Here is a 125,325-nt window from a genome sequence, read left to right as displayed (position 1 = left end):
GGCCATCAGAAGAGCTAAAACAAGATTTTAGTTCGGTCTTGCTCAGACTAATTGATGTGATTTCTTGCGAAACTTAACCGAGCTGTTCTGTACCTAGTCAGAGGTTGTCTTGGGCCTTCGGGGCTGAGCTGCCTCTACACCGATGCTGCAGCAGTAACACCATTCTATCGTATGTGGAGGTGCGTCAGCTCTCATCTTGAGAATCAAAACGTCCGATAAGGCCGAATAAGCTAGGTGCGGACGTTAAAGATCCTCATTGCCCTTTTAAGAACGACCGAGTATACGGGAAAGCATGTACCTAGTCAGAAGTTATTCACCAGTAATCGCACGTAATCCATTTCTGAAAGTCTTCGCCTTACAGTGCGAAAACTGGCAGTAACTCTTTTAAATTGTTAAAATATTGGGAATAAATTCGAAACATCACATCGTCTCTGTGAGATGTGACACAATAGCGACCTAATCCATGCCTTCTCCAGTACCATGGTGGAGGACCCTTCGGACGGTTTTTCTGGGAATGTTAAGCACCTTGGAACATACGCTTGACCTCTATCTTCTAACAATGCTATGATTCTAGCCGAATCTAGTAAACTGGTATCAGCGTAGAACGACGATTACGAGTCCATTCGAAACAATACAAAACGATCATCTAGCCTATAAATCTCTCTGGCTTCGTTCTGTTCAGTAGCTACTATTTCCACCTGAAATACCTGGTCCATTTTCAAGGATTTTATGAAGTTTTCTTTCTTCTTGATTTCTTTCCGTTCATACCAGCTCCTGGCTTATACTCCCTCTTTGATGTAACGATGTACCATACCATGTACCAGCATTTAGTGGGATCCCTTCACTCAGTCTGGTCTATCGGGTATCTTGATTTAATTTTTTTCCCTTGGTTCATGATATTTATATACTACAAATAAATGATTTCAAAACATATATTTAAAGATTTATTTTCCTTACGCGTTTAACGTTCCTCCTATGGATATGTCTTCGAGGTTTGAAATTTTGGTAATAAAGCAATATTACCGGGCAAAAAAATTTACAGCATTCGATACCACGAGTTTGGCTCGGAATATTAAGAGAACTATGTATAGCTATAATTTTAAATTTATAAATATTTTAAATATGGCTGGTCCGCCGGTATACTTTAAGGTACGGCGGGAAAAATGGATGGCAAAAAAAGAATTAAAAACTAACAACATGGAAACTAGCTTTCATTAGAGTAGAAGGTGCAGGGGGGACCATCTACAACCGCAGTTCCCAACATGGCTCGATGATCCGCTACTGAAGCCGTCCTTCAAAATGCCCACGTCAACTGTCGAAAGTGTCTGTTCACAGTCGAGTGTGATTCGCCACCAAAACAAGTTAGGTAAATTTCAAAAGCGGGATAGAGATGTTTAACGTGAGCTCATTCTAAGCGCAAATCGATAGCCAACTAGAAATATGCAATTGTTCGCAGTTTAAAACCGGAAAATGCACACAGTTTTTTTTTTAAACTCTGATTCAGACGAGTATTCTATGCAAAGGAAGAATGCACGTATTTCATTTTAAGAAGGTGATATATAATAGAAAGAAAAATTGTTTCCACTCTAGCCAGCAAATATCCCGACATATAAAGCTACTGTACTTATCGAATGCAATCGATATTCTACTGCACCCACCTGTTCTGACCTAGCTTCTTCAGACTACATTAAACAAACACTACAGGTTTTATAAGTAATAAAAATAGTTTGGCCGTTTCTGATCTTGTCTATATATCTTCGCGTAAATATGCCAAAGACTACCTCCTTGATGAAATGGTCGAAGGTTCGAAAACTAAGTCCGGTCGGCAGGAAGGACAAGACTTACATCTAATCTTGGACTACCAACAACTGAGCAGCTGTTCATCAAAACTTGCCAGAAGAAGTCAGCTAGATCCTATCCCATCCCAGACCTTCCATTGATGAATACCGTGTCAACTTTCATTGCGGATTATGTATCAGAAAGAAAATCCAGAGGCGACGGTGGAATTCGAACCCACTACTGCGGGATCAACTAGCCGAAAGTCTGACGCCTTAATCACCCGGCTACCACGGTCCCCGAAATGATCCCTCAGCATCTAAGATTAAAGATGAAAAAATTGACATTTGTGGTTTTCAATTACGGGTTGTGTTCAGACCGATGAATTATCTATTTAAATAATTAAAAAAATGCGTTGCATGACAATTAAAAGCATTGTTTGGAATTACGAAAGAGCTTGTTTAGGTTTGCGGGGTGATGAACCTGTCGTTTAGTTTATACAAGGACAACTGAAGGAAATGTTATTTGTACGATCTATTTTTTGACAGATTTTATCTATGTAATTTTCCTATTCTCGTTCAAAAATTTTTTCTTGAAAAAAGATGTCTATGACAAAATTGCTAAGAAAAATCTAACCAAAACTTGCTTTACTTAATGATTTTTGTTTTTCGATCCCAATGATATTTTTTCTTTTGTTTTGAGTCATTCTCAGATTATCAAAATGCACAAAAACCTACATAATATTCATTGAAAAAAATATGCAATCTATGAATTTTAATTTTCCATTTAAACGATATGATTTTAGAAAACCGTTCAAAGATTTAGGGTAAAAAAAATTGATTATTGAGTTTTTCGAGTTGCGTAAAGAACTGTTATTCATTTTTGTTGTTATATATAAGAAAATTCCAGAATAGTTCTGCTAGTCTAGTAACCAAAAATAGACCAACCCCACGTACACGTTACGCAAGAACATCAGCTTTAATTTAACAATTAATAAAAACCAATAGTTTATACATGAAAAAAATCGAAATTTTATGCGTGTTTTTGCTAGATTTTTTTGAGAAAATGTACAATCAATTTTTGAGCCTAGTAACAAATCATTTATTTATTTACAACTGTGCAAGACACAAAAATGTTGAAACAATGATTATATTGTCCAAACGTGCACACAAGGTACGTACACATGGATATAAAAAGGACATGTAAGACCATATGCATGTATTATGTATGTNGTGTGTGTGTGTGTGTGTGTGTGTGTGTGTGTGTGTGTGTGTGTGTGTGTGTGTGTGTGTGTGGGATAGAATTATTAATTACTTTGTTTTTAAATACAGGGATACGCCAAAGGGTAGCTGTTTGTTGTTGCTTTGTTACCATTCGAGCCTTCAAAAATCAATCAGTTGAATTTTTGTTTTCTATGTGTATGTATTATGTTTTGACAAATGTTGATAGGGAGAAAACGCGGTACATTATTGTTATATTTTTGGTAAATTTAGTTAAACGATTAAACGATTGTTATTATTAATATTGCAAAAATTTCATCCAGTGCAGGTCACAATTTTCAGCATTCGGTTCGCATTCCCAAGCCTTAAAGTAGGTTTAATAAAACGAAAATCGCATCCGGCCCGAACGCACCGTACTGTCTAAAATTTGAATTTTTAAAATTTCGAAACTACCCGGTGATGTGGCAAATAATAATAAATAAAAGGGCCGGCCCTTTTAGAGATTTTTGTGTGTAAAGCGAAAGAGGAGGAAGCCCCGGAGGGAAGGGCTGCCAACCCAAGAGGGGCGGCGGTGCCCAATCAATACGGCCTCCTTCCACCGCCCTTCCGTTGGCACCACTGGAAATACATTATGTAATTCGCACTGGCAACGTGCGGTCCCAACGGCCAATTTTGCAAAATTTTCTCCCACCCGAAGAAATTTTTTTTGACCACCCAAAATCGATTTGGAACTGTCTAAAGACGAGTTTTCACAAACAGACGAGCAAAGCCGACGGTAAACAAGTTTTCGATTGCGCAATATTTTCCCGTACAAAAATTACAACTCTATAAGAAAAAAAAAGTCACCATCATGTCTAAATTTTTCATTAACATTTTTTTAAATATAATTATAATTTCCAAACACCTCCAGTTTAAACATATGTTATTTTACACCCCTTTTAAGTTTTATTGAACATAATATCTATACATACTCTTTATATACAGGAGATCCGAAGTCGTCGAATGTAATGTGCAATATATTTTAAGTGCCTTTAATCAATTTTGTAGGTATAAAAATAACGATAGTTCGTGTAAATCATGTTTTCTTTTAGAAATTGTTAATTTATCTATAGGTTTTTAAAGTCATAAAAATTAATCAAACATAAAATTCTATTTACTTTTATAAAACAGTTAACTTACATGTAGCATGATTTTTAAAAATAAATGATATTTAATAGGAATACTACTATAATTTTTTATTATACGTATAAATAACGTAATAAATATTTTAAGCGAGTCTAATACAAAAAATTATCATTTTAAGAACAATATTCACAAAGGACTCTACGAATTAAAAAAAAAAAAAAGATTTACGAAAAATAGAATAAACTAAGTCCTAAGGCGTATAAAAACCTCAAATTGATAATAAAATAAAGCCTTTTTTTTAAATTATTGCACTAATTAAAAAAATCAATAACAAATGGAAATGAGCAAAAGTCCCATATCTGCCACTACTGAATTTTTGACATTTGCAAATTTCAACTGTTATCTATTTCTTTCGTTATAAACTGTTTAATTATTTAAAACGTTAAAATAAGACCTTCTTATAGGATAATAGTGAAAATGTTAGAAACAACGTTAAATCCAAGGAAGTAAAAGTAAGCTTTTGAGTCTAACTGTAAAAAATTATACAGTTCAAAAATAGTCCGTTTTGGGTCAATGCTGTAAATAAATTTCTTCTCTGCAGTACAAATATATAAATGTTTTTTGTTTGTTTTGTTTTTGTTTAAATGAGTTTGCCAGTGTGTTACGGTTTAAGCTTCCAAGGGGTTACGCAGCCTCTGTGTCTCTGTTATGCGGGGGGTGGGGAACTAATTGCCTCCTCCTTCAGTGACCCGGCGCCTGGAGGGTAAAAATGTGCGGTAGCGAACCTGGCTAAAATGCATACCACGGCAAGGGAATGAAACAGAATAATTTCACCTTGTAAAGTTCTATTTCAACGAAAATTAACAATTCGTAAAAGTTTTGCTATTCGGATGTATAGAAGAGGAAAATGATAATCATCTGAGATTTTAACGGATAAGAAGACTTTGGCTCAGAAATAGGGAAAACTGATCAAATTAGTTTTGAAAAAATAAAACGCAAGCTGTTATCACAGGCCATCAATAAAAACATGACTCCATGTTTACACTAAGTGTAATAAAAGGCCAATGATCAAGAATCTAAGCACAAAATATGCTAGAACCATTCTATTCTATCAAATCTCATTCAATTCGTACTCAACAGATTTTTTTAAATCTGACATACCTGTTATTTTACATAACGTAATGTCAAAATCAAAATTTGATTATACCTAAATAAAATAACGCATGTTTTAGGACCCACAAATTGTTCAAGTCGATAGAGCCATGTAGTATTTTTGAAGTTATAACATAAACAAAATATTATAAATAACGATTCTTCTTACATCTCTTTCTTCATACATACGTTGTTTTATTTTTGTCTAACGACGTATAAGTCAAAATGGTAATTATTATACTACAGCGATGGTCTGCTTTTAGGCAACTTCCTCTTCTAAAAAAATTAAGTAATGCTCATTGTTCCTGTTATAAAAATAACCGATATTTTCTTTTAAGTTGTATAAAGTAAAGGTTATATAGGTAAAGCCACAGGCTACGAGTGAGAAGAGACAGATAGACGAAACTCTAACACTACAATTTCGTAGAAACATTACAGCGTGAATAATGGGGAAAAAATATTCCAAATTGAGAAAGAACAGTTTCAAGATGTTTCGAAGGGAAAACCGCAGATTCGGTTGCTCCACTTATTATACAAGCAGAGGCAATGTGTGGATAAGACAGAGAAAGTGAATGAGCGAGAAAAAGGAAAACGAATAGGTAGATAGGTATAGCAGAAAAATATATACGCTTAGGAAAGAGAGATAGAGAGAGACGTAGAGAGAAAACTAAGAGATAGATATGAAAATGAGCGCGATAGATACATAGACAGAGAGAGACGTACAGAAAATAAATGGGGTGATAAATGTATAGATAGGTAGATGGATGGAGAAAGGGAGGGAGAGGGAGAGAGAGAGAGAGAGAGAGGGAGACGTAGAGAGAATATAAAGCAAAAATGAAGAGATAGAGAGCTATAAAAATCAGCACGGTAGATACATAGGTAGATAGATAGATACATAGATAGGTAGATAGATAGATACATAATATACCTATAGATAGATAGAGATAGGGAGAGAGAGGCGTACAGAGATGTGGAGAGAAAAAAAAGGTAGAGAGAGAGAAAAAGAAAGAGAGTAAGAGAGAAAGAGAGAGAGATAGTGAGAGAGAGAGAGAGAAAGAGAGAGAGAGACGTATAGAGATGTGGATAGAAAAAAAAGATAGAGAGAGAGAGAAAGAGAGAAAGAGAGAGAGAGATAGAGAGAGAGAGAGAGAGAGAGAGAGACGTACAGAGATGTATAGAAAAAAGAACGAAAGATAGATAGATAGATAGATAGATAGAGAGAGGGAGAGGGAGAGGGAGAGGGAGAGAGAGAGAGAGAGAGACGTACTGAGATGTAGAAAGAAAAGAAAGAGAGAAAGAGAGAGAGAGACAGGGTTTGAGAAAAATTATAGCCCTCTTCACCATTGCCCTCTTAACTATCACCTTAAGAAGATGGGCTGAGATGGAAAGATGCCGGCTCCGGCAGAGGAATCAGAGACATTGGCACATATCGTTTAGCCCATTTACGGAGCAGCCACTTTGGCAGCACATTCCTCTTACCCAAGGAGAACCACAAGAGGCATCAAGGAAAGAGCTGTTTTATAAGAAACACTTTCCAAGGTATGTCTATAACCTATAGGGGTTCGACAGTAGACATGGTTAGGTCGCAGTGGAGGAAAGAATTGTATTCTGCATCAACCCCCAATAAACCCTACAAAAAAGAAGAGAGAGAGAGAGAGAGAGAGAGAGAGAGAGAGAGAGAGAGTTTCAAGGCTCTTTTATTGCTTTTGGTTTATTATTAAGCCCTTAGAAAAGAGAGCGCATAGGAAGAAGATAATTGTAAGTATATTTATTTCTCTTGGGCTTTTGTTTTAATCGATTTAGAGGCCCGGATCGGGCAGAGATTGCCTAACCCTCCGGTGAGTAATTTTTTCTCCATGGCCAAGAGCTTCCTCGTGTCGGTCGATAAGGATAGCTTCAAGTCTTAAGCCCCCTCGGGTGACAATTAGTGATTTTCTCCAGGACTTTCCTCCGTGGTGGTGCGTCGGTGTTTGTGAGCGTGAGTAAATGCTATATATATGTGTGTGTGTGTATGTGTGTGTGTGGAGGAAGGGCGCACTACATCTCAGCCGGGTCGATATCCAACACTTGACAAGCATTGATCCCAGCCAGCCACCAGTTGATAACACGGCCCCCGCCCCCACGGCTAACATCTTAACTGCTTCATTATCCAGGCGGCCGGCTCCTTGCACGACAGCCGGCCACATCGGCCACTCTCTCCGTCCGGCAGCGTCAGAACACAATGAAAGTATTCCGAAATCCTTTCCGGTCAATTTTGCCGGTTCCGTCGTTTTCAAACATCGGCCAGACGGTTCAAATTCAAATTCTGTCTGACTGACATGTGTGGAAGCGTGATAAAACAAAAATGAATTTCAAAAAGGTTGCCGCGAGGGCTCTGCCTCCAGATCATTGACGATATGCACGCGCATGCCCATTCTCCTCGGCTCGATTTTGAATTTTACCCACAAACTTTGCTAATTAATCAATAACCTATTTGTTAGATAAACACATAGAAAATTGGACAACATGTAAAATACAAATGTCAAATAACTGTCGAATGTAAATGAAACAACATTTTACACAGTACCACGAATAAAATAATTGAATAATCGATTAAAAAAACTGTTATCGCATGGTCTAGAAAGACGATATGTAATAAAATACATTAAAATATGATTAAAGAAAATAGAATACCATCCCGAGTTTGCTGTAAATCCAGTATAGCTGCTATTCGGTCAAGAATTTACGACGATACGTTAGGTTACGAATTAGGTTTAAGACTGAACTAAATTGCCCACTCTTGTAAATAAAGTTTTAACCTATCTTTGTTTTTTTGGGTCCAGAAATCACGGTTGAAGACGGGGTTGGAGAATTTTAAATTGGAGCTAACTATATAAGCAATGAAGATATTTGGACTTACAAGGCGATGCTGCAATTAAATTACAAGGAATCCTTATTTATCAGTATCAGTGCATTAGATTTCTGAATAATGTTCTTGAAATATTAATTTGACTACATTCTCGGACGAATAGGAGAAACTTTTAATTCAAGATAATCCTAAGAAAAAAAACCGCTTTCGGCGCGGATACTGTCCTGATCTACGATTACCTTGGATAATCTACTAAGACCTGGTGAAAAAAATGCACCACGACCTTGGGGTATTTAAATACATAAATGTGTTTATTTGCGGTTGGACAAAACACATGAACAATTTAAATGGAAAGCGTTAAGTGTGAAAAGGAATAAGACTATACTCACGCACGCACACTACCTCCCTCGCATTCTCATTCTCTATCTATATCTCTCGCTCTCTTTTCTCTATTTCTATATCTATTCTAACTCCCCCATTTTCATTCTCACTCCTTCTCATTCTCTTTCTGCCTCTCTCTTTTCTCTATTTCTCTAACTTCTGTCTTGCTCGTTCCCATGCTTTCTCTCTTTTCAGATTTTTTTTTTTTAATAAAACGATATTCATTCCCTTCTATCTCTCTCTATTCTCTACTTATCTTCTTCATTCTCTCTCTCCCTCTCATGTATTTAATTGCATTTACACACACTCACTCACTTCACTCTATCACATAGAAACAGGTTCACAGAAAACCTTTCCATCTTTTTAACTCCCTGCCGTTCACTCACTCACTCTCTCTCTCTCTCTCTCTCTCTCTCTATCTATCTATCTATCTATCTATCTGAGATAGAAGTGTGAAAAGATCTATCTATCTATCTATCTCTCCCCTCTATTTCTCTATTCATGTTTTATACCATATATCTTGCTAAGTCTTATTACAAATACATACACACATCATTATATCTCTTCACTTTTTGTTTCTTAACGCAAGCAACCTTTTCCATCTGTTTAACTCCCTTCCATTCTCTCTGTCTCTCTGTCTCACACACACACACTCTCTCTCTGTTTCTTTTTTTTCTATCTCTCTTTGCTCTATTTTTCTAGCTTCTATCTTGCTAATTTCTATTCATTCTCTCTCTCTCTCTCTCTCTCTCTCTCTCTTTTCAGATTTAAAAAAAAAAACGATATTCATCCATTCATTCTCTACCATTCTATCTCTCTCTTTTCTCTACCTATCTTCTATCATTCTCTCTCTTCCTCGCTCCCCTTCTCACGTATTTAACTGCACTCACTTAAATACGTGCACTCACACACTAACACACATCACTATATCTCTACTTTCTTTCTTGTTAAAGTTCACAGGTAACCTGTCGTTCTCTCTCTTTCTGTTCCTCTCTATTTGTGTATTTATATTATATCTTGCTCAGTCTTATTACAAACTGACTCACACACACACACACACACGCNCTCTCACTCTCTCTCTTTCTCTCTCTCTCTCTTTCTTTCTCTATCTATATAATTATCTCAAGTATTTTAACTTCTGTCTCTCCCCCTCTTCATTCTCTGCTTTTATATCCAGTATTTAGTTTTTTGCTTACCGGATACTTGATATGTAGTACATTTTCTTTGACGTCGAACTTTTCACTCTCTCACTTTTTTGCTTATTCTTTATCACTTTAATCTGTTTCATTTATCTACCTAATGCTTTGGCGTTCTTTTTCACTCAATCTTTCATTTTTATCTTTCGAATTATCCCTTCACTCTTTACTTTTTTAAAAAGCCAGAATGAGATGTTACAGTTATTCAAAATCGCCGGATTATGAGGCAGAACAAGTAATCTTCGAGGGTTTTAAAGGGAATTCATCGCTTTGTTTCCATTAAGGGAGACATATTAAAACAAGTCGTTTTACTTTTCCCATTCCCCCAGGCGCTGTATCAAGGATAATTGCGGTGCCTTGTAAAGTAGTTAGAAAAGTGTTGAATTTACGCGTCCGTTGAAATATTCAGGAGGTATACGTAACTGCTAACACCGGGGCAATAGCCATTTCGCCTGAAGTATTCATAGACGGTTAGCATTTCTTTAAAACATCTGATTTCCATCGGATGCTGAATCCGTGTAACGACATAATCTTATAAATTGTGTCTCAACACATTATGAACGACAATTTTTTATTACTTTATTACATAGGAAATATTGTAAAATGTTGACCTTCTCTTGTATATACTTTATAACAGTTGTTTAACTTTAAAATTATAGTCACGCTGTTTTTAAGCTTTCGTCCTCATTAGTTATACTATTTAGGATCCGTTCATGTAATATTAAAACGATAAAGCAAACTCAAATTCAATTCGTCTGTGTTCTGCTGTTTTCGGAGGTGTCAAGTCTCAATTACGAAGAGCAGTGCCTTCATGATAAATTTTACCGTTGGATAATAAAAAGGTTTCCATTAAAAAAAATTGACTCTCCAATTGTAACTATCTATCCGAAATTATTGATTTGTTGTTTCCATTAAATTCTCATTTAGCACCACCTCTTTTACTAGGCGTTAGAAGAATAGTACGAAACGTCTTACCAGAAAAGGGACTCGATCTACAAAATTTGTCTGGAGCAATTTACCCAAATATCAATTTGGACTTATCATTCATCTGGAAAGACTTAAGTGTGAACGTAATATAAAATTGAATTTGAAAAACTCACCCGGAAAACGCTTCTTGTGCTCCACCTCGATACTCGTGGACAGTTTGAAGTAAATGTTCTTCTCATCCGCGTCCAGTTCTTTCCACAGTTTTCCCAACCTGGAACGTAGACACGTGGCCATGGCGTAAGCATAAAATTAATAGATTAAAACGATTTCTCGGAGACGAGAAAAACCGAACTGCGAGCAGGTCGACACTACGATCACCGTTACCCTAGACAATGCCTTCTACACTGTCGGCATATCACTAACTCCCGTATCAGGATATCAACGTTATTATCCATTATTTACTACAAAATATACTGCAGTAATTATCCAATAGTGTATTGAAGTAATTGAAGTTTTTTAAATGTAATTACTTTTTAAATAAAATAAATTTGTTTGCTAAGCCTGTACGTTGGTTCTATACAATCAAACTCGGAAAGGATTAGCCTAACAATTCTTATCGCCGTAGAATATTATTGTCGTAATAAATAAAAAGTACCAGTATTTCTAAGTTTATTATTATTTATGTACTTAATAAGTCCATTAAGATTGTAGTCAAGTCGCAACTGTTGTTATAAAAATATATTTCGTTGGTGGCCGCCAGATATGAAAATAATCTGACGACGTCTATTTTCGCTGTTCTAGTATTAATTATATTTATTCGGTTTTTCCTCTTTTTAATGGGTGTTCCCACTGCAATAATCAAGTTAACATTTTTGTTTGGAATTTTACCCATTATTTAAAAAGTGATGAATTGTTTAAATTAACCATTGATAAACACGAATTAGCTTTTATGTAAGGATAAATTTTTTATGATTTTTCTTCTTCAAATCTGTATTTTTCTTTTAATAACTTTTACTTAGCTAGGTGTAATCTACATGTTGAATTCCTTTGAAGCCTGGCCCGAATTGTTTATTGACTAGATTTAAAATATTAACGTTTTATTTATTTATTCAATATAAATAACATAATCATGGAAAGTGAAATTAAATTGTGGGTGCACTTGATAAGTTGTTTCGCTCTTTATTTGATACATTTGGGTCAATTTGCAGCTCTTACTTTAAAACAGCTCATTTAGTGGTTACACTTGCAAAAAATTCCTTATGAGATCCGATTAGCGATAGCAAAGCAATAAACCATTAGCGTGAAAAAAATCACATCAAAATTATTTTAAAAAAATTAATTCAGTGAATGCATCAAACATCTCCAAAACCTGAGGAACACAACAACCTGATGTCATCTTAGATTCCGAATTTTGGGTAACGAAAAAGCAGACCCTTCTGGCCAGAGGAGGATCTGTAAGACCATAAGGCCCTGAATCTATTCTTGGGTTAACAAAAACAATCTTCATAACTGAATGGATTTAAAAAAGAAAAAGGAGACGTGGATAAACTTTAGACACATTAAACTTATGCTGAAACAACCCTTACCAATGACAAACCCATTGCTACAGTTAGAGAGGGTTAAACTCAGAGAAGTGGTAAGACTCTTTACCGGTCACTTTCAGAAAGCGTCTACACATATGGGCATATTCAATGATGATGCCATTTGTAGATTATACAATGAGGATGAAGAAACAGCCACCCATATCATCTTCGAATGTGAAGCAACCGCTCAATGGAAGCACAACATGGGATATAAAGAAAACCCAGGGAAAGGAATTGTAGCATCGACAAACTGAAATAATTAACTAGGAAAATACAATAATCCAGAAGGCTGCAGAGCTTGGGGAAAAATAAACCCCTACTTCCTAGTGTTTTTTCATTATCATTTATCAGTACCATCAATTATGGAATGTGGGTCTACAAAGTTCATTGAATAACAATGATGATTTTTTAGAATTTCTTTAAAGTTTGTAAAAATATTAGAAGATTTATAGAAGTTGGTGAATTGAATAAGACATGCAAGCTGGAATTCAACATTAAAAACCATGTTAGCACCTTTCAATAAAAGAGTTTCATAAAAATTTATCATTAGTGTTGAAATTATCGGGCTTTATCGATTACAGGGCAATGACAGGTCTTTTTTTTAAACAAAACTTAAAAGATTTTTAAATAATCAAAACTTGAAAATGCCACTTAGGAGAGCTAAGTTTGTTGGCCTTATTTGAAATTATATTTTTGGTTTACATTATTGCTGCTCTCCCCCTCAGCCCAGGGAGTGTGGAAGACAGGTTTCAAGTGAAGTGGTTGCCCCGTTCGGCTGAATTTACCTCGTAATCGATAGTGTTCCTCGTCGGTGTGGGGGGTACGAAATCAAATTTCATTCTCTTGAAGGGAAGTAGGAAATAAAAAAAAATAATAAAAAACCGGAAAAAAATAATTTGAAAATTTGGCCGTGGATAAAAATCCACTCTCTTCCGCGACTTTCGGCCTATTTCGCCGAAAATGGCAATTTATTTTAACAAATTTATCCTGATTAAGCCAACCCCATCTTAAGCGGTCGTAGTCATCCCCGTGGGTTCGACATCCCTAATTTCATTCACTTAATTTTATAGATGCCCCCGCTCGGCGACGGCGCACACCTCGACGCCGAGAACCACAACAATCTATAAAGCTGTACCACTCGAAAACCACTTTTTAAACTGGCAACAGTAAAAATATAACTTACAAAAATATAGTACGCCCTTCATAGTTATATGTTTTTTAATGCAATACATAAAATAAAAAGGCCCGGCATACATATTCCTTACAACGTACACTATTAAGTACGTCATCTCAAAGTGGCATGCTTATTGAATTGAACTTTATCACTTTGTGGATCGTTTAATCAAATAAGAAAGAATCTACATTATTATTACTTTATCACTTAAAATTTCCTACAACAATTTAATAAAATGAATTATCAAATTTTCCAACCCGTTCAAGAGAATCAGGAAGAGGCAAGCTGAAATCTTACAATTGGTTTTCAATTTTTTTGTATGTGAACTATATTGTTTCAAAAGCATACATTTAGTTAATAACAAGTTTATATTATGTAATAATATTTATATTAAATAATTAATTTGTTATGAGTTTGGAGAGGAGGACCCATTCTCTACCACTTTTAAGCCTTTCACTGACTGTTTAAGCAAAATGTTTCAATTGTATTTTTTATTTTTTCATATGACTTTATTGTTCTATCAGAACCTAACAAGAATAGGCGTCAATATAGACACTTTATCATTCATAACTTAAGTCTTGATATTACATGTAAATATGTATAATTATGTAACTTATAACTTTGATGAAAAATTAGTCCTAACTAGTAAGTTTAACTCAAGAGTCCTGACACCTTATTTTTAATAAGCTGTTTTGTAGACGAGGCGATTGGCTATTTAAATAATTATTGATCATCCAGGAATAAGAAATTCCCTACGACGTCTTATACCATCTGAAATTTCTTAGATGTTTGGAATGTAAGCAGTTGAAGTATACAATGTATTTTATTTTGTGGTGAAGAACCATATTGTTTTTTAGACAGCAACAGCTCCCTAGAGAAATGTACTGCAGGCGCTTACTTTTCAGTCATAGGAGGTGATACGTCCTTGACGCGGCTTTCAGGACCATTGTCGAACTTTAGATGCTTAATATTTCCATCTCAGGTTTACACGGCTGTGATTACAGATAATAAGCTGCATTTCTACCGCGGTGAAGAAAGCTGCAGGAAAGCACTTTATTACTTTTCATAGCGTAATCATCAAAACTTTGCTAGAAAACATCACACTAAGAAGAAAGTCGAAAGGTTCAATTTGGTCGCTGACATTTTAATGATGATGGAGCCTTCACTGAGACAATGGTGCTATTAAGTATACGTCGTCGGCTACCTGTACTCAGGATGCTTCCTTGTGACACTCCTGACATGCCTAAATTGTAACAGATCAAGAAGTTATTCAAGTGTTGCTTCCCAAAACTAGGTACGTCAAAGTTCATCTACAAAAATGTGACCAATGTAAAAATATGATGTTTGTTAATCGACCTGCTGATAATCTATGTGGAGTTTCAATCTTCATGGAGGTCATTAGACATGTGAAGAAAGAAGAAGACTAATTGTTGAGTTCACCAAGCTTTCACTCTTGGGAAAGTATATATATTATTTTATTTTGTTAACTGTTAATTGTTTATTATTTATTTTAATTTTTAATAAATAGGCCCTGATGATGGCACTATAAGTTGCCGAAAGCTTGGTGAACCAAATAATTAGTCTTCTTCTTTCTTTACCTGTCTAATGACCTCCATGTAGGTCCATGAATTGAAACTCCACATAAATGTAAAAATAGTTTAGTAAACCATAATAAATAAATCAATTACTGCCAACAAATTAACTACTAAGGTTGTACGATTGTACAATTTGTTGAACGGAGTGTCTTTTCTCCTTAAGGGTAATATTTATTGAATTTTTACTCTTAAATAACTAAGCATATATTGAAGAAATACGAAGAATCGATAGTAACAAACTCGATACCGTTCTTCTGAAGATGAAAACATTAAATAAGGCGCAATACATAAAGTCATGCAATAAAGTGTAGTAACGTAGCCAAACAATAAAAAACTAAACTTAAGATAATGAGTAATTATTGCTTCGTCGTTTGAAATATTTAGTATTAAACATTGTTAGCTGCGGTCAGCCGCAAAGGTCGAGTGTGTTGACGTGTGGTTGTTAGAGTTTCTGCGGTATTCCAAAGTTTATGGTCGAGATAATGGACGGATTATTTATTTAGAATATATGTGAAACGTCTGAAAGCTAAGTCGTCTCGAGCAATTAGCTGTTGTTTAGTCAAGTTCACTGGACTGACGGAATGAAAAGGATATAGTTTTAGGTGGTAGTTTTTTGGAGATATATGCCGTAGAAATGTGAAGGCGAACAAAAAATGTCTCATGACAATATAGAAATTTGGCTGAATTTGAATTTCTAGGAGGCCTGGTAGAAAATTTTAATTGGCTATCTAAATCTGAAGAATTCCGTGATGTGAGATCGATGAAAATATCCCGATACTAAATATCACGGAAAACTGCTTTTGTATGATTATTAAAAAATTAAATTATTGCGTTCCAAAATAAAAACTACATTCAGAGAGTAATGAATGGGTTTACATTGAAGGCGTTGAACCTTAAATTTTATACGGCAATGCAAGGTTCCATCGGTCAGACGAGTTTCGACATTTTACCAACCATTAAAACCGGGAAAGATAAGAAAAAGCGCACAGACAAACCAGTAGAATGAAAAAAGGCGTTATGAAATTAGCAATGATGAGTAGACCAAATTGAGAGGCGAGGAACCTGCAGTCTGATCTACCAATCTTCGGTTTGTTCTGAAGGGTACGTTTCGTTATTTTACAGCCATTAGGTGCTACAAAAGAGGTACCTGAAAGCGTCAAGACAAAACGGGGAAACGGAAAAAAAGGCTGATAAAACTAGCGAAGAAAGGCAGACCAAACTGGGAAGTGATGAATCTGCAGTTAGTTCTGCTTATCGTTTGTTCAACCTGTTAAGCTCATGTCGACATTTCACCAATCATTAGAAACTATGAAACAAAGACCTAGGTAAACCATTGAAATGCAAAGAAACTTCATGAAACAAGCACGGGCCGATCAACTGCGAGGTGATGAACCTGAAGTTTGGTCTTCCTACCGTCGGCTCGATCAGACCGACACATTTCAACATTTCACCAACCTTAGAAAAAGATACGGGAAAGCGCACAGACCAACCACTGAAATGCATAAACGCGTCATGAAACCAGTTAAGATGGGCATATCAAACTGCGAGGTGATGAACCTGTACTTTGGTTTTTTTATCCTCGGTTCGATCTGACAGACGCATTTCAACATTTAACCGTCCTTAAGATATACTAAATAGGTATCGCAAAGCGCACAGACCAACAGCGGTCATGCAAAAAACGCGTCACGAAACCTGTTAAGAAGGGCAGACCAAACTGCGAGACGATAAAACTGCAATTGGTCTATTAGTCCTTGGTTTCCGATATTTCACCAACATTAGAAACTATGAAAATGATACGGTCCATAGCACAGATCAACCATTGAAATACAATAACGACTGGTAAAAGCAGCGGGGATAGGAAGATCAAATTGATAGATGATGGACTTGTTGTTAGATCTGCTTCTTCTCGGTTCGATCTGTCAAACGCGTTTGACATGTCATTAGGCAGTACAACCTTTGAAAAAGATACGGGAAATAGCACAGACCAATCACTGAAATGACAAAATGTCTGATAAAACCAGCTATGATGGGCAGTCAACCTTCGACCCGATGAACATACAGTTCTGTCCGCCAATCCTTGGTTCGATCTGTCAGGCACGTTTCGATATTTCACCAAACATTAAAATTTGAGTAAAAGAAATAGGAAAGCGCAAAGACCAATCAATGAAATTCAAAAACCTCAAGAGCAGACTACCCTGTGTACGCATTATTTGGCCAAGGATCATCCTTCACGCCCAAAGAATAGTCACAGTAAGTATCAACATGTCATTTGCCTTTTAAATAAACAAAAAGAAAATGCTTTACAAAACAAAGCATACTTAAATGGACGGATGCCCCGGTGGACGAGTCATTAAGGCGTCCGTCTCTCTTAATTGCCATGCTTTTGATTCTAGGTTCGAATCCCTGCATAGCCTTTGAAGTTTTGTTGGAAAATAATTTGAAAAAAGTGTTGTAAAGTGGTTTAATCTTTCGTCCGTGACGCCCAGCGGGTTGTTGTACGTTAAACTTTCCTATGACTTAAATTTTGAACTGAATTGACCAATCCTGTATGACTTTTTTGGCAGAATGTTTGGAATGAAAAAATTGAAAAATGTAGTAATTGTAAAAGACATGATTATCTGTCTATAAATTAACAGATGTTGAGCATTAAATTACGTAAACCTATGAATCTCAATGGAAAATATATTTAAATGAGTAATAATTTTTTTACTATACATAGCTATAAAATTAGGTACAATAATGTTAGTAGGTTTACTACAAATAAAACCTAAAAACAAACAAAAAAATGAGTGAGAAGAGATATATCACTAGTTTCGTATGATAAAAGTTATTACAAAATTCCTAAAATTGCTTTTGAGTATCTTTATGCTAAAAAATAAGTGCTAAAGAATAAGTGATAAACATAATAAATACCATTGAGGTTTGACAAAAATAAATTAATGTTGAATCTATTTGACTTCTTTGTTATAGATTTTTTTTAAATAAAACAAATATAATTTTTTAAATATTTGTTTATGTCGTTTTTACAATGAAACATTGAAATCCTCAGAGAGCATTTAAATTTTTTTTTTATACATTCTTCCGTGATAGGAACGTGTGAACCACGAAGGTATGAAAGAACATATTGGAATGAAAGTCAGCTGCAACGCTGATCTACAAACTGACTACATTTGTCAAATTCACATGGAAACACTACAAAAAACCACACTTTTGACACGCAAATCATTTCGAAGCAAAGAAGGAACGGCCGGAGGACCAGCTATGTCCGTTTTCCACTGATCACCGTCCGTTTATAACATAAGACATGAACAATCAGTGTACCAGTTTAAACTGTCATGACGTAAGTTGTTTAATTTTAGTTGCGTTTAAATATTAACGGGCCATCCGTGTCGGATGCGTTCGATTTATGTGCCCAAACATACTGGCTTTGTACGCGGTCAATACCTTCAGTGAACCGTAAGGTTACATCAATAATGTGCGCGTTCCAAGGAAACGGTTAGCAAGATCCGTGCAGTTCATCAAAATCGAATTATAACAGCGAGAATTTGCCATTGTTCTACCAATGTATTTTAAATTTTATTTCATATTAAGAATAAGTTTTTAAAGACCGCATATAATGTAACAATTGTACAATAAATGTGTACTTTTCTGAAACTAAAACACACATTTTATATTTATTCAAATTCTCTAATAATTTTTAAATATTCTTTAAGCCTGACAATACAATTTTTGTACATTCAGGAAATATAAACACAAAAAAAAAGTTTTATGCATTAAAAAGTTATTTCTGTTTTTCCTCGTCAAGAGAGGATGATATTTTTAAGATTTCAATTCAAATATTTGGACGGAACCTGTAATTCACGTCAATATGCAGTTACCGACGGACCTATCCTTGAAAATGGGTACTTTGTGCGATCGATAGATAGTTGGCTCTGTGCACTAAACGGTTGGATGTTCTCAATCATTTGAGCAACTGAGAGCCTTTCCACGCTGAGACCATTAGGAACGATAAATACCAGATGGCTGAAAGTGCGAATGTTTTACACAAAGGTCATCGCTGAAGTGAACAACTCAAAGACGACACGTTTATTTTTTAAATAAAAACAATTTTTTTCAGAAATCAAAACCGAAAAAAATTGAAAACAAAATAATGTTGAAATGTGTGGAGGTTAGTGACCGTTAATCGATAATTGTTCAGAAATCGTGAGATGCGGTCTGGTGTGATGTAGTTTCAGAAAAACATTTTCTTTATCGTGCCAACGTTTCGATCTTTATTGAGATCATCTTCAGAGCCTAGGATCTACAAACATTGTTTACATATAACAATTACATTTTGGATGTGGAAAAGTGAATGTATACAATGCAAAATATATTTTTTATATATTCAATCAAAGTATTTCTACTCACTCAAAGTGTTTGTCTTCTGTGTAATTGTGTCATTCTTGCGTGTTGCACTCTCAACACGACACGCAAGAATGGCACAATTACACAGAAGACAAACACTTTGAGCCCTGAAGATGATCTCAATAAAGATCGAAACGTTGGCACGATAAAAAAAATGTTTTTCTGAAACCTACATCACACCAGACCGCATCTCACGATTTCTGAGAAATAATGTTGGTTGAACTAAATTTTTCTAGGTTTGAAATAAATATTTGCCTTTCACAAAAAGCAAAGTTTTTGCTGGGATGGTGTTCAAGATTATAAAAAAACAATCCTCATTACAATCTTCAATTTTATTAAGCCCGTTGTTAAGCATAAGACGAGCAAAGCGTTCTGTATTAACACTCAAGATGTCATTTCATTAGGTCTCTAACCCGGTAACTTTACGGCTTTCTAATACATGTTAAATAATTCCGCTCCTTTAGCAGCTGAGTTGTAACACAGCCCTAAACCTTCACCGTGTACATGACTTTGAGTTACAATGCAGGGTAGTTTGTTTAATAAGCTCAGCACAATCCGTCATAGAAGAACACAACCCAAAACTATACAGAACAAACCGTTAAAATATTTTTAATTGTTCCGTCACGTCAAAGGACGTGAAAAAAATAACACCCAATAAAATGACAGTTGGAATAGACCTGCGTGCAATCATCGTCAGAGCCTTCAAGTTTTATTTTGGCATAAAAAAAGTTTAGATCTGACATCCCGCATTCATTTCTTGTTCGTACATTACATACAAACGCACCACTGAAGATGGCGAGAAACCGAAACCCAACACTTTACAATCCCCACACTCTTACAAAACAAAATAGCTAGGATGAGGTCCATTACTCAGCAGATCTAAAGAAAAAACTCAATATCTAGATTAAGTCGATCAAAAGGGCCAGAAGTATAGTAGCAACATGTTAATGACCTAAAAGTCCGGAAGCATAAGACCCTAAAAGTTTAATTCTAATAACCATTGGTTTAAATTTCAATCAAATCAATTTCAAAATAATTCAGTCACTGCAGACAAAAAGCCTCCGTAAGATCACCAATTTTTACTTACAACAATACACCGACCTCCTTAAGAATGAACACACACCATCTTATCCGAGAAATATGCTCCCTATAAAATCCCGATGTTTAGTATATCATTTGTGTATTGCATATCTTGATGCAAGTACAAATTTCGCAACAAAAAATAAATAAATATATCTTATACATATTATAATGTATATAAATATATATTATATACATAAAATATACATTTTTATATATATTATTTTTTATTATATATATATTTGGTATATAACGTCGGTGTTTGAAACCTAATCTGGTAATATTTTTTCTATTTATAGTTATTATTGGGAATTGTTAAACATACACTACTTCATTTGTCAATAGTTTTTTCTTTCTTTTTCTTTTTTATATAGGCGTTCAACCACTAGGGACATGTCCGCGTTGATAAATAATATTTATGATGAAAATTAAATTCTATTAGTTAGGCTATTAACACGTAAAAATTGCAATAGTTTGTCAATGTTTTCTTTTTGATTTCATAATATTTGATTTATTGAATTTGATATATTTAAGGTTTTTTTGCTGTTGTTATAGCTATGACAGTCTATTACTAAGTGTTTTACAGTTAGGATTTCTTCAGTTTTGACACTTGGGTGATTGGTCTCGTGACATCAAATAACCATGAGTATGACGGGTATGGCCAATTCTTAGTCTTGTTAACACCGTTTCTTCAAATCTAGATTGTCTAATTGATGGTTTCCAAGGACTATCAATACTTTTTATTTCGTGTAGCTTGTTCCCCGTTACATTGTAACACATTTGTTGCCAGGATGACCAAATTTTTGTTTTAGTAACACTTACTACGTCTTCATTGGTGAACCGATGTTACTGGAAAACCACTCTCGATGGCCTCGCAGCTTGGTCTGATAGTTCATTTCCCGCTATTTGACAATGGCTAGGTATCCATGTAAAGAACACATCAATTCCTATTGAGTGTAGATGTCTTAGAGAAAAAAAGTATGTCTTGATTAATAGATTTATCAGTAAATTTATTTTTTATTAAAAAAAGTGCTGAAAGTGAATCGGTGCATATGGCTATTTTATCGTATGATGGTACTATTAAGTTTAGACATTTGCTTATGGCAATCAGCTCCGCAGTATAACTGCTACATAAATTTGAGAGTGAGAACATGTATTTCCTACTGTCACAAACTACACTGTAAGACTGGCTCCTTTTCCTGAAGGGGATTTGGACCCATCTGTACAGCAAAAAGTTGTGTGTGGTAGTTTGTTTAATTCTTGGCGTATACAGAGGGCCTTACTTTTAACATTTTTTGTGAGTGATAGGTATATTTTGGGAGTACCCAGGGTGGTATCTGATTTATGTTCAATTTCAAAATAGGGAGTAGTGTGACGCCAAGATTATGTAAACTAATAGAGGCACGGATTGCAATGTTTAATTTTATAGTTATTAATTCAATAATCAATTTAGTTCTATTCAATTTAATCAATTTATCAATTTAATTATCAATTCAATCATCAATATCAGTAGTTTACTTTTACCTTTTGGGTATTATATTTTATGGTGGTTGATTTTAGAATGTAAGACTTTTGTTCATTGTCAGACTTGCAGGTTGCAGAAAATTACAATTGTAAAATGTAAAATGTAGTCATACAATTGATATCGCGGACTATTTGTTTGATGTTATTGTGGTTGAACTTCATTTTCTTTTTTAAACATGTGTGAAAGTCTTTAAAAAAATAGTAGCTCCGAATGTTCAGTTTTTACTTAAATGTTTTGTTTTGTGACAGTCAAACTTTTAAAACGATTTGACTTAAAAATTTTAAAGGCTCAAGAGTTGTAAATTTTTGCACATGCTTATATTTATTTGTTATAGGTGGACATAAAAAGTGACTTCCTTATGGACCTGGACGGTTTTATCGTGAGGCTTATCGAAATGCGGGGAGCTCGCTGCGCTAAGAGCACTTTGACGGAAGGCGAGGTGACGATCCTCTGTCAAAGATCTAGGGAGATTTTACTCGAGCAGCCCTCGTTGTTGGAGTTGGAAGCGCCTCTCACGATTTGCGGAGACATCCACGGCCAGTTCACGGATCTGCTCCGGCTGTTCGACATCTGCGGCTATCCTCCGGAGGCCAATTACCTCTTCCTCGGCGATTACATCGACAGGGGCAAGCAGTCTTTGGAGACGATCTGTCTGCTGCTCGCCTACAAAATAAAATACCCGGAGAACTTCTTTCTCCTGAGAGGCAATCACGAATGCGCCTGCATCAACAAGGTGTACGGCTTCTTCGACGAGTGCAAGAGGAGGTTCAACGTGAAGATGTGGAAGACGTTTTCGGACGTGTTCAACTGCCTGCCGATCGCGGCCGTCGTCGACGACAGGATATTCTGCTGTCACGGAGGGCTGAGCCCGAACCTCTACAAGCTGGAGCAGATCAGGAGGATAAGAAGGCCGACGGAAGTCCCCGAGGCGGGAATTCTCTGCGATCTATTGTGGTCCGATCCTGACAGGGACGTCATCGGTTGGGGCGAAAACGAGAGAGGCGTGTCCGTCTCGTTCGGTGAAAACGTCCTCCTGGACTTCCTCCAAAAGCACGACTTGGACTTGGTCTGCAGAGCGCACCAGGTCGTCGAAGACGGCTACGAATTCTTCGGAAACAGACGGCTCGTCACGATCTTCTCAGCGCCCAACTATTGCGGCGAATTCGACAACGCTGGCGCTATGATGAAAGTCGATTCCTCTTTGATGTGCTCATTCCAAATATTAAAACCTCATATCAAATCAAAAAACGAAAAAAGCAAAATCAATCCGTTATAAAATACATCTACACTTGTGTTTTTGATGTCCGATTACGACACTAGTTTATAAAAACGAACTGTCTGTGTTTTGTACCTACCTTTTACCTGTTTTCCCGTCTTTACATTTTCACATAATATATAACCTCTAAAAAAAAATGAAAAAAAAAATGGACCCCATTTTCAACAAAACAACTGACACAATAAAATATATAGTTGATTTTTAAAAATAAACGTGTGTACCGTTGGCTACAATTTCTAAAGATACACAACAAATTACTCTCAGTGATAATATGTAACAAATTCTTACTTTGTAGTACGATATTCTTCATAAAAAAATATCTTTGTCTCTTAATATTTGGGCTGAAATGAAATTGCAGAATTGCGGTGATCTGCAACAGCGGTAAAACAAGCGAAAAGAACGTGCGAACGACATTTAGAAATGATTGAACTGGCAATGATTTATCATTCAGTTATGTAACAAGGTCATAAAAGAACAGCTCGTTCAGAGATGATCTTTGACTACGGAACTTGAAACTACGCCTTTGCCCTCATTTGGTTACAAACTGTAGTTAATGTTATCAATTTAAGCAACTTCCTACTGGTGTGTCGTCTTTAATAGCACGTTCCTAAAATTGACTTCGAATATAAAATTCTTCACAAACCTGCAAAAAAAGGATGATCACCAAACTCCAAATTCGTTAGAATTATCGGTCATTTTGTTTTATCAGTGCAAATATAGTCTTATATCATTGGCTTTATTGGATAAAAAGAAAAATCTGGCGAACCTAATTTAGATTTTTCCGGTTTTTGGTACTAACTACTTTTCTATTTTGTGTAATAAATAATTTAATAGAATTCTTTTGGTACGGAACATTTGAAAATCAAGACGTTGGAGGTCAATGAGTACTACAGCGACCGGAAACCACTCTGGCGCCTTCAATTCCTGGGTTAGGGGAAACCGTAAACACTCCACGGTGTTGACAGTTTGGCATGTCCAATTCTACAACCCGACGCGACTCAAAAACCACTTTCGTACACTGACCAAATCTTCTAAGTTAACGCCGAATTTGAAGAAATAAATACAACGTTCAATTTTTGACACGACGCTGGAGAAAATCCGTTGTTCGGTTGAAAGCGAAAGGGTTCAATTTCAAAGTGTTATATCCCTGTACAGTGACTGGTAATTTCATGAAAAGCACGTGTCCATTTTTATGCTTGCCATTGTCTTGTGATGGGTCCCAGGCTGTCACATATCCCTTGCATTCTAGCGCGGATCGGCCTTAATTGTCTGCTTTCAGGCCTTTTACGTGCCTCGTTTTGAAAGGAGACATCTGAAATGTATTTGCATACAATAGTTAAATCTGTCATTATTGTCCCGATGCGGCATGAGCATGTAAACGAAAAAACAGATACGATCCTGGGGGAAAAATTCGATAGATAACACATACAATATCAAATTTCATGTAAATAATGGTAAAATTACATTATTTTTCTTTTAGTAAAGTGCCAGTACCTTTCATTCAAAAATGTTTCATTTATCTTGAAGTGGAGCATTGATGGCCAGGTCGGAGCGCTAATAGGAGCCGAGCCGCTAGTTTTATCGATAAATTCTCGTCCTACTCGGTGGTCGACGGTGTCAAACTCGACCCTGCTCACTTTTCCACTTATTGTCTTCCTAATCGCCGTTGAAATTCGTCGGTTTCCCCCGAAAATTTACAGTTTATTCAATCAAATGCTATTATACATACTGTCATGGGAAGTCCGCCTGTTCCTATCGTTCCACCCAGTCCCATTTTCCGAATTTTCACGTTTGGGTGAAAAACAAAGAAAAAAATTGGAAAAGCTTAAAATATAAAACATGGAAATGCACTTTGATTAGTGCTTGCCAGATCTATTCTCACCATACCTTCAATTTTTGTACCCACGTCATTGGGGTAGTTCAGCAGCTCTCTATTATTCCAAATTATTCCAAAGAAAATGCCGGAAATGGTATACCATAGATTCTTGTTATCTGCAGAGGATACATACCAAGCATTACTTAATAATGGATAATAGGAAATACCTGGTATTTCAGGCTTTGAAGTGTTTTCTTCTATTATACCAAACAGGCACTTTCTGTATCACAGTGCCTACTGTCAATGCCACGTATGAACTTATGTACACATATTTCAGATTTTTTCAATAAGAAAAATAAAATGTAACATACAAAGTTTATAAACTTGAGTTCACTCAGAGCACTCTTCTCAATTCTGATCATTATGCTTAGGGTCTTCAGTAATATCGTTTTTTAAATTATCTTTGTATTGTATTTTCTTTTTTGAATAATTAAACCTAACCCCCTTTAAAATTTATTAAAATGATTGTAATTGTCATTTGAATTATTTGCCTGTAATTTGTTACTTACCAATTGACCATCTTGGACTGCCACCGCACTGGGCTGGTTCATATACATCTTGGGTCTGTTGATTCAAATTCAACTTTCACATTGGTATGACCAAAGAAATTTATTGTAATGGTCAACTGTTGTCGACACACTGAAGATGGCAAACTGCCGAAATGTGTCTGAGATACCAACCCAGTGAGAATAGACCAGCTAATAATCAATAAGGATCGCATTACAGGTCCACATCACCCCACTCATCTCACTCTCTCTCTCTCTCTCTCTCTCTCTCTCTCTCTCTCTCTCCCTCTCACGGAAATTTCTTGAGAATTATTTATGCCAACAAAATCATGACACTATTGAGGGCCTATTTTTATGATAATTTTTAGTCCAATATTTCCTTAGAAAATTTCCTGGATGTCTGTTTAGACATGACAGGGTACAGGGAGTGTATAAAATGGTAGAGAAACTGAGATTGACTAAAGGAGATTCAACAAACAAATTTGCCAAAAATATGACTACCAAAAATTGCTTTCTTTTAAAAAGTATAAGATCAGTGATTGATATTGGTGCAATTTTTTTCAAGATCCGCTTGGTATCCTAATTTATGTCAATATTGAGCAATTGCTTGGCATTTTAAGATAATACAAGTAGCAATTTCGTCCTCGTCAGGTCTGTCTCATCAGGATTAGATGAGGTATGGGGTTGGTTCCTCACCCCCAGAGATGTTGTGTAGGTAATGAAGGTTGCGATAAGCACATCGGTCAGATCTGTCCAAGAATTAGAGATACAATATTTTTGAAAAAAGCCCGTATGCACATAATATATTATTTGATGATTGGTACGATTATAGAGTGGTGATGGTACAGCATTTCCATACATTGAATGTGATAGTCTTTAAGTATCATGGTAGCTGAATGGTCAGCATGATAGATTTTCGACTCATAGATCTTGTGGTCATGGGTTCAATTCCCACCACGACCCCAGGCCCTTTTTACATGCACCCACCCACTATGTATGACAAAATAATCAGCAGAATTGTACTCTGGCTAATATGCAAACTCATAATTCCATTAAAGAAAAAATAGTCTTTAAAATATTATTAATAAAAATCTGGCAATATATTTTTTTGTAGTTTTTTCCCTTTCCCATTTATTTTATGTTTGAGGAACACAACTTACTTCACACTCTGTTAAACTTGGGTTATATATTATCAAGGATTATTATTTTTATTGCTTATCATTAATATCAGGGATGTTATTACTTTTAGAAGAGAATATTTTGTTTTATGAACTTTACTCACCAGTAAGTGTGCTCCTCACAGGTCATAACCTAAAAGTGTGGTTGTCTTTAAATAAACCATTTGTATAGAAACTTTGTCAGATGCCAGTGTTTTTGAAGTTTGTTAAACCTATGGCTTCATCACCTCCAACACAGTCTACCGATTTTAACTAGGTCATAAAATATGCCAGGATGATCAATGATGATCAAGCTACACATCTCTTTGTAGACAACCAAATATCTTAAAATCCAGCTCAAATCAGTATTCAGAGAATACATTTGATTATCAAGTTCAAGTTGTTCCTGTTTGTTCTAAGAAGCATGATGCTTGACTTTTGCTTGTCATTTTAATAACAAAGCATGATAAATTATGTTAAACTTGATGTGATAATGATCATAACTCAGCAATCCATTCATAGGGTGTGTAGCACTAGTATGTATTCTATTTGGAATTAATTGGTTTATTTTGAATAGATAATACAAAATAATGTTACTTGATGAATATGACCAATTTACTACAAATTAAGAGGATACAGAGGATACTTAAGATATTAAGAGGATGCTTTCTATTCTGTTGAAATTCAGAAGGTATATTTATTTAAAAAGGTTGAAATGTTAACTTAAACTGTAACAATTGATTATCATATGTGATTGAGGGATTGAACTAGAAATATTTACTTCCATGTGTCTAGCAAGATCTCATTTTTGGAATTAAGAAATTACTTATATTCATAGAATATGTCTAATGATGTTGAATTAATGGTATCAAAGAGGTCGATCGACTATTATGGAGTGCTAGGGCTGAATAAAAGTGCAACTCTTACAGACATCAGAAGGGAGTAAGTTCAATTTACAACAAAATTTATGTCGGAGGAAATGTAAAAACCGGACTTTACAGGTATCGACGACTGGCTTTAGAGTACAATCCAGAAAGACAGAATGACAAAAGTCTCTATTCTTTATTCGTATTAGTCGGAGAGGCTTATGAAGTATTGAGTTCTCCTTTATTGAAAGCTCTTTATGACCAATATGGAGAAGAAGGATTAAAGAAAGGCATTGTAACTCCTTATGGATGGAATCCGCCTTACGCTTACCATGGCGATCCTCTGAAGACATATAAGTAAAAAACAATTTCAGCTTTCGTACAGCCATGATAATATATTTGGGATTTCAGGGACTTTTTCGGCACAACAAGCCCATACGCAGATCTGTTGGACGCTGTTACAGATCCTCCACCACTTTTTTCCTTCGGTGATTCGAAAGGAGTGAAAAAGAAGGAGCCACCTTTTATAAAACCACTAGCTTTATCATTAGAAGAGGTGTTTGTTTCAATATATAAATTGAAGTAGGATATGAATATAAAAATATTTATATTTACATATATAGAAAATTTTAAAATAAATGTAGGTTATGTAATAAATGTCATCTTATTTTGCTACGTACAGACACTATAACTGTAACAAATATTAAAATGGAACTAAATTACATATATCAGAAATTTAAATTATAAAAGTAGTTATATTGTGTAATATCTTATTTTAAGAATAACTACATAAAAGAAGACTTTTTTTTTTTTAATTGAAAATCTTGTAAAAGCCATAATCTAGGTTTGTTTTAATTTTCCAAGACTGTTGAGTAAGTTTATTTTTTTATTCCCACATCAAAAACAGATTTTCCATGGAGGTTTGAAAATTGTAAAAATCCAAAGAAGGGCTTTTGTGACTGAAGATTGTGATGCGACAGAACTACAGGAGAAACTTTTGAACGTCAATATAACTCCAGGAATTCCAGTTGGGACACAGATTACGTTTCCAGAATGTGGAGACATGGGGCCATCTATAATTCCAGGTACTAATAAAATCTAATCAAAATGTAAATGTTTTAGTCAGAAGAATTGCTCTTGGTTGTCTCTGATCATCCTAGTTCACCTTTTCTAGTTGGTTTTTTCTATCAGAAAAAATTGCGCATTTTGCAATGTTTAGTAATTGGTCTGTGAATCATAAATATATTGCAGTAAAATTAAAAATTTCTGAAAGACAAAATTGTGAAAAAAACAGGCCTACCAGGATGATAGGAGACAATTCATAACTTTGCAGATTTCTTAGAACTTTTTATATCAAGCACAGTAACTTTTTGTTGCAGGTGACATTGTGTTTGTCATTGAAGACAAACCGCATCCTGTTTTTAGAAGGGAAGGTGTAAACATTTACATGAAAGCCAAAATAACAATTGAAGAGGCTCTAATAGGAACTACTGTTACTGTAAATACCATTGACAAAAGAACATTGAGAGTAGCAATAACGCAAGTTGTAACGTAAGAATTAATAATTGCGTTAAAAAAAGGCAGTTGAAAACCCACAATGTAATTGTTTGAACAGGCCAGATTATATTAAAATTGTGGAGGGAGAAGGCATGCCACACCCTGTGGATCGCTCACTGATGGGAGATCTTATGATTTCTTTTGATGTTGAATACCCGAGGTATTCTGAAATTGAAATTATTACATCCAAAAAATTTAATCTTTGAATCGAATTCCAGTTATATTCCGCAACCTAGCAAGAAACTTATTTCAAGAGCGTTTGCTTTATCTGCGACGAGCCAGAGACCTAAGTCGCCAGATTTAGTGAACAACATGGTGAATCCGGAAAGTTACGCGAGACCTCAGTTGCTTTAGCCTCATAAGCCATTTAATGAGATTTTGACTGATTTTGGATTAATACCGAACTCTCGGATTTGTTTTTCTATAAAAACAATTTTTCTAATTCTCATAAACCAGGCTTTTCCTCAAAAATAAACAGTTACATTTTAAGTAAAAAAAATTGTTATTGATGTCTTGTTTTGTTAAGTAAGATAAGCAGCATATTGCTGGGGACTAAATACTGGTGTGGTTGTTCATCTGCAAATTTTTTTTAAAATTTATTTTTTTACTAGGGTTCGCAACAGCAGAGGTTATATCAACCCTCAGGGTGCCGGTGGTTTTGAAAAAAAGCCCATTTGTATGTCGGGTTCAATTGTGGGGTCACTGGATTTGAACCCGGGACCTTCACCTTACAGTGATGAGTGTCGTGTCAACGCCTAAACCGTTGTGGCCACCAACGGCCCTCAACGGTGAACAAGTTGTTTGTTTGTTAATTGAAATAAGAAAATAGTTGATTTATCAACATGATGTTCACTGTTTGATTTCAGGATTTAAGTTTAATTTGATTCTCACACTCGAACTTAGGTTGAGGTATGCTGGTTTTCACCTCATCTTCAAAGATGTGTCTAGAACCTTATTAGGTGTAATTTGCACTGTGTACAGTGGAAGATGTGCACTTCATGGGCACTTGCCGTGTGTACACAACCTAATTGTATGCAATCTGGCACACACCTTGGAGTTGTTCATTCTGGATTCATTCTACTTCTTAGGCACCAACTACCTGAGTAAAAGAAAAAAAAAAAGTTGTCTGGGTAATCAAACCATTCTCTGTAGCTTACTACCTCGTTCTGACATACTGACACTAAATGTGTAAAAAGGTGTGTGTGGTAAAAATGGTAAAGAAAAGGTGACAGGACAGTAGACCAAGTTGTCCGAGAAACCCTTAAACATCAAGAGCTCGGTCAATGGTAGCCCCTAGAAAATCTAAATCACAGAGGATCATCAAAATGCAACTCATGATGGACTGTACGAAGTTGACACTTTTGGGTAAGCCTATGAAAGTGCATGCAGTCTGGTTTAATTGAGGTTTGCCATTCCTCGGCTCAATATAGAGCAAGGAGGAATGCCACCCGATATAAAAATATTGGAGTACCATGCAGCACATCTTTGGGTACTCTGTTCAGATTTTTGGAGGAAACGGATATTTTTACACAAAGAATTTCTTATTGTAATTCATGTTGTTATCATTTATTTAAAAAGTTTAATAATGTATTTTTTTAATGGCCTTATGGCATATTAGACAAGGAACTTGATATTATGTGTTTTTTATTTATTTATATTTTTTTAGTGGAAGAGTTGTGTGAAAAAAAGCACCAGGGGCAATGGTGGGAATCGAACCCACAACCACTCTCTTTTGTTTTGTTTCATGAGAATGTATTTATTAGCATGAATGTGCAGTACAAGAGCATCAATTGCTGAATAAGTTCTTATATCTATGGATGAATGGGAAATCAAACAAGGAATTGTAAAATCGCAATTTAAAAAATATATTATAATTGATTTTATTATGAAATGTAATTTAATACACAACTTAAAAATGCATTATCTTTTTTTTTAATGCTCACAAGTCATTTTTTATTATCATTTTAAAAGTTAATGTATTATTTTTCACAATTCTTTCATTGGCATCCTTTTCTTTAATGTTTCGCTAAACTCATACTTATTCAGATATCGTGAGATGTGGTCGGGTGTGATGTAGGTTTCAGAAAAACATTTTCTTTATCGTACCAACGTTTCGATCTTTTATTGAGATCATCTTCAAATAAAAGATCGAAACGTTAGCACGATAAAGAAAATGTTTTTCTGAAACCTACGTCACACCCGACCGCATCTCACGATATCTGAATAGCTATCAATTAACGGTCACTAATCTCTACACATTTTAACTCATTCTTTCAGTTTTTGCCATTTTCTTCATCAGTTTCTATTTTAGTTGTCATGATAGTTTCTTTATCATCTCTTTCAATTTTAACTGCCTCAGTTTCTTCTTTTTTCCCATCTATTTCCACTCCTTCAAACTTAATCTTCTTCTCTTCTGGTTTGTTACTTTTGAGCTCTTTTGACCATTTAGCATGAGTTGACAATGTCGTATCAAACTTCATCAATTCCCTCATAAGCATTGTAGCGTACGATGATGATTTCAAATTGAAATTTAATAAGACTGCTTTATACTGACCTTCTGTTAATAATTTTAAAAAATAATATTAAATTAATAATTGTAATTTTATGTTAAAATTGATGTTACCTTGTGAACTTTTCAAAGTAATATTTTTCATTTTGTCGAGGTCAGAAAGAATAAAATCATCATCATGGCTAGAGTACTTAACTATTTTATATGTGAGATTTTCTGGTATCTGAACAACTTTACGGTATGCGCCGTATAACGTAAACGCCCTGTAAAAAAATTAAAATAACAGAAATCATGTGATGTTTATGTTACTTAATACAAATTACTTATTGGATTTTTCAAAATGTTCTAAAGTTAGGCCGTCTTCAGCTAACACTTCTGTGTACCAATTGGCAGTTTCATTGTCAGGAAATTCAACGTCTTTTCCAGGCAAGGGATAAACAATTTCAGAGAGTTTTGTCATTTCGGCTTCTTCTGGGGACAACTTTCGCACTTCCAAACGACCTTTTTGAGCTCCTAAGAGTTTTAAATGCACAGTATTAATTTTTAACATTTCTGATGATTATTGACAAATTATTTACTTGTAGCATTTACGGTAACTTCCTGTAAATTACTGTCTATTTCATTTTCATCAACATCATCACAATCATTAAGATCAGTAGATTCAGACAAATCTTGATCAAGGGCTATTTCATCAACATCTGAAGATAATACTAGATCACCAGGGAGCACTCTGTATCCAAATTTCTTTATACGTCTAGACACAATTTTATTCCAAACAAGGCTTTGATAAGAATGCAGATAAAGAAGCATAGAATTCCTAGGTATCTAAAAACAAAAGTTATTTTAAATTTGGAATTGTGTACACTTATTCCTAGACTTACAGAAAAGAAAGCATTGAAATACTGTTCATTGCCTTGTTTGTTTAAGGCCCTCAGTATTTGAACTTCGAGTGATGATTCCTTACGAGACAAATGCTTCAATGCTGCAGCAGCATTCTGCGTCTTTGCCCAAACATCACGACATATTTTCAACTCGGGAGAACATCTTTCATTGTAACGAGGTTTTAATATTAGATTCACAGCCTGAATCAATAAAAAGTATGGTTTTTATTTACAGATTTATATCAAAATTATGTATAGTTGACCTCTTTCCAATTTGTCAAAAGCAATTGTTTGCCTATGGCAAAAGTTGGCGCTACAATAGAGCTACCAAATCTCTGCATGCCAAAGTAATTTATAAAACCAAATTCTCTCAAGTGTTCAATTCCTTTTATTAATTCACTGTCTTCCGTTTCAATATTCCTACGGTTATTTTTTGAACAAATTATTGTCATTTTTCAATCAAAATTTATAAGAAAATTTAAATATAAAACCTTATGGCTAAAGTAAATTGATTTCCAGATAAATCGCCTAGCCTCAAAGGTGCAGTTTCGTAGGAAAAATTGCCGAATGATGCTTGCCGTAGGAATTTTTTCATTCTAACCAATTCCTGCGCTTTCCTCATCTTGATACACATCCTTTGTGAAGTTTTTCCCCTTTTATCCTTGATACCAGCATAAGTTATATGATTGGGACGAAGTCTTTATAGGGGAAGGGAAATCAAATTTAAAACAAATCCATTACAAAAAATAAAATATAGAAAGAATCAGAAATGTACTTATAATTTTTACCGAAGATTTTGAGATATTGTGTTCACAACTAACGTGGTGTCCATATTCTCTTTATAAAGTGTGAAATGCAAATAACGACCTACATGTTCAGGCCAACTCGATCTGTCTATTAAAAAAAGAGAAAAGAAAAAAAAACATAAAAATAAAACTGTCAAACCATGATCTGATGGTAAATGTATACCAGGTTTTTGCGAGCACTTCTTAACCACTAAGAATGTTTTTGTAACATCGTCAGTCGTCTTTGATTTTGTATTGCTGTAAAGCTTATTGTCGAACATGTACTTTATTGTTTTGTGCATATTTTCTCTCTCTTTCTTCGTCATTCCTGTTACCTGAAATGCAAAAATTATGTGACAATTTTGTAAGATAAAAACAAGTAGGCAGAAGGTTTTTGAATCCAACGTACATCTATTTCATAAGAAATCTGTTGTTCATCATTCATTATTTTGTTCAATTCCGTCATGTCTTCTGGTTTTATAAGATCCTTATAATTTTCACATGGTATATCTGTAACTGCCATTGTAAGTTTGGTTTTTAAATTTAAATATTGTATCTGAACGATACCTTTTCCTGTATCTTCTTCAAAAGGTGGGGTGTCAAAAGATGTCAGTTGAACCACGTTGCCTTTTAGATCTATTTCATGTACTTGGAAATCTGAGAGTCTAAGAAAAAATCAAAACAACTCAATCACAACAGACATATTTATCACAGCATTTAATTGATCTCAAACAGCCTCGCTCCAAAATATTTTTCTTTTCAGTTGTATTATTAATTGGATACAGGACATCTAAGAGCAAAAACTTAATATCTACCTGTAGATGTTATGGTATTCACACCAATTTGAATAATTCCAATACAATTATAATTGACAGAATTCTTAAATCAATAGTGAAATCCATCTTTTTTCTATCTCAGATTTATTAATATTGTACACATGTTGAGCCGGTACTGAGTCTGTCTACACAAATGTATTTCAGATTTGCACAATCTTTGCGAGGGACCTGAACAGACCAACCCAGTCCGATTCAACATGTGTTTAGTGACTCGCAGACCAACAACCACCATCATATTTTATATAATTGATTGTAAAATAAGTCCATAGTGTTTACCAATAATTCAGTTTTATTCCTCTTGGGTTATAAAGCAATATTTATTTAGTTATTACTTACACACTCTGAAAAGGGAATAGTTAAGGCATTTTTATTGATCGGTTTCACATTAGATCTCATATTTTTAGGTGTTTTGCCAATAATTTAAAATGGAGGAAAAAATAGTGCATTGTCATTTAATGGTTTTTTTATTGCCACAAAGTGAAAACTGCAGCTTAAACAGCAAGAGAAATTTGTGAAGTGTATGATGATGAAAAGGATCAGATTTATATGTATTCACATTTTTTTCCTGGGCCTTGTACACCATGTATTAAATTTTTATGTTTATGTTTGTAGCTATTTAGGAGCAAATAAACTGTATTTTATTTTACATATTTGTAAATATTTGGAGGATTTTACATAGAATTACATAGCTTATCTTGATTTACATACTTTGGCTCATATTTAATAAAATAAAGAATAAAATAACTGAAAATTAAAAAAAAAAGATCAAAAAACGTAAAAATGGTTTCAGAGAACTGTAGATTTCAAAACATTAACAAAATTTTTTGAGAAAAGTGAATTTTCAGGTGTAGATTCTTTAATATCAAACATAAAAAAGTATTTCCTTAAAGATTGAGTAAAGGATAACAATCCAGATTTATCACTTCCACCACAACCTGTCATAATGAGTTGGGGGGATGGTAAAAGCTACCGTAAACTATACTGAAACTTTTTTCAAAAATTAAGGACATCATCACAAAATTAGAAGAAAACGCTATAGCCCTAGGAAAGGCAAAATAAATTATCGAGTTTCATTGCAGCCAACATTTCATTTTTGCCAAGCATAATTATGCAACTGTAAACCCAGTATGTCCCATCTAAGACAACTAATAAACGATGCCTTCCAAAAATTGTAAAATATTTGTAGGCAAGGGATAAAGCAAAACATAAACCTATGGATGCACAAAAAAATAAAAATAACTAAATAAAATGAAATAAAAAATCCTGGACTTGACAAATCAGAGAGATTGGCTCGTATTTTGATTCGGAAAATAGTAAAAAAGAAATTCCTCCTAATGTATTTGCAGGCTTCAATTACATCCAAGATTGACATACTTTTACTTTTGAAAATTTAAAAATGTAAATTTTTTCAAATGATTTTTAAGATTAGTTTTAAAACTTTATTTGATCTCTTTTTCATATTTTTCAAATACTTAATATAATTACTCTGTATAATTCCTTAATTATTAAAACGAAGCATCAATGCTTTGGTGGCCACAACGGTTTAAGCATTGACTCAGCGCTATCACTGTAAGGTAAAGGTCCCACGTTTGAATCCAGCAGCCCTGATTCAAACTCGGCATACTTACAAATGTGCTATTTTTTTTTTTTCAAAAACACCGGCACCCCAACGGTTCATATAACCTTGTAGCTGAATTATCTTTTTAAAAAAATTAATTCATTTGCTGCATATTGAATACATTATTCTGAGAGAACTAAATAATAAATATAAATAAATTAAATTAAAGAAAGATAATATAGAAAAAAAGTAAAATGAACACCCTGCTCTCAGTAAGTTTAACTTGAGCTTGAGGAGTGCAGAAAACAAATCAGTTCATCGCTGAAACACCTAATAGGAAGGATGGAATTATACAACAGGTAGTGATACAAAATGGTTCATATATTGTTGATTACATTATTTACGAGGGGCTGAAATTTTGATTGAATTTACCATCAAAAAACACTATGGACTTATTTTATAACCCAATATATAGTTGTTTTTAATAAGAAAAGTTTATTCACACAAATATTAAAGTGCTTGCAAAATAAGCATGAAGGTATGAAAGATCTCTTTACCTATGTTTAATTATCCCCTTAAATCCTTTTAAATCGCTAATAAATTCTGTCATTCCAACATCTCTCTCCATTAGACCAACATATATTCCATCGTCTTCATGCTGATGCTTTCTTTTTTTCCCTAAAATATATCAGTTAAATTTATGTTTACTGTAGGAAAGATGGTTTTACAACCTTTATTTGTATATTTTTTATTTTTTCTTGATTTGTCAGATGCATTCTGTCCGACTTCCCTTTCTTTTTGAATATCATCATTCAGCTGTTGGAATTTTTGGAGAATGGTCAATTTTATAGAGCTTTCGCCTTTTGTTTTATCAGTATCCAATTGGCTGCTTGAAGTAGTGTCTGTTTCCATTTCAAGTTTAATTAACTAAAACAAAATAAGAATATTATATTCCATTTATTTTATTAAACTTGTAAGATTTTGTAGCTGGTTATCTCTGGCTATCCTCCATCTGCTTGATGACAAGCATAGCCAGGATAGCCAAGCAATCAACTTTTTAACAAATAATAAAAACTTCACATTGCTTTACAATCATAAAATTATTAACAAAATAATTAATAAAAAGGTTTTCCATAGGAATTAAAATTAAAGTCTCATCGTCAACATTACTTTTAATGTTGACAAATCTAACAAGAAAACAAAAGTTAATTTATTGTTTTCCCCTGGCCTCATTGAAAACTATTTAAAAAAAACTGAGTCAGAAACTGCTGACTCTTCCAAGAAGAAACAGAAATAGGACAAGTCTGTGACTATGAAAGTTGCTTGGTAGTGCCACTCTGAAATGGAGATAATTTTCCAAGAAATTATCAACGTAATATTAAGGAAGGCTGAAAGACTGTGACTATCAGGCCTTCATGTCTAAATATGAAATGGTGACCAGACCAGCCAATGAAAATGACAAAAATCTTTTTAAATACACTCAGTCACAAAAAACAACACACTTATTTTAATATACCCCAAATTAATAAAAAATTAATGTTTTAATAAAAAAATATTTAATTATGATGGTATGAAAGAAAATTCACAAAAACATCAGAAAATCATTTAGTGATAGTTTAAAGTATAACTAAAATTTATCACTTGATTTTGCTTGATTATCTACTCTGGCCTCGCAGAGGGCCTTAACCCTCCTAAGCACAAGAAAATAAGTGACCAGATTTCTCTAGTGAAACAGAATCCCATTCTTCAACAAAGGCGGTTTGAAGCTGTGCAACGCTTTTTGGATGCGGACAATGTCTAACCCGTCTCTTTATCATGTCCCATAAGTTCTATAGGATTCATGTCAGGAGAACGTGCTGGCCAATTCATTGCGGTAATCCCTACCATCTTCCAAGTAATGGGTGATAACTTGTGCTACATGCGATCGAGCATTATTAAGCATTAACACAAAGTTGTCCCGAAGAAATGGAGCGAATGGAAACATATTCCAGAAGAACTCCCTCAATGTACATTACAGCAGTCAAAGATCCATTCTGTATAATAAATCAGTTCGGTATGGGCATGGATGTTGATTCCACCCCTTACCATGACTGTCTTTGAAAAGGAGTGACTCAGCATAGCACATGGAGCAATGCATTCTCCACGACTTCTCCACCCACAGTCCGGGCCATCTGATTATCACAGACCCAAACAGCACTCATCTGTGAAGAGAACTGCTCCTATTGTTCAAAGGTCCAAGCAAGATGCTGATTTGCGCATAGTCGCCTTCCTACTCAAGCTTCTCCAGTAATAGAGCACTTGATGCAAGATGTCTAGACTAGGATTATTTGAAGTTGTCTACCTATGAAGGAAGCTGCTAAATTACAGTTCCATAATGCGATAAGAACAAAAAAAGATTGTCTCTAGCCATCGTCACATTAAGGTCGACCACTACTTTCGATCATGATGTTCAGTGGCTTTAACTACGGTAAGCTGGGTACCCACTATGTTTGTGAACCAATAGCACTCCATGATCTTGTAACCACTTCAAGAGTAGACGAGTCCGTGAACATGGTTGCTTCGCAAGAGATCCACAGTGTTCACCTGAACGTAGGGTTTACATGTCATCCGAGATATTGGCTAGTGCAGAAAATATATTCATCCACTGAAGATTATAGAAGGCCCGTTATTTTTTGGCAATTTTCTATAAAAAGAGAGCTAACTATACTTCCTGTTGGACCTAAAATCGTATTTTTGGTAGAGTTCGATAAGAACTAGACATTTTTCCTCCGTCCACTCCATGCTTTTGGAGATTGCACAAAGGATGGTTTTGTAGAGTGGTACACATTATAAATGCCATTCATGAACCTACTTCGCTCTCATTTGAGTTTGCCCAAAAACCAAAAAATTGGAATGCTTTCGAATGTTCGTGAACAGAAGTGTACACACTAAAGACGAACCTAGTTCGCGAACATAGTGTAGGCTATCAAATGGCAGAGCACAGCACACCCAGGACTTGGGATATATAATGAATACTGTGTCTATAATTGGTAAAAGCATCTGCCAGGGCGTTCTAGACTTAAAACCATGCTTTTAAGAATTTTTTTAAACTCAAGTTTATGGTTTCATCAAAGAAGACAATTAAAAAAAAACACTCGACAAGTTGGCTCTGGAAAAGATGAATTTGTACTGATTTTCTTTGTTTTTAAGGAGTTAAAAAGAATTTGTAACACTATATAAAGCTAAACAAGAAGTTATTAATGTTGTGTTTACGTTTTAAGCTATTAATTTTTATACCTTGCTATTATGGAAAATAAAAAATAAATACAACTGCCCAGTTTTGTCTTTGAGTGTATAAAATCTAGTGGCAATAGATTGACAATGTTGATCAGGAATGATCATGCTACAGACTCCTCACCTTGTCACAAAAGGAAAACATACATGCTTAAGAACAAAATTTAAAAAGTTGAATCGCAGTTATTGGAATATAATCTGTAGACTTTGTCTTGAAATACATTTTCCTGAAAAATTTATTTAAACCAGATGCAATGTGTTGTAAAATTGTCTTGTTTTTATTTAATCATTAAACTTTTTTTTAAATTAGATACAAAATCTTTTTGATGTCTTTAAACTTGGGTTTTCTTTGTCTATTACACATATAGTAGTAAATTGAGTAATGTTATCACAAATACCTGATAATTTATAAACAAAAACCACTTTGTTAAAGAGAACTTAACAATAATGTCAACAATAGGCAAGGAAACAGTCGTGTAACCTTCCTGCTAAACACACGAGGGCCGCGTGGTGCGCGTACATAGGTACTTCACTACTACCAGAACAAGCCAAGACTCACAGAAACTTCAGTTTACGAATTTAGATTTTCAATTTTATTAATTAACTGAAATACGTTAAACATATAAAAAATATATAACCAGGTTTTCATTAATAAAATCAAAATGAAACTTTGAAATTTATTTTATTTATTATATCCCACACAACCTTGGAACAGTTGTCAAGGTACTAGACATTAAAGCACAGGGTAAAAAATTACAAGACCAATTATAAATTAAGTATAATAATATACGATAAAATAACGAAATACATAATTAAAAAAATTGATTATATTTTTGATATAAAAAATATATAAATAGGAAAGCAGAATAAGAAGAAAGGGTTGTCATCCATTATTGGTGCACAAAAATAAAAATTTTGACTGATGGTAGAAGTTAAAAAAAACTATTTGTATCCTTTTCATGAATTATACACGTTATAAATTGTTCTTAATGATATAAAATATTAAAAACCCTAACACTGCTAGTACTGCATCTGGAGGAAACGTATTATGAGAAGACAGCTAATGCTAGTACTCAGTTTGTGGTTAAGGGGTTGGTTAAGGGCAAGGTGGTCTCAGGGCGATGTAGAGGTTTCTTGGGATGGGAAGAGGTGGAGAAGGCTTGAGGGTTGTAAGATTGGAAAGAACGGATCAATTCTTGCCAAAGGGAATGTTAAGGACATTGTAGATAGTTGATACTAGTTATTAGATACATGATGGATCAGAGATATATGTTGAATGTTATTTATGATTATTTCTTTGCAAACTTTTCGACTCGTATTGTTAATAAAAACCAATTCTTACATTTTAACTTGTCATAAAAGTAAACATAAAATATACCAAATATCTAGTGCCAAATTCTTTGGTATAGGTTTAGATAGATGTATTAGTCGTGGTGTGTTTATGTTACAGCCCTTAAGAGCTGTTGTTTCCTTGGTATTTATTTAGACTAAACTCTCAGCAGGAGTGAGAATACCAATTACATTTGTACCAAAGTCTTAAAAGTCTGTCTTATCTTGTACAGACTAAGAGAGGTTGTAAATATTGAATTATTAGAAACGGTCTACTTTGGACTTTTTCAGGGCATTTTATGACATATGTCACTAGGGACATGGATCTCAAAGTAATTTGTTTTAGAGTTCAAAAAGAACCCCTAGAATTATTTTCAACAAAACAATGAAGGAACACTCACTATCTTTCACTTTTTGTAAATGATGTTCTACTGACATATTTGTTGTTTACAGCAATCCAGATTTGAAGCATTAACCGTTCATCATCAGATCGAAGGGGTTATAGACATATCTCTCGATATGAATTGTAAGATTATGTATCTCTTAGTAAGAGCAATGTAGCTTCATTACAATAAATATTTATTTAGTGAGGTTAGAGACATAGTAAGGAGTTTGCTGAATTCTTCTGAGGACTTTTGATAGGAATGCTTCAATTTGCTGGATATTATATGGCTTGGTGGTACCCCACAGTCCCACTCTGTTGTCCAAATAAGTTGAAGTAATGTTTTATACAGTATTAGTTTCTTCTTTACTTTCAAGTCTGATTTTGGTCCTTTAAGTCTTTGTAGTTGTCCAAATTGTCTATTTAGTTCTTGTCGCTTGAATCTTGTGTGAAGATTCCCCCATTAGTCTACTATCTAAATATAACTCTAAGTATTTTAATGTGATGTAAGTAGTTCTTCACTGTTAACGTATAAATATGGGCAGTGCTATTTGTTTAATATGAACATAACTTGAGTGCATATGTCCTCGTTCAGTTTCAATTTCCATGTTTTGACCATTCTTCAATGAGCTCAAGATGCTCCTAGATTTTAGAGGTAGCTTGGGTAGGTTTGGAATTAGGAGATAAAATTGCAATATCGTCTGCGTAGGTGGTAAGGATGTATGGGCAGTATACATGTACCCACTTACAAGGGGAGCCCAAAATGTTGTTTACAACAAATTATATTTTTAAAATTTAAATTCACACAAAAAAGTAGGTTTATTGATCAAAATTTTCAATAAACTAGAATTTGATAAATTGATTATTCAGGATTACAGGGGGTACGTAATGGTGAAAACATAATGGAGTAATTCCAAAAATAATTACTTTTTTGCAATTGTGCAGATTTTTTCCTTGAGAACATTTTGGAGCAGTGTAATGAAGCAGTTATAATTATCATCTAAAGGTTCTGATACAAGATAATTACCAAAAACAATTGGCAACCTGCAGTAATGAAAGGACATGGATGCATTACAACAGAAAGATTTGTTAATAGATTGTGGAATAAATTTAGCTGAAGGAATTGATACAGAGAAGGGATTTCCTTATAAATGAAAGAATCAAGGACTAGGATTGATATAAGCCTTGGGCAATAGTCAAGTTTTCAAGCAAAGAATGTGTTTATTAAACACTCTGCCAAGGAGATGAAAAGGTTAGGTAATGTTAACAAAAAATAGTCAACTACATGTACAGCCAGGTGGTACTAAGAGCAACTACCTCATCAGCGTCAGCAGTAATAAAGTTCAAAGCCATTTAGGATTGCATCAGAGCCCTGTCAGACATTGGGGATCAAAAGAAAATTTCCCTTGTGTGCGTACACAGGGCAGAAGGGCAATTACACAATGAAGAGGCCGAGAAATTGACCAAGAAAAGTTTGATGAGGACACCTATTTGCCCTGAATCCTTTTGCGTTGCCATAAAGTCTGTGATTATGAGATGATGTGATTTATTTATGTGATAAGCGTGACAATATGAGTGAAGTAGAAAGTGTGCAGACTGTGAAAATTACATATGTTAAAAAGAAGAGTAATAGAGAAGAGAGGATGTCAAAAAGAAGCATCTATCAGGGCAAAGTTATGAGCTCATAAGTACAGGTAATGTAATAAATGAGATTTTTTGTTGTAAAAAAAACAATTTTTTAATGGAGAATTGTACTTGATACCCCTTTGGCAAAAGATTATTCACTCATTTGACTAAACACTTATCCAAAGAAACTTCACAATTATTTCAACAACAAATTCTAGATGTATATAATTTCTGATGACTGCTACTAAAAAATCCTTAGATATAAAAATATATCCCATTCTCTCCAATGGATAGATGTACACCTTGGGCAAAATGCTTAAGGGCAAAGACCAAGACCATCCATTCTTACAAAATTGACAAACAATTACTTCTCTCTCTTTGACTAAGTATGGCACTTGGACTGTTGTGAAAACTAAAGCACATTCTACTAGCTACCTTAACCTTATCCTAAGATCCTATCTCAAAGATCTTTACTTCCAAATATCTCACAAAATTTCATTACCTCCTATGTATTATATTCTAGCAGGTGCACTATAGGGCTGCATCCTCGCTCCCTGCTTTCTCACTCTACACATCCGCCCTACCCACACAACCTAACACTATCACACCCTTTCATTTGTCGATGATACCACAATCATTTCTCATGACAAATATCGCCTTTCCGTAATCTACAAAATCACCTGCATATCCTTGAATCCTGGCTCCGACAGTGGAGAAGTAAGACCAACCAAACCAAATTCATATAAACACCAAATATTCACTCTAAACAATAACAAGTCTCGCCAGTATACTGCAACTATGTTGGAACTATCTATGATACTCAAAACTCTACCAAGACAAATGACTGATGTGGAACTTCCCGACACGATTTAAACGCACAGTCTCTAACATACGGTTTCTTATTTTAAAAATACTGCTCGACAGACTATCTAACCTTACACTGACAAACAAAAGAAGATTTTACATTGCTTACAGGCTCCTATTTGGAACTCTTCAATACTGCTAAGCATTCCCTTTAAACGAATTCAGCACTATCAATATAACATTTTCTGAACAATAGTCAACACCAACCTAACCTCTTGACTAATTTTGCTCAATCCCACCACAAAATGTTCCAAACTATCCTGTCATCCGAGTTCTTCTGTCAAAACCTGCCATCCACTAATTTACTTGATGATCCTCGAAGAGGATGCATGGATGGTCCTGCAACAACCTCACTGCTTGACATTTGTTTCCTAGGTTGGAGCCCTTCGATCCCATCATGATATACTAACAGCTCCCATCACTGGATGGCTTCTGTTTTTGTTTACATGCCATAGTTTATCATGAAGTTTCCCAACATGCAGAGTGAAGAGACTCAGGATAAATTTTTAGGCAAGTTGCCTGGAGAAACGTGAAGCATCACGAAAACGAGTTCTTATGTGTAACTTACTCTATGCCAGAGGATGTCGTTTGTGGAAAGATTATTTAAAAAGTAGAAAACATGAAACTTGTTCTTTTACCATCTACCTGTTGCAACTTTCAGTAAAGTGTACGTGTATTAAAGGCATTAGTGCATGTTTTTCTTTGAACGAAGAGGCAAACACGATAATAAAAAAGTGGAGGATGATGTGTAGAAGCTTGATTTAGACCAAATGATGCCTGTACATCATCACCCGAGCCACTTCACTTCACAAAACCGCTCTAACAGAATGTTCTTTGACAACCATAACTTGACCATCAAAGACAGTTTAAATTTTTAAAAAAATTTACTTGTAAGAACGTACTGTATGTAAAAGTAAGTTTACGAATAAAATAACTTGTTCCTATTGTACAGAGAACGCTTGAAAATAGTACACAATCTGGACTATGGTTTTGCCCAAAAGGTCCTTCTTTCATGGACTTGCATGCAACTTTGCTTGCTTATGATCTTAATTATATAACGTTGTAGGTATAAATTTAATTAAAAAAAGAAAAAAATCATTTTCATATGTTAAAAGATTACAACAATGCTACAACTCTAAACCGCGGCGATGAAATGTGATAGGGAAGGAAGCCGAGATCCGTATTTCCATGACTTGACAAACCGAAGTCTGAGTGTTCGTGGTAGCGCGGAAAATAAAAGTGGTAGCCGGACCGTGGGTCGACGACCCGACCATTCCCGTTATGAGTGTGCTAGTGGGTCACATACATATATGCCGCCTCCTCGGGGTGGGGTGTATAACTGTTATGACCCAAGTAGGGCAAGCGCCCTGAACTTGAACCCTAAGCCACTCGTCTCGCGACAATGCCCTGGACCTCTACAAGCATCATAGTCTTCATCGCCTGCATCGGGCTCGTCGCCTCAGCCAAATACGTGCCCAAGTGGAAGAAACAGGTATCGTCTATAAACCTATGCTTATTTTGAAAAAGAATCCAAACTAAAAGCCACAATAAAACTTGCATGCATTTGAATGTTCATTTTTTAAAACTTGGGTTGAAGCTAAGTTTATCGTACATTGTTAACCTTTATTGTATTCTGACCAAATCTTTTTGAACATAGGTCAGGGGATGTTTATTGATCTCGTTTTATCTATAATTTTTATAAATCTTTGAAAGGTTTGATTTATATCTTCTTTCGTTGACTTTCTTTCCCAACTGGCCGACCGTTATACAATTAAATTATATACAACCATAAAATATTTGTCCCTGGAGAATTAAACACCAAAGTTTTACTATTAATAGAACTTCAGATATTTTATTTCAAATTTAGTCAAAGTGTAATTAAATTTTGACTTTGCTTAGGGTCTAGAGTCGTTGTCTGTCAAATCTTGGATGCTTGAAATAAATAAAAATAGTTTTCTGAATTACTTGTGAAATTAAAACATTAAAACATGACATTTGTGTAAACGATGCCATATTTAAAAAAAAAATGACAAAATTTTAAAATAAGTAGTAAAGTAATTTCTGTTATATAGGAGGACTTAACGTCCAACTACCAAGTGGTTGACGCGGACGATGGTGCAAACCACATTACAATACTATTTTCATTCAAAAACCCATGAGCTATGCCAGGATTCGAACTTAGAACCGCCGACGTGGTAAATACGAGTCAGACGCGCTAACCACCCGGCCACCGTGTTCACAAGAAATTTATGTATAATTCAACTACAATTTCAACAAAACTACTTCATAAAATTACCGTACTGTTTAAAATTGGGTTATTAGACTACGACACCGCCCAGGGATAAATGGAAGTTTACAAAAAACAAAAAAGACAAAAATAATTCACGTGGTATTACCTCTCCAAAGCTGAGACTAGAAACTGAAAATATATCCTGTAAAGTGAAAAGATTAAGGAATATTTAAAATACTACATCTGGCCGAATAAATTGTTAAAAAGAACAGAAAAACAGCCTATTAGAAAATAATAAATTGATAAAATTAACACTAAACTAAAGCATTCACTATATTGTCCCATACATATTGGTCAATATGCATTGTATAGGCTAATATATATCAATGCTAAAACGAAAAATGTTACGAGTTTATAATAACAAAATAAATTCAGGAGTTTAATAATTTGCAATTAGAAAAGTTAATCACTCCATGTGTAATTGTGTTTTTATTATACTACTATATACTAACAAAATATTACAATTAAATTTGTTAAATTTATTTATCAAACACTCATGTTGGGTTGTTGCCAAGGAGTTTCAGGTCGACAAGGTATATAAAATGAAATAAAATAAAGTCTCATACAAAAATACTATAAAGTTAAAACAACTTTACCACTTAATATTATGCAAACCTATAACATAAACATAAGCAAACGAGAAAAGTTATTAACATAAATTGTTATTTAAAACAATACCGCAGCTATCAAATTGTTCCAAAAAGAAGAAATAAATGCAAATTACAGTCGACCAGGGATCCGTTCCAGATTCTCGAGTTTGTAAAGCTTTTAATAAAAGTTTATAGGGTTATGTTCTTGGGGAAGTTTTGATTAATAAAATATCCTCCAACGTAGAATTATTTGCGGAAAGATAATTACTGAGGGAAAAGGAACTTAAATATTAAGCGCAGGATGTTAAGGATCATGTATCATTCTGTTGCAACAAATCGGCGATGATTTAGATCAAACTTACATATTTTCCCCTACAAATGTAAGAAAGGTGAAGTATCCCGGATCAATTATTAAGCAATTGAGCAATGACTCCAATCCTACTGATTTGGGTAGTGAAATAAACTAATTTGGCGAAAATAATTTTGATAATCAGACTGAAATGCGTTTTTAATGTGTAGGCTTGAATAATTAAGACATTTTTTCACAAAGATCGTTGTGTTTCAAATTTACATTTGGGGGTGAACGTTTCAACAACATCAATGAAAAACCAAAAATATTGATTGTCGTAAACGAAAAATACATTAAATAAACACAATAGCTGTTGAAAAATTATGAACTCATAGGTAAAATTAAACCTTATAGGCATAAGAAATTAAAATATTCTATTAGGTCTTATATGCAATAAAAAAAACCAATAGGACAATTAAAACTAATTAATTTATAACTCTAAACCAAAAGTAGTTTCTCAGTGGACCGTATGTAGTATTATTATTTATTACTATATAAATAACATTGTTTCCGTGGTGACATTTTTTGTTGGTGACGTCTGTGCGGTACGTTTGGTTTTTGGATATCCTGGTCCGCCTATCCTCGCTGGTTTTTTTTCTATAAGACCCGTATGTCATTGCGTTTCAGTGATTGTTCCGTGACTCTTGTTTCTTAATTCTTTATGTTTAACTTGTAAGGTGAACATATTTTTATGTATGATGCACGAAAATACTACAGAAGTTTATGAAATAGTGAAATGCGTCCGACAGATAAACAACGAGGATATCCGGACAAGGATGATCGGGGACTGACCATTTTGAACTTTTATAAAATCAGTTAAAAGAAAAGAAGAAAAATAATTCAAATACTATAAAATTTAACTACTGAGTTTTGTCGTACCAATGAATTAATTAATTTATTTTGGTATTTAATCTGGCATTTGTTGGCTAATTGTTTGATCCAGAATTCAAAAAACCTGAAAAAGTGGAATAATTAATCAATTTCAAAGAAAAATAAAAACCACACTTTTTAAAGATTAAATAGCACATCATCTCTGCTTCGCTGCGTGGGTCTGTCAAAGACATTTCGCCATCTTCAGTGTGTTTCCTCGCAGACCAGGGAAGGAAATCTCACAATCTACCCACCTAAATTATGTATTTTTTTCTGACTGAGAATTTTCAAGCAATAACCGATCTATTCTCATGAAAATCTACGAGTCATCAAGCTGTGGCAATAAAAACGATATAACGAATATGGTGGTAGTGATCGAAGAATCCATGGAAAGTCACTAGAAATCAAATAAAACAATAAACTTATATAAATCAGTAATCAGTAATTTTAACGTTATCATGTCAAGGTTAGCATAATAATAATAACACAGACAAATTTATCGTGCGTGTTTGTTTACTGTTTCTAAGTCAATTCGTTGAAACATTTTATAAAATTTGGTCGATCATTTGGCATACCAATCCAACCCAGCGAGGATAGGCAGACTAAAATGATCGATTACGACCAAATTCACTTCACAGACAATAAGGAGATATAACATAACTTCGTAGTTAAAGACGGCAGACTTATTTATGCTAGTGAAAAACCTGAAAAATCAAAATTTTATTATTTAAAAAAATTTCTGATAAAGAGCCAAAATTAACTTAAGCGATGTTAACAAAAAATTCAAAATAATTTCTCTGACCTACATGATTTGAGCATTTTTCTTTGGATTATATGTTTACTACTGGATAATAAAAGCAGTTAGTTATCTAGTCGGTCTTAAAGTAGACCATGCGTTTTAATTTAAAACCATTTAAATTTAATGTTTAATGTCAAAACTTGACCAGTTCCTATAACGGTAGTCAGTTTTTCTGGGTCGATCAGAGTTCAATATTTCTAATGAATGAATTTTCCAATTGTAAATAAAAACAGATTTAAAACATAAATATATAAGTTTTAGTTAGATCGTAGGCAAATGGTGATTATAATTAAATCGCATCTATTCAATGAAATTCGTAGTAATTGGGCGATGGATTAACCGTGAGAGATTACGTGTCGCGGAAATCCCCTTGCATCCACGTCAGCAGGCTGATCCTTGGATCTCTCTAGTTAAGGAAATTTTTAAAAGCTGCACTTTTCATTATTATTAATTGGGTCCGGGTTTAGAAAGCCGGTTTCCACGAAATGAGAGAACGCTGAATAAAATCCCCGATTACAAATAGAGGTTTCCGTGTCGAACGGCTTTTCCGTCCGGTTTCTCTCGGAATTTGCCGTTCGAATGGCTTAAAGTGTGTTTGTAACTGTTTAATGTTCAGCTCATTTTGGGTTCATGCTGAACCGGCACTGGTGGCATCTTCAGTGAGGAACTTTAGGATGGAGCGTTTGAGTGGTTCAACAAACCCGCGAGTGGAGACGGACCGAATAAGTGACCCAGTGCTGGTTCATCATGAGTTCACCGACCCAGCATCAACACATTTCGGATTGTTAACAAACCGAAAGATAGATCTATGGATAAATTTAGGAAATGATGGTATATTTTTTAGTTTAATTTTATTTAAAAGAGATTTGTTCGTTTTTCTAATTTTTGATAAAATGATACCAACATTTCTGCTATTTCTATCACTAGCAATTAGATTATTCATTTATTTACAAACACACATACACACGTGACAACACAACATACATATTTATCAAAGGAAATGCTTTGAGAACATATGACAAGGGTAATTTAAAACAAAACGAATTACCGGAAAGGTAGATATTTAATTAATTTTAATAAGTTAACATGATCCAATATCTTTATAAGTTTATTTAATTGAATATAGTTAAATGTTTGAACTTTAGTAGGCTGGCTTGTCAGATCTTTGGTATATTGCCTCGTTTTGTCTCCCTGGAAATCATGGTCCGCCTGTTCTCGATTTGTTTCTTTCAGAAGACGACAGATTTTATCATATCTAGTGAACAAGTACAAAAATGTTCATTGATTAAACTTATCTTTTAAGTAAATCTTTAGCCGCATATGTAAATCGGCAGAAAAAAGCCGATGATAATTGAGAAAGCTTGACGTTTATTTTGACTGAAATTTCTTAAAAATCTGTTTCAAATCGACAACCTTTTGAATTTTTGTAGATTGGCCTGCCAGTTGTTTGACATTGTCCGGTTGTTTGTCCATGGTTTGGTTACCCTTGGACATCATGGTCCGCCAGTTCTCGTTTGGTCCTCTTTCAGAAGAGTTGCCAAGTTTGATCATATTCGTGTCATATATAAACATGCGTAAAGAATATTCACTAATTATAAAACTTTTTTAATATTTGATTTTATTATTATTTTTAAACCAGACCGCATCTCACGATCTCCGAATAATCATTGACTAACGGTCACTAAACACCACACATTATTTTTAAAGTAAATTTTTAGTTGCGTATAGTAATCCTAGTAATATAGTAAATAAATATCGTACAGAATTGAGCAAACTTTAAGTTTATTTACATACAAATCGCTTAAAAACTTTTTCAAATCGATTACTTTTTGAATTTTTGCCGCTTGCCCTGCCACTTGTTTGACATCCGTCCTCGTTTTCTAGTCCCCTGAACAACATGGTCCGCCTATTCTCGCTGTGTTTCGTTTTTAATAGAATTTCAGCTTATTCAGTAAATACTGATACAAAATTCAGCAATACATTCACTGTATAAAGTTCACTGCCTACTCCTCAGAAGGGAGGTCGCGGGGCAATTTCCTCTTGAGCCGCCGGGGGCAAAGGGATTTGTAGGGATGGGTTCTGTTGGATGGGAGAGATTATTGTGGAACTTGGTAAAATTTTGAAAAAGTATGTCTTGGATAAATGGGATTTTAAGGTCGTTGTGGAGGGTAGTATTGGAGATATAATACGGGGCTTTCATAATCGATGTGAGGACTTTAGATTGTAAGGATTGGAGATGTTGGATATTGGAAGTTTAGCGAGACCCCACAGTTCTATGTCCAAATCGGTTGTAGTAAGCGTTTTATAAATTGTAAGTTTCTTTTTCGTGGATAGCTTGGATTGCTAAGCTTGGATAAGTTTGTAGAGTAAACCGTAGCATGAGGTCATGTCTTTTAGTCGTGTATGCTGAGTCCACGTTAAGCATGAACCTAAGTGGAACCCAAGGTAGTGTTCGAAGTATTTGGGGATATGGGGATAAGAACGTTGTTGTAGTATTTACTTCGGAGTTTCAATCTGACATAGACCCTCTTCATTCACTTATCTTCATTTTCCATTGTCTACTCCAATCTGCTGTACACGTGACATATCCCATCCGGGCAGATCTTCCGAAGCAACCACAGGATCGGGGTTAGAGGATAGTACAGTTGTGTCATCGCCAAATGATGCAAGGAGGGTGGTAAGTTTAGTGGGAACGTCTACAGTATAATGGAGGATTGGTACGAGCACAGTGCCCCGCGGCCAGAGAGCAGTATTCGGAGTAATCTGATCCTTGTCGGACTCGAAAGTGCTCTGTTAGATAAGAACAGTGGATTAAGTAGAAGGAATTTGGTAGGACACGCTTTAATTCGTACAGAAGACCTTTGTACAACATGCGGACAAACAATTGTGCCACATCAAGAAAGGCTCCCATACAATATTCTTTGCATTCGAGGTCTACAGCGCGAAACACTTTCTGGACTGCGGAATGATGGGACAGAAGCCAAATCAGGAGGAGGTTGGAGTAATTTAATTTTTGTAACTTGTTTGAATGGAGGAGTGACGGGAGATGTTGAGCAAATCTATCGGCTTTTTCTTGGTCATACTTGGCGCATGATCCGTCGTCCATATTCATGAAGATTTTTGTACAATCTGATGTTAACGATCTGGTTTAAAAAATATTCATTAAAAAACATTGTCAAATATACGATTAATTTATCTTCAATAAACCAAATTTAGCAAAATTGTTCGTAAGGAAAAGTGAAAAAATTCTATCATATAAAAATTATGTCTACACACAAGAATGTTATTAATGGATTTTCGTTATATATTAAATTATAATACTTTTTATGTAAGGCTTAGCTGAGATGAAAAAGTCACGAGCGGGATTCGAACACACGTCCTTCGGCTACATAAAAAGTATAATTAAATGAAATAAATAATTTGGTCGGTTAGATGAATTAAATTATAATTAAATGATGTTTTTATCAATTCAAGATGATTCGTGTTATCTTAGGAATAATATCTTTAAAAAATTTTTATTGTAGGATATATGCAAGTGTATATTTTTGTCGTTCTGTTTATTTTTCCCATTCATTTTATATATTTACTTATTTTATTAGAGATACAGCGAATATAGAAGCAGAAATTCTGAAAATACTAGAGGATACAGTTTAAAAGTTTGATTTTTTTCAATACTTAACGTTCATGATGTTCATTAAATTAACTTTTCTTTTTAATACAGTAGGATTATCCATGACGTCCTTGACCTAAGTGGAAAAATAGGCCCACCGTCTTATTTTGGGACTTGGTTGTCTTAGTCGAAACAGGATCGTGAATCATCCTAAATGCTCCCACACGGATGACCTGAAAATATTGATACACAACACTAGCTTTCTCCAGGCTGTCGCTCCTTTCTATTATTCAAATTTTAAGTTTCTTCGAACGATTGAACCTCTCATTTAGATGTTGACTCTTAATCGGTTCATCACCTACTTATCGTATTTGGGCTGGAACATTCCCAATCACATAAAATACTGTTATAGTGTTTGTTCTGTTATATGTTTTCCAATTCCGAGCTCTCTGGCAACTTAGACACCTACTTCATTGCGGCTTGTAAATTGACCTCACTTGATGGCCATACCATGAAAAACACTCTCTTTTAGGAATTTGAGACTTCCTTAATCGAACTTCACAAAATTTTAGACTTTATTATTGCCTTTCAAAAATGGTGGTACTATGTTTTTTTTTCTTAGCAAAGCCAATATTATCTGTCTTAGCCTTCTTATTGTTTGAACAGGTGTTTCGATATATATATATTGGACAATGGTAAGGATTATGACTGTCATCGGTTACATTACCTAAATGTGAGAGATATTACTTTATTTTCTTAGAAATGTGGCTCTTTGGTTTTTTATTGTTCCATTATTTTGTTATTTTACCATTATCCAAAAATTATCGTTCTTTCATGTGCCATTCTCTGGAATGTAAAAGTCCCAGTGCTATTGTACTTTCGTTGCGGTAGTTGGTAATATGCACATTTGCCTAGTTTACTTTTGTGAATTTTTTTATTGTCTTCGGTTTTCTTATAACGAAATATCTACATCCAATAAGCAGTTTATATTCAGTCAGTCAGTCCAGCTTGTATTTTATAATGTGTTGTCCTACTTACTTACTTTCCACGAGAGGAATAAAACGTACATTCTTCCACTATGACAGAACAAGGCTAATTACTTCTGGCGGACAAAGAGCACGGGTCGTATAACCGTTGATTAAGGGCGAGTGATGTTTACTCTCTTACAAAACAATAGGCCTATGATACAAGATTGTAAACAATATTGATGAAAACTAGAAGTTGTATGGCCCCAAAGCCTATTTATACTACTTACTCTCCGCCATGCTCACGTTTGGTCCAACCCAGCATGGCCTGCTAGAGTAACAAGCTATAGTGTTCACTAGGGACCAAGGTAAGGTCCTCACCTTGCAGATTTAAAACAATATTTATCATATAATAAGGTGCTTAAGTAGATAGGTAAGGTTAGGTTTGTGTGAGAAGTCTAAAGAGCATTTTCCACTACGTCCATAAAATGTGCTCCTCCTCGTACGTATCTTGCTTTGGGCTTTTTGTTCTGAGGGCTCTTACCAAGAATGAGATTTCAACTTGGTTCATTAACCAATTGCTCCTTTTTTATGTCAGTTTGTAATTTTACATTATAGATCTGGTCCTACTGATGCTGCTGTGTCTGAATAGTATATATTTCTTGTTTCTATGATGACATGACTCACAGCTGGTGTGGGGAAAATATTGGGTTAATGATATGGTCATAAAAGAAAACTTGTTTAACATCAATAAAGAAGAATCTCAAGAGAGATCGAAACTTAAATGGAATGAGAAATAACATATACTCTTGGCTTCTATGAACGACAAGAACAAAAATTTAAATCCAATAAAAACGTCCAGAATCCTAAGCATCAAAAAGCTGTGGGAAAAGAGAGAAACTTCCTCTTGTCAAGAAAGGTAAAATCTGCTGGTCTACCAATCCAGGACACAAAAAGGTACACAGGTTTATCCCAACAAATAAATACTCAAAGGTATGTACTCAATTTAATTTGAACAAAGACAGGATATCAATTCAAATAGACAGGTAGTCGAATATCTTCAGCTAGAAAATGATGTTCACTTGCAAAACCAAATTAAACATGTTAGGTGCGCAAAACAGAAGCAAGATTTACTGGTTTCGGGGAACGGGAACGAATAGCGTCATTTGCAAGGAAAAGAGGCTGCTGCACCACTGATAGGTCCGGATTCCACTTGTGGGATAGTTGCCTGTACTATTAACTGCAAACGGGAGAAAACAATGTGAATAACTTGCTAGAACTAAACAATCCAAATCCATGCGATATTAAAAAGAAAGAAATTACAGAAAGCATCAAAGGAAGCAGAAAGAGACTCCGAATCCTAACGGGGTATCCGAATTCTTGATGGGGTACTGCGGATTGAATCGACATTAGAGCAAAATGGCATATAAATAATATGAACAGATTCAGGGCTAAGAGACAGAAGATACTCTAACCCATCTAATAACACCCTGTCGTTCCATACTTCTTACTTACTTATTATTATTTGGAGATCGTGAGGTGCGGTCTGGTGTGACGTAGGTTTTAGAAAAACATTTTCTTTACCATGCCAATCTTTATTAAGATCATCTTCAGGGCTCAAAGTGTTTGTTTTCAGTGTAGATGTGTAATTCTTGTGTGTCGTGTTGAGAGTGGCAAAACGTACATCACACCTCACGATCTCCAAATAATCATTGGCTAACGGTCACTAAAACCACTCACTTCTTACTTACGTACCAGTAACCGTAGAAAAAATACTATCATTAAAGCTGTGCCTAATAATCAAACTCCTTGATAAATGGAGATTCACCTGTTTACTATAATACTGAGCTCGGGATATAAAAGCTCAAAAAGAGTGCCCATTTCCATGATTATATATCTTAATCTTTATATACTACAGAACTGTCCTATATGTCATTGTGTTCAGACAGTAAACCAATTTTTCTCCATTCCGACTTCTCCCAGTGCAATCAAGCACTCTTCATGATTTGTCCTCAGATAAGACTCGGACTTCGAACGCAGTTTACCTATTAAAATTGATAACCTTAAATCCCAGAATTTCTATTTTCGAAGAGCTTGAGCGCAGCTTTAGCCTGAAATAGCGTGACAGTGTAGTTGAGCTCTCCGTCCCAATAGAGACAGAGATCTTTAGTCCTTTATCTCATGATGCTTTTTTTGGGTACTATAATTTGGTATTTCTTTCCGAAGTTATACCTAGGAATGTGTAATGCATCAGTATTACATCCTTCTGATATTTCTCTATTAGTTTTAATTGTATGGCCATATGGCCTGTGTCGAAGTGGCAAGGAGTTAGATCGGTAATTATCAGTTTTGCCACTTCATGTCTTCTAGCTTTAAAGAACAGCTAGCTTACTAGAGTTCATGTAAATTTTCTAGATTTGTTCTTTTGTTAAATAATTAAGAATAGTATTAATTTATGTGCTACTAGATGTATATTTAAAATATTTTTACTTTTGTGGTGTTTGTTGGCAGGCATGTGAAGTACCGACAAGCCAGAACGAGCACAGTCATTACAGGTGCGACGACAACGGGGAAGTGAAGTGTCTCAACGGCTGGACCGGTGACCTCTGCGACGTACCTATATGCCGCAAAGGCTGCGATCCCCTTCAGGGGTACTGTAAAAGGCCAGGGGAATGCAGGTGCAAACTTGGCAAGTCGAATTTGGCCTATTTGCGCTTCAAGCTTTCACTGTCCTCAACCTGAGAAGAGTTGAATAGTGCATACATTGCACAATAAATAACATTGCCATTTAAGAGTAGAGGACAAAAGATCATGTTATTTTATTTTTCAGGTTTTTATGGCGAGCATTGCAACAAGTGTATAGCCCTGCCCGGCTGCCAGCACGGTTACTGCAACAACAGCTTCGAATGCATCTGCCACGAAGGCTGGGACGGCCTATTTTGCTCTGAACGTAAGAAAAAGACGATCAATATTTAAAAAAGGTTCAAAACGTATTGAATAATTTATAAGTGCGGATAAAAAGTTTATTTCTTTACTGGTTCAATCTATGGTAAAAAATAACATTTTCAATAGAATCTTCCCTCTGCTGTAATTTTTACAACGATGATGTAAGAATTTGGAAAGATTTTTAGTTTGAAGAACTCGATAATTTCAAAACTTCTTGCCAGCTGGCTTGTAAATATTTATAGTTTTAATGTTATTTTTGTTCACATAGAATAGTTTCGGTTATTTATTTTTAGTTAGTGAACATTTTAAAATTTTTGTCATTTTGATTTTAGCCATTTGCCGATTAGACTGTCACTCGACACGAGGCTATTGCGAGTATCCAGGAGAGTGCAGGTACGTAACTTAAGAACATTTAGTTAATTTTCTGCGACCGGGTAATCACGAGGGTGTGAAAATTGCGTTGAGTCTCATGCAAGATAAAGGAAATGGAAATGTCCTTGGAAATTTTTTTCATCCGTGGTTTCAAAAGCGATATTTCCTTCCTGAGTTGAAAACTATGTGTTAATCAGAGCGTGAGCTTTCGTTACTACTCATTTATGATTTAAAACTTTTCCTTTTAGTGCTTATTTGAAAGTGATGCCGGATTGTGATAAGGCTGATAAGGCTTCTTGATAAACAATTTATGTTTGTGCGTATTGAAGAAGTTTTGAAACTTGTCCAGGTGCCGACTAGGATGGTCGGGAGAGACGTGTAAAGAGTGTCAGGTCCTGCCAGGTTGTCAACACGGTTATTGTACGAAACCCCTTGAATGCAAGTGTCAGGAGGGCTGGACTGGAATACTTTGCCAGACACGTAAGTATTCTCATCTTATTTTTCTCTTTGCCCTCCTTATAAGGTATTCCAGGGGCGATCTGTTTTCCAAAACTGAGAGCTTTAACTACAACAAACTTTGGATTGTGGTTGGAATATTGGTTCCATTGTAGCTTCTTTGTAAAAAAAAAAAAATAATAATAATCCATGTTTTAAATAATTAGAAATGCTGTCGCATATATTTTGTATGTTATCCGCTAGCCCAACTATTTTTATTTGACCAAACCTTGGAACATTTATAAAGTCGCTAGGCCCCAAAGGCTATTTTCCTAGCTAATAATTACACAACCTCTGCCTATTTGAAATTTGCCTTAATTTATTTAAACGTACCAACTATTAACAAGTATTTGTGATTTAAATTTAATGGCAAACAAACATATAATAATATATTTTTAAAAAATCTCATTCTATGTTTACAACATTAGTGTAACTATAATAACTAAACTATAATCACGAAGGAAATTTAAATATACACTACTCCACAAAAAAGTGGCGCACTTTGAAATTTCAATTCTTTTTTAAACTGACAATGTTTTGGCCATATTTTTTTCTACTTTAAAAAGAATTTAATAATTATAATTAGACGGAAAGTATTTGTTTTTGTCGCTGATTGTTAGGCAAAACCTCTTAATTCCTAATTTGATTTCAAATTTCCACAATGTAAATCATCAACAAGGCCATTCTTTAAATCTAATTTAAATCCTATAACAATGTCTTTGTTCACTATTGTGCTGCCACAAAGAAACTATTACGAAAATGAATATAACCAGTGAGCAAGGCCAAGCAGTTGCACTCGTTGAGGATGGAAGAAATCAGCGTTAGGTTGCAAGAGGTTTAGATTTGCCTAAAATGATGATTGTCGGGCATTCAGTGGTACCAGGCAATGCAAGGTGTGCTCGGAGACCAGGTTCGGGGCCCAAGAGCCAGGGTACCAGCTGATGACCGGCTAATCAGATTTCACACTCAGACCTCGCTTTTCCTCTGCATTTGAAACGTCTCAAAAACTCCGAATTGTGCGGGATATCCGTTAGCGCTGAAACGGTAAGAAGGAGACTTGCGAAAATGAGCCTACATCCAGAAGGACAGCAATGGATCCAGCGCTTACTAGATACCATCGTCGGGACCGCTTATAGTTTGCAAGGGACACCGACATGAAGAAACTTAGAAGGAATGTTTTTTCAGACAGTACCAGTTTTCTCTCCGACAAGCCACGAGGGCTGGAGTTTTCGGGATGAATTCAAAGACCGAACTGAGGGTAAGCCTAAGTAAATATGCTACAGTTTTCCAATTAGAATTCATAGCGGTTGAACACTGTGCCAGGGAAAAAAGGCTAGGAGTACATTCCCGGAAGATAGCCAACTACTCTGACAGTTAGGCAGCACTAAAGGCCCTAGCCTCATGCGAGGTAAGGTAAATAGTGCTTGGAACTGCATTGAGGCCCTGACGGAAGTCAGCCACACTAATGACCAGACCATGGCATTCGTCCCTTGGCATTCGGAACATAGAGGCAACGAAAAGGTTGACATGTTGATGAAAGAACGAGCCAACATGGACTCTCTAGGTCCTGAACCCTACTGTGGTTTAGCATCCTGTCACAAAAGAGAATACATCTTAAAATGGATCCTTAATGAGTCCAAAACCTGGTGGGACAATACCACAGGCATCAGATACGCGAAGAGATTCATGGACGTGCCATCCGCAATACATACAAAGGAATTATTGGAAGGCAACCGCTACCGAACCTGGATTCTGGTTGGACTCCCGACTGGGCACTGCCACTTAAGAAAGCACATGGACCGGATAGGAATACAGACAGAAAAAACACTGCCAGGAAGGAGAGGAGACTGCAGAACACTTTTATGTTTCTGTGAAGGTATATGGTGCAGGTTCTGACAACTAGGGCAGAAAAACCACAAGCAAGTACTACTACACTAAGGAGACGCTGGCAAGGCTGTGGAGGTTGATTAACAACTTGAAGCTGTCCAGTGAGTACAAGTAAAACCCGGGGAGTACAATAGATCTACTCAGGTCGGGTGCGGAAGGCCTTCGAGTTTATCGAGCAGCTACAACTACAGCCAATGGAACATTGCCGGAATAGGGCCGTTCGGAGGTGGTTCAGTTATGGTGTGGGTTAGAATTCCTTTTGGAGGCAAAACCGGAGTTACACATTAATAGGCCGTCGCTTAATGCAGAAATTCTTAAGGCATATGTGGTGCCATTTGCTCGTAATTGGCGTGCAATTTTTGTTTATGCAAGACCAACTTCGCCACCAGGCATGCAATACCTCCGAGATGTCAATACAGTATTTACAGTCTAAAAAGGCCAGCCCCGTATCCTTGATTTGAACCCCATTGAGTATTTTCGGGCTCTGATACTGGGTAAAAGGAAGAAATAACCCTAATACAAAGCTGAGCTGTGTTACGTTAGTTACAATTTGGAATGAAATTCCTCAACAAGTGGTTACAGGGTTAATTATGAGCATGCCGAGAAGGTTAGAGTGCTAAAGATTTTTAAGTTTGTTTTATAATATTTTGTGCTCATACACTGACACACATATCGATTTAAAAAAATTAATTATTTGTTTTTGAGAGGGATTTTTACTTTAAAAAAAAAAAAAAAAATCAAAGTGCGCTATTTTGTTGTAAAGCAGTGTATATAAAATTGCGATTATCAATGAAAAATTAATCAGGTACATCTTGTAAAATATTAATGTTTCTTAATTTTATGAAACCGTGGACCTGGGGAGTTTTTGATACCGCTTGGGGGATGATACAAAATAAATAAGATATTCGTGTTTAACGAATTTATCCTTAAACAAATTCAAAAGTTTCCGTCAAATTCTGACTGTTATTTTGTATTCCTTTCAGTACTTCCAGGTTGCAATCAGTTGATAAAACTACATTGTTGAGAAAAATTATTTACCCAGGTTAAATTTAATTTGATTTCGGAATTCGCAGGATCTCCTTGTAAACATTGTCATTGTCGAGTAAATAAATTGAATGCAGAAATTTGTTAATGAAAGTAACAACTAGAAGAACATTTTTCCGCCGTTTATTTAAAATTCCTGTAATGTTTTGTAAAATTATAACACTGACTGCTGATGGTAATTACTTTATTATTAAAACTTTATTAAAAGTTAGTGATGAATGCAACGAAGAAATCTTAAAAAAATGTGTTTTAAACATAGTTTTGATAACAAAATAATAAACGAAATAAAGAAGCTGAGAAAATTACTGTAAAATTAGTTTAGGTGGCTTTTGAATTCAGCCCTCTCACCACAACGTTAGATTACTGGGTTGGAAGATTTAGAAATAGACGGGTAGATATGTGATTTGTCTTGGCCTCAATAGCTGATATATCAATTTTTCTAAGCTCGATCAAGTCTTCACCAGCATCCTCGAAAGACATGTCAGAAGAGCTGCCTGGGGAATCCTCGAACTTGAGTTTGTTGTCCTTTCTACAAGGACCTCTTTCTGCTTCTTGCTGGTCCACCTGTTTCAGCTCCACAGCATCTGTGAATGTTTTTCCAAAGGTTATATGTGTACATGCTATGTCATCTAACATAACATCAAAATGAGCTGCTCTTTCTGTCAATTCATCGTTTCTGCGAGACTCTTTGTGCAATAAGTTCACCAGCATCAAACTGAGCCACAACATTTAAAATTTCTGTTGAAACTGAAGTTATAACTCTTTCAATATAATCATCGAGGGTCGTATAGATTTTTGGCAATTGCTATGACATTGGCCTAAACAGGATTCTAAGGGTGATGTTGACGTTCTGGAGATATTTAAAGCCTATTAGGTAAAGTTTCTTGAAATAAATTATAATGTCATTTGGAAGTTAAAACATTGGATGTTTTAAATCCTTTGAATTTTTAAATCTAAAAATAAATAAAAATGTGAATAGAATGCCGTGAGCATAATGAATGGAGCCGTGATTAACAGAGGGTATAAACGGTTTTTGAAATATTTTACTCGGTAAGTGGGCATGTGTGATAAGCGTGAAATAAAAAATTGCTCATGCTAATACAGCAACAAACAAACTACTACAATCTTTAATATTTTCATTAATAAATGGCCTAACATTCACAAATTCTAACGTTTTTCAGCTGTTTGTGCGAGCCACTGTCATAAGGAGAGAGGATACTGCAGGAAACCAGGCGAATGCAGGTGAGACAAAACTAAAAATCAAATAAACACGTCAACAGTCCGTGGAACGGTTGAATAAATAGGGCGTAATAACACTAATTTTGTTAGATGGTATATAATTTTCGCAAGGATGAAATTATAACGGCTGCCAATTCCTCTACGCTACTTTCTCCTGGAGGATGATATGGCCTAAACGGCCTCTCATTCAGAATTTAAATAGAAACATTAACAGCAATTATAATTTATAATCAATTATTTTATATAGTATCACATATCATTGTGTGCTATCAAACAAAATTTTTTCTGTATAAGTATTGTGTAGTAAAGAGAATCCATTTTAGGGTCTGAGAGCTGACACTTAAAGTTTTGAATTTTCTAAAAAATCGAAACGTTTAAGTGTAATCAAATCCATTATTTTAAATTATACTTTCCACTGATAAGTAATGCCCGGATTTCAATAATACGTCATATTTTATATCAATACCACAGTGGTATTTTATACATACCTTCCCATATTTGCCACGTTAGCAATACTGGTTATTGGACCCCAGTGTTTCTCTTAGAACATTGATTATAAGTGAACAAAAGTATTGAAATTTGTTCTGACCCTTACGAAACTATTCGGGTTTTTGGACATAAAGCAATCACGATGGGACTTTTTTGTTACAACAGTTATAGAACTCTTGATTGAATTTTATATTACAAAAGTGAATAAATATTTGTTACACACACAATTTTCACACTATTCACTTTCTACTAGGGAGAAAATCACGAGGCTGTAGCTGCAGCATCTTGGAAGATTGTCGAGAAGGATTCGGGACGAAAGCTGTTGAATAGAGGGTTGAGATGACGGTTGAGGATTTTATGGAGGCGTCTGTATCGATTCCTTAGTGTTACATTCCTCACAGGACAAATGGGATGTGAATGTTTGTGTTGGATAGGAAATAGAGCTTGGGCAATGGTTCGATTGGTTTAGGACTGCAGGGACTGAATTCTTTGGAGGGTTGGAAGCGTTTGTTTTGAAGTAAAGGTTTATCTATTGACAAGTTCAGTTCTATTCTTTTGGGTCTAGTGTGGGGGTTCTACGTAAGTTTTTAGTCGATGTAAATTAATAATCGATGACATTGGGAGAGGATCAGAGCAGTAGTAGATCTGAGGAGAGGTGATAGGTCGGAGGTTGAAGGTTATAGCCTGGAATATGTTTTTATCCTGTAATCACTCCGATCCTTTAATTTCTTAAAACATTCTTCAAAACAGAAGAGATGATCCTGGAGGTTTTTGAGCTACTGGGCTTTCAGTTGCTGAAATGATGGCGGTATCTTCTACCTACTTGAGCAGTACACAGGATTATGATAATGTAGCTTTCTCAGAGTCCACCAACTCCAAATAAACTGGAGGCGTGGGCTCAACAGAAAGCTTAGCTAAAAGGGCAAAAGCTTCATATTAACCAAGGCCAAAACCGAATGGGCAAAAAAGTTGAAAGAGGCAACAAATTTAAATAGATCTTTCCAACACTGTCTGGCACATTAAAAAACAATTTTATGTAAATCAAAATAAAAAAGGCTCACCGCTAATTAGAAATTAAACCAAAAGAAAATTTCAGAATGAGACAGGTTTGCCATTAATTGATCGAAGTTCCAAAACGCAGGTTCAAGCCTAAAGGAGAGGACCTCTGTCCGATTGTCGAGAGGGAGCCTTGACCTGATGACACCCGATAGCTACTACAAGTCACGACAAGTGCATAGTGAATAAAGAATAGGACTAAGAGTGTTGCGTTGCTAAACACCCTTTTCGACATATTGATTAGGGGTGATTGAAAGGACTTAAATTACGACCTTAAACACCGCAGACTGTGAGAAGCAGCAGTTAAAACACTTAAATAAAACCTAACAACAAAAACAAAACAATTGAAACTTTCAATAAAAATGAACATTTGGGGAATAAAAAGGCTACCAATTGTTACATAATTTAAACAAAACGCTGTGAAATGGTTAAGAACTTTAATAAGTGTTTAAATCTTATTAGAAGTAAACAATACAGTCTAAAAATAAACCGATGCTGGTAAAAAGAATTGTAGATTTGCTGAAAATTAAGGCCAAGTGATTTTTGTTTTCGTTTAGAGTGGAGGCTGAACGTGAGAAATAAAATGGTTATAATTTCATAATCGTTATTTTGCATTAATGAAGTATTATTTTAGAACAAAGCATGTTTTTTGTCTATTTTTAATCTAGGTTTGAATGGATTTTAGATGAGTCCATATCTTTCAGCATTTATCTGTTTTTAATAGATTTTTCCATGAAATGTTAGATTGTCTTGCACAATATTCGTTTAGAAAACATGTTTTTCTATTTTATACAATTATTTGATCTTAAGAAATAACCCGACCTTTCAATTAATGTAAAAGGTGGGGGACAGGGGTACCGTACCGGTCGTTCACTTCTTGAGCGCACGAATTTCACCGGTAACGCTCGTGTCAGCAAGGCCGTTCTCGATCGCTTCCGAAGAGTGGCTACTTTCGAAAACCTTGTGAATGTGACCACTTTTTTTTTCTTCTGTTGCTGCCAGATGTAAAGTCGGCTGGTGGGGCAAAGGCTGCGCCAAATGCTACCCGTACCCTGGTTGTGTTAACGGAGACTGCAAGAGACCCTGGGAGTGCAACTGTAGGCCCGGTTGGGGTGGAATGCTCTGCGATCAAGGTCAGTATCGTCTGTTTTAAAACAATTGTTTTATTTATTTCATTTATTTAGACTTTATTGACTCATTACACCATGTTCGAATATAAAAAGGCACAGTCGTCCTTCGAGGATGACCTACTTTTCAACAAAGTTATTCTTTTAATCTCGTCTTAATATGTTAGTACATTTATTAAATATCTTGTTTTGAAAATTTACACCGATTTCTTAAATACAATACGAACTTGAAGGTCAATAATCAACAGAAACGTTACTAGACAAAATAATAATAAAAAATATTTAAACCCTCACAGTCTAATATATTTTTTCTTTCACAATAAATAATCCTACCTATTATCAATAATTTAGAAAAAAATCAAAATTATAAATAAACATACTTTTAACGTTATACATGTTTATGAGGCTAATGACAAGCCATGCAATTTACTTTAATATTTCATCCGATCATTTATGACCTATCATTGAACGTGAAAATTCTCGTACAATGCATAAGAAGGTATTTTTAGTTTGAGTGGTTAAGATTGGTTTCGATCAGCAAGTGGGTCAAGCGTGCAGCTTTTAACACTTAATTTCGAAATATTTTACAGTCAAAGATTGACGGGACTTTACTTAAACCAACTTGTTAGACTGTTCTTCTCCTTTTTCCCTATCACTCTCCCTCGCTCAGTCATTCTCTCACATTCTCTTTCTCTATCACACTTTTTGTATCAAATTCAAAGCTGTATTTTGAAGGTTAGATCGCAAGACAAACCTCAAAATAATTTATTAGTTTTTCTTTTTTTACTCTGAATTGCAAGTTTTTCAATGGTGAATCTGTATTATCAGAAAATAATGTACCATAAAGCTTAGAAAACTGTTAGGCAGAGGCATAAAAAATTTAAATATATATTAACTGACGATAGTAATGTACATTTAAGGTTGTAAACAAGGAGTTACAAGGATAGAACACTTAATCAGGATAAAGTTCAACATTCGGTTGTATTTCCAAAAATTGACGAGCTATATCTGTCTCTCTGCTATTCTACTCTCTCTTACCCCACCTCTCTCTCTTCTCTCTTTCTCTCTCCCTCTCAACCTCTCTCTCTTTCTTTCTCTAACTCTCTCTCTCTCCCTCTTCCATATCTGTTTCACGCTGCCACTCTCCTTCCTCTCTTTTTCTCTCTCTCTGTCTCACTAGTCCAGGCGAGAGTAAAAATGAGAAGAAAAGTAAGGATAGGAATATCCATGGTATTTTTGTACATATAAGCTAGTTCAAGGCAAATAAACGTATTCGAGATTCAGCAATATTTTCATATCGAAAAAGCCACAGTCACCAATGTGCGACCAAGATTCGATAAAAATTCAGATGAAAAACTGATGCTACTACAGCTCTCATTTACAAGTTTAGTTCATGGCTACTAAAGTTTCGGTTACAAAATTTTAATTAAGCTTTTTTTGGTTAAGTAATATTTGTTGGTTTGTATTTCTTCTCGGCTCGTTGATTGATTGGAAACTTGAGCGTTAAGGAGGTTAAAAACAACTGATAGGATTGTCACATATTATTATTTGTTCATGAAATAGTTTTATCTTTTTTATTTTCGGGAAGCTCTGTCACCGAAATTGTTAAAAGCATCACCTGATTAAAACGAAAGAAAAAATTCACAGTCGGACATATTATTATTCATTAATTATTCTGATGTTAATCGAAAACTGATTTAACACTGTGTAAATATTTAATTGATATTGCGACAATCGATTTGCATTTGTAATTAGTTCACTTTCTCTTTATAATAGTCTTAATATTTTTTCCTTTATGCGCATGAAAACTGTTACAATGACGATTCGGCAATAGCCGATTTATATATTCTGACAACATAACGGTTATGAAATGAATATAAAAATAAGCAGGTAATTTTGCAATTCTCATTGTCACATGAGTGTATTCTTTCCTATAGAAATAATATAACAACTGGACTTTATTTGTAGGAAAATTATTACTTATATGTACATTATACAATGTTTATGTACCCAGTAATCCACATATTTTCGTAACTTTTATTGTGAATTCAATTTTCATAAACTATAATCACAACAATGAAATAATTATCTGTATAAGTATATTTAACGCTAGACATAGCACTAGGCTATTCATGAATGAGAAATTTTAAACATGATTACAAAACTCTAATGCAAAATAACAATCTAACATTTTGATTGAGAAGAAAAAAATGCAAGTATCACAAGCAGGATTTCAATACGCAATCAATCGTGACTTCTATTAATAATAATAATTGAAAAACAGATAAGCAGATATATGATGATAGAGATAGAACAGTATTTCTTTATGTTCCCTTCCATCACAGGCATCATTGAGTTTGTTAAACGCCTTAATTCTTACTCGCTGTGAAAGAGAAATGAAAATAAAAGTGGAAAGAGAAAAGAGATAAAGGCAGATAGAGAGATAGAGAAAATAAAATGAGAGATGGAGAGAGAGAGAGAAAATTGAATCGAATTGAAATAAAACGCTTTATTTATAATACTCGCAGATTTCTTTCAATTAACGAGTGAGAGGGAGGGAGATAAATAATAGAGAGAGTATGTGGGAGAGAGAAATAAAGAGCAAGGTAAATCAACCGAAAAGCAGAAAAGGGAGAGAGAGAGAGAGAGAGAGAGAGAGAGAGAGAGAGAGAGAGAGAAGAGTATGTGAGAGGGAAATAAAGAGCAAGGAAAATAAAGGGAGAGAGAAGGAGAGAGAGGAATAATAGAGAAAACAAAAAGCAAGAAAATATAGAGAAGAAGAGAGAGAGAATAGGGAGAAATAATAGAGAGAGTGTGTGTGAGAGAGAAATAAAGAGCAAGGTAAATCAACAGAAAAAGAGAGAGAGAAGGAGAGAGAGAGTGAGAAAGAGTGAGAGAGAGAGAAGAGAATGTGAGAAGGAAATAAAGAGCAAGGAAAATAAAGGGAGAGAGAGGAAAATAGAGAAAATAAAGAGCAAGGAAAATATAGAGAAGAAGAGAGAGAGGATAGAGAGAAATAATAGAGAGAGTGTGTGTGAGAGAGAAGTAAAGAGCAAGGTAAATCAACAGAAAAATAGAGAGAGAGAATGTGAGATGGAAATAAAGAGCAAGGAAAATTAAGGGAGAGAGAGAGAGGAATAATAGAGAGCAATAAAGAGCAAGAAAAACGAGAGAGAGAGATAGATGAAAGAGAGAAATAATAGAGAGAGTGTGTGTGAGAGAGAAATAAAGAGCAAGGAAAATAGAGAGACATAGAGAAAAAGCGAGAGAGTGTGTGACAGAGAAATAAAGAGCAACGAAAATAAAGAGAGAGAGAGGACGAGGAGAGAGAGAAATAAAGAACAAGGAAAATAAAGAGAGAGAGAGAAAGAGAGAGAGAGAGAGCAATAATAGACAGAGAGATCGTGTGAGAGAGGTAAATAAAGAGCTAGGAAAATAAAGAGAGAAAGTCTGTGTGAGACATAAAAAAAGAGCTAGGAAAATAAAGAGAGAGAGAGAGAGAGAGAGAGAGAGAGAGAGAGAGAGAGAGAGAGATAGAACAATAATAGACAGAGAGATTGTGTGAGAGAGGTATATAAAGAGCTACGAAAATAGAGAGAGAGAGAGAGANGAGAGAGTGAGAGAGAGAGGGCGGATGGGTCATAACGTGGTCAATTTTTAAAATATAAACAAATGTAAGTTTGTTGTAAGATGTAAGTTTATGCTCTAGCAGTTTTATTGTTTGAGTTACACCAATGTGCATTAATATCTAATTAATATACAATAATAAATGTGCGCACTTCCTAAATTACTGCCAATTATCAATTATTTACTATGTTTTATGAAAAAACCTGATATTATTTTCTGAACGTTTATTTTGAACAATTCAGCAGTAAATACCTTGGAATTGAGGAAAAACTAACAATTTATTGGCTTAATGTTTCAATAAATGTCTTCTCAATGTTTGTAGAAAGCGAGAACGTTTTCAACTTGATTGTCCTAAACGTCCAAATTATTTTTCCGCGAAACGCCCATAGGGGCCTTAAATGTTTATTTGACCAAATTATGAATAAACAAATTCAAAAACTCTCAGCCCAGGGGTATGCAACCGGTTAAATTCAATTTCATGGGAGAAATGGCCACAACTGTGTCAAGGTGGAAACGCTGCCGTTCCTAATTCAAGGATCACCGTTGGTAAAACTACACGCAGAATACAGTTAAAATTCTGATACGATTTCGTTTTCCACGATAATAAAAATCTCGTTTATATCCAATTTATAACGTCAGTGATGCTATTCGTGGCCAAAATATTCGTGCTTTTCAGGCACAAGGCCGAAGAAAAGAAAACAATTTAACGATACAAATCTGTTATTCAATGCTACCTAATTACATTTCTGTTTTATTTTTATCATTAAATTATATCTTTTGTTTTCAATATTTATGTAGTGTTAAAGTGTGCAAGAGTAAGAACAAATTTAGTAACTCTCTAACACAAAAATTTTCTGATGAAACGTCAGTATTTGTTAATGATATTAAACGGATCTATCCGGTTTAAATATTTGAATAGTCAAGATTAGATCTGGGAGGTTTTTTTTTCGATGAACTTTTACGGTATAAATGTTGTCACAGATCCATTTTCGTTTTTCAAGCCGAAGACACCTTGGCCTCTCACATCTCCCGGTATGTAGTATATTTTACGACTTTCCTTCTTTGTGCGATTTCTGTTAGCGACGCATGTTAGCAAATTTGCCCTCATTCTTTTTCGAGTTTCTGCCCAGTCAATATTTATTCGGACAGCTATTGACTAATCTTTAAAGTAATAAAAAACTTTTCTGATTTGTGTCAGATTTTTAATTACTAACTTCAACTAACCGATCAATATAATTTACAAGTTTCTGCGTTCATGTATTAAGTTCTTTTTATGAATATTCAAAATCTAACGAATGTTTATCTAATATAAAATATTGAAGAAATATAGAAGATCGAGGTTTTCTGATAATTTTCTCATCAAATTTCTAGTCTTTATTGATAATGTCTTTCTCGCTATTTATCATTGCTCGCTGCTTTATACTACATATATTTTTAATTATAAAAGTTAGTGTTTGATTGTTATTTTAATCATTTTTATAATGTAATTTTGTTTTTACTACGTTGGATGGCTCTTCTTAATATTTGGGAAAAATAGTTTTATAGTTTTGGGATGCGTTTATCTTATCTTTCGTAGATTATAATAAAATAAATAATATATAGAATAAATTTTTGTTACTATGTATAATTATTTTTCAAATATGGTGTCAATAAACGTAGATCAGGGCCGATATTGTGATATTTCTCCGTCTAGTCTGCGGGTTGATGAACCAGTAATCTGCCGTCAGCATAAAACCTAAATTGAAGGTATATGCAATAATGCAACCGAAAATAGCGGCTAAACCATTGTTTTCCAAATTAGGCGGCCCAAGAAAACTCTTTGCCTCAATATCTCGTCTGCGGCTAAATCATATCAGTCTTCCATACTATCTCCACAAAATAGGGGTCAGAGTCAATCCAACATGTGAGTGTGGCAGAAAGACCTCAGCTGATCCTGACCTTTTATCATGCCCCTTGGCATCTCAAAACAGAGATGTTCTATTCATAACATTAGTACAAAACAAATTAGCATTACCCACTAGAACGAATATCATCTTATGATGATAGCCAACAAAGAAATAATGCACGCCTTATACAGATTTATTTCAGCAAACAAATTAGATGTTTAAAAAGTATCCTCACAACAGACAACAAATATACACACATCAACAACAACAACAAATTCCTAGTTCATCACCTGGTTTTATAACTTATAAAATAATTATATAGTCTATATCCAATATGCCATTGTGGGGTTGGTCAGGGGCGCTCGGTCTCGCTGGGCTGATCGTGGATCGGGGCATGGGAACTCGCTGGGCAGGTTAGCCCTGGACCCCGACAGGATTTGGACTTTTCCATATATAATGTAAATGGTTTTTATCCACATCCTGGAAAAGGACAGTACGTGTTTAGTAAAAATTGGATGAAAATTTATTCTAAAATAAAATTTATATAGTGAGATTTCCTGCTGTAGTAGGCGGTGTACCTGCAATTTGGTTCTTCCGATCATTTTCGTCTGCCTATCTTCGCTGGGTTGGTCTGTCGCGTTTTACCATCATCAGTGATTCAACAAAGCTAGGGTAGGAAGAACAAAATGATCGGAAAGACCAAACTATACTTTTTATTTGTTCGTTAATGATCGTTTTGGTCTGCCTATTTTCGTTGGGGTGTAAAGAATGTATGTGAACTCTTGATAATCAATGTGTATGTGCGTTTTTTAGTGTTAAATGTGTTGTACCTGTGTACAAAAAGTCAGTAATAAGGCGACTTTGAAAAGAAGGGAAAAAATTCAGTTATCAAATTCAGTTATACCTCAACCTTTCGAGTGAAATACCCACTTCATCAAAACATTGAAACTATAATTGATTTATATGGATAACAAATATAAATCTACTCAAAATGTTAATATTTATGGGTTCAACCATAATGTTTTTTTGAAATTTGCTTAGCAGAGAGGATGAGATAGATCTACCACCCGTCTATTCTACATTAAAATTGTAACCACCATCCGGTAATCATATAAAGCCAACACATCTGCCTATTTTTTTTAAATTACGAAAATAATAATTATGTCAGTAATAATATACACATCCAAATTAAAAATTATACTATACACCTGTATAGTCAATGTACAGAATTACCTCTGTTCCTTTTGAATCGCCGTATCTTACGTCTCGTCAAGACATGTAAACCTTCGGGTTTTCGGCACCGGCACCACGTCCGACTAACCGACTAATTAGATACAGTACCCCATCGAGGCGGACCCAGCGCAGTGAGTGACGGTACTGGAATTATCTTCCTGTTTCTTCGGCCAAGAATCCTCCGCCTTCAGTACCGATCTGTCCTTATTTTTTTTAAACATTCTCTGACCCACACCCTATGGGATACGTCATTGGCGTCGTCCGGTCTTTCTTTCGCTGTACATCTTTTCTCCACGAGAGCTCGAAGACTTAGTCGAAGTCCAGCGATCGTGACACGATTCTACGAATCCCAATGGCATTCGTCTCTGCCTTCGCTCTAGCGAAAGGCGGTTCTTTTGCCCGGGATAGCTCTTTGTCACCTGTCACGATCGAAAGACTAACTTAGAATAGACCCACCTACAACACGAGTGTTTGATAAGCTCGCGTCGCGCGTTCGATTACAGTCGTCTAACAACGTCGGCAAAGAGGGTCACCTTCAGGGTGACGTCCTTCTTCCTTCGATCCAAAGTCTCTCTTTCGCATTATTCGGTTTCAGTTTATTATAGTCTGTGCTGAGATTTGCATGGCTTAATCTTTGAGATAAGCATGTGACTACTGGCAGGATCAACAAGGAAACTGCCTTCAGAGCGGTTCGAAAAATATCTCGTCACACGTGAGACCCCGTGACGAAATTTGACGTCGGGCGTCGACAGGTAATATACCCGCGGCGGGGCAATGCGTCCGAGTCACTTGAAGGATCGACTATATTATCGAGTTTTCGTATAAAGGCTCCAAGCAGCAGGCGCTGATAGTTTCTCACAGTCTGGGAGTCGAGAATCAGCCATTGATACTTGTCCACAGCCTGAGGAGAGAGCACTTTTCTGACTGCAGTGGTACTATTTCAACGACGCCATGAGAAAAACTGCATAAAACCGACCAGATGCCTGGACGAAAACAAGGCCTTTTTTCGGGACTTATAAAATTCTTCAATAATTTCGAGTGCTCGCCCGAGTACCATCTTTTTGTCAGGCTCATGCCTACTCGCTCCCTGAGAAGGCACGGTACTTCGACCAGATGTGACGCTGAGCTACTTTTCTCCGCAAACGGGACACCAGGGCTGGTTTTGATCCAAATAATTTATAGATTTACATTGATTTTTTTCTTACTGGCCGTATTAACCATAGCTTTGCCTTTGTGGCCTTTGGCTGGAAGCCCGAAATCCACTGAGGACGACCACTTACCGAAACACGGTCAATTCTCCATTACTTATGCAACTCCGTGTCATGACACCCAGAAGGCCAGGCAGTTCTGGAGCCAGAACAAAACGCGACACCCTAAACCACATCTTTAACACCCTTCTAAACTTCATGTTTTATTCATCTCGTCAGATATATCTGCAGGAATATTATCATCACAAATCTTTCATCAGTGGATTTTTTTCGAAAAACTTTTTTTGAAAATAACAGTTCTATCTCATTTTAAAAAGCAAACAAAACTCGAAAAATTTAGACCGTTAATCCTATCAGAAACCTTTTTATCGTTAATGTTTTTAATCGGAGCTTTGTACAATATGAAACGGCCAGAAATGAAAAATTGTGGCCTTTTATGAAGTTGGATCAGGCCGGATTCCCATAACGAAATATTGTTCAAAGGCTCTGAAAAGTTAGAATAATAGTCTTCTATCAAAGAAATAAATTGCTTGAACCACCAGTTTTTTTAAAACTTTTAGCGCAGTGTGTTCGGCAACTTTAGTATTTTCGGACAATATTTTAGATGAAGTTGGAGGGTGTACAAAACTACTGGCTCTTTTCAGTTTCTAAAGTTAGGTCAGGGGTGACAGATGGCAAAGTAAATTGTTTTTAAGGGTACAGACAAACGGAAATATTTCCGAACTGCACTAGCTTCTTTCTTTACATTTTATTCCCTTTGCATTTCAGATCCCATGAAAAATATCCCAATCATAAGCAAATCCTACAATCAAGCACAATTATTGTTATACTATGAATCTATTTTAATCTTAAGAACAAAACAGTCAGAACGCATAGCGCTCAATTACACATGATTAGGGCTAGAAGAACCGTTTTGCTTTGGAAAATCTATGAAAAACAAAAGAATTTAAATTAAAAACTTTGATCAAAGGAGGAAATAAACATCAATTATATTTGAAGGTTTAATTATCGCACTATTGACCGACTTAATTGTTTCCTCCTGGAAATTACCTCGTTAATGACCTTTTAATCAATTGAAGCTGTGTCTTTACTTATTAGACTTTCCGAAAACAAAATTTCTCATAGTTCATTGCTTCGGATTCCCACGACGGTTCGTCTTAAGGCAAAAATCCGCTGACGAATCGTCACTTGGGGGGAGAAGATTATTGACCTTGGTAGGAAAAGGACGTCGTCTCAGTTCGCGCAGGAGGGGAAAGGACGGTTTTCCTCATTCCTTGGTGCCTATTTCAAAAAGGTTTTTCCCGCTGTTGCAGAACTGAAGTACTGCGAAGAGCACGTAGGAGTCTGCGAGAACGGAGCCACTTGTGTCAGCGTAGCCGAAGAAGACGGCGACTACAGGTGCCTCTGCCCTGACGGATTTACAGGAAGGAATTGCGAAGTTGACAAACATGTGAGTCCTCTTTTTATATTTTTAAATGAAATTCTCACATTCATTGAATAAAAAAGTCTCCTTCATGTATTATACACGTGCTATATTCATTAACATAAGCTCGAAGTAAATTGTATTAGACAATTTAAATTTGCACAAAACTGAAAAAATACAATTTCTGGATTATCAAACAATCCAAAAGGTTTTTATTTTTTAGCAGCAATGTTTATACAATAAATGTTTTAGTCGTCCTTTGAGAGGTTGGTCTGTGATTCAGTAAATTCCAGTTTCTCATTTTCAAATGTTTATAAAAGTAGATAGCATAAGTTAAAAGTATTTGAGATGTATGTTGAGCTTGATAGGCTGACAAATGTGTAGGATGTCTGCAGTAAAAGGATACAATTGACAAAAACAAGCAGACCAACTGATACATGATAACGCCGAAACAACTGATCAAATGCATGATCAGAAACGACCCGAATTTATTTTGGAAACACGGTTATAAAGTTTTAACTGATTGACCTTTTCATCAGGACAAACTAAAAGAAACTAAATAAACTGACGATAAGAGTAAACTATCAAAACTACTGATATTAACATACATTTTTATTATGTTTATTACTGGGCATTCAAGATTGTTCTAGATTGGACAATAGAAACCAATTGCACGTTTGCATTCTTTTGTTTTTAACTTAACCAGCTATAATGGTTTTCCTGAGGTCTGCAGTATTTTATTTATAGACGTAATAGTTGAAAATTTAAAAACTTAATCGTTAGTGGATTTTCGTGTTGGAATCTTTTTAGAGTGTAAATTAAGCTGATCATATAATGCATAAAATTACACAAGACGAAACCCTGAGAAGATCACACAACTCAATTGTATGACATGAGAACTAAAAAAAGGGGTTTAAACTTTGTGATATATTTTCTTGATGTTTACGAGGTGATGAACAGGTCCGGTCGTCTCTGATCATCCTGGTCCACCTTGTCTCGCTATTTTTGTGTGTCAAAACTCTTGGCAACTTGGGTTCAATAAATGCTCAAGTGATGCAACTTTTTCTGACCTACTTTGTTTAGTACAGTCATAAAAAAAATATTCAAAAAATAGCGATATCTCTCCGATAGAGGAGAAAAAACTTGATCAACAAAGTACAGTATCAACTATTTTCTTATTTATCATTAAAACGTGTCCCGATAAATAAATTAGTACGGATAGTTTTATTTTTTGAGGCTTTATTTACTATTTCAACAATTTCATATAAGAACAAAAATGAAAATCCTCTTATACCAACCATTCTGTTTTGCCTAATCATTTCATCATTGATGGGTTTGTGTTTAAAGCATTGTCAGGCTGACAGCCAACTATTTCGTCATTTAATGGATTTTGCTGTTTTCCTTTAGTTTTTATTTACAAAATTCGGCAGATGTTAGGAAAGTAAATGCGCGTTTTCTTTATCTACCTTTGCAGTTTGATTAGTTATTTTGATAAAGGCTTATTTACTTTGTAAAATATTGAGTGATATAAAGATTGATCGATTAAATAGTTTATTATATGATGGTTTGTGGTATTTAATCTAAGAAATGTCCCAATAGTCCAGACGCTTGTTTTCGCTCATTGGCCTCGGTCAAACGCTGTCAACAATCGGCATATTATTTTCCCCAGATTTTGTTTTTGACGCCTTCTAAGGCTGAAAGGATTTATATAAATGAAGAACCGTCCTCAGGAGATCCCACGGCCAGGGTAAAACCAAGGATTTCGAATTATAGGCCGAATGTGACTATCCATGGTCGGCTGGTCCTTAAGCATAATTTAATCCGTGAAAACACCGTGTTCAAAAGGTTCGATTACAGTACTGGAAAAGAAATTCTGAGAATCACTCTCCAAGGACGATCATACTCATTTTCTCGCATTATTAATAAAACCATCCTTTTTTTAGATCGAAGCTGGTGGAGGGTACTTGAATTTGACCGTTCCGTCACCACCGTCACCACCGCCTCCGATGAAACCAGGCTCGACGCAGAATGGCTCAGGATCAACTACTGCAGTACCAATCGCAAACCAAACAAAGACGTAATCTCCTGAAATGCCATCAAACCGTTTTCGTCATATGGGAGCTGTTTCTGATTGTCGTAGCCCTTTTCTTCCTTTTATTTATTAGTTATTTATTTTATTTATTTATTTTTGACGGATATCTTTTCCTAAAAGTCGGCATCATCCTCTGCAGGAGCTCGCTGTCAAAAAATCTAGTTCGTGTATTTATTTCTGTATAATAATGGATGTAATAAATTATTATTTTTATTGTGTTTACAATTCCTAGCCTCTTAGTTGTGAATTAAAACGTTTCTGTAGCTAATCAATTGGGTATGCCATTCGAAAAGGAATGGTTAAAATAAATAATTGTCAGAACAATGTGAAATACAAGCATAACAAAAGTATGCAATTGCAAGAAAAAATGAAACCTGTTCGAACATGAACTTTATTTTCCTCATTTGATCCCATAGATTGAACTTCAAAGTTCGCCGGTTTAAACGCGCAATTATGGATAATTTATATTGATTTTTTTGCATTGACCGTAATAAACCCAGCTTTGCCTCTGCGCCCTTGGATGGAAGCCCGAAAACCGCCGAATGGACGACCACACCCCGAACCACCTGCCACTCACCCTTAAAACACCTTTTCCTGATATCCACAAGGCAGGCAGTCCCGGAGCCAGAACGATCGACCCCCCCCCCCAACAGAAGAGGACATACCCTAAACAACATATTTATTGTACCCTGCTAAACTTCATGCATTATTCTTTATATCGTGATGTTCGCAGAACCTAATATCTATATTCCCTATACCTCGAATCATTACTATATGTGTAGATCAATACTATTTCGTCACAGTTTCCAAACGAGTCTGAATTGAAGGTCCAAATGTTGAATGTAATGACATTCTATCAAAATTAAAAATCAAAACGATATTTATATTGAATTTATAACAATTTTTTAATGTAGGCTCAGTCAAACATGTGGATTTAAAAAAAAGATATAAAACATTAGGAAAACATTGTAACATTAAGCTTTACGAAAACAGTAAAATATTTTTCATTTTACTACTGTCAGCAATAAATGGAATAAATGTAAACAAATAATTAATCACAAGCAACAATATTGATGAATAATAGTTGAAAATTTTGGACTGATGTGTATTTTTGAGGTAGACAATATTATTTCCCGTAAATTTTCAAACCTGTTAATTTTTAAAGCATTGACTATTCACAAAGTCCGGTTCATCTTTTATAAAATGAGTTACTACAAAATAAATCAAATTTTCACTGCTCAAAGTATTTTATATCCGGCAAGGGAGTAGCACAAAATTACTTGATTAGATCTAGTAAGTTTCGTACTTCATGGACTTCGGAACTATAGACTGCAGAACTTGACGAATACTAAACCCCAGTTACTCAGCATCATCATCATCTTTACTTTTGAAGTGAATCCCTAAATATAAAGTAAATGCCGTTGCGTTTTATCCAAGCATGTTGGGGAAATAAATGTTTGAAATTTGGAAACTTTTATTGTGTATATCAAGAAAACCCAAGCTTCCACTAGAAATAGTTGAAGCAGCAAGAAATTCACGTAGTACACCACATTTCATAGTTTGCAATGTTCTTACAACATGAAAATGAATGAAATGATTCATATCTTAGAATATTAAAGAAATTGATTGAAAAGTGGAGTTTATGTAACATAACGGTTCGGCAGAGTTCATTAGAAACGAAAAATGTGCGTCCATTAAGGTCTAAGAGTGGGCTTAGCTAAAAAAAATTGTAATCATTATTTTACAAATATAAACCATCTTTCGAGAGTGCAAAAAGGTCAATCCGTTCTGTTTTCCTGGTGACGAGACAAAATCTGATCCATGTTTATGAAGATTTAAGCTTAAAACATTACTGCAGATACGAACAGATATGTTTTACTACACGAAATATGCCTCTACAGACAATTTTATTATATATAATTTTGTTATAGTATAATTTTATCTTTTTTCTTATGTTCCTTTTGTTTATTAATATACACCTTTAGTTTTTATTTTGTAAACTATTCCACCACATTTTTTCGGACCAATATTCGGCCCCTCCTCACTTTTCTGTCCGCTACATTAAAATTACCTTATTATACACTTAACAAAGAATAAATTTCTTTATTAAGGTAACCAATTAATACATTTTTTTAAACTTGTATCTTTTTGACATACTAACACGTACGAGGGCAACAGTAATTTTAATTCGACCTGTGGATTTTTTAAATCGGCATATATTTTAAACAAAATGTTTAACCTGCAGAAGAAAATTGTTTGCTCCCTTTTTGGAATTTTTCACAATTCAGGAATGCTTTTGAATAGTTCTTTACTTTCTTTTTGCACACGTTGGATTCGGTTTTTCCAACGCAGTAAGTCAGCCGTTATATATTTTTCCATGTTGCTATCTTAAAATAAAAATTACTTTCGTAATTACCAATCATTAAATATTGAGAATTGGGGCAAATGTAACAGTAACTTATTATTATTATTATTATAGTTAGTTATTAATAACAGCTTTAGAAATAGTTGCTTTAGGGATAACAGTAGGATTCAGTGTAACGATTTCAGTTCGCCACATATCCACTTTCAGACCCATCAGCCTTTTTCTCCTCCACGATGCACACAACAACCTGATGATATCTTGGGTGCCAGGGCACAGGGGAATTTTGGGTAACGGGAAAGTAGACAGTCTTGCCAGAGGAGGATCTGCAAGACCATACATAGGCCCCGAACCTATTCTTGGGATAACAAAAACAAATATAGAATCCTCCATCGCAGAATGGATCCAAGCAAAACAAAAGGAGTAGTGGATAAACTCTAGCGGTGCTAGACATAGTAAACTTATGATGAAACAACCCTCGCCGAGACTGGCAAAAACACTGCTGCAATTGGAGAGGGCCAAACTGAGAGGAGTGGTAGGTCTACTAACCGGTCACTGGTATCTGAGAAAACACCTACACAACATGGGTAAATACAGCGATGATCCCATTTGCAGATTATGTAATGAAAAGGAGGAAACAGCCACTCATATCATCTTCGAATGCAAAGCAACAGCTCAATGGAGGTTTAACCTAACGTACTGAAAAGACTTAGGGAATCAAATTGAAGCAGCAAAAGTCAATGACCTGATACTTCTAAGAAGAAGGATTGAGTCTATTGCACTGAACTAAGAAACTAGGAAGGTACAATAAGCCAGAAGGCTGCAGTGCCTGGGGAATACAAACCCCGCTTCCAAGTATCCTTTTCCACCATACCATACCTCCACGATGCAACAAGTTTTCAGAGTAATCGACACTATCTCCTTTGCTCTAGAGAATGAAGAGTAGTATTGCGAGAGTGCGTTCTGATAGGATCTCGCGCAAGGGCATTATTTATAATTTTAAACGATTCCTACCCACTCTTTATTGACTTATCCTATCGACCCAAACGCTGTTTCATTAGATGAGATAATGAGTTCTCAGAAATCAGACAGGTACAAGCCGTCGTCTCACAAGGGAACATTTTTGGTCCCATCCTTTATATCATTTATACTGCTGACCTACCTGTACACCATAATACATATAGTAAAGTACCTGGTAAAAAATACAAATTTTGTCGAGTTTTACTTGTTAATGTTTTTTTTAATTTAATTATTTTTTAGCTAAATGCTAGTTAATCTTCGGCATATTTATTGCTGTTTGTTCTTCAAAAATCCCATTTCCGTAAATCTATTTATTTAATAGATAACTAAAAGTTATGTTATTCTCTTGAAGCTTTCTGTTCATCAGGAAATTTCCACCTTTTCGAATTGGTGGAGAAAACATAGGTACAATCTCATACTACAAAATTAAAAAAAATTTTTTTGGCAGATAATAAATCGGGATTAAAAAAGGTTAATAGCTTTCTTTTATATTTCGGCGGGGATAGACTAAAAATAACAGGAAACGACCAAGTCACATACTTTATTAATTAGGTGTTACAATTTATAGTGGTAATTACAATGATAAAGCTTCTGTCATTGTTTCAAAATATAAATGAACCTTAACAAAATTGCCAAGAAGATAAAAAGCAAAAGCTAACAAAACGCCTTAGGCTATGCAATTCTTCATAACACTTCAGTTGCGCTTGCTTGGCTTGATCTGAGACTGCGGGCAGTTTCAACTAGATATTACTCAGATTGAAGATTTGCTTGCCGAAAATTTAAAAAATCTTGTAATATTTTTAGGAATGCTTTTACTTTTTTAAACTTATATGTAGAAAAGATACTAGTAGAAAAGTATTTCATATTTGTGTGGTGATTAGTGACCGTTAATCAATATTTATTTAGAAATCGTGAGATGCAGTCTGGTGTGATGTAGGTTTCAGAAAAACATTTTCTTTATCGTGCCAACGTTTCGATCTTTATTGAGATCATCTTCGGGGCCTGGGATTTACAAACATTGTTTACATATTACAATTACATTTTGGATGTGGAAAAGTGAATTTATGCACAATGCAAAATATATTTTATATATTCAATCAAAGTACAAGTTTACACAGAAGACAAACACTTTGAGAGAGTAGACACTTTGATTGAATATATAAAATATATTTTGCATTGTATAACTTCACTTTTCCACATCCAAAATGTAATTGTAATATATAAACAATGTTTGTAAATCCCAGGCCCTGAAGATGATCTCAATAAAGATCGAAACGTTGGCACGATAAAGATTATGTTTTCGTTTATAAAGAAAATATCGTGAAACGAAAAACTTTCTCCTTTGTTGGTTGCTGGTTTAAAATATCCGTCATGTGATGTTGATGAACCACACAAAATTCGTTTTCCATTTTTTTATTACCTATGAATTTTGCATCCAATGGCAACAAATTTAAACATTATAAAACAATACATATAAGTTTCAAATCTTAAAATAGAGTTTTTCTGAAGTGAAAAGTTGGACAGTGTCTCGTTGGTTAAAGGTTAAAATTTAAAAGGAGTCAGTTTCTTTAGACCAGGCCTACAACGACCAGTATTGGTCTATTGTCATATCTCCATCATTGAAGATCTAGAGCTTTTCGTTAAATTCAAAACTTTTTACCAGATCCGATAGCTTTTTACAGACCTAGACTTTTCCTCTCCCAGGATTAAAATTTTATCTTGCACCTCCGCACAACACAGTACCTCTTCTTCTTCCTGGCATCTGCAAAGGCTGCTCTCTGATGCGGCGAGTTTGACATGTTTTTCCGGGGTCTGCAATGTCCAATAAGTAGTCCTTCTAAAATAAATCAGGATACAGGGTGAAAACTCACTAGTGCCCCCTGGTTTTCATTAATTTTTGACTCAAAATAATGGTGGAAATTTTGACTGTAAGTTTTGTAACTTTTAAAAAATTGAAAAGTAGTTTTGAAATGGTTTTGCCATTTTTTATAAAATCAAATAGACTGTTGCACTTTCAACCTGAAGGGCTGTCACTCATCCATGTGTTGACCCTAGGGAGTATACTTCTGGGAAGTCCACTCACTTACGCCACTTATGTGGCTGGGTTCCCGGACGTACTGCTGTCAACCGGAGACAGAGGTGGAGCAACCCATAGCAGTCCGTTATTTTTCAAAAATCAGTTTAAATGAAATAGACGCAGTAGTCTTATCAGAAATTCTATTAAATCTTACTATAAATATTGAATGATTAAAACCATTAGGTTTAATATTTAATTTAATAAATGCTTGAAACTTGTTTAAGACAGACAGAACATAGTACGTCGCGTTTAATTATTTTGGCACGTACTTGCAGGACATATTTAGGATTTTGTATAGATTTTATAATATTATTTCTCCTTCATTTTTGTGCAGGGTGAGTTTAACTTCTGTTCCTCTCCAATGGCTGGAATGCAGGATTGTGGCGTTCTTGGGAAAACAGATACACGTCAATTTTGAATAGCGGGATAAGAATGGGGGGGGCTTAATTATTCCAAATGGCAAGATAGTCATCAATGAGCATTTTTTAATGTTTTTTCTTAACGCTAAAATCAACAGTGCACACGATTTTAATTGGGCGAAACCGTTCTAATGATTTTCTCGAAAAACTATTTTCGACCATCGTTTTTCGGAAGGAAGAAATTTGATCAACTTCTTCAACCAAGAATCTATTCATTTATTTATCATTTCAATTAATTGTGAATTAATTGCTCATGGTACACTTATACATGGTACAATAAGTATCTTGCCATTTCAAATAGCCCTTATCTGAATCCCGCTCTTTTGGAGAGTTAGATCAAAACTTTTTGTTTCATGACAAACTAAACCAAAAATACAAGTGAACGTGTCACGGAATTTTTCCCAAAAACGCCCTAATACAAAAATAAAAAACAGTGACGACATAAGTTAAACATATCCTGTCTAATTACCGTGAAACACATGCCAAACAAAGGCAGGAAGTCACATTTAAAGGGATGTCGGTGGCCGCCATTAACCCACACTGTAGGAATAATTTTATTGCAGATTAGGTCATTTCATTTTTGTAAATATTACTCTCGTTATAAAGTGATTATAAAAAGTAAATAGATTTAGTATTTTACTTATTGAATTTATGATGATTTTTGGGGTTCATAAAAATGACACTGATATCAAAATTAATATTTCAATCAGTAAATATTTTTGCTTTTTGCCATGAAATATTTTTTTAACAATGGTAAAGACAGAACATAATATGTCATGTTTAATTATTTTCACACAGAAAAGTTTTTTTTAGCTTCACTAATTTCGTGGTCCACTTGACCAATTAATATATTACAATTAATTAAGGTTTTTAGTTGAGATAAAAAAGTCAACTCATCAACTCCCCATCTCAACGCCACCTTTTGAATTTTCCCTCCTTTTTTCGATTTTTCAAATGTCGTGTAATCTATTTGATTCTAGGCGACAAATGAAATGGCCAAAAAGGAGAGAAAATTCAAAAGGTGTGGTTGAGATGGGAAGTTAGTGTCCGAGTGGATCGAGGTCACAATAGCTCAACTGGTAGAGCAGCGGCGTATCTAACCGAAGATCGTGGGTTCGAATCCCGCTCGTGCCATTGACTTTTTTATCTCAACTAAAAACCTTAATTAATTGTAATATATTAATTGGTCAAGCGGACCACGAAAACTAGTGAATTTAATAACTTAAAATGAAGTATATCTTCACTAAAGCTCTCCGTGGCCATTTCATTTGTCGTCGAGAATCCAATCCGATTACACGACATTTGAAAAATGGCAAAAAGGAGGGAAAATTCAAAAGGTAGCGTTGAGATGGGAATTTAGTGTCCGAGTGGATCGAGATCACGATAGCTCAAGTGGTAGAGCAGCGGCGTATCTAGCCGAAGATCGTGGGTTCGAATCCCGCTCGTGCCATTGACATTTTTATCTCAACTAAAAACCTTAATTAATTGTTTTTTAAGCATTTAGGATAGATTTTAAAATACTGTATTATAGTTATCTATAAATCGATGGTTGATTTAATTCCTGTAAATTACAATTATAAACCTTTTTGGGATTGATACATAATTAATTAATAGAAATTAACGCACATATAAAACAAACTCATTCGTTGATAGCAGTTTAGAAACAATTTCAAAATCACTTACAAGTAAATTGTCCATAAATTTAAATTAAAATACCACGCCGAAGAAAGCTTGAGTTCTAATGAAACAGATGCATTTGATTATCTAAAACTAAAAGTGCTTTTGAATTTACAAAAAATTAATAAAAACGTGTAGTGCAAAGATTTATAATCTGACCTTCTGTTTTAACTAACATACCACTATTATGTGTGTATTATGGTTTATTATTTGTATTAAATTAAAAATGTATAATATTATAATGCATATTTATTTTTCACAACTTACAGATAAAATATTGTACAAATTCCAAAATGTAAAGCAACCAGCAGATGGATTTTTAAATCTGGCCGGATATGCTTCACCCCTATGTAATGTATTGTTAAATGAAAAAAAAGTATAATTTTCTGAAAACAGCAGTAGATCTGATAAATAAACTGCCATCGTGTGTGTCAATGATAGTTCAATGTGATAACATTTAGTATAAAACAAGTAATTTAAAATGCATATATAAACTATCAAAATATGTATAAAAAATTAGTGATAAGACAAATTTGAAAGAACGAAAAACAATCACTTTCTTCAATAAGTTTTCGAGGAATATATTCCCTTCATCAGGATTTTGAAACTATTTCTGAAGGAGAATAAATAAGTTTATATACGTTAACCGTGTAAATCTTATTACGTGTGAGCGTGAATCCCCTTCACACGATGGAAACTTGTATCCTTGCGAGTGTAAAATAAAAATAAGAAAAAAAATTTGTGCCACAAACTCAATTAAATTAAACGGAAAAGACAAAAATTGGGACCTGATCTAAATAAATTATGACAAAGCCTTCCAAAAAATAAATGTATTTAGATTTGAAAAAATAAAAGTAAAAAATATGTGATCTATGACATACGCAACTAACTCTTTGCCATTTACATAAAAAGAGCAGGTGTCTTCAAACAAATTGAGAGAGAGTCCTTCCTCGTCCTTTGGTGGCTCAGCTTGCCCTGCCCGAGCCTGCGGTAGGGAATTAGCTTATTCTTTGAGATAAGCTCCACGTTTTTAAAAATATTGTTATAATCTTGAGCAATTGTTTCAAAGTAGTTATGAAATGAATATATTCCTCGAAAGCTTGTCGACGTACCTGATTATTTTTCATGATCAAATTTACCTTATATCTATTTTTTATATAACTATAATATCAATTACAACAAGTGTAGACAACATATAAATGTGTATATGTATGATTGACAATTAATTGAATGCATGACAATAATGAAAAATTGTCATTTTCCCTCAACTTTTCTATTGCAAATCGTTCAATACGATGAAATTGTCCCATTACAAAATTGGGTACTGGGCAATCATGTTAAATATACAGGGTGCGATGAACTGTTAATAGCAAAAACCTTGTAGAATAAAGGTTTAGTCGATTTCACTCTATTAAGATTTACAGCCAAAGTGAACAATCGATTAATTGATTAATTGTGAAATAATCAATTTAAAGGTCATGCTTATGAGGATTCTATGTCAAAAAGATCAAATAATTTCAATTAATTATTCTTTTTATCTAAGGTTTTTGTTTAGTTGGAAAAGTTAGTGTGACGAGGGGGATTCGAACCCACGACCTTCGGCTAAATACGCCGCTGCTCTAACCACTTGAGCTATCGTGGGCTAAGAGCAGCGGCGCACAGTGAGGCAAAGTAGGCAAAAAATTGATTTCCTAAAAATTAAGTTTTAATAATCCAATCTTACAATATTTGAGTCAGAGAATAAGGCTGTAACAATAATCTTTCGGGTAAAAATTGTTCAAAACCAGCAATCACTGCTGAAACCAGAAAATTATCAATTTTGTGAGATATACAGCTATTTTCTGAACATTGCTCCCCATCTAGAGGTTTGTTGTCAAAACTCGGTCACCCTAATTGCCTTTTATGTACACACACAAGTGTAAATTCAACGTTGGCATGGAATCAAGTGGGTTAGTTGAAAGGAAACCAGCAATATTAGAGGAATATTCGGTTTTTTAGACGTTCAAAAAAAGCTTCGTTGTGCTTTGCTTTGGTACAGTTTTTTTCTCTTCTATACACATCGAAGTATTACCTCCGTGGTTTTCAGCTGTCTATTCATGCCTATCTGATTGCAGCGCTGTTCTCTTTTACATACAGCTATTTAGCCTAAAATCTCGAAAATGCAATACATTTTGCCACTTTCTGGTTAGTTGAAGGATTGTACCTTAACTATTACTAGTTTTTTCTGTATGGATTCCGAATCAGGTATTAGCAAAATCAAAATTTTTTGAATTACAATTTTGGACGGTTTGCTGTGGTCGATTTGAGAAAAGTTTCATTGAATTCATTGCACCATCAAACTTAAACATAGATAATTTGAGGAACCTCAAATAGCTTGGGAGTTACTGATTTTTTTTCAGCTTTTTTGCGCTTAGGCCCCACTGTGTATTGAGCAGAAGGTGGTGGGTTCGACTCCGGTCATGACACTTACTTTTTCATCTCAACCAACACTTCATAAAAAATGAATAGTTGATTGAAATAATTAATAGTGCCAGTTATGACCTACAAACATTTATGGATTAATATCGGTCATATAATGTTTATATGAACTGTTCCTTTAAGAAAAAATGCACTGACAGCAAAAAATTCCACCCACTTGTAATAGCTTGATTTGTATGTATTTTTATATATTAATCAAAATTTCTCGTTTTTTTACGTTTAATAATTGAGCCTTCTCTAAAAACGTAAAAAAAATGTAAATTGCTAAAGAAAATGAATAATAAAAAAAGACCGAGAGATTTGTTTTAATAGTGTTTCAAATTTTTAATTAACATTTCAATATCGCGTATTTCTTCCTCTTGCCTTAATTACATCTCGAAGAGCTTCGGCATACTTTCTACCAGTCAGGAAAAGTTTCTTTGCTGGAGGTTAGCCCCCCTAGAATGTATTAGGAAGTGATGGACGTGGTGCTCTTATTCATTTTTTGAGGTTATCCCATAAATGTTCGATGGTGTTCAAATCTGGAGAACGGGCTGGCCAGCATAAGACCCTGATGTTATGATGAACGTAGGTTTGTAATATGCGAGCGACATGTGGACGGGCATTATCGTGCATTAGAATAGGATTGTCACCAATTTCATCAAGGATACGCAAAGCATGATGTTTTCATTTGTGATGTTTTTCAATTTCATCTACATAGCGAGGGGCTTTCAAAGACCCTCCAGGAACAACAACCAACTCTGTGCGACTGAAATTCCCGCTCACACCTTCACTGAGCTGCGTTGAAAAGGTTGTCTCTTGGAAAAGTTACAAGCTTCGTACCTTTCATTTCGCCTTCTCCACATTCTCTTACGCCCATCTGGAGAGCGTAGAGCAAATCTACACACATCTGTTAAAAGTACAGTACATTCCCGGACAAAAAGGACTATGAGGATGTTTAACGTCCGCACCTAGCCTATTCGGCCTTATCGGACGTTTTGATTCTCAAGATGAGAGCTGATGCACCTCCGCAAACGACAGAAATGGGTTACTGCCGCAGCATTGGTGTAGAGGCAGCACAGCCCCGAAGGGCCAAGACAACCTCGCTCCCCGCTTGACCTTCCGAGTGGTCGGGTCTGCATTGAGCATCAGGCGGTATGTCGCTCGCAAAGGGTTACCTAAGCCGAGATACATCAAGCCGGTCTCCCGAGCATTCCCTAGATAGAGAAGGCGACTCTATCTCCCAGAGTATTGGGGCTTCTTTAGCGTAGAAACTACCGGATCCTCTCCGGCCGCGGTTTCGTTCAAAGTGTGTAAAAAGGACAGCAAACCAATCGTCCAAATACCAATAGCTGTGTTCTCAAGCAAATGCGAGCCGTGCAACTCTGTGTGTCTGGTCAATTCTGGTCTGCTTAAGGGGCGAAAGCCATCAATCCATACCGATTTAATCTTCTTCGAGCAGTGCGTTCAGAAATTTGGACACCTTGAACTTCCTGGAGCTGATGAATCGCTTGAACCGCTTAAGGTGCCGGTTTCGCGAAATTCTCATAGTCAACAAACGGTCATCCCGTCGTTCTGTTACCCTAGGGCCTCCAGAACCGGCCTTCTATGGTAAGACCCAGTTGCTAGTAAACATGTTTGGTAGGAAACTCCGATGGCAATAGCCGCAAACGTAATGGAACGTCCACCATCAATAAGTGCCACACCACGCGCAACATCCTCAACACTAAGTGGCAATTTTTAAGTTTAAAAATTGAAATTAAGAAAACAAAGATGAAAACACAACAGTTTATTGCTTCAGAATTCAAATGAGACTGAAAAACCTTTTTAATTTCGGGGAAAGTTAATTTTTGGGAATTTTTTTTTTTTTTTTTTTTTATTGATTATTTGTTTTTTTTTTTTCTTGTTGTTGTTGCTTTTTTACATCGTCTTCTGAAGTATTCTTTGTTGACAACAATGATGCGACTTATTGGGGGAATTTTTTTTTCTTGTGAAGATGATGAAAAAAAAATCAATTGGGCGGAATTTTTTGACTGTCAGTGTATATAAGTTTGTATTTTATTGTTAGATTATTGAGAATCGGTTGAAAAAAAAAAATTGTGGATTGTGATGTGAAACGGATGAGGATGTGAATTTTGGCGCGAATTTATATATCGTGTGGAATAGGGGAATGTGTCTTGAGCGCGCGTGGGAACGTGGAATGTATGTTAAACTTAAGTGTTATAATAGAACTTGTAACTTTCTCGTATTTTTCCCGACCCAATAATACAGTAAACGTAACACAATCGGTCAGAAGATTCTGCTATTTGATGACGTTTTACATAATAAGAGGGTCTTAAGGATTTAAAAAAACTAAAACGTTTTGTTGTAAAAGGAGGCCTTTTAAAAATGTACATGAGACGAGTGGACCCGTGAAAACATATATGTAACAAAGGGCTATTAACCCCTTTAACCCGGTGATGTAAGACCGCGTTGGCCCCGTGCCCTTTGCACGCCGTTTCCCCGGTTATATAATTGCGTGCGTCGGACATTCGACAAAATAACTTTGAATCCCATTTCGATTTATTTATCATGTCGGATATTCTCAGGATTAACGGCCGGGGCATAAATCCAAACGAGAGATGTCGGTTGGTGTTTACAGCGGATTAGTTTAAGGGTTTTATCCCGAGTTCAAAGGTATCTACGTCCTTTCGGCCGGGCCATTTACACAGTCCCAGGTGACTTCGTCAAACGATGCCGGCACAATTAAGATAAGGTATGTAATGCGGACTTTCTCCTTCATTCCGTGTGGGAGAATTGGAATTTGCCAGACGGAAGCCACGTTATCCACACACGAAAAACCTTCAAAAGAATCACAATGTCGTCATTTTACATCAAGTTGCATAAAATACCAGCAACAAGTTTAGAAACGAGCAAAAAACAACGAATATTTCAAAAACTGAATTCATTATATACAATGAATAAGAAAACCTTTTTTATTACATTCATTGGATCGAAGTCACGAGAGATCAAGTGGTAGAGCAGCGGCGTATTTAGCCGAGGGTCGTGGGTTCGAATCCCGCTCGTGACACTAACTTTTTATCTCAACCCATACCTTACATAAAGAATTTTTTATTAGTTTGATTTAAAAAACAAAAAACTTTTCGATATGATCTCTGACTCAAAGAATCCTAGGAAATGAGTTAGTTATCAATATATGATGAAATTAAATTATCTTTTAATTGCACATGCTTTAATTCCAGATCTTCCAAAGCAACACTATTCCAAGAGACAGCCCGGCCATCGCCGTCAACTCTGACTCAAAGAATCCTGGGAAATGAGCTAATTATCAATAATTTTACAAATATATATATATATTTTATTCTATGTTCTATTGAATTAGATTATATATGATGAAATAAAATTATTTTTTTAATTGCATATCCTTCAATTCCAGATCTTCCAATCCAACACCATCCCAAGAGGCAAGTCAGCCATCGCCGCCATCAGGACGAATGGGTAAACACTCGTCTTTTTAAGGATCTGTTCTCTCTTAGGATTGTGTGACGTGGTTGAAAAACCATTTGCATCTCATTTATTGAATTATGGAAAAGTCCACATGTCCCCCACAGACTCGGGGTTAAACTTGACCGAAGTGCTCGCTCATCCGACTGCCAAGTATCTCCGATCAAGGGCGCACTCCCTCACACAAGCAATACGAACACCTCCCCCATCGAACCCAATTCTAAGTGGCTATATTTCATTTATAAACTCTGTCCTTCAAAAAATTTAAAGAAGGAAACAAGGGGGCATTATTGCCAAGCATCCCTTGCAAGAACTCTGGCAGTTCGAACTGATCTATTTCTGTAGTATACAGTAAAATGTGGTAATACCGAGCAGTTAGGAGATGCCATGAAATGGCCATGTGCGAGTCGTATACGTCCTATTCTGAGTCTGGAGAGAGCCGTTTTGAATATTATATTCATATGATATGATGTTAAAAGTTTTGCAACGAACTCTACGAATTCATTAATTTGCAGACTAATTAATGCTCCCTCAACCTTTCTATTTCATTCTCTCTCTTTTTCTCCCTCCCTCTCTCGCTCTTTCTTACTCTTTCTCTCTCTCGTTTTCTTTATCTCTCATTTCTCAAAATCACATTAACTCATCTCTTTCTCTTTCTCCTTTCTCTTGTGTGAGAGAGAGGGAGTGAGAGAAGACAGAGAGAAAGAGAGAGAGAGAGAGAGACAAAGAGAGAGAGAGAGAGATGAGATAATTTGGGGGAGAGAAGGGAGCGTTAGTATGCGAGTTAATGAATTCGATACAAAATTATTAACGGTGCTAGAGTTTCTTAGAGTGATGAGCAGATGAGCACATTAAATGACAACAAAATTGTCAAATTATTTTAAGCATTGGCTCATTTCGTTCAATTTCGTTGTACAATTATAAATTATTAGGAATCATTCTTACATTGAGTTTATATTGCTTACCTATCGCATTTCCACGCTACAGGTACTAAATTGTGTTAGTACCAAGAGGGATCGTTCTCATCCATTTCAGAATAGGCCATACTTGGTTGATAGAAGAACTTGATTTGTTTGGCCAATGCTTCACACACAATAGAATGGTTGCCTTGGTTCTGTATAGGGCGCGTGGTATGCCTGCCACTGATCGGAGTACTGTACTTAAAAATAACAGAAAGCTTTGAGTAGTCCTTTAAAAGGGCGTGGTTATTGGTAACCCAAGTTACTTCTATATGCTTAAAGATATGTTATTCATGAGAAACATTACAAAAGATAAGATTGTTATTATCCCCATAACACATAATTTATATGATTTAAAAAGAATTGAATAAAATTCACTATGACTGTGCTAAAAGTATGATTATATTTAAATTTTTTAAACATAAACTACAGTTTTTATGTATAATGTACAATAGAGTAATAAGTATTTGTTTACGATAAATACACATGGGCGACTCTAATTCTGATTATTAACGCTAAAACAATTAAAATATACATTAACAGGTTGAAAAGTCTGAAACGATACAACCACTACAAGAAGAGTATTAAAGTATATTAAAAATTATAATAGAAGATAGTTCGGGTTAAATTGCCAGGTTGCTAATTAACGAAAAGCTTTAGAAGAAGTGTCTAAATGCAATTTAGTGCCATAACTCAGATATTACCTGGAGCTCCCTTAAGTTACAATGTTCCGGGATCATTAATGCTTTTTGTGCTACATTTAGGAATAGGTATAGGGATGAAAGAGGCGGTCACAAAGCCTTCTGCACCTGGACCTGAGTAGATCTATTGTGCTCCCCTGTTTATTATAAATCATGTTATTAATCAACCTCCATAGCCTTGCCAGCGGCTCCTTAGTGTAGGATCGTGCTTGTGGCTTTTCCTTACCTCAGTTGCAAGAATCTGCACCTACATAGTGTTATGCTGTCTCCTCCTATTCCTGGCAGTGTCTGTGTGTTTCTTATGTCTGTACTTCTATCCGGTGCATGTGCTTTCTTAAGTCTTGTTCTTAAGTTCTTAAGCCTTGTCAGGAGTCCAACCAGAATGCTTAGTAGTCCTTTTTTTACCTTTGGCCCTTCTATGAATCTCTTCGCGTGCCTCATGCGCGCCAATGCCTGTGGTATTGGTCCACCAAATTAAGGTGCCATTGTAAGATGTATTCTCTTTTGTGGTAAGCAGCTGAGCGATGGTAGGTTTCGAGACCAAGAGAATCCATGCTGGCTCCTTCTTTTCGTTGCCTCTATGTCCCGAATGCCCAGGGATCCATGCCAGGGTCAGATCATTAGTGTCGCTGACATACGTCAGTCGCCTGACTGTCAGAGAAAATGGCTATCTTCCTCCAACGTATTCATAGTCTTTTTATTTCCCAGGCGCACTGTTCAATCGCTATGATTTTAGACTGAATGACTGTGACATATTTACCTAGGTTTACCGTCAGTTCGGACTTTGAATTCATCCCGAAGACTCTACCCCGTGTCCTTGTCGGTTTTGGGACCGTCAGTGTACCAGTAGCGCTTTGTCTTTAACGGTGTTCCTTTGGCCCATTCTTCCCGTTCTGGTATCAGTACCTTGTACTTTTTAGTAAAATTGTATTTTGGAGTAGTGACATCGTTTGGCATGGCTTCTCCTTGGATTAAAATATGATGTGGTGGAAGGTTTAACAAAACCTCCAGGGCCCCAGTATGCATTGTGCTCATGGTTCTAGTGACACTGAGACTTGATCTTTGGTTGTTCCTTAATAGCCTTTTTGCTTTGGCCTGTAGATGTGCTATATTTTTTGAAAATAAGCTACAATTTTTATGGAGGTTATATCTATAGTCCTGGTTGAGATGAAAAAGTTAGTGTTACGAGCGTGATTCGAACCCACGACCTCAGTCTGGGTTCAAATCCCGCTCGTGACACTTTTTCATTTCAACCTAGACCTTACATAAAAATAATAATTAATTGAAAGAAATAATTTAGTCAATTAGACCACTAAACATTATGGTGTTATATGTATAATTAGTTTAAAATATGGTAATAAGTATTCATTTATGACAGATACTCATGGGCGACTGTAATTTTGATTATTAAAGCTAAAAAGAAATTAAAATATGCATTAACAGTTTGAAAAGCCCGAAACGATATAACTACTACAAGCACATTACAGTATATTATAATACATAATAATAGATAATCTAGCTCAGGTTACATTGTCGAGCTTCTATAAAATAAGTAAAAGCTTTAGAGGAAGTGTCTAAACATAATTTCAGTGCGGTAACTCAGATATTTCTTACCCAATACAGTTCAGCTGTTACCCGGAGCTCCCTTAAGTTATAACGTCTCGGGATCATTAACGTTTTTTGTACTACATTTACAAATGAGCCGGGATCGGCTGGAAGGAACGCATAAGCCGTCTGGCCTGCCTAGCTCAATCAAACCTAAGGTGAAAGGTTTCTCAAGGTAGGAAACTAGTCGGCCGGTTGTCATGTAACGCAAATAAACAGGATTACCGTGAAATAAATCGGTGACATACGGGCTCGTCCATCCCTTTCTAGCACTGCTTCATAAAAACTCAACTCACTTGAGCCACTTCCAAGGAGAGGACTTGTGCAAGCCGCAATTTCGTAACGCCATTAATTTTGGATGGCTATCTGAAACAGGTCTGGTTCAAAAGGAATTCAATTGACCGAAGTGAAGAAACTCAGAGCAGTTTGACGGAACAATCGACAGACCGAAGGTTCCAATAAATATACAAATGATGTAACCTGTTTTTTTATGACCTGCATTACTTCTTACTGCTTTAAAACAGGAAAATAAAAAGCCCTCTCGACACTGCAATAATTTTATAAGCAGGATTAAATTTTAACCATTTGCTTATGAAAAAGGTTCAAATCAATTTTGGCACCACAGTTTATTTAACGGTTTGATTTTTAGCTCGGGGTTACGATTACACCTACGCTCATATCTAATTCAAAAGATTCTGCTCTTTACAACTCTCCACAGACGCATAAGTTCCAGATTTGATTAGGCAAAATTTATTGTCGGATTCAGCTATAATATTAAAACGTGCTGGACTTCAAGAACGTTTCTCTAATTGAAAACACTTCCTGTATTGTGAATTACGCCATTATGCTCCGGACTGCACCTGAATCTTCCGTTGGTCTGTAACACTTTGCCCTTATGGTATTTAAGCGAATTTCCTGTTACATAAATTCAGTCTTATGGTCCACATTGCTTTATAGACCTTCGACCTTTTCGCATTTGTACTGTCGGCCATTCAATTATTTAATTAAAACTTGTAAACATAACTGTTATGCAATGTTTTGAATAATTTGGTCACTCTTGTCTAAATTATTCAATAACTTTGCTTAAGCGTTAAAGGACAATTGATTCACGTATTTTATTTATGAATAATAAAATTAAATATAAATTGGACAGCGTTTTAAAAACTTTCTTAAACTTGGTGAGGCATTTTTTCATCAAATTTTACACAATAAAATAACATTGTCTCAAGGAAATTTTATGACAAATTAAATGTACTTATAAATAAATTGTGAAATAAATATAAATACCCCTACGAAATACCCCATATACAAATATACACACAAATACAGGTGTCCTCTTTTCGTGGAACAATGCCGCTATCACACACCAAAAATGCGCGTTTGATATTTTTTAGTCTAGTTTCAAATTTTTACCTTTTTGTGGAGAAAAATTATACATCATTTTAAAGGACGGTTTATGCTGGAAACAATGGTGCAATTGGATTATAAATTAATCAAAACATGACAAAGTTGTGGTAAAAAGAAACCGGCAGTGTAATTTCGACGAGGAGCTGTAAGTTCGCAAAAATTCTAATTCTTCTTTTCAATGTTGGAATGGTTTCAGGTTTTTCAAAAAATTAATAAGAGATGTACTCCGGACTTGGAATTTTAAGCCGTATCACTCTCATCTTGACTAGGGACTTCGGGACTCTGATTATGACACGCGTTTAACGTTCCTTTCACAAATGTCGAGTTGGAGGCTGAAAAAAAACGTTCTTCCTTACATCATTACGTTTATATGAAAATTTTCTTTTGCAAACATACATAAATAATACTCTGACCATAAATAATAAATAAATGCCAAACTTTCCAAATAGAAACGTTTCCCCGAGTTATTGACGTTACAATTAATTCAAATAGGCAAACCGTACAGCTTGCGCGTCATGCGCATAGTCTAACCGTAACGCCGTCTCACAGCTTTTGGCTGTCATTTACTACACCATTTTAATTAAACCCAGGTTAATTCTTTTTTATGCCTAGCTATTAATAATAGCAATAGAACAACATTATAAGCAAACATATTATTTAGTTGCTATAACTAACTGTTGTAGTAGCTGTTCAATTATCCAAAATATCCCATTTTATTTATTTATTTTAAAAGTCAGGTAATAAAATACTTGGATTTAATGTAATAAGATAATGAATATGATTAAATCAAAGTAATGCAGGGTGTTCGGCTACTCGTGTTACAAACTTTGCCAGTAGATTCTAGATTCAAAATGGAACCAAAATGTCCTAATTAACTATGGTCCGAATTTCACCAGTTTCGGAGTTATTTCACTTTTTCAGATTTTTTACGTTTTCACGACCTTGCTTTAATAAACAATGATAACTCTAAAACTAAAAGGTTTTGGACAAATTCGTTGATACCATTGAAAACTACTGTAGCGATATCACNTCTATACCACTAACCCGATCCGTCCTTAACCCTCCCTTATTTTAACACTAACCTTACAACACCTGACTGTAACCTTCCCCGACTTAACAATTAACAATTAATTCTATCCATAAACTTATCGGTAATGCGAAATCAGCCAAAAATGGCCTAAATAAAAAAAAGTATATCCAACCCCAAAAAATGTATTTTTTCCGCTTTTAGGGCCAATTGGCAAAGCTCGGTTTCGTGTATTTTAGACCTAATATCACAAAACAAACACTTAATGGACATCGGAGAAATATAAAAATTGCCCCTGGTAATCCAGTCCTGAAATGTCTGTTTTTATTACGATAAAAATTCGTATTTACGAGTTTTAAAGGGTGCTTAAAATGAATCTGAATTTTTCCAAATATTTTTGGCGAACTTTTTCAAAAAGTCTCTTTATTTTTGTAACTTTTATATACCCGTGTATGTGTATAATTTAATTTAATACAATCCTGCTTAGTTTTAACAGAACAAATTGACTTATATATTATAATAACTCGGATGTACTAGAACAAAAAAAAGAGAAAACTACTATAAAAATACTTAAAATTAAACAAAATACAATAACAAAACCCAAAAAAGAAAAACGTAAGGTTAAAATATCGATAATAATTAAATAAAACTGATATTTTGTGTCCGGCCAAACTCTTCATGCTTTCATATTTATTTTTAAAAATGACACACGTTACAGACGTTTTCATAGTAAATTACAAAATCACACTAACATACAAATACGATTATTCCATTCCTCACGATTACTACGTAAACGTCTGAAAAGAATATGGATAAGAGACCTCTTAAATGATAAATATCGTTTTATTATTACAAACTAAATTCACTAATTTTGTGGTCCGCTTGACCAATCTTACAATTAATTACGGTTTTTAGTGGAGATAAAAAAGTCAATTGCACGAGCGGGATTCGAACCCACGATCATTGGCTACTTGAGCTATCGTGACCTCGATCCACTCGGACACCAACTTCCATCTCAACCGCACCTTTTGAATTTTCTAATTCACTAATGCTCTCCGTGGCCGTAAGTAAAAAATGACAGAATTTAATTGATAAATTAAGTAATTACAAATAACGTTCGTGTCTTATCCGAACCGGTTGTTTATTTAGAGATATCCGTTCTATTTGTGAGTGAAGTTCTCAGGCGGGGAAAGGAGACAAATTGGAGAACGGTAGCCATTAACCTTTGTGATCTCCGCGGAGTGTTTCCTTATTTCCAAACTAAAACCATTCCTTATTCAAGCAACGTTAAACAGAATTTGAATTAAGAATGAATTCTACAAACAACCAAGGGACGAAGGTTTCTGCAAATTGTGCTGATATTTAGTTGAAAATATTTCCACATGTGAAGTATTTAATTACTTTTGTATTTGTATTTTTATGGTGAATACCTTGCTGTGAACCTTTTACAATTTAATTTCTAACAAGCTTTTTTTCAAATCGATTCTACAGTAGAAGGGACGGTTGTTTTCCTCTAAATTTTAAATTGTAAAGACACTGAAAAGAATTTCTATAGAAATGTGTAGAGATTAGTGACCGTTAATCGATAGTTATTCAGATATCGTGAGATGCGGTCGGGTGTGATGTAGGTTTCAGAAAAACATTTTCTTTATCGGGCCAATGTTTCGATCTTTTATTGAGATCATCTTCTGGGCTCAAAGTGCACTCTCAACACGACACGCAAGGATGGCACAATTACACAGAAGACAAACACTTAGAGCCCTGAAGATGATCTCAATAAAAGATCGAAACGTTGGCACGATAAAGAAAATGTTTTTCTGAAACCTACATCACACCCGACCGCATCTCACGATATCTGAATAACTAATTTCTATAGAGGTAATAAAAGTTTGCGGAATTGTTGACTTGGAGGAATAACAAGCTGCAGTTGACCAGCATCGAGCCAGTCGTGCAAGCAACCTTGCATTCACTCATAGCGTGTCTAATTTTGTATTGCGACAAAATATTCGCAATTTCTATCTGTTATAAAAAAAATATCTGCATATTTTTCACCAGTTAATTTGTATTTACAGCAAAATACAATTCTTTATTAACAGTCCATTAAGGGAAACGTTTAAAGTTTATATTAAAAATCAAGGATAATGACAATTTGGAAGAAAACAGTCATTTCCTACGTCGAATTATCAAAATGTTCTTTCGTATATAAACATATAAAAACAAATTATGCAATTTAATTACAATAAATTATTCAGCTTCAAAGTCTTGATTAAAGGGATATATTATCCGATTCGTCGAGGTTATAATACGGGTGTCCAGCGCACAGCGGACGAACTGGCTCAATTGAAATTATCCGAGAAAATGGTTAAGGAGATGTGACGACCTGTCCGTTGGCCGGCCCAAATCCAGCATTTTAAGTGTGGGGTAGTCCGAAGTTAGTAGTAAGCCCGAAGTTTACAGAGTATACATTAAGGACAGAGACTATCTGACTGGAAGGATTCGGGAATGCATGAAAGCTAACGTGATCAGCAGTACTGACAAGTTACGGACACTGTGCTTTGTAAGGAGGAGGCAAGAAGCAACTTTTATGGTTTAAAAAAAAATCTAATGTTCAACGTCCAAACAATCTGTCAAATTATAGAAAATTGTGCTTTTGTTGCAAAACAGGTTTAAAAAGGTGTATTTCTGGAACGGGATGAGATAGAAATGTGTGGTTGGCCGCATTTCACTATATTTTAGCCTATATTCGATAATCCCCTCCAAAATAATGCAACATAATGAAACCAGAGGGAAGTAGCTGCGATGGAGAATAAGCCCCACGTAGTGCACTCTGGGGAGGATTGCCAAAGAACCGGTGCTACAAAGACTAGGGAGGCAGTCTTTAATATATATATCGATATATCGGTGAAAACCGATATATCGATATATTTAATTTTAGATGCATGACGTCTATTTTATAATATCCATACGAGCTAGCCCAACTGGAAGAAAAGAACGGTATTACTAACGGTAAAAATATACTCATGTACAGTGAATGCCATGAATATAATTCTCTTTAAGTAGTAATAAAAAGTATATATTGTAAAAGAAGTTAGATTAAGGTTATAAAAATAAGGTTTTTAACCTTTCGAGCATGTTTTACAAGTTGCCACTTGTTTTCCTTTTTCCAGTGCATTGAAATATTTCCAAACAACATTTTTTTGACTTTTGGCAGAATGATAAGTTAGGTGTACTGACCACGGTTTTGACACAATTAAAATAATATACATATATGTACATAAATTATATATATGTCCCATACCAGACGGCTTTGTAATGAAGAGGTATTTCAGGTAAGAAGCAAATTTTATGATTTAAAAAACTCTAATGTCTAACTTTATTGTTAGTTGTATTTTTTTTAAACTGTTATTGCAATATGAATAAACTACTTGTCAACATTGAAAGTGCATTAACCTTAGAACATTTAACGCTGATGTCAAAAATGTGGTCAAACGTTGCAAAAAATGTGTCAAATTATAGAAAATTGGTCTTTTGTTGCAAAAAAACTTGGTTTTATCGAAAAAACTTTTAAAACGGCATATGTCTAGAACGGGATGGGATAGGAATATGTGGTTGTCGGTATTTAACTTTTGGCCTAGTTTCACCGCCTTGAGTGTCGTCATGAACTTGCAATACACCTTCTATATATTTCTCAAAAGCTCGGCGAAGTTTTCTTTGAGTTTTCTGCCTTATCCCTGATTTCTTATTTAATTTTTTTAACGAGGTTTCACAACAGCCGAGGTCATATCAACCCTCTTGTGCTGGCTTTTTTTTTTTAAGTAACTTTATAAGTACAGGGCCGCTGGATTCGAACCCGGGACCTTTGCTTTTCTGTGATGAGCGCCGTGTCAAAGCCTAAACCGTTGCGGCCACCGACACCCCCCTACATTATTTTGCTAAAGTTAAATAATTTTCTTATTGCTTCTTCAAGAATGAGATGCTTCGTCAAATGCTTAATCAAGAAAAGTGAAGAAGAAAGAAAAATTTTAACTATTTGAAGTTGCATTTGTGATTTTTTTGTGACAACAGAATATGTTTAGAAAAAGAAATTTGAGATGAATAGGATGTCAGGTCTCGAGTTTAAATGTTTTTCACACGAACAAGCCTCCTTAGCAAACAGAATCATTCGCCCGATCAGAAAATCACAAGCCATAAATCTTGAAGATTGATAAGTCGAAATGGCAAAGATTCGTTTAAAATCAGGCCGCTCAGGAACAACGGGGGCTGAGCAGGCTGTAAATAATTTTTTCGTCACATCTTCGACGTTTTAATCTATCTAGAATCGGCCCAGTTGTAAATTAGAGAGTTACACTTTGCAGGGAACTAGTTTGGTGGCGAACAGATCCGAGATGACTCAAAAGACGTTTCAGAGGAGGCGTCCGTTCTCGCCGTGTTACAGAAGCATTGTGCAATGAGACGGCCTTTCTCTCCCACATCGGCCGATACCTTATTTTATCGGATTACACAATATAATGTGTTGCCTTTTCCACTTGGAGAGACTTCGATGTAAATCATAACATGAGAACTACTTTCGCTAACGGCCCTTAACCTCCGTTTCCATAATTGTGTGTAATCTTATTAGAACGTTTATGTAGATATTTTTTTTTAAACTGGGTTACTGGGTACCATCGTTAATTTGCTTTTATGCAATAAAAAACAACTCATAACCCTTTTCAACGTATATTAATAAACTCCGGCCGAACTATCGACTCTATTAGAACAAACGGCTTCTTAACCAACCATCTCTTTCTATGGGTCTTTTTTGTCGAAGGGAAAAGAGGAATTCGGATAACGTACGTTGACGTTTAAACCAGTAGAAAAACTTTACAATAACTGACTTGCAACCACATTCATTGGATAATTTTGCTCGGCCAGAATTTTTATTGTTGTACTGTCAAAGCGAACCGAGTGGTTTTCGTATACTCAAACCGAACTAAATTGCACAATTGGTGCATTCCAACTCAATCCTAACGAATGACTTTTCTCTCGTCTAAAATGATCAAGTATAACGTTTCACGAAGTTCAAGTCGTAATGACCTATTTCAATAGTTCCCTACAAATGAAAGGTTTTAAACTGCTCAAAAATGAATAGTGATATTTGCAATTTTAATTAAATTAATCGATATATTCTTGTTAGGTGGTTAAAACAAAATAGAAGATACAAACCGAAAACAAACAAATCAATTTGTTCTCATTTTTAGTATCGGGTTTACTTAAGAATAGTAAACATGAAGACTACTTATTTTGTATACAAACACCTTTTCTCGTCTTTTCTCTATTTTAATCCAGTTGTACTCTCTTTAGCCTTGAAAAGACACAATTTTGAACCAGAAGTTCAAAATATAATTGTAAGAATGAGTCATCGATATCACAGAGGCAGTTGGTGTTTCTCAGTGGGTGATCTCCCGGGCTTTAGCCAGATTTCGAGAGACTGGGAGTGCCAATAGGAAGCCTGGTAGTGGACCTCAGCACATTACGATGCGAAGGAAGTCACAGATATTGTCAATGCTGCAAGACGGAACCTTTCCGTAGTGCCAGCTAGATTCTAAATGAAGTACAAGATGTTTTCGGCCTTTATCAAAACAAACGATTCGTGATCGTTTGTGTGATGTTGGCCTCACATCTTATGCCCCTTTGAGACGACCTGCAGCAACAGCATGCCAACAGTAACTAGGGAGAATAAGGTGCGGGGAACGCCAAGAAGAGGACACCAGTTGGAATGATGTTATGTTTACTGATGAGTCGCGTTTCTCACGGTAAGTAATAGCAGGCGTCGAAGAGTCTACCGAGCACATGGGACGCGCACAATGCCCCTATTCCTTCTCCCTCCAGTGCTGTTTATGGAAATTTAAGAATAAAACAGAATTTAATTTGAGGCAGATAAAAAACAGGTTTAAATAATTCCCAACTCTGAAAAGAAATTTCTCAATATTAATTGGAATACAATTTATGTTATGTTTTAATGAAAGCGAGGAAGGCACCAATTACCACCGTTTTACGGACCCCCGGCCGGTATTCTAGAAGAACAAGAAATCCCTACACCAATTAACCCCGTCGTGTCATCATCTTGGCAGAATTTCCGTTGCGCAAGTTTGACATTTACGCCTGCACCAATTTCAAAACGTTTTGAGACGGCTCACAGTTGACCGGCTGGTCTTTGCCCTTCAATTATCCCTTATTCAAAATATTCACGTTCCGCTCCTTCCGCTTCGATTGGATCACGTTGTAGTTATGGATATGTTCTGTTAGATTTATTATTTAACAGAGCCGTTAGTAGAAAACACAAATTAAAATATGTAAAAAATAATTGGAATTTTGCAGCAATATAAACCAGCTTTGGAACTTCATTAGAAAAAATAACTGTATCATTGCGAGTTTAGATATAACTAATACAACTTTATTAATGAATTGTAATCCTATAATTATAACCGATGAGTGTTTAAATTATATCTTGTAACAGCTTGAAAGATTACTTAAAAATAATTCGTATAATTAATATAAGTACGCATGTGTGGAACTAAAAGCCCCGCCTGCTTGAACATCTTTATTTGAGATTAATTTCGGGTTCACCGCCTCCCCTCATCAGTGTTGAGTTTCTAAAATATATAATTTGAATTTGGTTAGAATTAAAAAAAATAATAAAAAATAATTACCCAAAAAGTATCGAGATAGCTATATGCTATAAAAAAAGAGCGTAAGAATTTTACTGCATAAAGATAAAAAATAAGATAGTGTAAAAGCGGAAGTTCCTTAATATGTAGGACTGTTATCATGTCGAAGGGTTACAAAAATATATTAAAAATATATAAACAAGAAGAAATATTTAAATTTTTTATTTTCTATTCGTGCATTTGTGAAAAGGTGTACAATATTTTGCCTCCCATAAACAATTCTATTAATAAGCTTAAAAAGAGTAAAGTCGTGGTTAAACTCCAACATTCGTACAAAAAAAGTACACAAGTCAAAAATTTTATGTAAAAGGATGCCAATATAAAAATTACCAAAAAGACAAAGTGTAAAAGACAAAGAACACGACATAAATTTCGAAGAGGTTTGGGTATTAGGTAGAGAAAACAAGCATCACAAATTAATTGGGTTGGAGAACATTTTTATCAGCATGGAAAATAACAATATAAATAATCAGAAAGATAAAAACAAAGTATGTGAAAATATTTTAGCAATCTTTCTTAAAGATAATTCTTTCCTCTCCCTCCATTGATATCTTTCAACAATATTTGGTCCGTTTCAAATTATTAGAGGCAAATAAAATACCCCACTTGAGTTTACAATTGTATTTTGTAAATAAATAATTTGTAATAGTCAATCTTTTTTGTTGGTTTTTCAGTCAATCTGCTTTCTAACCCATTATATTTAGTGGTCTGTTTGACCAAATTACTTCTTTCAATTAATTAATCTTTTTATGTAAGGTTTTTGCTGAAATCGTACCATTTTTAGATTTCAAATTTGTTTGAGTAATGTTTTTAAGTTCGGTTGGAATCATAGCATTGTTGGAAGATGGAAGAAGTCAAGCAATTGTGGCCAGGGTGCTTTAAATTCCCAGAACAACTGTCCGAAGGGCTTTCCATTGCTACTAAGACACTGGAGCTTATTCAAGAAAGCATGGATCAGGTCGCCATCGTGTCGTTACCCGACGAGATGATCGTTTTAATGTTATGAATGTTCTCCGTAATCGACATTGGTAAGATCGAGCAAGAATTTTAAAAAGTTGAATTGTTAATGTCAGTTTACGCACTATGAGAAGACTTCCTAAAGGCCTGCCACTGGTCGAGAACTTCTGACAAAGCACAGAACAGCTGGGTTAAGTTTCGTAAGAAATCACATGAATTGGACTGAGCAAGAGAGGACTAAAGTCCTAACTAGTAACTAAAGTTTTCCGATGAGCCAAGGTTCCGTTTGAGGTTTTTCACTTCAACAAACTGCAACATTTTCACTCCGAAGAAGCTTTGGAGGTGGTGGTGTTATGGTTTGGACAGACAGTTCTATGGAAGGTCGCACAAACTTGATCTTCATCGAAGTTTCCCTCACAGCTGAGGGATACATTTAAGATGTTATCGGAAGAAGTTGGTCCTTATAAACCATCTTTTGGTAACGGTTCTATTTTTATGCATGACACTCCTAGCTGTATAGGATGGAGCTTCAATTCAATGTTTGAAGTGGTCAGAATGTAGTCCCGACAACCCTATCGAACCTTTGGGACGAATTGTCAAAGAGGGTAAAAAGTCGCCCAGTGATGCCAGAGGATTTACAGGAATTAAGAATGGCGCTGTTGAACGAGTATGAAAGTATCCAACATCACTACATTCAAAACCTCATAAATTCGATGCTTCGTCGCATGCAAGCGGTGATCAACGCAATAGGAGAAAATTCTCCGTACTTAATTGAATATTTTCTTCGTTATTTCCGTGGCAACATTTTTGGTAAAATTGTTTTATTTAGTTTAATTCTTTATTCAATTTTTTATCTTAAATTTTTCTTTAACAATCACCAGTAAATAACAAAAAATAAAAATTATAACGATTGCATGTATTAATTTAAAAAAGTGGTTTGCCACTTTTTGCCTCTCAGAGTAGGATTTTAAAACGTATTGATAGAAAATGTATTATTTATTACTTACTTACACAAAATTGCACTTCGGATACACACGGGTACAAAATATTTCAAAATATCACTTTTTTCGTAATACAAGTTTTAATATAATTTTATTTATGGAGAATATGTAACATTTACTATTCCGCTGATTTTATTTTTCAAATTAGATGAAAGTATGTGTCAGTAGTAACTAGACCATTGCTATAAAGGTTATATAACAAATAAAGTTGATGTCAAGTGATGTAACTTTTGATTTTTTTTTGTAAAAAAATGTTTTCATATCTAACTCTAGTATGTAGTTTATGCCCATTCTTTTATTATGCCTGGTTTCTTCAATATACAGAGAGAAATTGCATAAGAAAGGAAGAGTTATAACATAAGGAAATTAATTGCTGTGTGGTCTAAACTGATATAAATACAGAACTGACAGGCACTTAGTTTCTCACAGGTAATTAAAGTGTTATCCGATATCTTCATTTCTGTTTACTTTCATTGGCCTCTTTCTGGATGTAGTTTTAATACGCCAGGAGACTGGAGGCTTTTTTAAAAAATAGTATTCCCTTAACGGGTTTTCAAACAAGTCGCTTTTCTATTAAATCGATATTTTTTAGACGACGTCCTTGAAGATGAATTTTAAAAATGCGCGGTGAAAGGATCGGAGTGCCCAACGCCTTATCCGTCCATCGGCCGGGATAAGCCATCAGGAGCAAATCTTAAAAAATGTTGCCCGGTCTCCCGAGTTATTACTCGGAGAAGGAAAGTGTATCGCAATTTAAATGTCAAACATGTTGTGCAATATCCATCACGTCGCGTCTTGAATCAATGCAGGATTCGCAAAGAGGCGGCCTTAATGCGTTTTGGACTGCCGGATCCAAATTGGAAATTAATCGATGGAGTCGAGGTGTTAAAAACCGATTAAAAACTTGTTTGATTCATCACTTATAAGCTGAAGGGTGTTTGATACAAGATTTAACGGATAAATATATACTAAAGTTGGCGTGAAGAGAAATATAGCTCAAGGTGTTCCAAAGGGTGTCATGCCGTGACGCTATATAGAAAGCGAGTAGGCATGAAACCAGATACGAGTTATTCATGAGCTTCAGAAATAATGTTTCATTTTTTTTTTAATTTGAACCTTCTATTCTAATTGGTTGTTTAATTTAATCAATCCTTTAATATGATAATTATGTGATCTTTCTTGACATCAAGCTTTTGATCAAATTGGACCTCGAGCTTTCTATTCATGCTCAAGGGCATCCTATCTCATACTTCACAGCTGAGGTTTTTCCAAATCGTTGAAGCCAATTCCCTCTTTTCTGGTATTACCGTGGTATTCCTTAGGTCCTTCACCGGGTGTCCTTTGTAGATGGCCCGGCTGAATTTCTCTTGAACTAATGACGCTATAAAAAAAGTGTGTAATATTTTTTAGTCTACTTTAAAATTGTTTACCTTATTTTGGAGAAAAATTATACAGGGTACCTCAGTCACAGTTCAACATCAAAATTTCAAATATGGCCATATGCATCCTGACACATCAAATTGTACGATTCTTTATGCTGAAAATAATGGAGCAATCGGATTTTAAATTAGTCAAAAAAGACAAAGTTATGGCATAAAGAATCCGGCAGCGTAATTTCGACGAGGAGCTGAATATTTTACTGTATTCAATTAATTATACACAATTTTTCGAAATGAAAAAATTGTGTATAATTAATTAAGTATTTATATAATCAAGCAGAAGCTGACAAAATAATTAAAAATTTAGTATTTTACTGTATGTTCGCGAAAATCCGAATACCTATCCCCGAAGGAAGGGTTTTTGGTTTTTCAAAAAATAAAATTAGAGATGTACTCCAGACTTTCAATTTCAACCCGTATCGCTCTCATCTTATCCAGGGACTTCGGGACTCTGATTATGACAGGCTCTAACGTCCTTGCACAAATGTCGATTTTGGAGGCTGAAGAAAATTTTCTTCCATAGAACCTATGGACTGTTGAATCCAAGTTCACCTCTAATGTTATACTAACCGTTGGAATTTTTGAACGTGGGTAGAGGAAAATCTGAGAATTTCGTACTCTTGTCATCAACAGTGGTTCACAGTATCAACGTTTGGATGGACTTCTCGGTAATAAATTAATTTGGCCTTATTTCTACGAGAATAATTTAAATGGTTCTTAGTTCCTCCATTTTTTGAGGGAGGTTTTACCAACACTATTAGATGATTTTCCTGTGGAAAAACGACAAAGAATGATTCTCCAGCTTGATTGATGCTCCGCACACAATTCTTTGCAGGAGAGACGTTATTTGAATCATCACTTCCGGGATAGGTGGACATGGCATGATCAGTTGTCCTCCTCGCTCACCCGATTTAACTCCACTTGTCTAACATTTGTGGGGCCATTTAAAAAACATTGACTGCGCCAATCATAACACAGCAACCTTCGTTGAAGAACTGCGGCAAAGGACAGAAAATGCTTGTCAATCCATCTCCTCTGTCTCTATTGCTCTGAGCACGGTGAAGAGTGATTAAAAATAGTAAATCGTTGCATCTTTACGCAAGGTTAGCAGTTCATGAACATGAAATGTGATTAATAAATGGCAAACTGAATGACTGTTTTCTTTCAAATTTTTGCCATTACTCATTATTTTTTGATCAATTTAATATCCGAAAGTGCCATTGTTTTCAGAGTTAAAATATCGTCTCGAAACCTCCAACATAATTTTATACTGTTGGAATCTTGGGGTTGGAATGTTGAAATTAAATGGGTAGATATGTACCCATATAGCCTATACTCTTTGTAGGAAAATTACTTCTCCATTATATTTCAAAGACGTTCCTCTACCAAAAGCGAACATGATATGATAACTTGGGATTTACATAGACCAACGATTGACGTGGAATTCACACACACCTTAAACCACAAGAACTGAAAACAATACCGAATCTCGTGAGTTCTTGACAAATGACTTATGTATCTACAAACAAAAGATAACTTTACAACTGTTTACTAAAATCAACATTCCTTCGATTGAACATTTCGATTGAACATTTATAACATTTCAACTGCTCAGTCCAAATAACAGTGTCTTATGTCGGATTTTACAACTGTTTCAATAGCTTCATACAAATAAAACGTTTTTCGCATTTCCCACTGTTAGAGCGTTCCAATTACTTAAACCAAACTCATGGCCATTTTCGAACTGCGCACTATAGGAACGTTTTAGCTATTTAACTCAGTTTCGTAGTTCGGCGACTTCCAATCCTTTTTGTACTGCCTATCCTCACACAATAATCGCCGAAAAATTATTGCGAGTCGCACCGAGGAAAACGTACCTTCAGACAGTCTTCCGTGGTTCGGTCCACAGCCCAAATTGAAAATCTCACAACTCAGTTTTCGTAATTCTCTTATTTCTACCGTTGGAGAGATTCAATTATACAATCTGATAGGAGTATTTTTCAATACTAGGCGTCTCTGTTCATATTTTTCATATTTCGTAGTTGCAGTACCAACAAGTGAGCATAAACATTTTTCTTATTTGATAATGTGGATTTATTAAAATGAGTTCTAGTTCCAACTGTTGGATTGTTCAACTCAATCCGAACTTCTGCTTTTAATCTGCACTAAACTGTACAATTGAAACGTTCCATTTATTCCGTCCCAAAGCTGCTTTCGATTGTTTTTGACGGCTTATCTTTATTGTTTTGGTCAGACTCGTTTCCGCATCTCGCCCTCTTCAGTGCTGGTAACCTGCAGACTCCATGAGAAAAGCATAAACGTTCTTCCTATTTGCAACTGCTGTGGCCTTATGACTGGCACCTGCTCAATCCGAATGTATAATTGGCACTAATCTGCACCGGCCATAAAATGCACAATTTAAACTTTTAAATCGCTCGGGCGAATTTCCGAAAGTCCTCATTGGTCTAAGTGCAAAAATCTCTCTAACTTGCTAAATATTTTACCTAATATGGCAGTTGCAATATGCATTGATTAAAAAACAAACATATGAAGTTATTATAGCGATTGTAATGTTAGTGTTGATGGCCGAATTTAAGTACCACAATGTTCCAAAATTCTGTTTGATTTCTTTTCATCTCAACAAAAAACCTTAAATAATTATTCTGTTTTATTTTTTATAATGCCACATTTTGTCTGAGCTTTGCTTTATTTAGTTATTAGTTTTTTATTAACGATTTTATGAACTCGCATACTAGCTAGAGTATTATTTAATCATATATATATGTAGTTAGGGGGAAGGGAGCGTGAAAAATGGCCTGGGGCGACGGCGATCGAACCCATGAACGCGGGCGGGGTCCATGAGCCGAGAGTCTATTATCCTAACCACTCGGGTACAGCCGTCTCGCTTTATTTATTTATTTTTTATCTCAATAATTAATTTGCGTTATTTCATAACACTTCCATCGCAAAAATTCGACTTGTTTATACCAGTCTATTAACTGGAGTTTGTAAAAATGAGAGTGTTAAGAAACGCTGAATGTCAAACAATCCAAGTCGGTTTTGCAATTTTTCCACATAGAAAAAAAAAACTCACGACTGCAGTGCATTTAACATCGGTATAAAGGACAACTTTGACCGTCTTATTTGTCCTTTAGCTACGCCTAAGGCGCAAACCAATAATTTTCTGGGTCAGAACGTGTACATGTCGAACGGACTCAAAGCGGTGCCAAACTAGTAATCACAGCAAACGAAATATGATGACATTTCGTTTCACAATCTGGTCGCAAAATTCACCCAAGCTATGTTTTGACATTGTGGACAAAACGGTAATAAATTAATTACATGCCATTTTCCTTTATTGATTCTCATTTTCCGAAGGTTAGCTCAAATTTATTCAAAGCCGTTCTAATCTCGCGTGCTCATGCGAGGAGGAATCCTTCTACAATTTAAATCAAATGCAACGATGTTGAAGACGATTTTAGGACTCGAACTAATTTGTCACGTACGAGGAAATGAACCCGCTCTCTGAGGAGGGACGAAATTGGACCTGGTCAAGTCATGTCTGGGCAGATACTTTGACCTTTTTTCCTTTCTTCTGCCCACCGTTTGCTTTCCCTTTGCGCAACACATATGTATCACCTGGTACGATCCGCATTCTACGACCTTTTTGACCCGAATGGATTCATAAAAATTAATACCGTTAATGTCCTGGTCGCTCGATATGAACTTTTCGTATTGGAGTTGCGTGGAGGCCGATCAAACTCGGCGACATCGTTTCCTCAATTACCAACAGCACAGACATCTTTCGATTTTGATATTTTTAAAGATTTTGTATATATATGTATATATACATTCAAAAATTTTTCTCGTAGGGCCCATTGGCCGGAACGATCGGATGCGTGTCTAATATTTTTCGACCTAGTGTGGCAAGAAAATTTCATTAAAAACGTTGATCCCACTCACCTAGCCTCCTCTTGTAAATAAAACATTTTATTGCGGATCTATTTTAACGTCATTTTTTTCAATAGAAATGACATAAATATAAAAGTTTTTATTTTGAATTTTTACATATATGTGTTTTCTCATGTTATATTTTTTAAGAAATACTCATGGTTAGTAGAAGTAGTTTTAAAATCCCAAACACTCGCAAACAGCTGTCGTCTTATCCTTAATTTTTTCTATACAAATAAAATATTAATTTCATCAATATAACTAATTCTTATTTTTTGCTTATTTAGTAAATAAATTCTTTTAGTCTATATTTCATTACTAGCAAAAGTAAACTAGATCTAAATCTCCTCTTTTATGAAATGAACTCGTTGTTTCTATTTTTATAGTTGAGTTTTAATTGAAATGATATATTTTCTCAGCCCTTATCATCAAAGCTCTTTAATTCCTCCATTTAAAAAATCAAGGTTTTTTAAATAATAATATATATTTTAAAAATCATATATATACAGGGTGAATTGCTACTCGTGCTACAAACTTCTCCAGTAGATTCTTCACCCTAAAATGAACAAAAAAGTTCATATTGTCCATGGTCCGATTCTCAACCATTTCAGAGTAATTTCGCTTTTTATCGATTTTGAAAGATATCACGTCCTGGCGTCGGAAAATCGTGATATCTTTTAATCTAAACATTTCTCTTAAAATCTATAAGCACCGTTGAAATCCCCGTTAATTTTTAGAGAGAATCAAAATCATAATTCCATTGAAATTTTTTAATTTAATTTAATGCCCATTTAGTATGTAATGCTTAAGAAGTTTACAAACAGCTAGAAGGTCAAGGAAGAAAGACCCAAACGTTTTGCCACCTTCATCTTCTTATTGAAAAATTAACGGGGATTTCAACGGTGCTTATAGATTTTAAGAGAAATGTTTAGATTAAAAGATATCACGATTTTCCGACGCCAGGACGTGATATCTTTCAAAATCGATAAAAAGCGAAATTACTCTGAAATGGTTGAGAATCGGACCATGGTCAATATGAACTTTTTTGTTCATTTTAGGGTCAAGAATCTACTGGTGAAGTTTGTAGCACGAGTAGCAAGTCACTCTCAAACATTAGCAATCCTTGAACCACCATTTTTTCTCTTTTTGTCATCAACATCTTGGTCTCACAACCACTAAATAAGAAAATGACGAGTGCGTTGGAAGCGTTATTAAATCAGGTAGTTTTCCTCAAATTTGCTGCCTTCTGAGACTAAAATTAGAAACTCTGGATTACTTTATACACTTTCCGATTTACACAATTTTCCACTCTTTTTGTAGTTCTGGCTGAAATAAAACACAAAAAATTAGCCCAAACATTTTGCCACCGTCATCTTCTTATTGAAAAATTAACGGGAATTTCAACGGTGCTATTAGATTTTCAGAGAAATGTTTAGATTAAAAGATATCACGATTTTCCGACGCCAGGACGTGATATCTTTCAAAATCGATAAAAAGCGAAATTACTCTGAAATGGTTGAGAATCGGACCATGGACAATATGAACTTTTTTGTTCATTTTAGGGTGAAGAATCTACTGGAGAAGTTTGTAGCACGAGTAGCAATTCACCCTGTATATATATGTATATATATATTAAGATTCTTGGTTGTTTATAAAAGACGTATGTAAGGCATTTGGGAATTTTAACTATATTCATGTACAAGTTTGGTTGGCAGTTTGTCTAAAAAAATAGTTTCTTGCAAGAAAAGTCAAAAATGTTATTAGAATAAAACTATTCAAATGGAGTAAAGAAAAAGGAAATATGTAAAACTATTGAAAAAAGTTTTCAATTTTTTTAAAAGAAGTACTTATTTAACTTGCTTTTTACTAGAATGTTTTGTGATTAAATATTATTTTTGCAAAAAGTTACCTATATAGATACGGTTGATTATTATTATGAATGTTATGGTTATTATTATTATACTCGTATTATTTGGTAAGATTTGTAAGATGCATGATGTTAAGAAATTGCCCTTGATCTTTCCAAAGTATCCTAATTTTATCATCTCTCTCTTTTTATTGATGTTACAAATCAAACATTTTTGTCTGCCAAAATCAGGTGTAGTTCAGTGAAGTAGATCTCGTAACAAAACTTATGAATGAACTCGGTTGTTTCTATTTTTGTAGTTGAGTTTTAATTGAGATTTTATATTTTCTCAACCCTGATCGTCAAAGTCCTTAAATTCCTGTCTTTAAAAAATCAAGGTGTTTATGCATAAAAATAATATATATTTTAAAAATTACGTTTTCATTGATATTCCTTTTTTTAAATATAAAAGTTGGTAGTTTGCCATAAAAAAATAGTTTATTGCAATTAAGACAAAAATATTATTAGAATAGAACTATCTAAATTTGAACAATATTGATGTGAATAGATGGAAAAATCCGCAAAATTTTGATTGTGCAGTAAAATTAACACTAAATCCTGATTATTTTTAAAAATTCTATTTCTGAAGCAAAAATAGGTAAACAGTTCCTGCATATGAAGCGTTCTTCCTATGAGAAAATCTCCCAATTTATTTATCGTAGTTCGAAATTCTCTATTTTTTACTGTTGGAGGGCTCCAACGATTAAATCTGTTTGAACAGTTGGAACGTTCCAACTACTTAAACCACAATTTTCTATCAAACTTTAACTCCAATATTTGCTAATTACAGTACATTTTAGATTTAAAAAAATGTCAAAAAATTACACAGTTCAACCCTCATTAAATCGAAAGTTTATCGACGATTAGACGAAAATAACAGTTCATCATTTTGTACAAATGATCACACATTAAACGGCAAAAATTTTATAATTCCATCTCTGACAAAAGAGCATATAAGGCATAAAAAGAAAATTTAATCATCTTCAAACGGAATTTCAAGTGAAAAGATAATTAAATAAACGAATACCGTCGACAGGGAGCTTCTTGACTTTCACGAACGATTAAGTCCTTTTTCATTATTTTCTATTTCCTTCATCAATATTTTACATTTCATTTTAATTGTGGTATCCTACTTAAAGATTTTAATGCTTAAATTTATGTCCGATGAAGAAATTTTGCAACATAAATTTTTGCAGAAATATTGGTATTATTACTTTAAGTTGATAATATTTTATGACAAAAATCTTTGTTTGCAACTTGTATTATATAGGTAAAAATAAATAAAAACGCCGTAAAATTTAAATTTTTGCGGGAGGAAATTGTAGTACGGCAAATTGACCTTTTCCTTTTTAAAATTAGAGGGAAAATGGTACAAATTAATGAACTACATAACATGCCAAGATATGATTTATAAGATCAACAGTGAAGAACACGAAGATTTAAACCGTTGTAGATTGTTAGAAGAAAGGCTTATGCTGATAAGTGTAATATATCAGCTATTATGCAATTATGTAACAAAAGTGACTGACTCACCCTCCGGATGTGCTTTCTAATACTTCGAAATCCAGGCTTTGTCAAAAAGCAGCCGATATACTTTTTCTAAACTAGTTCATCGTCAACAACAAGAACAATCAACAATACAAACTTGATAGCAAAGTTACAGATATTTTGCAATTTATTAACTTAAATCCGTACATCTCTGATCCTCTTGCTTCAGCTATTATCTTGAGACTTCATTTTTCCCAGTCTAATTTTACCAAACAAACGACAGATTTTTATGTTTGTTCTCATGTAAAACTATAGCGTTAATTAATAAATGCAAGAAAAAACGTATAGTAACTATCGGTAAAATTACTTTTAGTAACTAAAAAGGTAATAAAATGTAATAATCATAGATTGTAAAATTCTAAACAGAAAATTGTTTTTTGGGCCTGTTTGTTAAATTACGCTAAGGAAGTATGGCTAATTTAAAGAGAATATTAATAACTGTCAATAAAGGTGAACCGATCAATCATAATCACAAAACTTGGAATCAAATTGAATTTACATGCGATTTTGTAATACCATGTTGTTTTATGCATATGATACTCGATCGAAATTCGTTCTGGGAGGCTTTGTGATGAAAGTAAATTAGACCCAGTGTTTTACACTTCTGGTTGCAGGCTATCCAGCGCGCCTTTGTGCAACAAACAGGTTTAGGTTCCACGATATTCACATTACGTTATGTAAAATAGTGGTCTTCAAAATATGAAAGACAACGCCTTGAGAAGTTGCAATTTTCGGCCTTTGGAAGAGATAAAATGGACCGTCTATTTGTATAATCTCGGCGTGTTTTATGTAAGTTTTAATTGGAGTGAACGTTACCGGTTAGCAAAGGTTCATGGTTGTACTCGTTCAGTAGTACGATCAAAATCTAAAGAAAAACATGTTAATTTTTATAAAATATTTTAATTCGAACCATAAAAGGATCTGTCTTCCTCTAAACGGTTCCATAATCAGATCGTAAAGCCGAAACTTGTCTGATCAAGGACAAACAGCTTTAACAGGACCTTAACATTGAAATCATAATGCACGAACAATTTAAATTTTTTAGTGTGTTTTTGGGCGTTCTCAACAGCAGAGGCCATATCAAACCCAGGGGGTGCGATTTTTCGCAAAGAAAAGCATATTTGTGGTTGTGGCTTGGGGTCCAAATTCAGGGCCGCCCAGATTCGAACCCGAATCCATTTCAGTGAAGAAGCATCAACTTCAAACCAGTCTATGCTTCAAATGAATCGATTTATTCCCTCAAAAATTGACAAAATTTGTAGGAACAACCCTGTTTGGTAAGGTCGTGGGGGTTTCGCCCCAATTTTGTACATAAATGTTTAGTGTTTAGTGGCCTCTTGTGTGTCGTGTCCACACGACACCGAAAATGACACATCTGAACAGAAAACAAACACTTTGAGCCCTGAAGATGATCTCAATAAAGATCGAAACGTTGGCACGACAAAGAAAATGTTTTTCTAAAACCTACGTCACACCAGACCTCATCTCACGACCTCCAAATAATCATTTGTACATACAACTTATAAAAATAATCCGATTTTCAGTTACAATTGTTAATCAACCATTGACAAGACCTGTATACGGCTATTCAAAACCTCGTAAAGGATAAACCGCGGTATAAACAACCCTCGTAACAAAAATTTTAAAACTTGGTTCGTTAACTTACATGGTTCCAATAAAGAGCCAAATTAGTAAACAACCTGTAGTCGGGTTAGGTGAGACGTGGGGCGAAAAGAACCTAATCAAAAGTGTGACCCATCCTTAATTACATGACGTGCTTGCTTTACGATCTTCAAGGATAATCAAGAATTTGTCTAGTTTAACTGATATGGTAATTTTTTAAACAATCATTCTACGACAGTTTGTTGAAGCTAAAAAAAACCTGCCAATACTTACAGGGTTCTTCGACTTTTGCTTTAAATATACACACTGGCCGTTGAAAAAGAAAGTAGGGGAGTGGGTATCTCGGGCAGGAGTACGACTGCGAGCACAATACGGCCGTAAGGAAAATTATAAAGTGATGCAATTCGAACGGCGAAAGATATCCGTGACAATTACGCCCCTATAACTACAGAAACAATCCATTGTTACGCTTGGTTACGTATAACAAAGGAAAATTAGCTTCCCCTTTGAGTTTTATTGATTTCTGAGGTAATACATTATTTGAGGGAAGGAACATTTTGCATCCCGTGAAATCTTTAAATTGACTTTTGAGATGAAAGGGCGATTAGGTTTTCTGGACAGACTAACAAAAACTCTCTAAAAATTGGTTTAGTATTTTTATTTAATTTGTTTTAAAGTAAATAGAACATTTGTTTCAATTAAGCACATTCCAAGTACAAGTCTAATCGCTATTATGAAAATGTTTTCTTTGCTTTTGAAAATGCTTTCTTCCACAACTTAACCAATATAAAATATTTTACGGTGTTTTTCCTCAATTTTTGCAAATATCTCAGAAACTATTACTTTTTTCAAATAATAACAAAGTAAATGTTGTTGGTAATTAAATATTCCATAAAATTCTCCTTTGAAACTTGTTAGGTTTGATCCATAGAATAATCAGTCTTAAACAACCCAGTGTAACCAACAGGTCGATTCAGTTCAAACTTTCAAAGGATTCAGGATTCTCAACGCTCTTGAATTCAACCAAATCACTGGCAAAATGTTACTCTCTGCATTTTACAAAATAATTCATTTTAAAGGAAATCAATTTTTTTGGGTGCGTATTTTATATTTATATTTGTATTATATTTTATATAGTTGTGGGAAAAATCATTGATGAACTAATCCATCATATGTTAAAATCTTTATTTTTTAACGTTTCCGTTAAATATGCATATCACATAATGAGTAGATTTTTTTTATAATATACAATTTGTTTTATATAACTCCAGTTCGTCAATGCTGCCAACCACACGTCGACCATTATACAAATATCTTACGGTTTTTCCCTGCGATCTCGGAAATTATTAGTTTTTTTTTCAAAATAATAACCTAGTAAAGGTAATTAAGTAGGTAATTAAATATTCTAAAAAATACACGCCTTCTTGCAAGATTTGATACGTACAACAAACTGTCGTAAACAACACCCCATGGTTTACTTTTTTAACGTTTAAAACAAATTGGTACCAATAAATAAAATAACAAACGTGAACAAATTTATTACTTTTTGGAGAAAAAAATCTTTCCAAAATTTTCTAACAGGTCTAATCTTTTCCAAAGATTTCTGATTCTTCCGCGATGGCACATCAACACTCACGAATACAAACAAATTGCTGGAAAAATCGTATTATTTTCATCTTACAAAATACTTCATTTTAAAGGAAGTAAGAATTTTTTATGTGCAATCTTAAAAAAGCGGCGAATTCAAAATTATTTAATTTTACTACACGAGAAGCAAAAAAAGTGGTCACCCTTAATATTTTAATTACCTCTTAGGCAATCCTCTATTGATTATTATAACTAGGTTTAGTCTGCTTTAAAGGATTAGAGGTAAATAAAGCACAATCTCCCACTTGTGTTTACAATTGAATTTTGTAGATAAATCTTTGAATAGTCAATCACTTTTCGGATGAGTCAAGATTTCGTTCGATATTTTCTGACGGCCGAGAGAGTGTTCGGGGCTGAACAGGAGAGCGACATATCCGCGCAACATTTTCACTTCGGTGATCCTATGGAGGAGGTTTGGGCAGTCATTTTCATGAAAGGTCGAACAAACTTGATCTTCATCTAAGGCTACCTAACAGCTGCGGGTTGTTCCTTATATGCCATTAATTGGCTACGGTTTTATTTTTATGCATGAAAATGCGAGGCCCCACACTTCTAGGATCGTTGGTGACTACTTGGAACGAGCTTCAATTCAATGTTTGCAGTGGTCTGCATATAATCCCGACTTTAACCCTAACAAACACCTTTGGGACGAATCGTCAAGAGGGTAAAAAGTGGCCCAGTGCAAAACTTTCTTGGGCATATCACGTCCGAGGACTGGTAAGCTGATTGCGCAGGTTAATACAGGTAAAATTTCTACTAGGCGATCGATCATCGCTACCGCTCTCCACTAAGAGTTTGCTGTATGTAGTATACCTGTGGTCTATGGGAATCAACCGCCACTCCAAAAGGTTCAGCCAATCCGAAATAGAATATTCCGCCTAACCATGGGAGCCCAATGATGCATCAGTAATTCTGTGCTGCACACTGATATGAATTTCCCGTAAGTAATTAAAATTGTAACAGGCAATTACCGGCGACTGTAAACATCAATAAGTAAACACACAAATGAAGCGATCAGGATCATCACTGTTATGGATCTTCGGCTGAAGAAAAAGAGCCTTCAGGATCTCCTCCTCCAGTAAAATTCGCCTGCCTGAGTTAATTATTTGTTAAAAAAAAGTCCTTATAAAGTAAAGTGCAGTGCGGTTTTCATCATGCTTTGGGTCTTTGTTATTTTTCATAAGTAATAATAATTATGTTATGAATGGATGGATAATTTTCATTCACCTAACTTTACGTACCGTGTTAATTAAGGCCATGTCTTACTAAATTAAATATTGTTTAGAACAACTAAAATATTAATTAGAATAATAAAGTTAACTTAAACTAAATATAAAATAAATAAAAAATTCTAGCTTGAAAACACATATTCATTCAATCAAGGCAAACGAGGTAACAATAGTTACTAACATTAAAACAATATGACCAATTTCAATTAACTATTCTTTTTATGTAAGGTCTAGGTTGAGATAAAAAGTCAGTGTCTCGAGCGGGATTCGAACCCACGGCCTTCGGCTAAATATGCCACTGCTCTATCACTTGAGCTATCGTTCTTACTTGCCATTTTAATTTTACCTCAACCAAGACCTTACATAAAAAGAATAATTAAATGAAAGAAGTGACTTCGTCAATTGACCACTAAAACATAAATGGATTAATATTTAATAAGTAAAAGAAGTATCACTTCACTAACGGCTCCCCGTGGCCACTTCATTTGTCGCCGAGAATCGAATCCTGAATACACGAAATTTGAAAATGGCAAAAAGAAGGAAAATTCGAACGGTTGTAGTTTGATATGGAGAGTTGGTGTCTCAGAGGATCGAAGTCACGATAGCTCAAGTGGTAGAGAAGCGGCGTATTTAGCCGAAGATCGTGGGTTCGAATCCCGCTCGTGACACTGACTTTTTTATATCAACCAAAACCTTACACAAAAATGAACTGAAAGATAACTTGGTCAATTCACCACGAAAACATAAATGGATTAATATGACCAATAATGATTTTGAAGCTTTTCTTTAATAAGTAATTTTAATTTTTTTTTTGGACAATATCGCTATAGCTGTTATGATGTACTGATGAAGGGATGTTAATCTTGGAAAGCTTGACGAACTTAGTAAAGTTTTTTCTTTCTTTCCATTTTGTCTTATACCTAATTGTTTATGTGTAGATGTAGTTGTAAATGATTAGTCAGGGCTTATTTTATACTGTACTTATAGCACACCGGTGAGTCGTAGTTTATCAATGAATTTGATTAGTAGGATCAGTTTTAGTGGTTGAATTTCTTCTACGGTTACATTGTGCGTCCCAAAAGACTTCCTCTTGGGGGCAAGTGTAGCGCCACAGTTGGTTAAAAGGTGTGTTGGTGTCTCCTCTGCTTCTTTGCAGAATCTGCATAAGCCGTGTTGGGATATGCCAATCTTTTTTAAATGTCCTTTTAGTCTGCAGTTCCCTGTTATGAATCCTGTTAGGATTCGCAGTTTTTTCCTGCTCCTTGATATATTCTGTTATTTCTTTCCTTTCAAAATTTGTTAAGAGGTTCTTGGATTGTTTATGCCCAATGAATGACTTCGGGTCCTATCAGCGTTAAACCAGCCACTATTCTTGCAAGGGTGTCCTTTCTCGTTGCCTTCTATTCTTCTATATGTCCTGGAGAGTAACCCAGGAGAGGCTGACTTTGTTCTACGTACTTAATATGTTTAATTTGGTTTTGCAGTTCAACACCATCTTTGAACTAATGATATTTGGACATAGTGCTTTGATGGCTGCTTAGCTATCTGACATGATAGGTATGTTCTTGTTTTTGTACCCTTTAAGTCAAGTTGAATTGACTTCTCGATAGAGTAGACCTCAGCTTAGAAGATACTGGTGTATTTTTCCATCAATTCCGAGTATTTGGTTCCAGGACGAATAACCTGCCCCCGTAACTGTTTGTGTTCGAGATCCTTCTGTGTACCAATAGATGGTACCATTCCTAAAGGAGATGTTTTTCTCTCTCACTCATTCTTTTTGGGTACTTAAGTTTATTTGGAAGTTTTGAGTCGTCTCTTGAAGTATTGGATGGTCTTTCATATGTTATTGCTATCTCTCCATTTTAGTTTTATTCCTGTTAGAGGTTTGTCTTTAATAATACTAATAATAGTTTTCTATGCAGACCTCATTATCATGTGGTGTATGAGAATTAATGCAAATATTTTCTCCATGCCAACTGTGGGACATGTTCTCATCGTTATTCAGATGCATATGTATCTACGTACATCTTCGTTTTGTTATTTGTTCTGCTTTATCGGCCCAGGCTTCATCTCAGTATGTTTATGTAGTATGTTTATGTAATAATAGTTATTCATATAATAATTTAATATTAGGCTGATATTCACATCAGCCTAATATTCATTCACAGATGATCATAATAAGATTTTAAAATACAACGTTAATATTGGTCTTTCAGATTATATTATGCAGTACCTATTTTTGACTTGATGTAAACATTTAGCATTATAATATAAATTATAAAGTCATTCAATTAATTAAGGTTTTTTTGAAATAAAAAAGTCAGTGTCACGAGCGGGATTCGAACCCACGATAGCTCAAGTGGTAGAGTAGGGCCGTATCCAGCCGAAGGTCTTGGGTTCGAATCCCGCTCGTGACACTGACTTTTTTATCTCAACTAAAAACCTTAATTAATTGAATGACATTAATTGGTCAAGCGGACTACGAAAACTAGTGAATAAATTATAAAGACAGTGTGTCTCACTTATTTCTTCGTCCCTTCAAAACAAGGATTTATTTCAGAAGTTGTAAGCAAAGTAAGTACTAAAATTGTATAATTAGTTTCGCCTATTCCAATCAACCTGGTCTGTATTGTGTGATCATTTTATTTATGTTGTTATCTTTACTGAATCAAGAAAAAATCTCATAAATAAAAATGTTGCTACACATACGCAGAATCAAATGTAACTACAATGGTATTAATTGTGATATTTTTGTTTGTTTGTTGACTGCTTGTGATTGTGCAATTTTTCTTCTCAGTTTCATCTGTCAAGATTTTGGCCCAATGGTTGGTCTGAACCTTTCCTATTTATAATGTTAAACCAAATCAGCGAAAATTAAACAACCAATAGGTAGACAAGAATAATTTGAGACGACCATACAACATGGCGTCATCTCTTTTTGTAAATGGTTACGTTTTGAATGTGAAATTGTATAAATTACAGTTAATTATATAATGTGGACCCAAGAGAGCAAGAAGCGACGCAGACTACTGAAGATGGCGAACGCTCCTGATAAACAGATTAGATAAATAAGTTTGTCCTCACACTCCATCATTCGGTAGAAACCTTATACCACATTTATCTCAGAAACGTCGTAAATAAATTAAACGTATATATAAAATATACACGTAATGTTTCAACACATCAATTCGGACATCTAAGTTTGTGGTAAATAGTCGTTCGGCATATTCTAAAGAATTATTTCTTCAGAACTTTATTAGTAAGTTTATCATGACAAAAACTCAAAATATGAATGTAGGAGAACACACAGAGAAAAATATTTTACAATCTATATTTGAAGTGTCGCTTTCATTGCAAAATTGCCTTTTACTTATCGTCTTTATGGTTTTGTAAGGTCGTTGTACCTAATAAGGGGGGCTTGCTGGACTCGGGCGGAAAGAGAACAGGCCATTTTAGCTGGATTGCTCCAAATACGTTGGAGCACATCATCATCTCGGATCCAGTTCATTATTTCAATAGGGAGGCCGGTTGCGCTAATAACTGTCAGGACGAGGCGATCGCCTGTGACCCGAATGATGTCAGACACTGCCCGGGAGGACCTCGGAGAGAAAGTGACCATCGCAGCCCGATACAGTTGTTTACGCGCTAACGTTCAGCCGAGATAGGGCCATCATCGTACTCCTTGCCTTTCACGTCCTGGCACTTTTTTCGATGATAGATGAAACACGCCTGTTTTCAAGTCTGATGATATGCTTCCTGGAGATGTAACATGTGGTACTGTGTAAAGAAAAATGTACATCTTTGTTAATTTTGATTCAATGAACAGTCTATTCTTACTCATTCCAATCAACATTCACTGAATTTAAGCTGGTTCGCAATTTACAGCAGCAATAACAATGAAGAATATAAAGAGAATATTAAAATGCAATATTTGGGAATTTACAAATAATACTATCAGTAATAATTAAAACCTTTTTTGAAAAGTGGTTATAATGGACAACGTCCAGTAGAAAATACAAAATGAAAAATAAATAAATAAACCTTAACATTAAAAAAAATATTAGTTAGTTTTAAACAACCCTTTCAGTAGTAATATTAAGTTGAATTAAATTCTTTAGGCGCTTCGGGGTTATTGTCCCATCTTCAGATTGTATTTTTTTAAATTCGATTATCAAGGATTTTTTTTTAATGAGGGTTCGCAACAGCAGAGGTCATATAAACCCTCAGGGTGCCGGTGTTTTTGAAAAAAGCCCATTAGTAAGTATGTCGGGTTCGAATGCAGGGGCGCTGGATTCGAACCCGGGACCTTCCAGTGATGAGCGCTGTGTCAACGCCTAAATCTTTGCGGCTACCGACGCCCCCCAAGGAGTTTTATTTTTGTAATTTACACTATCAAGGGTGACTGTAGACGTGGGATCGTCGAATTTAAATAAAAAACTTTTTTTGGCGATACTTGGTTCAAAATATTCTAAACTTGTCGGAGCTTTCTTGCCAATGGTCCCTAGAAGCAGAAGAAAAAAATATTTTATGTTATTTAAATAATTTTTTAAAATACGTTCTTCTACCTTCGTTGTGTATGTATTTTATGTTTATTACATATCAGTCGATTACTTTTTACCTATGCTAACAAAATAAAATGTAGAATTGCATTAAATTAAACATATAACAAATTAGGAAAACCAAAAGACGCTTCGAGCAAAAATAAACAAGTAAGCAAAAATGTTTAAAAAAACACGTTTTAAGCAATTAAAACCGTTTAACACTAATTATCATCGTAAAATAAAAATTGATATTCTCAAGTTTGATTGGCCAGGGGCATTTTTTTTCTTCGATGTTCGGTGTTCTTAAAAATGCATAACCTTAGGAATTTATCCCAATTGAAAGTTGTGGTTCACCTTTAAAAGCTTAATTGTTTGTATTTCAGCTACGTCATCAAAGTTTCGATGTTATATCATTAGAAATGTAAAAAATAACGGTGATAAAGAAAATCAACTCAAACGTAATTTTTTATATATGCTATTTTTATTTATTTAAGGAAGTCGAAGTAATGCCAACTCATAAATTTTAGAGGGTTCTAAACCCTGTAAAGTTTCTAGTAGATCGCTGGAGCCATTTTGAAGTAGCAATTTTGTGATTTTCGAAAAAACAATCGAGTACAATTGAATGGCGAGAATTTCGAGAAAAAATATGTTTTGGTTTTCCCAAAAATTAGTATTCAGGGGTTTTTAAGGTGTAAAAAAACTAATACCAACTACCACTAATCACCACACACTAATACCAACCTTGTTTCTGATAAATAATTTAACCTACTCTGCTATGCTGCTCGTTTTCTACGAGCAAATTGTACTTACAGCTAGTCATGAGATGGGTATCAAGGATATTGAAATATGTAGCTTATGCAAGTAAAATTGCAAAGTGGGCTAGAATGTTTTTGTAGCAGAAACAAAGCTGATATTGATTTTTTGCACTTCAAATATAAGTTTTAAAAAAATTCTCTCCAAGCCCCAGTTTTATTTTGGAAAGTTACAAACACAATGGTAATATTGACGAAAGACTTCTCAAAAAAGATAAACATTATAATGTAAATAAAAAAATAAAACATTTGAGAAATTTTTGTAAAATTCATTTTTATTTTCCTCACTCATAATGACATCAAATCTGAAAATTGTTGACATAGCTCAAAAAAAAGTTTTCTTCTGTTTAATGGTTGTAATAACATTGAATTTTGGATAAAATTCAGAGGAGATTTGTGTTTTTAAGAGGGATATCCGGCATCAGCAAGAAAAAAATTGACACAGGTGGATTAATCCAAAGTATTTCTTTTGTTTAATTAGTGTTTTATTAATGAAAAATCATACTTATTGGTGTTACAGGGTGCTTAAAATAGCTCCAATTTTTTAAACAATTCTTTCCGTCTTTACTTGAAACGTCTTTTGGTGTTACAATTTTTTATAATTCTAGTTTATTGAATACAATCTTGCATATGCATACTGAATAAATTTTTTATCATGTATGATATTAACAAATTGTCCTTATTCTAATTTGATCTTTCCAAAGAATCCCAATTTTATAATGACTCTCTTTTTATTGATGTTACAAAACCGAATATTTTTGTATGCCATAAACAGGTGTAGTTCCGTGAATCTCAATCACGCATCTTATAAAATGAACTCGTTGTTTCTAATGTTCTAGTTGAGAATTAATTGAAATTTTATATTTTCTCAGCCCTGATCATCAAATCTCTTAAATTCCCGCCTTTAAAAAATCAAGGTGTTTCCGCATAAAAAGAATATATATTTTAAAAATTACGTATATATTGCCATTCTTTAGGCATTTTGACTATATTCATGTAAACTTAACATTAAAAAACCAATGATGAAAAGGTTGGTCATATACTGAAAAAATTGTTGAACAAAGGATTTTTGTTTAAGAAAAATATAGATATGAACCTACTGCATGAAGTTATACCCTAGAAAATCGTACTCCTTTTGAATAAAAAATAATGTAAAATGTATTCCCTTTTCTAAGAAAATTCTACGAAACATATGCAAGCCTTTTAAAAAAATACTTAAACAAAACGAAATATTGAGAAGGAAGAGGCAGACAAAATGGCAAGAGAGGCTCAACTGGTCTTGGGAACCTTCAGTGACCTCAGCTATCAATTTAGGCAGCTCGTCTGGGAACCCTGGAGGAATGAAACAAGTTCCTTGCAATAAAAAAAATATGTAAAAAAATGTGAATTCTTTTTCAAACCCTACTAAAGAAAAGAAACCCTCCTAATCAGGCTTAGAATTGGCCATTCCTTGCTCACCCATAGCTTCCTCCTTAGAAGACCAATCCATCTCTAAACATTTAAAACCGTGTGTCCAATTTGTAACAATATCGTAATCGTCTCGAAATTTATTTACCGGAATCCACCTCCAAATCCTCAAAGACGTCCTGAGATGTCCATACCGTCCAGGGGCTGCGGATGGCGTCTTGGACTAGATTGCAGAGGGGCTTCCCGGACCTTCAGAAGAAGGAAGAGAAAGAAACAGAAAGAAAAATTTCCAATGGGCTCAGAGGAGGTTATTATATTTATGTTTTTCAGTTTTATTCTTCCTCGTAAGCTGATAAAAAAAAATTACCCAATTATAAGTATCTATACATACTTATACAGGGTGCTCCCTACCTTTCTGGTCTAACTTTGAGATCTAAAATATAACTTATTTATTTGCAAAAAATATTCACCTTCAATTTTACGACGAAAACGTACGGTTTTCCTACATTTTTCTAAATATCGCAGAGACTATTAATTCTATACAAAAAGTACCGAAGTAAGTGTTATAGAGAGTTAAATATCATTTAAAATAAATGCCATTAAAACGTTCTAGGTTTGATACGTATTAAAGATAAAGAGTCGTAAATAATAAAAATTAATTTATCATAAAAAATGACCTTTTACTCTTTTAACGTGTAAAACAATTATTACCGATTATTTAAAAAAGTCCACAAATTTCTTATTAAAAAAAATTTCCTATTTTAATTAAATTTAATTGGTTTATTTATATCATGTCTAACAAATTTGTATAAAGCATTGTGGGTTTTTGCCTCAATATGACCTCACCTCTCCTGAATAAAAAAAAAATCACTAGCAAATCCTTTAAATTTGGAAAAGAAATCACATTTTTGGTTGTGTATGTTATGTTTAACTTGTGGAAGATGAACTGATCAAATTTCTGTTAAAATTGTTTTTGTTGCATGTCCCAAATCTAGCAGATTTTTCAAAAAAGTAGAATTTAGTATTTTAATTTGTATAACTATAAATTATTATGTATCAATATACATTTTTTTGGTTTAAAGTTCGTATATAATATCCTTAATAATGCTCCATATAAAAAATAATGAAGTAGTAAATAACAAATTAGATATTTTAACTATTAAGTCTAGTTATTCTAGGAGTTATTGCATATGACCAAGTAGAACAGCGTATGTTGAAAGAAAAAGTACACTTCACTTTTTGAAATAAGGTCATATCTCTTAAGACGAAGTAACACGCTCTTACTAAATAATACTAGCGTATTTCTAGATATATTTCTAAAAAATATAATGGAATTTATAGTTTTATGGAAAATCCTAAGTAGAATGTATACGTATTTTCCAGTATAAAAATTATATGCATATGTAAAAACAACGTTGCAACAACATAACAGTAACGATATTTTTAAAAATTTAGGAAAAACATTTTTTTTCTTCAGTAAATATTAGAGAAAGCGTTTTGACCGTAAGGGGTAAAATATACTGTATATAATCTGACGTTTTTTTGTTTTTGTTTTTTCAATTTTGTTTACAGTCCAATCGACTAAAGAAATATTTTGGCTAAACATTATTATGCTAATACTATAATAATTGTTAACCCAGTTTGTAATAAAATTTACGAATAAATGAATTTTGACGAAATAATCGTAATATTATAGAAATAATTTTTGTGTTAATTTTTTTAGTTCATCATTTTTAGAAGGCACAAGAAGTAATGAATTTTTTTAAACAATAGATTATGTATAACAATTTTGAACAAAACACATTAAACAAACCAAATTCTTCTATGATTTTAAAAAAAATTTACTATTCAGTTGAATTTTATGACACTTGTATTTTATCATATTAGCTCAAGGCTGTGTCTTTTCAGAGAGGCCAAGAGTACAGTCGAATATTTTAATTAATAATAACAGCAATGGTTATTTAACAGCAAAATAAATGTATACAATACAAAGTAAATAAATATTATACAGCATGGTAAATACCGTCTGCCATTTTATATAATATTTAGGTTAGAAAAAACGAACTTTTTGATCAATCTATTTGTAAATAAGCTAATAACACTGTAATTTTAAGACTCAGTATTCTTTATCCCAAAGGGTCGAACATCAAACAAAATTACATCACTCTAATCTGAACTAACATCAGTTAACGTCGTAGTGGAGGTTAATCTATAAGTGAATCTAAGTGCACAAGGAAGTATTACGCTTGTACCATTTTAACATGTAAACAAACGTTTTAAATGTTAAACTTAACCGTTTCATGGTATTAATAAACATAAAAGCATACATATGGAGAAAGAAAATATACAGGAAATAGTACTTAGTGTAAGTTTTTTCCTTTGGCATTCGATCACTTTTGTTTGGCTAGTTATAAAAACTAGGAACGTAAATATCTGTTGAAAATTGCGAAAGCAGATCTATGAAGAAAACAAAAGGAC

At 34.7% G+C, this 125,325-nt stretch overlaps 5 protein-coding genes across 5 annotated transcripts; 3 read left to right on the top strand and 2 right to left on the bottom strand.

The window, feature by feature from the left end:
- The first annotated feature begins 18,054 nt into the window (after positions 1-18,054).
- LOC106670196 (serine/threonine-protein phosphatase alpha-3 isoform-like) lies at positions 18,055-23,397 on the top strand. The gene is made up of 2 exons (XM_014400303.1): positions 18,055-18,317; positions 22,321-23,397. Exons 1-2 carry the CDS (start codon positions 18,282-18,284, stop codon positions 23,260-23,262), a joined length of 978 nt encoding a protein of 325 aa, XP_014255789.1. The 5' UTR covers positions 18,055-18,281; the 3' UTR covers positions 23,263-23,397.
- A 4,162-nt stretch (positions 23,398-27,559) lies between these two features.
- Positions 27,560-29,717, top strand: LOC106670159 (dnaJ homolog subfamily B member 13-like). Its single transcript, XM_014400240.2, has 7 exons — positions 27,560-27,743; positions 27,803-28,024; positions 28,079-28,223; positions 28,575-28,752; positions 29,047-29,218; positions 29,283-29,384; positions 29,443-29,717. Exons 1-7 carry the CDS (start codon positions 27,643-27,645, stop codon positions 29,576-29,578), a joined length of 1,056 nt encoding a protein of 351 aa, XP_014255726.1. The 5' UTR covers positions 27,560-27,642; the 3' UTR covers positions 29,579-29,717.
- Positions 29,718-31,471: 1,754 nt separating this feature from the next.
- Positions 31,472-39,574, bottom strand: LOC106670204 (pseudouridylate synthase 7 homolog). Its single transcript, XM_014400315.2, has 14 exons — positions 39,465-39,574; positions 36,525-36,720; positions 36,351-36,471; positions 33,967-34,064; positions 33,809-33,909; positions 33,584-33,734; positions 33,403-33,508; positions 33,106-33,312; positions 32,878-33,034; positions 32,615-32,815; positions 32,312-32,558; positions 32,057-32,246; positions 31,848-31,996; positions 31,472-31,781 (listed from the first exon to the last, which is right to left on the bottom strand). The coding sequence occupies exons 2-14, from the start codon at positions 36,703-36,705 to the stop codon at positions 31,498-31,500; spliced, it is 2,193 nt and encodes a 730-aa protein (XP_014255801.1). The 5' UTR covers positions 36,706-36,720; positions 39,465-39,574; the 3' UTR covers positions 31,472-31,497.
- A 5,035-nt stretch (positions 39,575-44,609) lies between these two features.
- Positions 44,610-75,077, top strand: LOC106670207 (neurogenic locus protein delta-like). The gene is made up of 9 exons (XM_014400319.2): positions 44,610-44,759; positions 55,252-55,429; positions 55,571-55,690; positions 56,019-56,079; positions 56,408-56,538; positions 60,666-60,726; positions 63,271-63,401; positions 72,663-72,799; positions 74,716-75,077. Exons 1-9 carry the CDS (start codon positions 44,670-44,672, stop codon positions 74,851-74,853), a joined length of 1,047 nt encoding a protein of 348 aa, XP_014255805.1. The 5' UTR covers positions 44,610-44,669; the 3' UTR covers positions 74,854-75,077.
- LOC112128219 (prohibitin-like) lies at positions 59,779-60,373 on the bottom strand. Its single transcript, XM_024230071.1, has one exon. It carries the CDS (start codon positions 60,211-60,213, stop codon positions 59,845-59,847), a length of 369 nt encoding a protein of 122 aa, XP_024085839.1. The 5' UTR covers positions 60,214-60,373; the 3' UTR covers positions 59,779-59,844.
- Positions 75,078-125,325: the final 50,248 nt, after the last annotated feature.

The sequence above is a fragment of the Cimex lectularius genome, unplaced genomic scaffold, assembly GCF_000648675.2.
Source record: "Cimex lectularius strain Harlan isolate CLEC.00 unplaced genomic scaffold, Clec_2.1 scaffold468, whole genome shotgun sequence".
Taxonomy (NCBI): domain Eukaryota; kingdom Metazoa; phylum Arthropoda; class Insecta; order Hemiptera; family Cimicidae; genus Cimex; species Cimex lectularius.
This window is presented reverse-complemented; position numbering and strand designations above follow the sequence as displayed.

Coding starts and splice junctions, on each gene's coding strand:
- LOC106670196 (XM_014400303.1), top strand. CDS start 18,282: ATGAACAATCAGTGTACCAGTTTAAACTGTCATGAC. Junction 18,318..22,320: donor CCAGTTTAAACTGTCATGAC/GTAAGTTGTTTA, acceptor TATTTGTTATAG/GTGGACATAAAAAGTGACTT.
- LOC106670159 (XM_014400240.2), top strand. CDS start 27,643: ATGTCTAATGATGTTGAATTAATGGTATCAAAGAGGTCGATCGACTAT. Junction 28,753..29,046: donor GGGGCCATCTATAATTCCAG/GTACTAATAAAA, acceptor TTTTTGTTGCAG/GTGACATTGTGTTTGTCATT. Junction 29,219..29,282: donor GCAATAACGCAAGTTGTAAC/GTAAGAATTAAT, acceptor TTGTTTGAACAG/GCCAGATTATATTAAAATTG.
- LOC106670204 (XM_014400315.2), bottom strand. CDS start 36,705: ATGGAAACAGACACTACTTCAAGCAGCCAATTGGATACTGATAAAACA. Junction 32,559..32,614: donor ATTTCAATGCTTTCTTTTCT/GTAAGTCTAGGA, acceptor TTTTGTTTTTAG/ATACCTAGGAATTCTATGCT. Junction 32,247..32,311: donor AGTTACCGTAAATGCTACAA/GTAAATAATTTG, acceptor TAAAACTCTTAG/GAGCTCAAAAAGGTCGTTTG.
- LOC106670207 (XM_014400319.2), top strand. CDS start 44,670: ATGCCCTGGACCTCTACAAGCATCATAGTCTTCATCGCCTGCATCGGG. Junction 55,691..56,018: donor CGGCCTATTTTGCTCTGAAC/GTAAGAAAAAGA, acceptor TTTTGATTTTAG/CCATTTGCCGATTAGACTGT. Junction 56,539..60,665: donor TGGAATACTTTGCCAGACAC/GTAAGTATTCTC, acceptor AACGTTTTTCAG/CTGTTTGTGCGAGCCACTGT.
- LOC112128219 (XM_024230071.1), bottom strand. CDS start 60,213: ATGTTGTGGCTCAGTTTGATGCTGGTGAACTTATTGCACAAAGAGTCT.